At 45.1% G+C, this 136,692-nt stretch overlaps 24 protein-coding genes across 25 annotated transcripts in view; 4 read left to right on the top strand and 20 right to left on the bottom strand.

Annotated features, from left to right (window-relative positions):
* Positions 1-5,185: 5,185 nt before the first annotated feature.
* On the bottom strand, positions 5,186-6,246 carry LOC147974016 (germin-like protein 8-11). Its single transcript, XM_087522325.1, has 2 exons — positions 6,060-6,246; positions 5,186-5,936 (listed from the first exon to the last, which is right to left on the bottom strand). Exons 1-2 carry the CDS (start codon positions 6,178-6,180, stop codon positions 5,368-5,370), a joined length of 690 nt encoding a protein of 229 aa, XP_087378451.1. The 5' UTR covers positions 6,181-6,246; the 3' UTR covers positions 5,186-5,367.
* Positions 6,247-12,142: 5,896 nt separating this feature from the next.
* On the bottom strand, positions 12,143-13,186 carry LOC147974017 (germin-like protein 8-5). Its single transcript, XM_087522326.1, has 2 exons — positions 13,000-13,186; positions 12,143-12,865 (listed from the first exon to the last, which is right to left on the bottom strand). The coding sequence occupies exons 1-2, from the start codon at positions 13,118-13,120 to the stop codon at positions 12,297-12,299; spliced, it is 690 nt and encodes a 229-aa protein (XP_087378452.1). The 5' UTR covers positions 13,121-13,186; the 3' UTR covers positions 12,143-12,296.
* Positions 13,187-16,239: 3,053 nt separating this feature from the next.
* LOC147974018 (germin-like protein 8-5) lies at positions 16,240-17,307 on the bottom strand. Its single transcript, XM_087522327.1, has 2 exons — positions 17,126-17,307; positions 16,240-16,985 (listed from the first exon to the last, which is right to left on the bottom strand). The coding sequence occupies exons 1-2, from the start codon at positions 17,244-17,246 to the stop codon at positions 16,417-16,419; spliced, it is 690 nt and encodes a 229-aa protein (XP_087378453.1). The 5' UTR covers positions 17,247-17,307; the 3' UTR covers positions 16,240-16,416.
* A 3,154-nt stretch (positions 17,308-20,461) lies between these two features.
* LOC147974019 (uncharacterized) lies at positions 20,462-22,954 on the bottom strand. Its single transcript, XM_087525152.1, has 2 exons — positions 20,924-22,954; positions 20,462-20,830 (listed from the first exon to the last, which is right to left on the bottom strand). The coding sequence occupies exons 1-2, from the start codon at positions 22,952-22,954 to the stop codon at positions 20,462-20,464; spliced, it is 2,400 nt and encodes a 799-aa protein (XP_087381278.1).
* Positions 22,955-26,898: 3,944 nt separating this feature from the next.
* Positions 26,899-27,961, bottom strand: LOC147974020 (germin-like protein 8-11). The gene is made up of 2 exons (XM_087522328.1): positions 27,774-27,961; positions 26,899-27,645 (listed from the first exon to the last, which is right to left on the bottom strand). Exons 1-2 carry the CDS (start codon positions 27,955-27,957, stop codon positions 27,077-27,079), a joined length of 753 nt encoding a protein of 250 aa, XP_087378454.1. The 5' UTR covers positions 27,958-27,961; the 3' UTR covers positions 26,899-27,076.
* A 1,760-nt stretch (positions 27,962-29,721) lies between these two features.
* On the top strand, positions 29,722-30,321 carry LOC147974021 (uncharacterized). The gene has a single exon (XM_087524876.1). The coding sequence runs from the start codon at positions 29,722-29,724 to the stop codon at positions 30,319-30,321; it is 600 nt and encodes a 199-aa protein (XP_087381002.1).
* A 4,280-nt stretch (positions 30,322-34,601) lies between these two features.
* Positions 34,602-35,676, bottom strand: LOC125527264 (germin-like protein 8-5). Its single transcript, XM_048691800.2, has 2 exons — positions 35,474-35,676; positions 34,602-35,345 (listed from the first exon to the last, which is right to left on the bottom strand). The coding sequence occupies exons 1-2, from the start codon at positions 35,592-35,594 to the stop codon at positions 34,777-34,779; spliced, it is 690 nt and encodes a 229-aa protein (XP_048547757.1). The 5' UTR covers positions 35,595-35,676; the 3' UTR covers positions 34,602-34,776.
* Positions 35,677-45,475: 9,799 nt separating this feature from the next.
* On the bottom strand, positions 45,476-46,563 carry LOC147974022 (germin-like protein 8-11). Its single transcript, XM_087525153.1, has 2 exons — positions 46,374-46,563; positions 45,476-46,250 (listed from the first exon to the last, which is right to left on the bottom strand). The coding sequence occupies exons 1-2, from the start codon at positions 46,492-46,494 to the stop codon at positions 45,682-45,684; spliced, it is 690 nt and encodes a 229-aa protein (XP_087381279.1). The 5' UTR covers positions 46,495-46,563; the 3' UTR covers positions 45,476-45,681.
* A 5,856-nt stretch (positions 46,564-52,419) lies between these two features.
* On the bottom strand, positions 52,420-53,480 carry LOC125527267 (germin-like protein 8-5). Its single transcript, XM_048691803.2, has 2 exons — positions 53,294-53,480; positions 52,420-53,159 (listed from the first exon to the last, which is right to left on the bottom strand). Exons 1-2 carry the CDS (start codon positions 53,412-53,414, stop codon positions 52,591-52,593), a joined length of 690 nt encoding a protein of 229 aa, XP_048547760.1. The 5' UTR covers positions 53,415-53,480; the 3' UTR covers positions 52,420-52,590.
* A 3,052-nt stretch (positions 53,481-56,532) lies between these two features.
* On the bottom strand, positions 56,533-57,602 carry LOC125527265 (germin-like protein 8-5). The gene is made up of 2 exons (XM_048691801.2): positions 57,419-57,602; positions 56,533-57,278 (listed from the first exon to the last, which is right to left on the bottom strand). The coding sequence occupies exons 1-2, from the start codon at positions 57,537-57,539 to the stop codon at positions 56,710-56,712; spliced, it is 690 nt and encodes a 229-aa protein (XP_048547758.2). The 5' UTR covers positions 57,540-57,602; the 3' UTR covers positions 56,533-56,709.
* A 3,159-nt stretch (positions 57,603-60,761) lies between these two features.
* On the bottom strand, positions 60,762-63,254 carry LOC147974023 (uncharacterized). The gene is made up of 2 exons (XM_087525154.1): positions 61,224-63,254; positions 60,762-61,130 (listed from the first exon to the last, which is right to left on the bottom strand). Exons 1-2 carry the CDS (start codon positions 63,252-63,254, stop codon positions 60,762-60,764), a joined length of 2,400 nt encoding a protein of 799 aa, XP_087381280.1.
* Positions 63,255-67,235: 3,981 nt separating this feature from the next.
* Positions 67,236-68,309, bottom strand: LOC125527268 (germin-like protein 8-11). Its single transcript, XM_048691804.2, has 2 exons — positions 68,111-68,309; positions 67,236-67,982 (listed from the first exon to the last, which is right to left on the bottom strand). Exons 1-2 carry the CDS (start codon positions 68,292-68,294, stop codon positions 67,414-67,416), a joined length of 753 nt encoding a protein of 250 aa, XP_048547761.1. The 5' UTR covers positions 68,295-68,309; the 3' UTR covers positions 67,236-67,413.
* Positions 68,310-70,051: 1,742 nt separating this feature from the next.
* On the top strand, positions 70,052-70,651 carry LOC147974024 (uncharacterized). The gene has a single exon (XM_087524877.1). The coding sequence runs from the start codon at positions 70,052-70,054 to the stop codon at positions 70,649-70,651; it is 600 nt and encodes a 199-aa protein (XP_087381003.1).
* A 4,279-nt stretch (positions 70,652-74,930) lies between these two features.
* On the bottom strand, positions 74,931-76,045 carry LOC147974025 (germin-like protein 8-5). Of its 2 annotated transcripts, XM_087522330.1 has the most exons (3): positions 75,973-76,045; positions 75,803-75,928; positions 74,931-75,674 (listed from the first exon to the last, which is right to left on the bottom strand). In XM_087522330.1, exons 1-3 carry the CDS (start codon positions 76,028-76,030, stop codon positions 75,106-75,108), a joined length of 753 nt encoding a protein of 250 aa, XP_087378456.1. In that variant the 5' UTR covers positions 76,031-76,045; the 3' UTR covers positions 74,931-75,105. The 2 variants fall into 2 exon arrangements, with proteins under 2 accessions (XP_087378456.1, XP_087378455.1); XM_087522329.1 differs by having other exon boundaries at positions 75,803-76,032.
* A 9,388-nt stretch (positions 76,046-85,433) lies between these two features.
* Positions 85,434-86,521, bottom strand: LOC125527266 (germin-like protein 8-11). Its single transcript, XM_048691802.2, has 2 exons — positions 86,332-86,521; positions 85,434-86,208 (listed from the first exon to the last, which is right to left on the bottom strand). The coding sequence occupies exons 1-2, from the start codon at positions 86,450-86,452 to the stop codon at positions 85,640-85,642; spliced, it is 690 nt and encodes a 229-aa protein (XP_048547759.2). The 5' UTR covers positions 86,453-86,521; the 3' UTR covers positions 85,434-85,639.
* A 5,856-nt stretch (positions 86,522-92,377) lies between these two features.
* LOC147974026 (germin-like protein 8-5) lies at positions 92,378-93,438 on the bottom strand. Its single transcript, XM_087522331.1, has 2 exons — positions 93,252-93,438; positions 92,378-93,117 (listed from the first exon to the last, which is right to left on the bottom strand). The coding sequence occupies exons 1-2, from the start codon at positions 93,370-93,372 to the stop codon at positions 92,549-92,551; spliced, it is 690 nt and encodes a 229-aa protein (XP_087378457.1). The 5' UTR covers positions 93,373-93,438; the 3' UTR covers positions 92,378-92,548.
* A 3,052-nt stretch (positions 93,439-96,490) lies between these two features.
* On the bottom strand, positions 96,491-97,558 carry LOC147974027 (germin-like protein 8-5). Its single transcript, XM_087522332.1, has 2 exons — positions 97,377-97,558; positions 96,491-97,236 (listed from the first exon to the last, which is right to left on the bottom strand). The coding sequence occupies exons 1-2, from the start codon at positions 97,495-97,497 to the stop codon at positions 96,668-96,670; spliced, it is 690 nt and encodes a 229-aa protein (XP_087378458.1). The 5' UTR covers positions 97,498-97,558; the 3' UTR covers positions 96,491-96,667.
* Positions 97,559-100,719: 3,161 nt separating this feature from the next.
* On the bottom strand, positions 100,720-103,212 carry LOC147974028 (uncharacterized). Its single transcript, XM_087522333.1, has 2 exons — positions 101,182-103,212; positions 100,720-101,088 (listed from the first exon to the last, which is right to left on the bottom strand). The coding sequence occupies exons 1-2, from the start codon at positions 103,210-103,212 to the stop codon at positions 100,720-100,722; spliced, it is 2,400 nt and encodes a 799-aa protein (XP_087378459.1).
* A 3,983-nt stretch (positions 103,213-107,195) lies between these two features.
* Positions 107,196-108,269, bottom strand: LOC147974029 (germin-like protein 8-11). The gene is made up of 2 exons (XM_087522334.1): positions 108,071-108,269; positions 107,196-107,942 (listed from the first exon to the last, which is right to left on the bottom strand). The coding sequence occupies exons 1-2, from the start codon at positions 108,252-108,254 to the stop codon at positions 107,374-107,376; spliced, it is 753 nt and encodes a 250-aa protein (XP_087378460.1). The 5' UTR covers positions 108,255-108,269; the 3' UTR covers positions 107,196-107,373.
* Positions 108,270-110,012: 1,743 nt separating this feature from the next.
* LOC147974030 (uncharacterized) lies at positions 110,013-110,612 on the top strand. Its single transcript, XM_087524878.1, has one exon. The coding sequence runs from the start codon at positions 110,013-110,015 to the stop codon at positions 110,610-110,612; it is 600 nt and encodes a 199-aa protein (XP_087381004.1).
* A 4,279-nt stretch (positions 110,613-114,891) lies between these two features.
* LOC147974031 (germin-like protein 8-5) lies at positions 114,892-115,977 on the bottom strand. Its single transcript, XM_087522335.1, has 2 exons — positions 115,764-115,977; positions 114,892-115,635 (listed from the first exon to the last, which is right to left on the bottom strand). The coding sequence occupies exons 1-2, from the start codon at positions 115,882-115,884 to the stop codon at positions 115,067-115,069; spliced, it is 690 nt and encodes a 229-aa protein (XP_087378461.1). The 5' UTR covers positions 115,885-115,977; the 3' UTR covers positions 114,892-115,066.
* A 12,612-nt stretch (positions 115,978-128,589) lies between these two features.
* On the bottom strand, positions 128,590-129,663 carry LOC147974032 (germin-like protein 8-11). The gene is made up of 2 exons (XM_087522336.1): positions 129,465-129,663; positions 128,590-129,336 (listed from the first exon to the last, which is right to left on the bottom strand). Exons 1-2 carry the CDS (start codon positions 129,646-129,648, stop codon positions 128,768-128,770), a joined length of 753 nt encoding a protein of 250 aa, XP_087378462.1. The 5' UTR covers positions 129,649-129,663; the 3' UTR covers positions 128,590-128,767.
* A 1,743-nt stretch (positions 129,664-131,406) lies between these two features.
* On the top strand, positions 131,407-132,006 carry LOC147974033 (uncharacterized). Its single transcript, XM_087524879.1, has one exon. It carries the CDS (start codon positions 131,407-131,409, stop codon positions 132,004-132,006), a length of 600 nt encoding a protein of 199 aa, XP_087381005.1.
* A 4,281-nt stretch (positions 132,007-136,287) lies between these two features.
* LOC147974034 (germin-like protein 8-5) overlaps positions 136,288-136,692 on the bottom strand; it is a 1,101-nt gene continuing 696 nt past the window's right edge. Inside the window, exon 2 of the mRNA XM_087522337.1 lies at positions 136,288-136,692. This exon is cut by the window's right edge and continues 339 nt beyond it. Coding sequence (XP_087378463.1) covers positions 136,463-136,692 — 230 coding nt within the window. The 3' untranslated portion in view covers positions 136,288-136,462.

Consider the following 136,692-nt stretch of genomic DNA (forward strand, 5'->3'; position numbering starts at 1 on the left):
CGCACGTCCAGCGCTACTTGGTTGCGTTGGCGAACAGCCGGTTCTCGAATACCTGGCAGATTATTTGGGGATCTCACCGGAGCTATCATCCGGTGATGGTTCCTTCTCTTTGGGTGTACATCGCGGCCCACTGAACCTAGAGGAGCTATTATTCGATATGTATTAGTGATATTATATGATGATCTTTGCTACAAACTACTATATATGTATTCGATGATGGATTATTAACTACCTATTAGTTATTTGCTTATTGAATGCAAAAGATGAGTGCCGTTTGTGCTACAAACTACTATATATGTATTCATGATGGATTATATGATGATCTTTGCAACAAACTACTACAAACTACAAATTTTAGGTGTTTTAGTTGTTATATGATGATCTTTGCTACAAACTACTATATATGTATTCGATGATGGATTATTAATTACCTATTAGGAAATGTCTGACGATGAAAGGGAATTCGCTATGTGCGAGTACTGCGAAGATAAGCGCGGTCTGTGCGACATGCCTCACTTGGTAGAAGGTCGGCACTTCAGCATCAAGCTCCAAGACCTTCGATGTTGAAACGGTACGCAACGACGACAAGTGTTTTTTGTTATTTTTTGCACGACTTCTCTGCTTCTTCAACGTGTAATTTCCATCTTTTACAATTCGACTAGCTTATCCCATGCCATGCAAGACGCTATGTCTTGGAGAAGATGGGTTTTGAAGATCATGAAAGAATGGAGACAAAGATAATTCAACTAAGGACCCATCATGGTAATGACTTTGCTGTCAATCTATACAATTCTGTGAACTCATCCAATTTTGGTTGCCTGAATTGGGAAGCCCTTTGCAAGTTATATGATTTTCATGAGGGTATGCTTCTCACCTTCGATCTTGGTGATCCTGACATCAACGAAAATGATATGACCATTTGGGTCATTGTTGACACGCTTCCAGTTCTACCGCTGTGTGAGTTTCTTAAACATATTTACTAAGCAATTTATATTGTTTATTTCAAAATATTTGACAGTTTATTTCCATTGACAGCTTATTTTCATTCTTCAAAAAATGTACGGAAAATGCTAGACAGAACCTACTACTACAATGATGAAGCACAATTAACTTATAAGGAGCAAGATGGTCTTATCGCATTTTTTACTGATATTGAGAATTACAATAGCTATTATCAAACTCCTCCACATTATGGTCAATACGTGCCACTAGTGCACGTGTTGAACTACGGTAACATCAATGGAGATATCATGGTAAGATTTTCTACTATTACGACATCCGTGCATCTTTTGCATAAATTCTTCTAAAGCTAAACTATATTGCTAACTACAAAGTTATTACTATGTTTTTGAACAAAAAATCTCGATGGATTGTGTGCCTCATCTGATGTTGACGAGAGGTCGCGTTAATGTTATGAGCTTACAGCCACCACAGCCAGGTCAGCCGCAGTATCCACATCACTCTTGTCCATACCGGATTTCTAAAAGCGAGGAAGCCATGATAATTGATGATTTCAAAAAATGTTTGAACCATCTTAGAGAGCTAGTTGGAAGCAACATTGTGTGTAGGCCAAGACTTGGAGACAAGATGATCTCCGTTCTTTATTATGGAGAGTCAATTTTCCTTAATGCAGCGTCAATGCCTATCTTGTTTTATGATATTTTACCTAGGAGAGGGTAGAGTAGGTCCTATGAGAGGAGTAGGTTGTAGCTAGAATGTGTTATTATGTGCTACAATGTGTTAGAGTTGATGATGATGAGGAGGAGTTGTGATTATGACTAGTGACCAACTTGTTATATGATGTCTCATTGATGAACATTGTTTGATGGTGATGACAAGTGGTAATGAATATGCTATTTAAACATACTAGTTCATGATGAGTTGTTATTGTATAAAAGATAAATCTGTTTAAACATGTACAGCGCCAAAATGCTAAAAAAACCATAAAAGTTAGTAGTACCGCTGGCCTAAAAACGCGCTACTAGTAGTTGAACTTACCAGTAGCGCTGGCCTAAAAACGCGCTACTAGTAGTTGAACTTACTAGTAGCGCTGGCCTAAAAATATGCTACTGCTACAAAATAGTTGTAGCATCGTAGCAGTAGCGCTGGTGCCAGCGCTACTGGTAGCACAAAAACCGGCGCTACTGGTCAGCATTTTCCTAGTAGTGTTGGGGTGCTCCAAGGAGAGCACAACCCACCAGGGCGCGCCAGGAGGCCCAGGCACGCCCTGGTGGGTTGTGCCCACCTCGGGTGCCCCCCGGACCGCCTCTTTGCTCTATAAATACCCCAATATTCCCAAAACCCTAAGGGAGTCGACGACATATTGATCCAGCCGCCGCAGAGTATAGAACCACCGGATCCAATATAGACACCATCTCGGATGTGGTTCACCACCTCCATTGGTGCCTCTCCGATCATGCGTGAGTACTTCTTTGTAGACCTTCGGGTCCGTAGTTAGTAGCTAGATGGCTTCCTCTCTTTCTCTAAATTCTCAATACAATGGTCTCTTGGAGATCCATATGATGTAACTCTTTTGCAGTATGTTTGTTGGGATCGATGAACTTTGAGTTTATGATCAGATCTATCTTTTTATATCCATGAAAGTATTTGAGTTTCTTTGATCTCTTTTATGCATGATTGCTTATAGCCTCGTATTTCTTCTCTAAAATTTGGGTTTTGTTTGGCTAACTTGATCTATTTATCTTGCAATGGGAAGAGGTGCTTTGTAGTGGGTTCAATCTTACGGTGCTTGATCCCAGTGACAGATGGGGAACCGACACGTATGTATCGTTGCTACTAAGGATAAAACGATGGGGTCTATCTCTACATAGATAGATCTTGTCTACATCATGTCATCGTTATTATTGCATTACCCCGTTTCTCCATGAGCTTAATACACTAGATGCATGCTGGATAGCGATCGATGTGTGGAGTAATAATAGTAGATGCACGCAGGAGTCGGTTTACTAATCTTGGACGTGATGCCTATGTAATGATCATTGCCTGAATATCGTCATGATTATTTGAAGTTCTATCAATTTCCCAACAATAATTTGTTCACCCACCGTTTGCTATTTTTCTCGAGAGAAGCCACTAGTGAAACCTACGGCCCCCGGGTCTCTTTCTCATATATTTGCCTTTGCGATCTACTTTTTGCTTTGCTTTTATTTTTAGATCTATTAAACTAAAAATACAAAAATACCTTGCTGTAATTTATTTTATTTGGCGTTCGATCTATCAATATTTATAACTCTCTCACGTCCGTTTTCCCATCTTGGGGCGCCGCTACCCGAAAGGGATTGACGACCCCGTTTACGCGTTGGGTTGCGAGTAGCTGTTATTTGTGTGCACGTGCTGATTACGTTGTCTTGCTTGGTTCTCCTACTGGTTTGATAACCTTGTTTTCATATCTGAGGGAAATACCTACCGCCGTTGTGCTGCATCATCCCTTCCTCTTTGGGGAAATATCAACGTAGCTTCAAGCGACATCATGGTCACATGGGATCACTGACAGTCTTGGTCTGACCAGATCTGGCCATGGCTATGGGCTTGGGACGGGCCAAGCCTTGCTAGGGTTTTGATGTCCCCATCCGATGATCTTGGACCAACATATGTTGGTGCAGGTGTGCGAGGTTGGAGCGTCGGACACCGGGACGACGACCCTGGATGGCAGGCTGCGTGTCTCACTTTCCATTGAGTAGCATGGCAGTGTTTCTTGGTCATGCGGGTGGTGAGATGCATTATGGCTGGTAGTCTTGGCGAAGCCGTCGCCCGTCAGTGTTGGCAAAGGCCTTATCCTGATCTACAGTTCTCGACCTGTTGTGGTAGTTCTGGTGGCCTGATTCCCCATTGGCGAGGTGCCGGGGAGGGTCTGAATGAAAGCTTCGAGCATCAATTCCTGTGGCCGTGATGCTTGCGGGTCTCATGTCCCTTTTGGGGGCATCGCCATGCCTCTTCTCCCCGTCAGTTCAGGATGAATACACTTGTCAGCCACGACAGACGCGGTGGTAGTGGTGCATTGCGTCGTGACCCTCGTGGGGGTGTCGCCGGTGAGTGCGACTTTCTTTCGGTTGCGGCTGCATGTTCAAAATGGTGTGGAGATCCAATGAACGCTACCTAGAACTCTGGTGACTCGCGATATCGTTTACACCTATCTTTTACACGCGACGACGTCCTCTCTTCGTCCTTCCTGCTTGCCGGCCGACATGGATGACACTCCTCTATTTAGAGCAAGAGGCTAGAGGGTCCTCTCCGGCGGTGGTTGGGTCGTGACAGTGCAACAAAGTCTAGTGGTTTCTCCTAGCATCCAAGGCGGTGCGTGGTTTCATGTTGGTGGCGGTCCTGGTTGGGTATCAAGGTGGTCCAGCCTCTCCTGTGCTTCTTCTCAGCAGAATGGTCGAGGCATCTAGTTGTGTACTTTCTGTGCTTGTTAGCATGTTTGGCTTGTTTCGCCGTGCTTTTCTTTGATAATCTTGTATGAGGATTTCCTCAACACCATGTATCGTTCGATTGCGTAGCTTCCTTTATAAAGCAGGTGAAATTATGTTTCAAGATGAAATGCTTCTGTCATCAGCTCAGGACGCAGAAACATTTCAAATAATAATCATTTGGGGGGGGGGGGGTCAGGTAATAATCACTTGTTTTGTATATTTATGCACGTTTACCATATATGTTGTAGCGGCTTCCTGGAACCTGGTCCCCACTGTGCCCAATTTCTAAAACTTAGCAAAAGAAGTATAGTACTTAACATAAGACAAAAACATAACGCTCATATGTTTTTTAATACAACAAGCCACCTCATCTGTTTCCATTAAAGAAGCAGCCAATCGAACTTACAAGAGTTTTGAACCAAAAGGAAGCTAAAACAACTAAAGCAAGCTCGATAGGAAAGGGACCGTAACTTACTAATTACATGCACCAGGAAGCAGGATACCTCAACAACGACTCCAGGAAGCAACCTTTGCAAATTCAACATTCACATTCAATCCTGAGCACAACAGGGTTCCAACCATGGCATACTTCACATGTATTGCAAGAAAATCCTAGGTGTTCACCCCAGCATTAAACATATAATTAATTGTCATATAATAATCTATTATTTCATAACAAGGGGAAATGAACCTAGAATTTTAATTTGTTATGATAAATAAGACACGTCAGATTCCAAAAGAAGCAAATGAGATCATATTAGTGTGACAAATATAATATTGTCAATTATTCAGAAGGTAGAAAAACATTCACTGATTACAGACACACAATGGAATGACATATGCTCCATTTATTTTATAGATTAGGATGCATATCTAGGAACTCAACCATGTCCTTCACTTGTGCACTGGTCTTCGGGGTAATTAACAAATGTCTGTCTTAGTAGTGGTTGTTCTCCCAGAACTGAGCCTGGAGATAGTCTATTGTGTTCTTTTCCACCTGAAATGCCTTGGCAAGAACATCATCTGATATTGGTGGGTCTGACCCAAACACTGCATTGGCAATTGTGATAGCCCCTGGGTTCTGGCTGCTTAGCGCGGCAATTGCAACAGCAGGCAGGTGGGGGTTGGGGTTGAATTGAAAGTGGATGAGCCCCACGGGGAAGACAAACACATCACCTTTGTTGAGCACCTTGGAGAAGAACTTGTTTTTGTTGGGGGCGGGCTGGTTGGATGTCACAAAGCCAACGTACAGTGTTCCCTCGAGCACCGTGAGGATCTCAGTGGCGCGAGGGTGCGTATGTGGTGGGTTTTGGCCCAAGGGAGCATAGTCGATGCGCGCAATTGATATGCCGAGGGTGTTCAGTCCAGCAATCTGCATGACGTTGATCAAAGTGACGTTGGATCCAACCTTGTTGGGCACCCTAGGCTTGTCGAGGTTGGCCGCCTTGAAGAAGTCATCTGCATTGACCTCCATCGGGTTCTTGCAAACAAACCCATTGACACGGACTGGGGGCAAAAGAGATGTACATGTAAGCTCAGATTTTACATTGTTTCGACTCGCATATAATTACCAGAAATAGATTTCAACATATGTATTTGGTGAAAACATGATGACAAAACGGATAGTACCTGGTGAATTCATGTCGGCAACACAAAAGTCCTGGAGTGGGCTAGGATCAGAAGCAGTGGCCTGCCATGAGACTAACGCAAGAAGTGCAGCAAGGAGGAGAAAGGAAGAGGAGGATGCCATTTCGTTTTAGTGTCTTTGGCTCTTCTGTTCTCTCTTCTTCCTATTTCTGTTTGTGGCGTGAGTGACGATGGTTTGAACATGCAGGGGATGCATGTGTTTATATAGGCGCAGAACTCGTGAGTAATAGACAAAGTCAAGTGCAACCGATCAACAGATTGAAATGGTCTCCGGCTGCTGATTAAACTATTTTGCATAACTTTACAGGTTCCCTTTAAGACACGTTTTCCCTTCAAAGAAGCAATGTGAAACTCTCTCCTGAGTCGCCACAATGCATGCAGGGCTGGTTCCAGGAAAAGTCACCACCCGTTGCCATTTAGGAAATTATTTTGAAGATAAGAAACAGCGACAAGATAAACAAATGAAATTCCACTACTTTAATTAGATACAGTATCACATACTTGGTCAGAATCTGAACTGGTGGTCTGGTGTGTATGCACAAAGTTAGTTAAAGAGCAGTTGAGAAAAGCCAAGTCATGTAAGGCCATCAAATATTGTCACGTACTCATGCGTGGGCTTGATTCATGGGTGCCTGCATGACTTCTTAAGAGATATAAACTGACTACTACTCCTGTTCTTTCCAGAAGTTGATATAGAATAATGTGTGCAATCGAGGTTTTCAAACTATAAAATTATATATTTGCCTGTAGATTTGTCATGAAACCCAGCAACATAAGACGACACGGCATATTGTGTGTGAAGAAGGAAGAAAGCGAGGCGCCTCGATCCACACATGAATCCACCTAATACATCTGCTATATGTAGCAGCCCCTGTACGTTATCATCACGTCAAATCTGGTATTTACTTGGTTAGATGTCTCTCGAAGTGGTTGAGTATTTTCAGGAGGAAGCAGCGGCATTAGTGGAGGAAGTGCCCAACCAAAAGGAGAGCTGCCACAGAGGCCATGATGATGGAGAGCAGGAAATTTTCATATGATCTTAGCAAGACTAGTTAACATCTTGCAAGGACTTTTATCAACCTGTTCTATCCAGAAGTTATTATAAAATATATGCAATCTATCTTTTCAAACTATGACCACTAATATAAACAAAATATATATTTTCCAACAGATTTGTCATGAAATCCAGCAACATAAGACAACGCGGTAGCTAGCGGATTGTGCCGACAAGGAAGACATCGACGTGCGTCGATCCATGCACGAATCCACCTAATACAATTGACATATGTAGCAGCCCTGTTATCATCACAGTAGTCAGATATGTATTTGCTTGGGCAAATTTCTCTTGCAGTAGTTGAGTATTTGCAGGAAGAGGTGACGACATTAATGGATCTGCCTAACCAAAAGGAGAGAGATGACGACCTTACTAAGAGTAGTTAGCATCCTCGTGCTAAAAATTTTATCATGACCAGTTCAGTACATAAATCTAACAATCTCGGTTGGCTTCCTACCTAGGTTCATGACACCAAACCTCACCTGCCCCCTTTTGTTAGTGTAAACAGTGCATCTAGTTACTAAGCTGGGTGGCCACACATAAACTGATTAATTTGTCAGAGGTGCGCGTTGGTAGGTTTGTGAAGGAAAAGATCAAGATATTTCCATCAGACAAATAAAATGCTTCTATCACAAGCTTGTTAGAAAGAGCCAACTCAGATAATAATCTGTTCTCGTATATTTATGCATACTGTCTATATATGTCGGACCTGGTTTCTAGAACCTGGTTTGGTGTGCCTAGTTTCTGAAATGTAGCAAAAATCATATTTCTAGTTCTAAATTTAAGAAGAAAAAATAACGATCATAAGTTTTTTTAGAGAATTTGCCTCCTCATCAATTTCCATTAAACAAACGGCTAATCAAATTTACAAGAGATTGGAACCAAAAAGAAGCTGAAACAAGACATGCAGGAAAATAGAGCTGTCAGCAACCAAAAGAGCAGGTTCACAGCGGAGGAGCAATAAACTAAGTCTCACATGCACCAGAAAGGGAGTGACCACAAGAACAACTCTACTAAGAAACTTTTGCACATTCAAGTTTTCACACTACAATCCTGAGCACAACCGGGTTCCAACCATGGCCTCAAGCATACTCCTCCTGAATCACCAGATTGATCTTTAACACCCTTTCTTCAACCCTTCCCCCATCTCGTGTTTCTGCAAAATGCTCCAACTATTAGGCTCTAGAATACGACAACATGATCATCTAGGATTTTTTTTATTAAAGCAAGCCGAGTTCCTAGTTTCCATATTGTCCAATGAATTGTTGTCTCCCCCATAGATAACCAATTTCCACAAAGACACGGGAAAATAGTTATTCCACACACTAGACAATGGCGCCGGCAATAACAACGGCGATGACATGATCAATGGGGACGATGATGACCCTAACGACGGAGAATATGATTTGGAGGATGAGGAGGAAGGAAGCCTTGGCCCCGATGAGTATGACGCTTTCGAGCTACCCCTTGAGGTACCCCAGCTCAAAACTATGTGCAAGCGATTGGCTAGTACGACCAAAAGCATCAAAAAGAAGTCCCAACATCTCAAGACCGAAGAAGATGAGCTAAACGACATATGGAACGAGCTCCTTAGGGCCGAGCAGGCCCGAGAACAAGCTCGACTAGTTGGATGCGGAGACCGAGGACAACTTGCAAACAGATCTTACCCCATGGCAACTTGCTAGACTAGATGGATGCGGAGACCGAGGACAGCGCGCTTTCAAAACGTAACTGGGTTGAAAGCCTCGACCGTCCTCCCTATTGCAGAGATCGACAGATAGGCACTGAAAAATATGCCTTCGAGGCGCATGGAGCCCGAGGTGGAGTCAATCCACCACGGACCACCACGAGATACAAACCCAAGGGGAAGTGGCCCTTAAGCTCCGAAACCCCACATCGACCAATCTACAAGTCTCGGCAATGCCCACCTGCTAGACAGACAGGATATTTTGCATAGCTAGCAAAGAATGGCGATGTGCGCGACTACACTTGCGACTGCACAACAACGATGTCGGACGTACGCCACACGACTGCAAGTGTCTGAGGAGCTACACACCCTCGATGCTTTACAGATGAGTTCATGCAACACCAGTTCCCTGCTAATCCCATAATAGGAAGGGTGATGTAGCACAACAGTAAAAAGTATTTTCCTCAGTTAAGAACCAAGGTTTATCGAACCAGTAGGAGTCCACAAGCTAGCAAGATAAGCAGCACCTGCACACAAACAAAATAAATGTTTGCCCCCAACTTGGCAAGGGGGTTGTTAATCCCCTCGTCTTGCTAGTTACAAAGTTAAAAGCAAATAGTGATAGACAATGATATGTCAAATGGCAAAATAGTAAAGAGAGCAATAGAGCAACACAAATAATAATAGAGAATGGACCCGGGTGCCATAGGTTCACTAGTGACTTCTCTCTCAAAAGCAGGTAATGGCATAGTAAACAAATTATTGTTAGGCAATTGACAAATAAATATCATTCATGGCATAATCTTGTATAGGCATCATGTGCATGACAATTAGACCATAATCCATCTGCATCTACTACTATTACCGCACCCCAAGACCGCTATCCAGCATGCATGTCACAGTGTTAAGTTGGCAAGAAATAGAGTAACGCAATAAGCAAGATGACCTTATGTAGCTCAACAGAAAGAAACGTAGCAATAAGATCAATCCCCGTTGTTTTATCCTTAGTAGCAACAACACATCATGTGCCTTTGCCCCCTTTTTGTCACTGGGCAAGATCACCGTGAGGTTGAACCTACTACTATGCACCACTCCCTCTGAAGAATTACCCATCTATCTCGGCCAGGGAAGACAAATAACTCAAAAAGTACACATAGTTACTTAATCATACAACAAAGAAACTCCAATTCTATTCAATGAACAATCTGGTCATAAATCCACAAATCATCGGATCACAACAGACACCATAAGAATTACATCGGATTGATCTTAGAGGAGATCATTGTATTGAAGATCCAAGAGAGATAGAGAGAGAGAAGAAGTCATCCAGCTGCTACTATGGAACCGTAGATCCTGAAGTAACTACTCAGACATCAACATGGAGGCAGCAAGGTTTATGCAGATGGCCACCCCAACGGTTTCCCCCTCCGATAGAGCTCCAAAACAGGGCTCCAGATGGGATCGGTTCGGAACAGAGACTTGCGGCGGTGATAAAATTCTCTTGTTTGTCTCTCTGAGGGTGTCAGGAATATTGGGAATTTATAGGACAAGAATTATGTCATACGGAGCTGCAGGGGCCCCACAAGCCTGGGTGGTGGACCAGGGGTTAGGCTGCACCCCCGGGCTTGTGGGCCCCTTGTCCATCTTCTAGTCAATTAGGTTGTCCACGCGTCATAACCAATGGCAGACATGACTAGGAAGAGAAATCCTCCTCCCTCCTCCCACGAGGTGACCAGGGGGACCCTCAATCCCACTGGCCCTCACCGCCGCTTGATGGTGCGGTCAGGCAAAGCCCAACCATCTCCGCCAGCGGTGGGGCCTCTGGCTCTTCTTGCCCATGCGGGGCTGGTGAGGGCCGGTGACCTGAGCCAGAACATGGCGGGGGCCGTGTGCCACGGTAATATAGTGGGTGGACGCTGTGCTCCAGCACCCTGCTGCCCAGTTGCCTGGCAGCTTGGTGGATGGGCGCGCCTGGACGCTTGTGACGACGGTGATCTAGGCTTCTAGATCTAGATCCGGACGACATGGGTTACGGGCAGCTGCCCCCGTCGTGGCCTCTGCTGGTGGTGGTGGAGGCGTAGCACCAGTAGAACAAAGGGCGGGCTGGTTAGCTTCGGTTGCTCCGACGGCGGACAACAGCGAGCTCGAAGGTGGGATTCCCGGTGAGCAGTTTTGGTCGATGCCGGCGTTTCACGGGGTTGTCCTCGCCGGTGGTCGGGTGTCGTTGGTGGTCTCGCGCGTTGAGCTATGCCGTCCGCCGAGGTGGGGCAGCACATGGGGTGCTCGGTGGGGAGGTTTGTGAGAGGGATGGCGGTGCAAGGGTGTGCTGGTCGTGGATGCGTACGTCCTCTCCCCTTCGCCCCCCTTTCCATGCCTGTGCGCGCTGCCATAGCTCCAGCGGTGTTCTAGGCGGGACATATGCTTCGGCCCCGTAGGTTGGGGGCTGCCTTTTGTACCAAAGCCGAAAACTTTGGCTGGTCTTGGAGGGGTTTGAATGCAGGGCGGCAGCCCTGGCGGCAGGAGGCGCGACATTCGTAGGCGGAGTGTGCTCTCAGGTGCGAGCGGGCAGCCATGGCCACGTGGGTGGCTTGGTTGCGGGTGTTTAGCGGAGCTAGGGTGCGGCGGAGGTGTGAACGCTGGGTGCATCACTTGCCCAATCCGTGTACTGGCCGATGGTGGCAGCATCTATTGACGTCGTATCCTTTCCTGTAGGCTTCGTCGCGGCGTTCTGGCTCCTTTCGTCATGCTCCGGATGAAAAGTTGATCTACATGATCGGGCGGTGGCGGCTATCAGTGGTCGTACCCTTCTGGGAGACACCATTTTGGAGTCCTGGCTTCATCGTTGTCGGTCACACCTCTTCATTGTGGTTCATGGTGGAGGTCTCCATCGGCTCCAAACGGTCTTTTTCGCATATGTGTGGTTAGTTTGGTAGTCGGTGGGGTGGTGTGTTAGTGCATGACACCTTTGTATCTTGTCTTGCGTGTGTGTTGTGTGCGGTGGTGGCGTGTGTTTATATCGGTCTACACGGTTGTAATGCGGTGATGGTTGCTTTATATAATATAAAGCGGGGAACCCCTTTTTCGTCATAACCGATGGCAGACATTATAGTGCCGCACATGTATTGCACACAAGCACTATATATGAGGAATTTCCCAACGTGTTCAACCAAACCAGCAAACTTACATTAAATTACTAGATAATCGTCTATTGTATCGGAGAAGGGGGGAAAGAACCCTGAATTTTCGTTCGTTATGGGAAATATGACACATAATAACCAAAATAGCATACGGCATCATATCAGAGTGATGAAAAAAGATATTGTTGATTATTCATAACATTGAAATACATTCATGGCTTACAGACACACAGCGGCATGACATATTCTCCATTTATTTTATAGATATAAGGATGCTCGAGATATTCAATCAAATCCTTGATTTATGCACTAATCCTCTGTGTAATCAACAAATGTCTGACTTAGTTATGGTTGTTCTCCCAAAATTGAGCCTGGAGATAGTCTATTGTATTCTTTTCCACCTGAAATGCCTTGGCAAGAACATCATATGATATTGGTGGGTCCGACCCAAACACTGCATTGGCAATTGTGATAGCCCCAGGGTTCTGGCTGCTGAGCGCGGCAATTGCAATAGCGGGCTGGTGGGGGTTGGGGTTGAATTGGAAGTGGATGAGCCCCACGGGGAAGACAAACACATCACCTTTGTTGAGCATCTTGGAAAGGAACTTGTTTCTGTTGGGGGCGGGCTGGTTGGATGTGACAAAGCCAACATATAGTGTCCCCTCGAGCACCGTGAGGATCTCAGTGGCGCGAGGGTGCGTATGTGGTGGGTTCTGACCCAAGGGAGCATAGTCGATGCGCGCAATTGAGATGCCGAGGGTGTTGAGTCCAGCAATCTGCATGACGTTGATCAAAGTGACGTTGGATCCAACCTTGTTGGTCACCCTAGGCTTGTCGAGGTTGGCTGCCTTGAAGAAGTCGTCTGCGTTAACTTCCATCGGGTTCTTGCAAACAAACCCATTGACACGCACTGGGTGCAGAGAGGAGATGTAACATTTAAGGTTAGATCTTACAAAGTCGTTTTCTTGGATATAATTTTCAGAATCTGATTGCAACATACGTATCTAGTGATAACATCACAGGAAACCATGAAGTGCGTAGTACCTGGTGAATGCAGGTCGGCGACGCAAAAGTCCTGGAGTGGGCTAGGATCAGAGGCAGTGGCCTGCCATGAGACCAGTGCAAGAAGAGCAGCAAAGAGAAGGATGGAAGAGGATGATGCCATTTGAGTTTAGTTTCTTGGGCTCTTCTTTTCTCTTGTGTTCCTCTTTGTGTTTGTTGCCTGAGTGATGCTTTGAGCATGCAGGGGTTGTATGTGTTTATATAGGCGCAGTGAGGCGTGTGCGAACTCGGGAGCAATAGACATAGTCAGGTGGAACCGACCAACAGATTGAAATGGTCTCGGGCTGCTGATTAAACTATTTTGCATAAATGTTTTCCCTTCAAATGAAGCAATGCAGCGTATACAGATAGATAAAGGAACTCTATGTGATGTACGACTGAGTAGTAACGATGATTGTTTCTCCATTTAACCCGAGTCTCAACAATGCATGCAGGGCTAATTCCAGGGAAATTCACCACCCGTCGCCATTATTAATGAAGGAAAATATTTATAAACAAGAAATATCCGGCAAGAGAAACAAATGAATTCCACAAGTTTAATTATATATCTAAATATCCTGTGTTTCTATCATACTATCATATACCTGGTCATAGTCTGAACTGGTTCCCGCGAAATCAGTCAAAGAGAGCAGTTGAGAAAAGCCAAGTTATACAAGGCAAACAATTATTTTCTAGCTTGATGCCGACATAGACAAAGTTACCTACTCTTACGTGAGCCTGATACATATAGAGTGACTACTACTCCTGTCCGCTCCACAAGTTGATATAGTATTATGTGTGCTATCTAGCTTTTGGAACTACGAAATTATATATTTGCCAATAGATTTGTCATGAAATTCCAGCAACATAAGACGACAGAGTAGTAAACGGATTCGTAGCAGCCCCTGTTTGTTATCATCATGTCAATCCGATATTTACTTGGTCAGATGTCTCTCGAAGTGGTTGAGTACTTACAGGAAGAAGCAACGACATTAATGGACGAAGTACCAAACCAAAAGGAGAGATGATACAAATGCCATGACGATGGAGAGCAGGAAGTTTCCATACGATCTAAGCAAGACTAGTTAACATCTTCTAGCGAAGAGTTTTATCATGCATGACCAGTTCAGTGTATAAACCTAGCCTTCCTGACTAGCTTCATGGCACCAGACCTCACCTGCTTCTTTTGCTAGAGTAAATAGTGCATCGAATGACTAGACTAGGCCAAGCGGCCACTCATAAACAGATTAATTTATTGGAGGTGTCTGTTGGCAGATTTAGTATAGAAAAAAAAGTTTCCAGATGATTTAATTGCTTCTATCACAAGCTTATTACAAAGAAACAACTCAAATATTAATTGTTTTTTTGGGACTCAGATATCTACAATAGTTTTTCTGGAGAATGATCAATCAAACTTACAAGACTTTGAACCCAAAGGAAGCTAAAACAGAACAATGAGGAAAAATAGAACTAATGACAACCACAACAACAAGTTTCATAGCAAAGGAAGCGTAGACTACTTCTTAGATGCACCAGAAAGACAGACCACAAGAACGACTCCTGGAAGCAACTTTTGCACATTCAACTTGAACATTGCAACCTCTGAGCACATTAACATATAATCATCTATTGGCTTTTGATTAAAGTTTTGCACAAACTTCTCAAGTTCCCTTTTAATATGCCTAAGCGCTATTGCATCATCTGGTGTATGTCTGAGTAGTAATTACGATTATTTATCCATCTCACCCAAGTCGGCACAATGCATGGAGGGTTGGTTCCACGAAAAGTCACGACCCATCACCATAGTTTATTAGATATCACATACTTGGTCATGGTGAGAACTGGTGCGCACAAGGTCAAGGAGGAGTTGAGAAAAGACAAGTGATGCAAAGCAATCGTTTTCTACCTAGACAATGTCATCTGCTTAGATTTATCCATTCTCCCTTCTTTTAAGTTGCTTCAGAATGCGTGCAACCAATTTTTTCAAGCTGTGGCCACTAACATAATCGAACTATATATTTGTCACCGGATTTGTCATGAACAAAACTGTGCACAAGATATGGCATGGGATAAAAAGGACATACACGTACTTATACGTTTATAGATATGTGTTAGCAGCTTAACATACATATGATTAGAAAGCACGGTTGGAGATATAATGGAATATCTTACCATCCTCCAGGAAAAATAAACAGAGAAACTAGGCAATATGAGTCACCTAGTGATATAAAAAAATTAAGGTTGCAGGTTGACGCAGTAGTTAAAGGATTGTGTCAATGAGGACGAAGACACGCACGCATAAACAATGATGGTAGAGAGCAGAAACAATTCACGTGATCTTAGTAAGAGTAGTTAACATCGTCTTGCTAAGAGAAGTTAGGTGGTCTCGGCGCGAGAAAGTCCAATGTTTCTTCCAGGTGGTGTGTGGTTGAATGTCGTCGTCGGTCCTGCTTGAGTCTTCAGGTGGTCCACCCTCTCTTGTGCTTCCTCTCAGCGTGTTTGGCTTGGTTTGCCATGCTTTCTTTAATCATCTTGTATGATGATTTGCTCAACACCATGTATTGTTCAGCCAAGCGGCCGAAGTCCGTTTTGTGATAAAATTCTTCTATGACAGGCTTGTTACAAAGAAACAACTCATATAATATTCATTTTTGGGCGGTTTAGGTAATAATCGTTTCTTTTGTGTATTTATGCATGTTTTTTGTATGTATGCTGGACCTAATTTTTGGAACCTGGTCTCCGGTGTGCCCAGTTTCTAACACTTAGTAAAGATCATATTTTTAGTTCTCAACTTAAGAAAAAGAAAAATAATACACATAAGTATTTTGATAAAACGGGACACCTCATCAAATTTCAATTAAAGCAACTGTCAATCGAACTTACAAGAGTTTGAACCAAAAGGAAGCTAAAATATTACATGCGGGAACCGTAAATTTCTTATTGCATGCACCAGAAAGCGAGAGAGCAGAACAACGATTCCAGGCTGCAACCTTTGCACATTCAACTTTCACATTTAAATCCTGAGAACAATCGGGCTCCAACCATCGCATACTTCTCATGTATTATAAGATAATCCTAGGTGTTCAACCCTAGGATCAAACATATACTGGATTACCAGATAATCATGTATTCTTTCTTTTTTACGTAACCATCTATTATTTCGGAACAAGGGGAAAAGAACCCAAAATATTTATGAGAAATACGACACATTAGAACCAAAAAAAAAATATGAGATCATATCCGTGTGATAAACAACGATATTGTCAATTATTCTGAAGGTAGAAGTACATTCACTCATTACAGACACGGAATGGAATGGCATATGCTCCATTTATTTTATAGATTAGGATACATATCTAGAAACTCAAACATGTCCTTAATTTGCGCACTGATCTTCTGTGTAATCAGCCAACCTTTCACTTAGTTGTGGTTGTTCTCCCAGAACTGAGCCTGGAGCCAGTCTATTGTATTCTTTTCCACCTGAAACGCCTTGGCAAGAACATCATCGGATATTGGTGGGTCTGACCCAAACACTGCATTGGCAATTGTGATAGCCCCTGGGTTCTGGCTGCTGAGCACGGCAATTGCAACGGCGGGCTGATGGGGGTTGGGGTTGAATTGGAAGTGGATGAGCCCCACGGGGAAGACAAACACATCACCTTTGTTGAGCACCTTCGAGAAGAACTTGTTTCTGGCTGGGGCGGGCAGGTTGGATGTGACAAAGCCAACGTATAGTGTCCCCTCGAGCACTGTGAGGATCTCAGTGGCGCGGGGGTGCGTGTGTGGTGGGTTCTGGCCCAAGGGAGCATAGTCGATGCGCGCGATTGAGATGCCGAGGGTGTTGAGTCCGGCAATCTGCATGACATTGATCAAGGTGACATTGGAGCCAACCTTGTTGGTCACCCTAGGCTTGTCGAGGGCGGCTGCCTTGAAGAAGTCATCAGCATTGACCTCCATCGGGTTCTTGCAAAAAAATCCATTGACACGCACTGGGTGCATAGAAGAGATGTAGAGGGTAAGCTTAGGTATTACTAGAAAGCCGTTTTAACATGCATATAATTTTCAGAAATTTATTTCAACATATGTATTTGGTGGTAGCAGGACGGGAAAGCAGGAAGTTAAGTAGTACCTGGTGAATGCATGTCGGCGACACAAAAGTCCTGGAGCGGGCCAGGATCGGATGCAACGGCCTGCCATGAGACCAAGGCAAGAAGAGCAGCGAGGAGAAGGAACGAAGGGGAGGATGCCATTTGATTTCAGCTCCTTTGGGTCTTCTTTTCTCTTGTGTATTCCTGTTGTATTTGTTGGGTGAGTGATGCTTCCAATATGCAGGGATGTATGTGTTTATATAGGCGTGGCGAGCAGTGCAAACTCGTGAGCAACGGACATAGTCAAGTGGAACCAATCAACGGATAGAAATTGTCTTTGGCTGCCCACTAGATTATTCTGCATGAACTTTTCGGACATGGTCAGCCATATTCAAATCTTTGATATACTATAATCAAAGTTCCCTTTTGAGATGCCAAAGCAACACTTTTTTCTCTTTAATAAACAAAGAAGCAAATTAAGGTACTCCATCTGAATTTTTTTTTGAAAGGTACTCCATCTGATGCACCTGTTAGTAATAATTACTGTGAGTAATAATTTTGATTGTGTCAAACAAGGAAGAAATCGTGGCACGTGGATCCATGCATTAACGCACCTAATACCACTACTATATGTAACAGCCCCTGTCATGATCACGTCAACCAGATATACACTTGCCTGGTCAAATTTCTCTCCAAGTGGTTGATTACTTTCAGGAAGAAGCAACGACATTAATGGACGATGGAGAGCCAGAGTAGTTAACATCTTCTTATTAAATGAAGGATCACGTTTGCTGCTATAGAAACATATGAAGTTAGTGCCTGCAAAGAGGAGATGTATAAATATACAGATCTAAACGGAAAGACATCTCACTAAATGTGCATTTTTTGTCGCATCCAGTTATCATGAAAATATCGACAAGATGATCTTCAGCCAGCAAGTAATATCAGAATGGTCAGCAGTTACAGACAAAAAGATTCTACTGACATCTACAGAATTGTGTAGTGTACTGGTCACACACTCACACAGGTCAAAAAGCATTGACATACAGGAGCTCTCACTACCAGTGTTAGAAATTTTAAGTAAATAAGTATAGCAAACGTCTCGAGGTACTGCCAGACAGCAGGTAGGTTATTTCTCTGCACAGACAAAAGTGTGTCATTTGAGTGACCTTGCACTGCAGTAAAATAGCAATTATGCATGGAAAATAAATTGATCACTAAATGTTCTGGATCCTTAGGAATTTAAACTCAAGAAACGTTTGCATTATACACAATTGCATAAAATAGGAATTATGCATGGAAAATAAATTGATCTCTAAATGTTCTAGATCTCTAAATGGGTCTCTAAATGTTCTACGTCCTTAAGAATTTAAGATCTAAAGAGAAAAACTAAGACTATTCGACCTGTTTGAAACTAGGGGCTTAGCTATGTGGAGTGTGAGTCTTCCGAGATGCGCAAAGGACCAAGCCGACGACAACCAGGGAAAATGAGAATTATGATATACTTGGTCATTGTAAGAACTGCTGAGCACGAGGTCAGTCAAAGAGCAGCTGAGAAAAGCCAAGTCATGTTTTTTTTAAAGGAGGATAAACCCCTGTCTCTACATCACTACGATGCAGACAGACATTTCACTACCAGAAACGTGACTAAGCGTGTGGGCTAGTAGCCGTCAGGAAAAGAAATATGGCCGTCAGGAATATAATTCCTGTCGGCCAACCGACAGGAACAACCCACAGTCATAGCCTGCCAGGAATGAATGAGTATGCCTGACGGACGGCCCACAGGAATATTAATGCTGTCGGTTATCCCTGACGGTTGGCGCACAGGAAAGAAATGTTGCGTCAGATTTATGCTTCCCGGAAAATACATATTCCTGTCGTCCACCTGTCAGGTCAGGAAGGACTTATACCTGTAGGTTCAACCGACAGGAAAATTATACTAGGTTGCTGCAGCACGCGCTCATTCCTGTGAGCCGTTGGCCATCACGGTTACATCATGATGTTGATTTTTTATTTCATATTCCTACCACAAAAGCAATGTGCTTAACCCAGGTTCTACAAATGTTGCATTATTTCACAGAAACCATATGAGAATATATTTATATGACAACATCAAACTTCATATAGCATCATCAGTTCCATACATATATAATTACACTACAAGGCTACAAAGGTACCATCCACAAAAGGATCTGCTAACTACAATAATACTAGCAAAATACACCAGCTTGCAACTACCACCAGATGTATCAACATCAGTTCCATACATACACTACAAGGCTACAAAGGTGCCATCCACAAAAGGATCTGCCAACTACAACAATACTAGCAAAATACGCCGGCTTGCAACTACCACCAGATCTTAGTTCTCATTCCTAAGCCATACCAGATACACAAGTCCACAAAAGAGCATATTACGACCACATATACTCTGATGTTATCATGTTGATTGAGCAATCAGTTTCTGCCATGGTTGGCTGCGTCAACGGTCTGATCGCCGACATTCCCAGCGGCTTCATCCTCCTCGCTTGACTCCATGACATCATTGTTGCCATCAACCGCTTGCGAGCCGGCTTGAGATGAGTTATTTGTCCCCTGAATCAAGAAGTAACCTAATTGTTATTTAATCTGATTTAGAACAATAAAATTACAATACTTTGTTGGATAACAAGTGGAGACAACATAACCAAATGAACCAAATAATATCCATTTATTGATTAATGCTTGGCACCAAGAACTGATTTTGTCTAGGCTACTTTCAAGTTCCAATCAGATGGACCTTAAGCATGACAAGCATTATTTATACGGAAATTGGGCACAACAGCTAAAGAATCTTGTGAGAATAGACAAGCTCACAGATGCAAACATCCAAACAAATTAATACAGAACATGAAAAACAATCTCATATGCAACACAGTGTTGATATTGCAGCCACATCAACGTAGACATGTCAGAAGGAACGCACAAAACTAAGTTGAGTAGTGGACATCACACATTCATCCATATGATATATACAACTTCAAGTTTCTCATACACTTACTTCTGGTTGCGAAACAGCTCCATGGCTTAGTATATGTAGTATATGAGCCGGCAACTCTTTTCCTATCTCCTTGAAAAGTGCCTGCAAACAAAGAAGAAATGTTACTAGAGTTGATACTTGAGAAGTTAAGATCCATTGCTTTAGAATGTGGGCATGAATTTGTACATACAGTTATGAGCTGCCCATGCATATCTACTTTCTGCTGTAGCATCTCCTTAGCACGCCTGAGTTCTGCATTTTCTTCATTAACACGCCTGAGTTGTTCCTTCTCTCGAATGTGAGCGAAATTGATGCACTAGCATTTCTTTTTCTAGCTGCTGATTTAATATCTGCTTTCTTAATAGCCCCATCGGTTTTGAGCAATATCCTCAGATTTCAAGCGAGCTTCTCGTCCCCTCCCCATGTTGGTCTTGTATTCCTTTGATGTCCAATAACGACATAGTCCAGGCCATGCAACTTCCTTGCACCATGGTATCCTACTCTGGAGGTATTGCTCATATTCGAGTTCTCTTGCACAAGCCATCGAGTCATCAAGCTTCTCTCCTTGATTCTCATAGTAAAGCTTCACAGCATCCACACGAAGTTGGTACAACATGTCTTTCACCTTTTTCCTTGCATATGTGTCAATAATCCGGTTAGCCTCTTGCTCAATTTGGATTCGGGCACTGTCATCTTCCTCGTCATCCACATGCAGCTCAAACAAGTTCTACATGTTCAGAAATTTACAGATCAGACTTTTACAGCAATACAAAGATATGTATAATAATAATTGCAATTGCTCCAAAAAAATTGTACTTACCCAAAACTCTTCCTTCACACGATCTGCGGCTGTCCGCTTCTGAAAATCTAGAGTCGAATCATGATAGTAATCGTACCACTCTGGAATGAAGCCACGAAATGCAACTGGTAGCAGCCGTTCCATGAAGATATGGTAATCATGACTTTTAAGCCCAAAAATCTTCCTTTGCTGGAAGCTAACTCCTCTTTTAAAACCCGCTGCATATCCATCGGTAAATTTCAGCTCTTTAAACCATTTAAGAATGGTTAACCTATCATCTTTCTCAATGACAAACGGTGCCCTTGGCTTGAACCACTTCCCATTGTCCTTCAAATGCAAATGCTGCTTAGGGCGATGGCATATTTCTTCTAGATCTTTTCTTGCCTTCACATTATCTTTAGTTTTATTAGGAATGTCAAAGCATGTGTTCCATATAGCTTCTGCTACATTTTTCTCATTGTGCATCACATCGATGTTGTGCCTAAGCTTCAGTTTATCAAAGTATGGAAGATCCCAAAAGCAGCTTATGTGGGTCCAGTTGTGCGATTTATTATAGTTATCTGTGTCATATACATTTGCAACCATGTGAGCTCGCACTTCCTCCCCTGTCAAACGCCTTGGTGGCCCCTCAAGCACTATTGTATCCTTTCTAAACGAATTGGCTTGGGTTCTGAACTCATGGTCAGGAGGTAGAAAGCGCCTATGGCAATCAAACCAGCAAGCCTTACGCCCATGCGGAAGTGTAAATGATTTTGAATCACTCAAGCATTCTGGGCAAGCTAGCTTCCCATGAGTGCTCCACCCAGCAAACATACAAAAAGCAGGGAAATCATGGACTGACCATAGAAAAGCTGCTTTCATTAAAAAGTTTCTCTTCACAGAGGCATCCCATGTATTAACCCCCAGCCACAGTTCCATAAGCTCATCTGCTAATGGTTGCATTAGAATGCCCAAATTCTTTCCAGGATGTTCTGGACCAGGTATCACAAGACTAAGAAATATAAACTCTGGCTTTAAGAGAAAATCAGGGGGGAGGTTTAACGGAGCTACAAACACTGGCCAACACGTGTATGGAGCAGCAACCAAACTATATGGTGTAAAACCATCTGTAGCTATGACAAGTCGCACACTTCTCGGATCACATGAGAATTCTGGAAAATCCTTATCAAAATCTTGCCAAGCCTCGCCATCACATGGGTGGACCATCTTATCAGACCCGGAAGGAGTGTGAGAACGCATAAGCTTTGCGGTCTCCTCATTGGCATACAAGCTTTGCAATCTATCTTTTAGAGGGAGGTACCGCAAAACTTTACGTGGGATTTTCTTTTGGCCTTCCTCGTAACGAGATGTGCCACAAAAGTCACACTTCTCTTTATGTTTGTTATCTTTGTAATACAACATGCAATTATTTTTGCACACATCTATTTTAACATATGGCATACCAAGACCTTCTAAGAGTTTCTTGGATTGGTAGAAGTCTTCGGACAAATTAGATTCAGGAGGCAAAAGTTCATGGATTATTTTTAAGGTATCATCAAAATGTGCAATGGACATGTTGTATTGTGATTTCATAGCCAGCAAGCGAGCTACAGCAGAAAGACGTGTGTGTTTTGTATTCTCATGTACCAGTTCATCGGCACTACTGACCATCCTATAAAAAGCCTTGGCAGAGGAGGTTGGCTCCTCAGTAACCGGTGGAGGATGGCTACCACCTAAGTCAACCAACATATTGTCCATTCGATCAGTTTCATTACAGCCCTCTTGATGATGTACTAAAGGGACAGATCCATCAGCAGCAGCTACAAAACTCTCACCATGTTCTGTCCAGGTTTTGTAATTTGGCTTATACCCATGTTTATACAAGTGTTTCTCTACAATGTGCCTTTCTTGCGGAAAATAATTCCGACATTTGGCGCATGGACACTTAATTTTACCACCTTCAGCTACGGAAGAGAAGGCCCGGTCTATAAATCGTGCAGTTTCTTCAAGCCATATATTAGAAGGGACTTGACCAAACACCCATCCACTATACATCCAATCACGGTTCTCCATTATTTAACCAAGAATTCATACTGAAATAAAATTCACAGAAATGGGGATATTTGAGAAAAATAATAGCATACTAAAGGGCAGCAGCACAAATAACAATTCACAAAAAGACAATTGTTTCAGACATAAATTTAAGAGCTCAAAGCTATAACTTACCAATATACTTGTTCAAGCTGGGAAATTACGGCGTCGAAAAGGGTGGCTAGCCAACTCCCCTAGCTGTTTGCCGATGTTTCTGGAAAATTATACATGTTAAATTCACTTTACTAGAATAAAATAGATAGCAGGTAGATGTCATAGAAGCTACAACCTAGAAAAAATAAACACTTATATGGTCATGTACAGAAGCTACAACATGTTAGCTATTCAGTGAGGTTGCTACAGACGCTACAACATACATCTAAGAACAACAAAAACTAATATGTTCAAATCAACCGTATACTAATCAGACGTGCCTAAAATAGTTTCAACTAAGCTTAAACGCTACACAAGAAATAGAGCAAGCAAATCTTAGATCCAGGAAAAGGAGGTGATATATTACCAGAGATATGAAGACAGAGGGCTTGTGATGCAGCGAGCAGAGGAGTACGGACAGCCAGAGGTGAAGATGTGTAAAGTCGAATGGGGGGACTAGTACGGGAGCTCGGTGGGGAGGCGGGTGCTGGTGCTCCGGCGGGTGGCGAGGTGGAGACCGGCGCTACGCCGGTGGTGAGGCAGATGCGGGTGGAAGAACGGCCTTCCGCGGGAAGGGGAGGCAGCAGCGGCGGTGGACCGGACGATGGTGGCGGCGGCAGTGGACCGGACGATGGTGGCGTTGGACAGGGCGATGGTGGCGGCGGCGGTGGAGTGGCAGGAGACTGAATTGGGGATCGAGGGTTCTGGAGACTGAACTAGGGATCGAGAGGGTTCTGTTAGCCCTCTCATTTTGTACTGGGCCTAATTCTGTGAGCCCAAACACACAGGAAAATAGAAAAAATGGATGGGCCTCGGCTAAAAATGCGCGAGCAATGAAATCCGGTGGCGCGAAGTGAGAGCCCGAGGGCGCGAAGGGCCGAAAGCTATTTCTGTGGGCCTCGACCCACAGGGATATATTCTTCCTGTGCGTTTACTCAAAGCCTACAGGAATATAGTGCAAAAACCTGTCGGCTACAGCCCGACCTACAGTAAAACGGTACTTTCCTGTGAGCTTACGTGGGGCTGACAGGAATATAAGTTGGCTCACAGACTTAGTCGCGATTCTGGTAGTGTTTATTAATAAAGCCAAGTCATGTAAGCCAATTGTTTTCTAGCTGTAGGATGACAGAAAGTCACCAACTCATGCGTGGGCTTCTAAAGACGTGGAGTGACTACTACACATGTTCCTCCAGAAATTGCTATATGATGTGTGCGATCGAGCATTTCAAACAATGAAATTGTCCCTTTTCAAAAGAAAAGAAAAAGTCTATGAAATTGTAGATTTGCCAATAGATTATTTGTCATGAAATCCAGCAGCATAAGATGACACAGTAGGTAGCGGACTGTGGCAACAAGCGGAAGAAATCAAGGCGCGTTGATCCATGCATGAATCCACATAATACACCTGCTATTTTGCAGCTGCCCCTGCTAGCATCACGTCAATCAGTTTTCTTTTTAGAAAGAGGAGGATAACCCCATCAACCAGATATTTACCTGGTCAAATTTCTCTCGCAGTTGTTGAGTAATTATAGGAAGAAAGCAAGGATCTTAATGCTTAGTGGACGTTCCTAGCTAACCAAAAGGAGAGCTATGAAGATGGAGCTTTTTTATTTTTTTGAAAAGGGGGAACAAGCTATGAAGATGGAGCTGAGCAGGAACTTTTCATATGATCTTAGTAAGAGTAGTTAGTTTCCACCTTGCTACGATTCAATCATGACCAGTTCATTGTAAATATAAATCTAAGAATCAGACCACACCTGCTTCTTTTTTGGAGTAAACAGAACTCATAAACTGATTAATTACTTGGAAGTGTTTGTTTGAGTTTCCATACACTAGTCATCAACCCTGTGCCTTCGCACGGGCAGTGATTTTGGAAAAACAACATTTTGTAAAACATCGCACAATTCTGTGGTAATGTAGTCATCGTCTCGTCCGCCCGATGCCACCGCGCACCTCCGGTACGAGCCGCCGCTCGCTGCCACTGCAGCAACCCGCAGTCCCGTGCGCCGCCGCACCGCGTCTCCGTGCCAAGGGCCACTGTGCCTCCACGCTCGTCGCGCCGAGCTGCAGCGGCCTCTGTGCCACCATGCAGGTCCTCAGCGACCTCCTCGCGTTCGTGACCGCAGTGCTTGTCGTGCGTCGCCGTCACCACGCGCTCTCCATTGCGCCGCAGCCGAGACCTCCATGTCCGCCACGGATGCCACCGCGCGCCACGGCCCCGAACTTGGTAGCTCTGATGCCAATTGATAGGTTCAAGCCCTAGCGCTCTCTCTCTCCCTCTCTCTCTCTCTCACGTAGCTCTCGCACTCTCTTGCTGCCCTCTCGCGGTGATTCAGGCACACGAACGCCCGCCGCACAAGAAGGAGAACATGGAGACAGTGACATGGTGATTTCCTGCGCACGAACGCCCGCCGCACATACGGCACTTTCCTTCAACACGAATTGAATCCGCAGCAGTACAGATGAAGGTATATATACGCACGCACACGCCCGCCGCACAGGTGAAGGTACAGGCTGGACGTATGACGAGGGTGCGGGATGGTTCAGGCGAAAGTTCGGCACCTCGACGCTGGTGGAGGTGATGTCTTGGTAGTCACGTCCATCTTTGGATCGTCGTCATTGTTCTCCCACAGCCGACGCGATGGTGGCGGCGCAGTGCGTCATGACCCTCTTGGGTTCGTCATCGGTGAGTGTAGTCTTTCAGTCGCGGTGGCGTGTTCAGAATGGTACGGAGATCCACCGTATTGCTTGCACCTATCTTGTACATGCAGCAATGACCTCCTTTCGTCATCTCTGCTCGCTGGTAGGGTCAAAGCTCCTTGGTTTGGGCAGACGGTCCTCTCTAATAGCAGTTGGGTGGTGTCGACGTGACAGAGTCCAGCGTTTTCTTCAAGGTGGCATCTGGTTAAATGTCATCATCGGTCCTGGTTGAGTCTTCAGGTGGTCCCGCCTCTCCTGTGCTTCCTCTCGCGGCATGCTAGAGGCGTCTAATTGGGCACTTCTGGTGCTTGTTAGTGTGTTTGTCTTGGTTTGTCATGCTCTCTTTGATCATCCTGTATGATGATTTCCTCAACACCATATATCGTTCAGCCAAGCGGCCGAAGTCCGTTTTGTGATAAAATGCTTCTATGAGATGCTTGTTACAAAGAAATAACTTAAATAATATTCATTTTGGGGGTGTTAGGTAATAATCTATTCTTTTGTACATTTACGCGTGTTTTCTATATGTATGTTGGAGCAAATTTTTGGAATCTGGTCTCCGGTGTGCCCAGTTTCTAAAACTTAGTAAAAATCATATTTTTATCTCAACTTCAGAAAAACAAAAATAATGCTCATAAGTTTTTTGATAAAACGATCCACCTCATCAAAATTTCATTAAAGCAACCGTCAATTGAACTTACAAGATTTTTGAACCAAAAGGAAGCTAAAAATATTACAAGCAGGAACCGCAAATTTCTTATAGCATACACCAGAAAGCAAGAGAGCAGAACAATGACTCTAGGAGGCTACTTTTGCACATTCAACTTTCACATTTAAATCCTGAGCACAATCGGGCTTCAACCATCGCATACTTCGCACGTATTGCAACATAATCCTAGGTGTTCAACCCTAGCATCAAACATATACTGGATTACCATATAATCGTGTATTGTTTCCTTTTTTTGACCTAGTCATCTCTTGTTTCGGAACAAGGGAAAAAGAGCCTAAAATATTTATTTTTTATTGAGAAATACGAAACATTAGAACCAAAAAAGCATATGAGATCATATCAGTGTGCTAAAAATGATATTGTCAATTATTCAGAAGGTAGAAATACATTCACTCATTACAGACACAACAATGGGATGACATATGCTCCATTTATTTTATAGATTAGGATGCATATCTACAAACTCAAACATGTCCTTAATTTGCGCACTGGTCCTCCGTGTAATAAGCCAACCGTTTCACTTAGTTGTGGTTGTTCTCCCAGAACTGGGCCTGAAGCCAGTCTACTGTATTCTTTTCCACCTGAAACGCCTTGGCAAGAACATCATCGGATATTTGTGGGTCTGACCCAAACACCGCATTGGCAATTGTGATAGCCCCTGGGTTCTGGCTGCTGAGCGCGGCAATTGCAACGGCAGGCTTGTGGGGGTTGGGGTTGAATTGGAAGTGGATGAGCCCCACGGGGAAGACGAACACATCACCTTTGTTGAGCACCTTCGAGAGGAACTTGTTTCTGTTTGGGGCGGGCTGGTTGGATGTAACAAAGCCAACATACAATGTCCCCTCGAGCACCGTGAGGATCTCAGTGGCGCGAGGGTGCGTATGTGGTGGGTTCTGACCCAAGGGAGCATAGTCAATGCGCGCAATTGAGATGCCGAGGGTGTTGAGTCCAGCAATCTGCATGACGTTGATCAAAGTGACGTTGGATCCAACCTTGTTGGTCACCCTAGGCTTGTCGAGGGCGGCTGCCTTGAAGAAGTCATCAACGTTAACCTCCATTGGGTTCTTGCAAACAAACCCATTGACACGTACTGGTGCATAGAAGAGATTTATAATGTAAGCTTAGGTCTTACAAAGTTGTTTCGACTTGCATATAATTTCCAGAAATTCATTTCAACATATTTATTTGGTGAGAACATGATGAGAAACCGGATAGTACCTGGTGAATTCATGTCAGCGACACAAAAGTCCTGGAGGGGGCTAGGATCGGAGGCAGTGGCCTGCCATGAGACCAAGGCAAGAAGAACAGCGAGGAGAAGGAAGGAAGAGGAGGATGCCATCTGATCTTTTTCTCTCTCCTGTGTTTCTGTTTGTGATTGTGGCGTGAGTGATGGTTTGAACATGCAGGGATGTATGAGTTTATATAGCTGCAGCGAGCAGCGCCTGAAATCGTTAGCAATTGTAGACTTAGTCAAGTGAAACCAACCAACCAATTGAACTGGTCTCTTGCTGCTAATTAAACTACTGCATATACGCCCATTTAAGACACGTTTTCCCTTCAAAGAAGTAATGCAGAGTATACAGCCATATAAAGCTATTCTATGGTGATGTGCACGGCTGAGTAGTAATTATGAATGTTTCTCCATCTCACCCGAGTCGCCACAATGCATGCAGGGTCAATTTCAGGAAAATTCACCACCCATCACTATTAAGGAAAATATTTTTAAGAGAAGAAACATCTGGCACTAGTTTAATTCGATATCATATACTTGGTCATAGTCGGAACCGGTGCGGACGAAACCAGTCAAAGAGCAGTTGAGAAGCCAAGTCATGTAAGGCAATCAATCATTTTCTAGCTTGATGCCGACATAGATGAAGTCACGTACTCACGCGTAGGCTTGATTCATGGGCGCATGATTTCTAAAGACATATAGAGTGACTACTACCCCTGTTCTTTTCAGTAGTTGATACAGAATCATGCGTGCAATCGACCTTTTCAAACTATGAAATTATATATTTGCCAATAGTTTTTTCATGAAATCCAGTAACAGAGGGCGACAGAGTTGTTAGCAGATTTGTAGCAGCCCCTATACGTTATCATCATGTCAGTGGGATATTTACTTGGTCAGATGTCTCTCGAAGTGGTTGAGTACTTGCAGGAAGAAGCGACGACATTAATGGACGAAGTGCCCAACCAAAAGGAGAGCTGATACAAATGCCATGACGATGGAGAGCAGGAAGATTCCATATGATCTTAGCAAGACTAGTTAACATCTTCTTGCAAAGAGTTTTATCATACATGACCAGTTCAGTGTATAAATCTAACAATCTGGTTAGCCTTGCTGACAAAGTTCATGGCACCAGACCTCACCTGCTTCTTTTGCTATTGTAAATAGTACTCCCTCTGTAAAGAAATATAAGAGCTTTTAGATCTCTAAAGTAGTGATGTAAATGCTCTTATATTTGTTTACGGAGGGAGTACATACATTAAAAAGACTAGGCCAGGTGGCCAAGTTATAAACAGATTAATTTCTTGGAGGTGTGTGTTGTTGGGTTCAATAAGCCGTGGCGACGATCGACGCGGTGAGCGCGTGTGCGAGCATGCGTGGACCGGGTCGAACACATCGGGATCGCGGCGGGGTTGCGTGGGTAGCTGTGCGTGTGTGAGTGCGTGAGCCAGCGCGTGTGTGTGCGGGGCCGCGCGGTTCTGTTAGCGAGCAAAAGGGAGGGGTAGACCGCATCGGGCGCGGGGGGTGGCCGCGGCGATCGCGTACGGACGCGATGCGCGGGCGCGACCAGAGCGCACGGGGCGTGGGGGAGTGGGGGAGCGAGTGGGTGCGAGGCGAGGCCTGGCATGTCAGTGCTCGTGGGTATAAGACCCCGGATCCTCCCTGTAGCTCGTTGGCAGGTTGAGTTCGAGCTCGAGGTAATGAACAAGCCGTATGTGCGTGCGGCTGGGGCGTTCATGCGCCGGCAAACCACATGTGCCCTGTGTTTTCTCCTTCATCTTCCTCCTTTCTTCGTTGGTTCGTGCCACAAAGAGAGAGAGAGAGAGAGAGAGAGAGCTCCGAGAGAGGGAGAGGGAGAGGGAGAGGTAGAGCTAGGGTTTAGGGTTTGGCGCCAACAATTGGCATCAGAGCTTCAGGTTGAGCAGCTCACCGGAGTCCATGGCGCTGGTTCCACACGGCGGCGGCGGCGCGGGCAGATCGGTGTCCATGAACATGCTGATGCTCTCGTCGGAGAACTACACCATGTGGGCGATCAAGGCGCGGGCGATCCTTGATGCCTACACGCTGTGGGAGGCGGTGGCATCGGCGAACGACGCGGCGGTCAACGGCAAGAAGTGCAAGATGGCGAGGGCGATGATCTTGGCGGGGCTGCCGGAAGATGTCCTGCTGCAGGTGGCGGCGAAACTCACTGCAAAGGAGGTATGGGACTCCCTCAAACTGCGTTTCGTCGGCGCTGAATGGGTGCGCGCGCCGAGGAGGGCGACGCTGCGCGGCGAGCTGGATCGGCTGAAGATGGAGGACGGCGAGTCCCTGGACGTCTACGCCGGGAGGCTGGCAGGGATGACGGCGAGGCTCGCGAGCCTGGGCGAGACGCTGAGCGACACCGAGCTGGTGAAGAAGCTCATGGAAACGGTGCCGGGCCTTCTCTTCCCTGTCGTCGCCGGGATTGAGCAGTTCTGCATGCCGGAGGAGCTGACGTACGACGAGGTGCTTGGGCGGCTACACGCGTTCGATGAGCGTGTGCGGCGCCGTGGGTAGAGCGGCGGCGAGCGGGCAGACGGCCAGCTTCTGTACGGTGCGGCGCAGTGGTGAGCACGGGAGTGGTGCCAAGGGGGAGCACGGGACGATGATGACGACGCACACAGCATGGCGACGCGGGATGGCGGCAACAGGCGTGGTCGCTGCTACAAGTGCGGTGAGCGCGGCGACTTCAAGCGCGATTTCCCAGAGCTGCGGAAGGCGCCGGCGGCGGAGCGGGCGCTGCTGGCGGACACCGACGTCGAGGACAACGGCCTCCTCTAGGCCACGGCTTAGGGGGGGGGTGTTGGGTTCAATAAGCCGTGGCGACGATCCGATGCGGTGAGCGCGTGTGCGAGCGCACGTGGATCGGGTCGAATACGTCGGGATCGCGACGGGGTTGCGTGCGTAGGTGTGCGTGTGTGAGTGCGTGAGCCAACGCGTGTGTGCGCGGGGCCGCACAGTTCTGTTAGCGAGCAAAAGGGAGGGGTAGACCGCGTCGGGCACGCGGGGTGGCCGTGGCGATCGCGTTCGGGCACGATGCGCAGGCGCAGCCAGAGCGCGCTGGACGTGGGGGAGTGGGGGAGCGAGTGGGTGCGAGGCGAGGCCTGGCATGTCAGTGCTCGCGGGCATAAGACCCCGGATCCTCTTTGTAGCTCGTTGGCAGGTCGAGTTCGAGCTCGAGGTAAAGAACAAGCCGTATGTGCGGCTAGGGCGTTTCGTGCGCCGGCAAACCTCCTGTGCCCTGTGTTTTCTCCTTCATCTTCCTCCTTTCTTTGCTGGTTCGTGCCACAGAGAGAGAGAGAGGGAGAGGTAGACCTAGGGTTTGGGGTTTGGCGCCAACATGTGTTGGCAGTTTTAGTGTAGAAGGAAGTTTCCATTAGATGATTTAACTGCTTCTATCACAAGCATCTTACAAAGAAACAACTCAAATGATAATTGTTTTTGGGACTCAGATATCTACAATGGTTTTTCTGGGGAATGATCAATCAAACTTACAAGAGTTTTGAACCAAAAGGAAGCTAAAACAATACATCCAGGAAAAATGGAACTAACGGCAACCAAAACAGCAAGTTTCGTGGCAATGCAAACATAAACTATCTTTCATCGCCGGAAAGACAGACCACAAGAACGACTCCAGGAAGCAACTTTTGCACATTCAACATGCACATTGCAACCTCCGAGCACATTACCATATAATCATATGGTCATTTATTCGCTTCTGATTAAATTTTTGCATAAACTCCTCAAGTTTCCTTTTAATATGCCTAAGCGTTACTGCATCATCTGATGTACGGCTGAGTAGTATATTATGATCATTTATCCATCTCACCCAAGTCGGCACAATGCTTGCAGGGCTGGTTCCATGAAAACTCACCACCCACCACCATAGTTTATTAGATATCATATACTTGGTCATTGGTGAGAACTGGCCCTCACGAGGTCAAAGAGCAGCTGATAAAAGCCAAGTGACGTAAAGCAATCGTTTTCTACCTAGACAAAGTCACCTGCTTAGCTTTATCTACTCCCTCGCTTCTTTTCAGTTGCTACAGAATGCGTGCAATCAAGCTTTTCAAGCTGTGGCCACTAACATAAGCAAATTATATATTTGTCACTGGATTTGTCATGAACAATACTGAGCACAAGATATGGCATGGGATAAAAATAACATACACATAATTATACATTCATAGATGTGTGTTAGCAGCTTAACATACATGTTATTAAAAAGCATGGTTAGAGATATTATGGAATATCTTGCCGTCCTCCAAAACCAAGGGAAAAAATAAACAGAGAAACTTTGCAATATGAGTCACCTGGTGTTATACAAAATATTAGGTTGGAAGGTGACGTCGTAGTTAACGGATTGTGTCAATGAGGAAGAAATCAAGGTGCGTCATTCCATGCATGAATGCACCTAATACACAACTATTATATGTAGCAGCCCCTGTTATCATCACATCAATCAGATATTTACTTGGTCAAAATTTTCTCAAAATGGTTAATTACATTAATCCACGCACACATAAACAGTGACGATAGGGAGCAGAAACAATTATATGATCTTACTAAGAGTACTTAACGTCCTCTTGCTAACAGGTTGATCATGATCCATTTCAATGGGTAAATCTGACAATCTAGTCGGCATTTCTTGTGTAGGCTCATGACACACCTCGCATGCCTCTTTTGTTAGTGTAAACAGCACACCCAGTGACTTGGGCTGGGTGGCCACTCATAAACTGATTAATTTCTTGGAGGTGTGTGTGTAGTTTTGATACAGAAAATATGTTTCCATCGGACAAATAAAATGCATCCAGAAAGAAGAAGAAGAAGACAGGCCCCAACATCATCCTGGTGGACGACATGAGAGGCTATCTCCGCCGCCGGCCCTAGACCCACACACTCTTCGCCTCCCTGGTAGCCATTGTTCGGCACTACACCGAGCAAAGCCCCGGGAGATGGTAGGTGCTAGTGGGATGCCCCTTCTCTCCGCTCCACCCCGTCCTCTTTGTGGGCTAAACGTAGCACCTCACGCCACCGCCGCCGCTATCCCTCGCCTTCGGAGGTGAGCCGCCGACCTGAGATTTTGTGGCATGCCTAGTGGGGTCATGGGTCATTTGGTTTGTGCGTGGATCAGGGAACTCTACCTGGAGCCGGGCCTCTCCCAGATCAGCCAGCATCGTGGTTGTTGACCTGTGAGGGGTGATTGCGGTGAGACGGGATGTAGCTTCCCATAGCCTCTCATGGGTGAGGTTCCACTGCAGGTGAGATACTCCTGCCCCCACCTAGAATGGTCAGGTGGGTTTGTTGGCGATCTTAGGCCCGACCGGATCTGGTCATGGTCGTGGACTTGGACCGGGTCGAGCCTCGCTATGGTTTGATGGCCTTCTCCGGTGACCTCGTACCAACATCTTGGTGACGAGGCATGGGTTTGGGGTGTCATACGTTGAGGTGATGGCCCTGGACGGCAGGCTAGACTTCTGGCAAGTGTGCGGGATGGTCCAAGCGAAATTTCTGTGCCTCGACGCTGGTGGAGGCGATGTCATGGTAGTCACATTCCTCTTTGGGTCATCGCCATTGTTCTCCCGCCATCCTAGCTCGGGGTGAAAACCCTCCGCCCCAGCGGACGTGGTTGTGGCAGTGCAATGCGTCATGACCCTCTTGGGTTCATCATCAGTGAGTGTAGTCATCTTTCCATCGCGGTGTCTTGTTCAGAATGGTATGGCGATCCAATCGACCCTACCTCAAATTTGGTGACTTACCGTATTGCTTGCACCTATCTTGTACACGCAACAATGTCCTCCTTTCATCATCTCTACCCACCGGTAGGGTCAGCACTCCTTGGTTTAGGCAGAGGGTCCTCTCTTAGAGTAGTTGGGTGGTGTCGGTGCGATGAAGTCCAAGGTTTTCTTCAAGGTGGCGTGTGGTTGAATGTCGTCGTCGGTCCAGGTTGAGTCTTCAGGTGGTCCAGCACTCATGTGCTTCCTCTCGGCGGCATGCTGGAGGCTTCTAATTGGGCAGTTCCGGTAGTTGTTAGCATGTTTGGCTTGGTTTGCCATGCTTTCTTTGATCATCTTGTATGTTGATTTCCTCAACACCATATATCCTTCAGCCAAGCGGGCGAAGTGCATTTTGTGATAAAATGCTTGTATGACAGGCTTGTTAAAAAGAAACAACTCAAATAATATTCATTTTTGGGGGGTTTTGGTAATAATCTTTTCTTTTGTGTAATTATGCATGTTTTCTATATGTATGTTGGAGCTAATTTTTGGAATCTGGTCTCCAGTGTGCCCAGTTTCTAAAACTTAGTAAAAATCATATCTTTAGTTCACAACTTAAGAAAAACAAAATTAATTCTCATAATTATTTTGATAAAATGAGCCACCTCATCAAATTTCCATTAAAGCAACCCTCAATTGAACTTACAAGAGTTTCAACCAAAAGGAAGCTAAAATATTACATGCAGGAACCGTAAATTTCTTATGGCATGCACCAGAAAGCAGGAGAGCAAAACAACGACTCCAGGACGCAACTTTTGCACATTCAACTTTCACATTTAAATCCTGAGCACAATCGGGCTCCAACCATCGCATACTTTGCATGCATGTATTGCAAGATAATCCTAGGTGTTCAACCCTAGCATCAAACATATACTGGATTACCAGATAATCGTGTCTTGTTTCCTTTTTTAACCTAATCATCTATTGTTTCGGAACAAGGGGAAAAGAACCGAAAACATTGGATTTTTTTTAGAAATAAGACACATTAGAACCAAAAGAACATATGAGATCACATCAGTGTGATAAAAACTGATATTGTCAATTATTGAGAAGGAAGAAATACATTCACTCATTACAGACACACAATGGAATGACATATGCTCCATTTATTTTATAGATTAGGATGCATATCTAGAAACTCAAACATGTCCTTAATTTGCGCACTGGTCCTCCGTGTAATCAGCCAAGGTTTCACTTAGTTGTGGTTGTTCTCCCAGAACTGAGCCTGGAGCCAGTCTATTGTATTCTTTTCCACCTGAAACGCCTTGGCAAGAACATCATCGGATATTTGTGGGTCTGACCCAAACACCGCATTAGCAATTGTGATAGCTCCTGGGTTCTGGCTGCTAAGCGCGGCAATTGCAACGGCGGGCTTGTGGGGGTTGGGGTTGAATTGGAAGTGGATGAGTCCGACGGGGAAGACAAACACATCGCCTTTGTTGAGCACCTTGGAGAGGAACTTGTTTCTGTTTGGGGCGGGCAGGTTGGATGTGATAAAGCCAACGTACAGTGTCCCCTCGAGCACCGTGAGGATCTCAGTGGCGCGAGGGTGTGTATGTGGTGGGTTCTGACCCAAAGGAGCATAGTCGATGCGTGCAATTGAGATGCCAAGGGTGTTGAGTCCAGCAATCTGCATGACGTTGATCAAAGTGACGTTGGATCCAACTTTGTTGGTCACCCTAGGCTTGTCGAGGTTGGCTGCCTTGAAGAAGTCATCTGCGTTAACTTCCATCGGGTTCTTGCAAACAAACCCATTGACACGAACTGGTGCATAGAGGAGATGTGACAAGTAAGCTCAGATCTTACAAACTTGTTTCGACTTGCATATAATTTCCAAAAATTCATTTCAACATATTTTTTTGGTGAGAACAGGATGACAAACCGGATAGTACCTGGTGAATTCATGTCGGCAACACAAAAGTCCTGGAGGGGGCTAGGATCGGAGGCAGTGGCCTGCCATGAGACCAACGCAAGAAGAGCAGCGAGGACAAGGATGGAAGAGGAGGATGCCATCTGATTTCTCTCTCTCTCTCTCACTCTCTCTCTCTCTCTCTCTCTCTCTCTTGTGTTTCTGTTTGTGGTTGTGGCCTGAGTGTTGGATTGAACATGCAGGGGATGTATGAGTTTATATAGGTGCAGCGAGCAGCGCCTGAAATCGTGAGCAATAATAGACTTAGTCAAGTGAAACTAACCAACCAATTGAACTGGTCTCTTGCTGCTAACTAAATTATTGCATATACTTTACAGGTTCCCATTTAAGACAGGTTTTCCCTTCAAAGAAGCAATGCAGCGTATACAGCCATATAATGCTATTCTATGGTGATGTGTACGGCTGAGTAGTAATTACGAATGTTTCTCCATCTCACCGAGTCACCACAATGCATGCAGGGCCGATTCCAGGAAAATTCACCACCATCACTATTCAGGAAAAGATTTTTAAGAAAAGAAACATCCGGCACTAGTTTAATTTGATATCATATACTTGTCATAGTCGGAACCGGTGCGGACGAAACCAGTCAAAGAGCAGTTGAGAAGCCAAGTCATGTAAGGAAATCAATCGTTTTCTAGCTCGATGCCGACATAGATGAAATCACCTGATCACACGTAGGCTTGATTCATGGGCGCAAGACTTCTAAAGCCATATGGAGTGATTACTACTCCTGTTCTTTTCCGAAGTTGATACAGAATCATGTGTGCAATCGACCTTTTCAAACTATGAAATTATATATTTGCCAATAGATTTGTCATGAAATCCAGCAACATAGGACGACAGAGAGTAGTTAGCAGATTTGTAGCAGCCCCTGTACGTTATCATCATGTCAGTCGGATATTTACTTGGTCAAATGTCTCTCGAAGTGGTTGAGTACTTGCAGGAAGAAGCAATGACATTAATGGACGAAGTGCCCAACCAAAAGGAGAGCTGATACAAATGCCATGACGATGGAGAGCAGGGAGTTTCCATGTGATCTTAGCAAGACTAGTTAACATCTTCTTGCGAAGAGTTTTATCACGCGTGACCAGTTCAGTGTATAAATCTAACAATTTTGTTAGCCTTCCTGACTAGGTTCATGGCACCAGAGCTCACCTGCTTCTTTTGCTAGAGTAAATGGTACATCCAGTGACTAGACTAGGCCAGGCGGCCGCTTGTAAACTGATTAATTTCTTGGAGGTGTCTGTTGGCAGTTATAGTATAGAAAGAAGTTTCCATCATATGATTTAATTGCTTCTATCACAAGCTTATTACAAAGAAACAACTCAAATAATAATTGTTTTTTGGGAATCAGATATCTACAATACTTCTGCTGGGGAATGATCAATCGAACTTACAAGAGTTTTGAACCAAAATGAAGCTAAAACAAAACATTCAGAAAAAATAGAACTAACGGCAACCAGAACAGCAAAATTCGTAGGGCTGGTTCCATGAAAAGTCACCACCCATCACCATAGTTTATTAGATATCATATACTTGGTCATGGTGAGAACTGGTGCGCATGAGGTCAAAGAGCAGTTGAGAAAAGACAGGTGATGTAAAGCAATCGTTTTCTACCTAGATAAAGTCACCTTCTTAGCTTTATCTAGTCTCTCCATTTACTTAAGTTTTTTATTTTTGCGGATTCCATTGAGACAGAATGCTTGCACTCAAGCTTTTCAAGCTGTGGCCACTAACATAAGCAAACTATATATTTGTCAGTTGTCACCGGATTTGTCATGAACAATAATGTGCACGAGATATGGCATGGGTTAAAAAGAACATACACATAATTATGCATTTAACTATATGTGTTAGTGGCCTAACATACATATGATTAAAAAGCATGGTTAGAGATATAATGGAATATCTTACCATCCTCCAAAACCAAGGGAAAAAATTAACAGAGAAACTTTGCAATATGAGTCACCTAGCTAGTGATATAAAAAATACTAGGTTGCAAGATGATGTGGTAGTTAACGGATTGTGTCAATGAGGAAGAAGTCGAGGTGCGTCATTCCATGCTTGAATGCACCTAATACACAACTATTATATGTAGCAGCCCTGTTATTCTCACATCAATTGGATATTTACTCGGTCAAAATTTTCTCAGAATAGTTAATTATATTAATCCACGTGCGCATAAACAATGACGATAGAGAGCAGAAACAATTCATGTGATCTTAGTAATATTAGTTAATGTCCTCTTGCTAAGACTTTGATCCTGATCATTTCGATGGATAATCTGACAATCTAGTCGGCTTTCTTGACTAGGCTCATGACACATCTCACCTGCCTCTTTTGTTAGAGTAACCAGTACATCCAACATCATCGTCGCGGACGACACGAGAGGTGATCGCCGCCGCCGGCCGTAGGCCCCCACACTCTCATCCTCCGCTGGATGTTGTCAATCGGCAATACTCCGAGCAAATCCATGGGCGATGGTAGGCGTCAACGGAGTGTCCCTTCTGTCCACTCCACTCCCTGGTTTAGGCAGAGGGTCCTCTCCGATAGTAGTTGGGTGGCGACGGTGCGATGAAGTTCAGTGTTTTCTTCCAGGTGGTGCATGGTTGAATGTCGTTGGCGGTCCTGGTTGAGTCTTGCGGTGGTCCAGCCTCTCCTCTGCTTCCTCTCGACGGCATGCTGGAGGCGTCTAATTGTGCGCTTCCGGTGCTTGGTAGCATGTTTGGCTTGTTTGTTCATGCTTTCTTTGATCATCTTGTGTGAAAATTTCCTCAACACCATGTATCATTCAGCCATTTGACTTTATTTCTAGAGGTAGTGTGGCTATCAAAGTCAATGATGATGTTGACAACTATTTTCAGACTAAGAAGGGTCTTCGCCAAGGGAACCCCATATCCCCTATTTTGTTCAACATCACAGCTGATATGTTAGCTATCCTTGTTCAGAGGGCTAAGGTAGCTGGCCAGATTAGCAGTATTATTCCCCATAGTAGAAGAAGGTCTGTCTATTTTACAATACACGGATGACGCTATTTATTTTATGGATAATGACCTAGATAAAGCAAGAAACCTCAAGCTTGTTTTATGCGCATTTGAGGAGCTCTCTGGTCTATAATTTTCATAAGAGCGAGCTTTTCTGCTTCGGCGACGTTGTAGAGTCCGCAGCTGAGTGTGCTGACATTTTTGGCTGCCGGCTTGGGCAGTTCCCGATTAGGTATCTCGGTATTCCAATTCACTATCAGTGCTTAACTATCGCTGAGTGGAAACATGTGGAAGAGAGACTTGAGAAATGGCTAGCCAGTTGGAAAGCTAAACTCTTGTCATATGGCGGGAGATTGATTTTGATCAATTCCGTCCTCAACAATATGGTTCTATACATGTTGTCGTTCTTCCACTTACCGAAAGGGGTTCTTCAGCGTTTGGATTACTTTAGATCCAGATTTTTTTTTTGGTAATGTGATAGTGAATCTAAGAAATACCGACTTGCTAGGTGGACTATATTATGCCGACCTAAAAGTCAAGGGGGCCTTGGAATTCAAGATATTGAGATTACAAACATCGCTCTTCTAAGTAAATGGGATTACAAATTACTCACTGAGAATGGACTATGGCAGGAAATCATTTGTAACAAATGCGTGGGGTCCAAAGCCATTTCTCAAGTTCATTGGAGACCCGGTGATTCACATTTTTGGTACGGTGTCATGAAGGCCAAGGAATTCTTTTTCTAGTTTGGTACTTTCTCAGTTAGGGATGGTTCTCAGGTTCGATTCTGGGAAGATATCTGGCTAGGCGCCACCCCACTTATGGTGCAGTACCCTAGCTTGTATAGGATTGTCAGACATAAATTTTTCACGATCAAACAAGTTTTGGGACAAAATAACCCCGATATTTCTTTTCGTAGGGACATCTTTGGCCGTTGTCTCATAGCATGGAATGAGTTACTCTCGTGTCTGGAGGACATTCAATTGACAAGCGAGCCGGACAAGTTTCATGTTGGGAAACGTAGTAATTTCAAAAAAAAAATCTACACACACGCAGAATCATGGTGATGCATAGCAACGAGAGGGGAGAGTGTTGTCCACGTACCCTCGTAGACCGTTAAGCGGAAGCGTTATGACAACACGGTTGATGTAGTCGTACGTCTTCACGATCGACCGATCCTCAGTACCGAACGTACGGCACCTCCGCGTTCAGCACACGTTCAGCTCGGTGACGTCCCGCAAACTCACGATCCAGTAGAGCTCGGGGAAGAGTTTCACCAGCATGACGGCGTGGTGACGATGTTGATGAAGCTATCGCGGCAGGGCTTCGCCTAAACACCGCTACAGTATGACCGATGTGGATTATGGTGAAGGGGGGCACCGCACACGGCTGGGAGAGATCTTTGTGATCAACTTGTGTGTCTAGAGGTGCCCCCCTGCCACCGTATATAAAGGAGCAAGGGGGGAGAGGTGGCCGGCCAGGAGGAGGCGCGCCAGGGAGGAGTCCTACTACCATCGGGAGTAGGACTCCCTCCTTTCCTAGTTGGAGTAGGAGAAGGGGGAAGGAGGAGGGAGAGAGGAAGGAAAGGGGGATCCGCCCCCCCCCCCTCCTTGTCCAATTCAGACTAGAGGGAGAGGGGGCGCGGCCTGCCCTGGCCGCCCCTCCTCTTCTCCACTAAGACCCATCTTGGCCCATTAAACCCCCGGGGGGTTCCGGTAACCCCCGGTACTCCAGTAAAATCCCGATTTCATCCGGAACACTTTTGATATCCAAATATAGGCTTCCGATGTATCAATCTTTAGGTCTCGACCATTTCGAGACTCCTCGTCATGTCCATGATCACATCTGGGACTCCAAACTTCCCTCGGTACATCAAAACACATAAACTCGTAATATAACCGTCATCGAACTTTAAGCGTGCAGACCCTACGGGTTCGAGAACTATGTAGACATGACCGAGACATGTCTTCGGTCAATAACCAATAGCGGAACATGTATGCTCATATTGGTTCCTACATATTCTACGAAGATCTTTATCTGTCAAACCGCACAACACTATACATTGTTCTCTTTGTCATCAGTATGTTACTTGCCCGAGATTCGATCGTCGGTATCCAATACCTAGTTCAATCTTATTACCGGAAAGTCTCTTTACTCGTTCCTTAATACATCACCCCGTAACTAACTCATTAGTTATCATGCTTGCAAGGCTTATAGTGATGTGTATTACCGAGAGGGCCCAGAGATACCTCTCCGATAATCGGAGTGACAAATCCTAATCTTGATCTATGCCAACTCAACAAGTACCATCTGAGACACCTGTAGAGCACCTTTACAATCACACAGTTACGTTGTGACGTTTGGTAGCACAAAAAGTGTTCCTCCGGTATTCGGGAGTTGCATAATCTCATAGTCATAAGAACATGTATAAGTCATGAAGAAAGCAATAGCAGTAAACAAACGATCAAGTGCTAAGCTAACGGAATGGGTCAAGTCAATCACATCATTCTCCTAATGATGTGATCCCATTGATCAAATAACAACTCATGTCTATGGTTAGGAAACTTAACCATCTTTGATCAATGAGCTAGTCAAGTAGAGGCATACTAGTGACACTATGTTTGTCTATGTATTCACACATGTATTATGTTTCCGGTTAATACAATTCTAGCATGAACAATAAACATTTATCATGAAATAAGGAAATAAATAATAACTTTATTATTGCCTATAGGGCATATTTCCTTCAGTCTCCCACTTGCACTAGAGTCAATAATCTAGATTACACAGTAATGATTTTAACACCCATGGAGCCTTGGTGTTGATCATGTTTTGCTCATGGAAGAGGCTTAGTCAACGGGTCTGCAACATTCAGATCCGTATGTATCTTGCAAATCTCTATGTCTCCCACTTGGACTTGATCCCGAATGGAGTTGAAGCGTCTCTTGATGTGCTTGGTTCTCTTGTGAAATCTGGATTCCTTTGCCAAAGTAATTGCACCAATATTGTCACAAAACATTTTCATTGGACCCGATGCACTAGGTATGACACCTAGATCGGATATGAACTCCTTCATCCAGACTCCTTCATTCGCTGCTTCCGAAGCAGCAATGTACTCCGCTTCACATGTAGATCCCACCACGACGCTCTATTTAGAACTGCTCCAACTGACAGCTCCACCGTTTAATATAAACACGTATCCAATTTGCGATTTAGAATTGTTCGGATCAGTGTCAAAGCTTGCATCAACGTAACCATTTACGATGAGCTCTTTTTCACCTCCATAAACGAGAAACATATCCTTGGTCCTTTTCAGGTTCTTCAGGATGCTCTTGACCGCTGTCCAGTGATCCACTCCTGGATTACTTTGGTACCTCCCTGCTAGGCTAATAGCAAGGCACACATCAGGTCTGGTACACAGCATTGCATACATGATAGAGCCTATGGCTGAAGCATAGGGAACACTTTTCATTTTCTCTCTATCTTCTGCAGTGGTCGGGCATTGAGTCTTACTCAATTTCACACCTTGTAACACAGGCAAGAACCCTTTCTTAGCTTGATCCATTTTGAACTTCTTCAAAACTTTATCAAGATATGTGCTTTGTGAAAATCCAATTAAGCGTCTTGATCTATCTCTATAGATCTTGATGCCCGATATATAAGCAGCTTCACCGAGGTCTTTCATTGAAAACCTTTTATTCAAGTATCCTTTTATGCTGTCCAGAAATTCTATATCATTTCCAATCAACAATATGTCATCCACATATAATATTCAAAATGCTACAAAGCTCCAACTCACTTTCCTGTAAATATAGGCTTCTCCAAAAGTCTGTATAAAACCATATGCTTTGATCACACTATCAAAACGTTTATTCCAACTCCGAGATGCTTGCACCAGTCCATAAATGGATTGCTGGAGCTTGCACACTTTGTTAGCTCCCTTTGGATCGATAAAACCTTCAGGTTGCATCATATACAACTCTTCTTCCAGAAATCCACTCAGGAATGCAGTCTTTACATCCATTTTCCAAATTTCATAATCATAAAATGCGGCAATTGCTAACATGATTCGGACGGATTTAAGCATCGCTACGGGTGAGAAGGTCTCATTGTAGTAAACTCCTTGAACTTGTCGAAAACCTTTTGCAACAAGTCGAGATTTGTAGACAGTAACATTACCGTCAGCGTCTGTCTTCTTCTTGAAGATCCATTTGTTCTCGATGGCTTGTCGATCATCGGGCAAGTCAACCAAAGTCCACACTTTGTTCTCATACATGGATCCCATCTCAGACTTCATGGCCTCAAGCCATTTTGCGGAATCTGGGCTCATCATAGCTTCTTCATAGTTTGTAGGTTCGTCATGGTCAAGTAACATGACCTCCAGAACTGGATTACCGTACCACTCTGGCACGAATCTTGCTCTGGTTGACCTACGAGGTTCGGTAGTAACTTGATCTGAAGTTTCATGATCATCATCATTAGCTTCCTCACTAATTGGTGTAGATGTCACAGGAACCGGTTTCTGTGATGAACTACTTTCCAATAAGGGAGCAGGTACAATTACCTCATCAAGTTCTACTTTCCTCCCACTCACTTCTTTCGAGAGAAACTCCTTCTCTAGAAAGGATCCATTCTTAGCAACGAATATTTTGCCTTCGGATCTGTGATAGAAGGTGTACCCAATAGTTTTCTTTGGGTATCCTATGAAGACACATTTCTCCGATTTGGGTTCGAGCTTATCAGGTTGAAGCTTTTTCACATAAGCATCGCAGCCCCAAACTTTAAGAAACGATAACTTTGGTTTCTTGCCAAACCATAGTTCATAAGGCGTCGTCTCAACGGATTTCGATGATGCCCTATTTAACGTGAATGCAGCCATCTCTAAAGCATAACCCCAAAATGATAGCGGTAAATCGGTAATAGATATTATAGATCGTACCATATCTAGTAAAGTACGATTACGACGTTCGGACACACCGTTACGCTGTGGTGTTCCGGGTGGCGTGAGTTGTGAAACTATTCCGCATTTTTTCAAATGTAGGCCAAACTCGTAACTCAAATATTCTCCTCCACGATCAGATCGCATAAACTTTATTTTTCTTGTTATGATGATTTTCCACTTCACTCTGAAATTCTTTGAACTTTTCAAATGTTTCAGACTTATGTTTCATTAAGTAGATATACCCATATCTGCTCAAATCATCTGTGAAGGTGAGAAAATAACGATACCTGCCGCGAGCCTCAATATTCATCGGACCACATACATCAGTATGTATGATTTCTAACAAATCTGTTGCCCGCTCCATAGGGAGAACGGCGTTTTAGTCATCTTTCCCATAAGGCATGGTTCGCAAATACCAAGTGGTTCATAATCAAGTGATTCCAAAAGTCCATCAGTATGGAGTTTCTTCATGCGCTTTATACCAATATGACCCAAACGGCAGTGCCACAAATAAGTTGGAGTGTCGGACACCGGGACGACGACCCTGGATGGCAGGCTGCGTGTCTCACTTTCCATTGAGTAGCATGGCAGTGTTTCTTGGTCATGCGGGTGGTGAGATGCATTCTGGCTGGTAGTCTTGGCGAAGCCGTCGCCCGTCAGTGGTGGCAAAGGCCTTATCCTGATCTACAGTTCTCGACCTGTTGTGGTAGTTCTGGTGGCCTGATTCCCCATTGGCGAGGTGTCGGGGAGGGTCTGAATGAAAGCTCCGAGCATCAATTCCTGTGGCTGTGATGCTTGCGGGTCTCATGTCCCTTTTGGGGGCATCGCCATGCCTCTTCTCCCCGTCAGTTCAGGATGAATACACTTGTCAGCCACGACAGACGCGGTGGTAGTGGTGCATTGCGTCGTGACCCTCGTGGGGGTGTCGCCGGTGAGTGCGACTTTCTTTCGGTTGCGGTTGCATGTTCAAAATGGTGTGGAGATCCAATAAACCCTACCTAGAACTCTGGTGACTCGCGATATCGTTTACACCTATCTTTTACACGCGACGACGTCCTCTCTTCGTCCTTCCTGCTTGCCGGCCGACATGGATGACACTCCTCTATTTAGAGCAAGAGGCTAGAGGGTCCTCTCCGGCGGTGGTTGGGTCGTGACAGTGCAACAAAGTCTAGTGGTTTCTCCTAGCATCCAAGGTGGTGCGTGGTTTCATGTTGGTGGCGGTCCTGGTTGGGTATCAAGGTGGTCCAGCCTCTCCCGTGCTTCTTCTCAGCAGAATGGTCGAGGCATCTAGTTGTGTACTTTCTGTGCTTGTTAGCATGTTTGGCTTGTTTCGCCGTGCTTTTCTTTGATAATCTTGTATGAGGATTTCCTCAACACCATGTATCGTTCGATTGCGTAGCTTCCTTTATAAAGCAGGTGAAATTATGTTTCGAGATGAAATGCTTTTGTCACCAGCTCAGTACGCAGAAACATTTCAAATAATAATCATTTGGGGGGGGTCAGGTAATAATCGCTTGTTTTGTATATTTATGCACGTTTACCATATATGTTGTAGCGGCTTCCTGCAACCTGGTCCCCACTGTGCCCAATTTCTAAAACTTAGCAAAAAAAGTATAGTACTTAACATAAGACAAAAACATAACGCTCATATGTTTTTTAATACAACAAGCCACCTCATCAGTTTCCATTAAAGAAGCAGCCAATCGAACTTACAAGAGTTTTGAACCAAAAGGAAGCTAAAACAACTAAAGCAAGCTCGATAGGAAAGGGACCGTAACTTACTAATTACATGCACCAGGAAGCAGGATACCTCAACAACGACTCCAGGAAGCAACCTTTGCAAATTCAACATTCACATTCAATCCTGAGCACAACAGGGTTCCAACCATGGCATACTTCACATGTATTGCAAGAAAATCCTAGGTGTTCACCCCAGCATTAAGCATATAATTAATTGTCATATAATAATCTATTATTTCATAACAAGGGGAAATGAACCTAGAATTTTAATTTGTTATGATAAATAAGACACGTCAGATTCCAAAAGAAGCAAATGAGATCATATTAGTGTGACAAATATAATATTGTCAATTATTCAGAAGGTAGAAAAACATTCACTGATTACAGACACACAATGGAATGACATATGCTCCATTTATTTTATAGATTAGGATGCATATCTAGGAACTCAACCATGTCCTTCACTTGTGCACTGGTCTTCGGGGTAATTAAAAAATGTCTGTCTTAGTAGTGGTTGTTCTCCCAGAACTGAGCCTGGAGATAGTCTATTGTGTTCTTTTCCACCTGAAATGCCTTGGCAAGAACATCATCTGACATTGGTGGGTCTGACCCAAACACTGCATTGGCAATTGTGATAGCCCCTGGGTTCTGGCTGCTTAGCGCGGCAATTGCAACAGCAGGCAGGTGGGGGTTGGGGTTGAATTGGAAGTGGATGAGCCCCACGGGGAAGACAAACACATCACCTTTGTTGAGCACCTTGGAGAAGAACTTGTTTTTGTTGGGGGCGGGCTGGTTGGATGTCACAAAGCCAACGTACAGTGTTCCCTCGAGCACCGTGAGGATCTCAGTGGCGCGAGGGTGCGTATGTGGTGGGTTTTGGCCCAAGGGAGCATAGTCGATGCGCGCAATTGATATGCCGAGGGTGTTCAGTCCAGCAATCTGCATGACGTTGATCAAAGTGACGTTGGATCCAACCTTGTTGGGCACCCTAGGCTTGTCGAGGTTGGCCGCCTTGAAGAAGTCATCTGCATTGACCTCCATCGGGTTCTTGCAAACAAACCCATTGACACGGACTGGGGGCAAAAGAGATGTACATGTAAGCTCAGATTTTACATTGTTTCGACTCGCATATAATTACCAGAAATAGATTTCAACATATGTATTTGGTGAAAACATGATGACAAAACGGATAGTACCTGGTGAATTCATGTCGGCAACACAAAAGTCCTGGAGTGGGCTAGGATCAGAAGCAGTGGCCTGCCATGAGACTAACGCAAGAAGTGCAGCAAGGAGGAGAAAGGAAGAGGAGGATGCCATTTCGTTTTAGTGTCTTTGGCTCTTCTGTTCTCTCGTCTTCCTATTTCTGTTTGTGGCGTGAGTGACGATGGTTTGAACATGCAGGGGATGCATGTGTTTATATAGGCGCAGAACTCGTGAGTAATAGACAAAGTCAAGTGCAACCGATCAACAGATTGAAATGGTCTCCGGCTGCTGATTAAACTATTTTGCATAACTTTACAGGTTCCCTTTAAGACACGTTTTCCCTTCAAAGAAGCAATGTGAAACTCTCTCCTGAGTCGCCACAATGCATGCAGGGCTGGTTCCAGGAAAAGTCACCACCCGTCGCCATTTAGGAAATTATTTTGAAGATAAGAAACAGCGACAAGATAAACAAATGAAATTCCACTACTTTAATTAGATACAGTATCACATACTTGGTCAGAATCTGAACTGGTGGTCTGGTGTGTATGCACAAAGTTAGTTAAAGAGCAGTTGAGAAAAGCCAAGTCATGTAAGGCCATCAAATATTGTCACGTACTCATGCGTGGGCTTGATTCATGGGTGCCTGCATGACTTCTTAAGAGATATAAATTGACTACTACTCCTGTTCTTTCCAGAAGTTGATATAGAATAATGTGTGCAATCGAGGTTTTCAAACTATAAAATTATATATTTGCCTGTAGATTTGTCATGAAACCCAGCAACATAAGACGACACGGCATATTGTGTGTGAAGAAGGAAGAAAGCGAGGCGCCTCGATCCACACATGAATCCACCTAATACATCTGCTATATGTAGCAGCCCCTGTACGTTATCATCACGTCAAATCTGGTATTTACTTGGTTAGATGTCTCTCGAAGTGGTTGAGTATTTTCAGGAGGAAGCAGCGGCATTAGTGGAGGAAGTGCCCAACCAAAAGGAGAGCTGCCACAGAGGCCATGATGATGGAGAGCAGGAAATTTTCATATGATCTTAGCAAGACTAGTTAACATCTTGCAAGGACTTTTATCAACCTGTTCTATCCAGAAGTTATTATAAAATATATGCAATCTATCTTTTCAAACTATGACCACTAATATAAACAAAATATATATTTTCCAACAGATTTGTCATGAAATCCAGCAACATAAGACAACGCGGTAGCTAGCGGATTGTGCCGACAAGGAAGACATCGACGTGCGTCGATCCATGCACGAATCCACCTAATACAATTGACATATGTAGCAGCCCTGTTATCATCACAGTAGTCAGATATGTATTTGCTTGGGCAAATTTCTCTTGCAGTAGTTGAGTATTTGCAGGAAGAGGTGACGACATTAATGGATCTGCCTAACCAAAAGGAGAGAGATGACGACCTTACTAAGAGTAGTTAGCATCCTCGTGCTAAAATTTTTATCATGACCAGTTCAGTGCATAAATCTAACAATCTCGGTTGGCTTCCTACCTAGGTTCATGACACCAAACCTCACCTGCCCCCTTTTGTTAGTGTAAACAGTGCATCCAGTTACTAGGCTGGGTGGCCACACATAAACTGATTAATTTGTCAGAGGTGCGCGTTGGTAGGTTTGTGAAGGAAAAGATCAAGATATTTCCATCAGACAAATAAAATGCTTCTATCACAAGCTTGTTACAAAGAGCCAACTCAGATAATAATCTGTTCTCGTATATTTATGCATACTGTCTATATATGTCAGACCTGGTTTCTGGAACCTGGTTTGGTGTGCCTAGTTTCTGAAATGTAGCAAAAATCATATTTCTAGTTCTAAATTTAAGAAGAAAAAATAACGATCATAAGTTTTTTTTAGAGAATTTGCCTCCTCATCAATTTCCATTAAACAAACGGCTAATCAAATTTACAAGAGATTGGAACCAAAAAGAAGCTGAAACAAGACATGCAGGAAAATAGAGCTATCAGCAACCAAAAGAGCAGGTTCACAGCGGAGGAGCAATAAACTAAGTCTCACATGCACCAGAAAGGGAGTGACCACAAGAACAACTCTACTAAGAAACTTTTGCACATTCAAGTTTTCACACTACAATCCTGAGCACAACCGGGTTCCAACCATGGCCTCAAGCATACTCCTCCTGAATCACCAGATTGATCTTTAACACCCTTTCTTCAACCCTTCCCCCATCTCGTGTTTCTGCAAAATGCTCCAACTATTAGGCTCTAGAATACGATAACATGATCATCTAGGATTTTTTTTATTAAAGCAAGCCGAGTTCCTAGTTTCCATATTGTCCAATGAATTGTTGTCTCCCCCACAGATAACCAATTTCCACAAAGACACGGGAAAATAGTTATTCCACACACTAGACAATGGCGCCGGCAATAACAACGGCGACGACATGATCAATGGGGACGATGATGACCCTAACGACGGAGAATATGATTTGGAGGATGAGGAGGAAGGAAGCCTTGGCCCCGATGAGTATGACGCTTTCGAGCTACCCCTTGAGGTCCCCAGCTCAAAACTATGTGCAAGCGATTGGCTAGTACGACCAAAAGCATCAAAAAGAAGTCCCAACATCTCAAGACCGAAGAAGATGAGCTAAACAACATATGGAACGAGCTCCTTAGGGCCGAGCAGGCCCGAGAACAAGCTCGAACAGACTGGTGCTAACAGATCTTACCCCATGGCAACTTGCTAGACTAGATGGATGCGGAGACCGAGGACAGCGCGCTTTCAAAACGTAACTGGGTTGAAAGCCTCGACCGTCCTCCCTAGTGCAGAGATCGACAGATAGGCACTGAAAAATATGCCTTCGAGGCGCATGGAGCCCGAGGTGGAGTCAATCCACCACGGACCACCACGAGATACAAACCCAAGGGGAAGTGGCCCTTAAGCTCCGAAACCCCACATCGACCAATCTACAAGTCTCGGCAATGCCCACCTGCTAGACAGACAGGATATTTTGCATAGCTAGCAAAGAATGGCGATGTGCGCGACTACACTTGCGACTGCACAACAACGATGTCGGACGTACGCCACACGACTGCAAGTGTCTGAGGAGCTACACACCCTCGATGCTTTACAGATGAGTTCATGCAACACCAGTTCCCTGCTAATCCCATAATAGGAAGGGTGATGTAGCACAACAGTAAAAAGTATTTTCCTCAGTTAAGAACCAAGGTTTATCGAACCAGTAGGAGTCCACAAGCTAGCAAGATAAGCAGCACCTGCACACAAACAAAATAAATGTTTGCCCCCAACTTGGCAAGGGGGTTGTTAATCCCCTCGTCTTGCTAGTTACAAAGTTAAAAGCAAATAGTGATAGACAATGATATGTCAAATGGCAAAATAGTAAAGAGAGCAATAGAGCAACACAAATAATAATAGAGAATGGACCCGGGTGCCATAGGTTCACTAGTGACTTCTCTCTCAAAAGCAGGTAATGGCATAGTAAACAAATTATTGTTAGGCAATTGACAAATAAATATCATTCATGGCATAATCTTGTATAGGCATCATGTGCATGACAATTAGACCATAATCCATCTGCATCTACTACTATTACCGCACCCCAAGACCGCTATCCAGCATGCATGTCACAGTGTTAAGTTGGCAAGAAATAGAGTAACGCAATAAGCAAGATGACCTTATGTAGCTCAACAGAAAGAAACGTAGCAATAAGATCAATCCCCGTTGTTTTATCCTTAGTAGCAACAACACATCATGTGCCTTTGCCCCCTTTTTGTCACTGGGCAAGATCACCGTGAGGTTGAACCTACTACTATGCACCACTCCCTCTGAAGAATTACCCATCTATCTCGGCCAGGGAAGACAAATAACTCAAAAAGTACACATAGTTACTTAATCATACAACAAAGAAACTCCAATTCTATTCAATGAACAATCCGGTCATAAATCCACAAATCATCGGATCACAACAGACACCATAAGAATTACATCGGATTGATCTTAGAGGAGATCATTGTATTGAAGATCCAAGAGAGATAGAGAGAGAGAAGAAGTCATCCAGCTGCTACTATGGAACCGTAGATCCTGAAGTAACTACTCAGACATCAACATGGAGGCAGCAAGGTTTATGCAGATGGCCACCCCAACGGTTTCCCCCTCCGATAGAGCTCCAAAACAGGGCTCCAGATGGGATCGGTTCGGAACAGAGACTTGCGGCGGCGATAAAATTCTCTTGTTTGTCTCTCTGAGGGTGTCAGGAATATTGGGAATTTATAGGACAAGAATTATGTCATACGGAGCTGCAGGGGCCCCACAAGCCTGGGTGGTGGACCAGGGGTTAGGCTGCACCCCCGGGCTTGTGGGCCCCTTGTCCATCTTCTAGTCAATTAGGTTGTCCACGCGTCATAACCAATGGCAGACATGACTAGGAAGAGAAATCCTCCTCCCTCCTCCCACGAGGTGACCAGGGGGACCCTCAATCCCACTGGCCCTCACCGCCGCTTGATGGTGCGGTCAGGCAAAGCCCAACCATCTCCGCCAGCGGTGGGGCCTCTGGCTCTTCTTGCCCATGCGGGGCTGGTGAGGGCCGGTGACCTGAGCCAGAACATGGCGGGGGCCGTGTGCCACGGTAATATAGTGGGTGGACGCTGTGCTCCAGCACCCTGCTGCCCAGTTGCCTGGCAGCTTGGTGGATGGGCGCGCCTGGACGCTTGTGACGACGGTGATCTAGGCTTCTAGATCTAGATCCGGACGACATGGGTTACGGGCAGCTGCCCCCGTCGTGGCCTCTGCTGGTGGTGGTGGAGGCGTAGCACCAGTAGAACAAAGGGCGGGCTGGTTAGCTTCGGTTGCTCCGACGGCGGACAACAGCGAGCTCGAAGGTGGGATTCCCGGTGAGCAGTTTTGGTCGATGCCGGCGTTTCACGGGGTTGTCCTCGCCGGTGGTCGGGTGTCGTTGGTGGTCTCGCGCGTTGAGCTATGCCGTCCGCCGAGGTGGGGCAGCACATGGGGTGCTCGGTGGGGAGGTTTGTGAGAGGGATGGCGGTGCAAGGGTGTGCTGGTCGTGGATGCGTACGTCCTCTCCCCTTCGCCCCCCTTTCCATGCCTGTGCGCGCTGCCATAGCTCCAGCGGTGTTCTAGGCGGGACATATGCTTCGGCCCCGTAGGTTGGGGGCTGCCTTTTGTACCAAAGCCGAAAACTTTGGCTGGTCTTGGAGGGGTTTGAATGCAGGGCGGCAGCCCTGGCGGCAGGAGGCGCGACATTCGTAGGCGGAGTGTGCTCTCAGGTGCGAGCGGGCAGCCATGGCCACGTGGGTGGCTTGGTTGCGGGTGTTTAGCGGAGCTAGGGTGCGGCGGAGGTGTGAACGCTGGGTGCATCACTTGCCCAATCCGTGTACTGGCCGATGGTGGCAGCATCTATTGACGTCGTATCCTTTCCTGTAGGCTTCGTCGCGGCGTTCTGGCTCCTTTCGTCATGCTCCGGATGAAAATTTGATCTACATGATCGGGCGGTGGCGGCTATCAGTGGTCGTACCCTTCTGGGAGACACCATTTTGGAGTCCTGGCTTCATCGTTGTCGGTCACACCTCTTCATTGTGGTTCATGGTGGAGGTCTCCATCGGCTCCAAACGGTCTTTTTCGCATATGTGTGGTTAGTTTGGTAGTCGGTGGGGTGGTGTGTTAGTGCATGACACCTTTGTATCTTGTCTTGCGTGTGTGTTGTGTGCGGTGGTGGCGTGTGTTTATATCGGTCTACACGGTTGTAATGCGGTGATGGTTGCTTTATATAATATAAAGCGGGGAACCCCTTTTTCGTCATAACCGATGGCAGACATTATAGTGCCGCAGATGTATTGCACACAAGCACTATATATGAGGAATTTCCCAACGTGTTCAACCAAACCAGCAAACTTACATTAAATTACTAGATAATCGTCTATTGTATCGGAGAAGGGGGGAAAGAACCCTGATTTTTTGTTCGTTATGGGAAATATGACACATAATAACCAAAATAGCATACGGCATCATATCAGAGTGATGAAAAAAGATATTGTTGATTATTCATAACATTGAAATACATTCATGGCTTACAGACACACAGCGGCATGACATATTCTCCATTTATTTTATAGATATAAGGATGCTCGAGATATTCAATCAAATCCTTGATTTATGCACTAATCCTCTGTGTAATCAACAAATGTCTGACTTAGTTGTGGTTGTTCTCCCAAAATTGAGCCTGGAGATAGTCTATTGTATTCTTTTCCACCTGAAATGCCTTGGCAAGAACATCATATGATATTGGTGGGTCCGACCCAAACACTGCATTGGCAATTGTGATAGCCCCAGGGTTCTGGCTGCTGAGCGCGGCAATTGCAATAGCGGGCTGGTGGGGGTTGGGGTTGAATTGGAAGTGGATGAGCCCCACGGGGAAGACAAACACATCACCTTTGTTGAGCATCTTGGAAAGGAACTTGTTTCTGTTGGGGGCGGGCTGGTTGGATGTGACAAAGCCAACATATAGTGTCCCCTCGAGCACCGTGAGGATCTCAGTGGCGCGAGGGTGCGTATGTGGTGGGTTCTGACCCAAGGGAGCATAGTCGATGCGCGCAATTGAGATGCCGAGGGTGTTGAGTCCAGCAATCTGCATGACGTTGATCAAAGTGACGTTGGATCCAACCTTGTTGGTCACCCTAGGCTTGTCGAGGTTGGCTGCCTTGAAGAAGTCGTCTGCGTTAACTTCCATCGGGTTCTTGCAAACAAACCCATTGACACGCACTGGGTGCAGAGAGGAGATGTAACATTTAAGGTTAGATCTTACAAAGTCGTTTTCTTGGATATAATTTTCAGAATCTGATTGCAACATACGTATCTAGTGATAACATGACAGGAAACCATGAAGTGCGTAGTACCTGGTGAATGCAGGTCGGCGACGCAAAAGTCCTGGAGTGGGCTAGGATCAGAGGCAGTGGCCTGCCATGAGACCAGTGCAAGAAGAGCAGCAAAGAGAAGGATGGAAGAGGATGATGCCATTTGAGTTTAGTTTCTTGGGCTCTTCTTTTCTCTTGTGTTCCTCTTTGTGTTTGTTGCCTGAGTGATGCTTTGAGCATGCAGGGGTTGTATGTGTTTATATAGGCGCAGTGAGGCGTGTGCGAACTCGGGAGCAATAGACATAGTCAGGTGGAACCGACCAACAGATTGAAATGGTCTCGGGCTGCTGATTAAACTATTTTGCATAAATGTTTTCCCTTCAAATGAAGCAATGCAGCGTATACAGATAGATAAAGGAACTCTATGTGATGTACGACTGAGTAGTAACGATGATTGTTTCTCCATTTAACCCGAGTCTCAACAATGCATGCAGGGCTAATTCCAGGGAAATTCACCACCCGTCGCCATTATTAATGAAGGAAAATATTTATAAACAAGAAATATCCGGCAAGAGAAACAAATGAATTCCACAAGTTTAATTATATATCTAAATATCCTGTGTTTCTATCATACTATCATATACCTGGTCATAGTCTGAACTGGTTCCCGCGAAATCAGTCAAAGAGAGCAGTTGAGAAAAGCCAAGTTATACAAGGCAAACAATTATTTTCTAGCTTGATGCCGACATAGACAAAGTTACCTACTCTTACGTGAGCCTGATACATATAGAGTGACTACTACTCCTGTTCGCTCCACAAGTTGATATAGTATTATGTGTGCTATCTAGCTTTTGGAACTACGAAATTATATATTTGCCAATAGATTTGTCATGAAATTCCAGCAACATAAGACGACAGAGTAGTAAACGGATTCGTAGCAGCCCCTGTTTGTTATCATCATGTCAATCCGATATTTACTTGGTCAGATGTCTCTCGAAGTGGTTGAGTACTTACAGGAAGAAGCAACGACATTAATGGACGAGTACCAAACCAAAAGGAGAGATGATACAAATGCCATGACGATGGAGAGCAGGAAGTTTCCATACGATCTAAGCAAGACTAGTTAACATCTTCTAGCGAAGAGTTTTATCATGCATGACCAGTTCAGTGTATAAACCTAGCCTTCCTGACTAGCTTCATGGCACCAGACCTCACCTGCTTCTTTTGCTAGAGTAAATAGTGCATCGAATGACTAGACTAGGCCAAGCGGCCACTCATAAACAGATTAATTTATTGGAGGTGTCTGTTGGCAGATTTAGTATAGAAAAAAAAGTTTCCAGATGATTTAATTGCTTCTATCACAAGCTTATTACAAAGAAACAACTCAAATAATAATTGTTTTTTTGGGACTCAGATATCTACAATAGTTTTTCTGGAGAATGATCAATCAAACTTACAAGACTTTGAACCCAAAGGAAGCTAAAACAGAACAATGAGGAAAAATAGAACTAATGACAACCACAACAACAAGTTTCATAGCAAAGGAAGCGTAGACTACTTCTTAGATGCACCAGAAAGACAGACCACAAGAACGACTCCTGGAAGCAACTTTTGCACATTCAACTTGAACATTGCAACCTCTGAGCACATTAACATATAATCATCTATTGGCTTTTGATTAAAGTTTTGCACAAACTTCTCAAGTTCCCTTTTAATATGCCTAAGCGCTATTGCATCATCTGGTGTATGTCTGAGTAGTAATTACGATTATTTATCCATCTCACCCAAGTCGGCACAATGCATGGAGGGTTGGTTCCACGAAAAGTCACGACCCATCACCATAGTTTATTAGATATCACATACTTGGTCATGGTGAGAACTGGTGCGCACAAGGTCAAGGAGGAGTTGAGAAAAGACAAGTGATGCAAAGCAATCGTTTTCTACCTAGACAATGTCATCTGCTTAGATTTATCCATTCTCCCTTCTTTTAAGTTGCTTCAGAATGCGTGCAACCAATTTTTTCAAGCTGTGGCCACTAACATAATCGAACTATATATTTGTCACCGGATTTGTCATGAACAAAACTGTGCACAAGATATGGCATGGGATAAAAAGGACATACACGTACTTATACGTTTATAGATATGTGTTAGCAGCTTAACATACATATGATTAGAAAGCACGGTTGGAGATATAATGGAATATCTTACCATCCTCCAGGAAAAATAAACAGAGAAACTAGGCAATATGAGTCACCTAGTGATATAAAAAAATTAAGGTTGCAGGTTGACGCAGTAGTTAAAGGATTGTGTCAATGAGGACGAAGACACGCACGCATAAACAATGATGGTAGAGAGCAGAAACAATTCACGTGATCTTAGTAAGAGTAGTTAACATCGTCTTGCTAAGAGAAGTTAGGTGGTCTCGGCGCGAGAAAGTCCAATGTTTCTTCCAGGTGGTGTGTGGTTGAATGTCGTCGTCGGTCCTGCTTGAGTCTTCAGGTGGTCCACCCTCTCTTGTGCTTCCTCTCAGCGTGTTTGGCTTGGTTTGCCATGCTTTCTTTAATCATCTTGTATGATGATTTGCTCAACACCATGTATTGTTCAGCCAAGCGGCCGAAGTCCGTTTTGTGATAAAATTCTTCTATGACAGGCTTGTTACAAAGAAACAACTCATATAATATTCATTTTTGGGCGGTTTAGGTAATAATCGTTTCTTTTGTGTATTTATGCATGTTTTTTGTATGTATGCTGGACCTAATTTTTGGAACCTGGTCTCCGGTGTGCCCAGTTTCTAACACTTAGTAAAGATCATATTTTTAGTTCTCAACTTAAGAAAAAGAAAAATAATACACATAAGTATTTTGATAAAACGGGACACCTCATCAAATTTCAATTAAAGCAACTGTCAATCGAACTTACAAGAGTTTGAACCAAAAGGAAGCTAAAATATTACATGCGGGAACCGTAAATTTCTTATTGCATGCACCAGAAAGCGAGAGAGCAGAACAACGATTCCAGGCTGCAACCTTTGCACATTCAACTTTCACATTTAAATCCTGAGAACAATCGGGCTCCAACCATCGCATACTTCTCATGTATTATAAGATAATCCTAGGTGTTCAACCCTAGGATCAAACATATACTGGATTACCAGATAATCATGTATTCTTTCTTTTTTACGTAACCATCTATTATTTCGGAACAAGGGGAAAAGAACCCAAAATATTTATGAGAAATACGACACATTAGAACCAAAAAAAAAATATGAGATCATATCCGTGTGATAAACAACGATATTGTCAATTATTCTGAAGGTAGAAGTACATTCACTCATTACAGACACGGAATGGAATGGCATATGCTCCATTTATTTTATAGATTAGGATACATATCTAGAAACTCAAACATGTCCTTAATTTGCGCACTGATCTTCTGTGTAATCAGCCAACCTTTCACTTAGTTGTGGTTGTTCTCCCAGAACTGAGCCTGGAGCCAGTCTATTGTATTCTTTTCCACCTGAAACGCCTTGGCAAGAACATCATCGGATATTGGTGGGTCTGACCCAAACACTGCATTGGCAATTGTGATAGCCCCTGGGTTCTGGCTGCTGAGCACGGCAATTGCAACGGCGGGCTGATGGGGGTTGGGGTTGAATTGGAAGTGGATGAGCCCCACGGGGAAGACAAACACATCACCTTTGTTGAGCACCTTCGAGAAGAACTTGTTTCTGGCTGGGGCGGGCAGGTTGGATGTGACAAAGCCAACGTATAGTGTCCCCTCGAGCACTGTGAGGATCTCAGTGGCGCGGGGGTGCGTATGTGGTGGGTTCTGGCCCAAGGGAGCATAGTCGATGCGCGCGATTGAGATGCCGAGGGTGTTGAGTCCGGCAATCTGCATGACATTGATCAAGGTGACATTGGAGCCAACCTTGTTGGTCACCCTAGGCTTGTCGAGGGCGGCTGCCTTGAAGAAGTCATCAGCATTGACCTCCATCGGGTTCTTGCAAACAAATCCATTGACACGCACTGGGTGCATAGAAGAGATGTAGAGGGTAAGCTTAGGTATTACTAGAAAGCCGTTTTAACATGCATATAATTTTCAGAAATTTATTTCAACATATGTATTTGGTGGTAGCAGGACGGGAAAGCAGGAAGTTAAGTAGTACCTGGTGAATGCATGTCGGCGACACAAAAGTCCTGGAGCGGGCCAGGATCGGATGCAACGGCCTGCCATGAGACCAAGGCAAGAAGAGCAGCGAGGAGAAGGAACGAAGGGGAGGATGCCATTTGATTTCAGCTCCTTTGGGTCTTCTTTTCTCTTGTGTATTCCTGTTGTATTTGTTGGGTGAGTGATGCTTCCAATATGCAGGGATGTATGTGTTTATATAGGCGTGGCGAGCAGTGCAAACTCGTGAGCAACGGACATAGTCAAGTGGAACCAATCAACGGATAGAAATTGTCTTTGGCTGCCCACTAGATTATTCTGCATGAACTTTTCGGACATGGTCAGCCATATTCAAATCTTTGATATACTATAATCAAAGTTCCCTTTTGAGATGCCAAAGCAACACTTTTTTCTCTTTAATAAACAAAGAAGCAAATTAAGGTACTCCATCTGAATTTTTTTTTGAAAGGTACTCCATCTGATGCACCTGTTAGTAATAATTACTGTGAGTAATAATTTTGATTGTGTCAAACAAGGAAGAAATCGTGGCACGTGGATCCATGCATTAACGCACCTAATACCACTACTATATGTAACAGCCCCTGTCATGATCACGTCAACCAGATATACACTTGCCTGGTCAAATTTCTCTCCAAGTGGTTGATTACTTTCAGGAAGAAGCAACGACATTAATGGACGATGGAGAGCCAGAGTAGTTAACATCTTCTTATTAAATGAAGGATCACGTTTGCTGCTATAGAAACATATGAAGTTAGTGCCTGCAAAGAGGAGATGTATAAATATACAGATCTAAACGGAAAGACATCTCACTAAATGTGCATTTTTTGTCGCATCCAGTTATCATGAAAATATCGACAAGATGATCTTCAGCCAGCAAGTAATATCAGAATGGTCAGCAGTTACAGACAAAAAGATTCTACTGACATCTACAGAATTGTGTAGTGTACTGGTCACACACTCACACAGGTCAAAAAGCATTGACATACAGGAGCTCTCACTACCAGTGTTAGAAATTTTAAGTAAATAAGTATAGCAAACGTCTCGAGGTACTGCCAGACAGCAGGTAGGTTATTTCTCTGCACAGACAAAAGTGTGTCATTTGAGTGACCTTGCACTGCAGTAAAATAGCAATTATGCATGGAAAATAAATTGATCACTAAATGTTCTGGATCCTTAGGAATTTAAACTCAAGAAACGTTTGCATTATACACAACTGCATAAAATAGGAATTATGCATGGAAAATAAATTGATCTCTAAATGTTCTAGATCTCTAAATGGGTCTCTAAATGTTCTACGTCCTTAAGAATTTAAGATCTAAAGAGAAAAACTAAGACTATTCGACCTGTTTGAAACTAGGGGCTTAGCTATGTGGAGTGTGAGTCTTCCGAGATGCGCAAAGGACCAAGCCGACGACAACCAGGGAAAATGAGAATTATGATATACTTGGTCATTGTAAGAACTGCTGAGCACGAGGTCAGTCAAAGAGCAGCTGAGAAAAGCCAAGTCATGTTTTTTTAAAGGAGGATAAACCCCTGTCTCTACATCACTACGATGCAGACAGACATTTCACTACCAGAAACGTGACTAAGCGTGTGGGCTAGTAGCCGTCAGGAAAAGAAATATGGCCGTCAGGAATATAATTCCTGTCGGCCAACCGACAGGAACAACCCACAGCCATAGCCTGCCAGGAATGAATGAGTATGCCTGACGGAAGGCCCACAGGAATATTAATGCTGTCGGTTATCCCTGACGGTTGGCGCACAGGAAAGAAATGTTGCGTCAGATTTATGCTTCCCGGAAAATACATATTCCTGTCGTCCACCTGTCAGGAAAGACCGTCAGGAAGGACTTATACCTGTAGGTTCAACCGACAGGAAAATTATACTAGGTTGCTGCAGCACGCGCTCATTCCTGTGAGCCGTTGGCCGTCACGGTTACATCATGATGTTGATTTTTTATTTCATATTCCTACCACAAAAGCAATGTGCTTAACCCAGGTTCTACAAATGTTGCATTATTTCACAGAAACCATATGAGAATATATTTATATGACAACATCAAACTTCATATAGCATCATCAGTTCCATACATATATAATTACACTACAAGGCTACAAAGGTACCATCCACAAAAGGATCTGCTAACTACAATAATACTAGCAAAATACACCGGCTTGCAACTACCACCAGATGTATCAACATCAGTTCCATACATACACTACAAGGCTACAAAGGTACCATCCACAAAAGGATCTGCCAACTACAACAATACTAGCAAAATACGCCGGCTTGCAACTACCACCAGATCTTAGTTCTCATTCCTAAGCCATACCAGATACACAAGTCCACAAAAGAGCATATTACGACCACATATACTCTGATGTTATCATGTTGATTGAGCAATCAGTTTCCGCCATGGTTGGCTGCGTCAACGGTCTGATCGCCGACATTCCCAGCGGCTTCATCCTCCTCGCTTGACTCCATGACATCATTGTTGCCATCAACCGCTTGCGAGCCGGCTTGAGATGAGTTATTTGTCCCCTGAATCAAGAAGTAACCTAATTGTTATTTAATCTGATTTAGAACAATAAAAATACAATACTTTGTTGGATAACAAGTGGAGACAACATAACCAAATGAACCAAATAATATCCATTTATTGATTAATGCTTGGCACCAAGAACTGATTTTGTCTAGGCTACTTTCAAGTTCCAATCAGATGGACCTTAAGCATGACAAGCATTATTTATACGGAAATTGGGCACAACAGCTAAAGAATCTTGTGAGAATAGACAAGCTCACAGATGCAAACATCCAAACAAATTAATACAGAACATGAAAAACAATCTCATATGCAACACAGTGTTGATATTGCAGCCACATCAACGTAGACATGTCAGAAGGAACGCACAAAACTAAGTTGAGTAGTGGACATCACACATTCATCCATATGATATATACAACTTCAAGTTTCTCATACACTTACTTCTGGTTGCGAAACAGCTCCATGGCTTAGTATATGTAGTATATGAGCCGGCAACTCTTTTCCTATCTCCTTGAAAAGTGCCTGCAAACAAAGAAGAAATGTTACTAGAGTTGATACTTGAGAAGTTAAGATCCATTGCTTTAGAATGTGGGCATGAATTTGTACATACAGTTATGAGCTGCCCATGCATATCTACTTTCTGCTGTAGCATCTCCTTAGCACGCCTGAGTTCTGCATTTTCTTCATTAACACGCCTGAGTTGTTCCTTCTCTCGAATGTGAGCGAAATTGATGCACTAGCATTTCTTTTTCTAGCTGCTGATTTAATATCTGCTTTCTTAATAGCCCCATCGGTTTTGAGCAATATCCTCAGATTTCAAGCGAGCTTCTCGTCCCCTCCCCATGTTGGTCTTGTATTCCTTTGATGTCCAATAACGACATAGTCCAGGCCATGCAACTTCCTTGCACCATGGTATCCTACTCTGGAGGTATTGCTCATATTCGAGTTCTCTTGCACAAGCCATCGAGTCATCAAGCTTCTCTCCTTGATTCTCATAGTAAAGCTTCACAGCATCCACACGAAGTTGGTACAACATGTCTTTCACCTTTTTCCTTGCATATGTGTCAATAATCCGGTTAGCCTCTTGCTCAATTTGGATTCGGGCACTGTCATCTTCCTCGTCATCCACATGCAGCTCAAACAAGTTCTACATGTTCAGAAATTTACAGATCAGACTTTTACAGCAATACAAAGATATGTATAATAATAATTGCAATTGCTCCAAAAAAATTGTACTTACCCAAAACTCTTCCTTCACACGATCTGCGGCTGTCCGCTGCTGAAAATCTAGAGTCGAATCATGATAGTAATCGTACCACTCTGGAATGAAGCCACGAAATGCAACTGGTAGCAGCCGTTCCATGAAGATATGGTAATCATGACTTTTAAGCCCAAAAATCTTCCTTTGCTGGAAGCTAACTCCTCTTTTAAAACCCGCTGCATATCCATCGGTAAATTTCAGCTCTTTAAACCATTTAAGAATGGTTAACCTATCATCTTTCTCAATGACAAACGGTGCCCTTGGCTTGAACCACTTCCCATTGTCCTTCAAATGCAAATGCTGCTTAGGGCGATGGCATATTTCTTCTAGATCTTTTCTTGCCTTCACATTATCTTTAGTTTTATTAGGAATGTCAAAGCATGTGTTCCATATAGCTTCTGCTACATTTTTCTCATTGTGCATCACATCGATGTTGTGCCTAAGCTTCAGTTTATCAAAGTATGGAAGATCCCAAAAGCAGCTTATGTGGGTCCAGTTGTGCGATTTATTATAGTTATCTGTGTCATATACATTTGCAACCATGTGAGCTCGCACTTCCTCCCCTGTCAAACGCCTTGGTGGCCCCTCAAGCACTATTGTATCCTTTCTAAACGAATTGGCTTGGGTTCTGAACTCATGGTCAGGAGGTAGAAAGCGCCTATGGCAATCAAACCAGCAAGCCTTACGCCCATGCGGAAGTGTAAATGATTTTGAATCACTCAAGCATTCTGGGCAAGCTAGCTTCCCATGAGTGCTCCACCCAGCAAACATACCAAAAGCAGGGAAATCATGGACTGACCATAGAAAAGCTGCTTTCATTAAAAAGTTTCTCTTCACAGAGGCATCCCATGTATTAACCCCCAGCCACAGTTCCATAAGCTCATCTGCTAATGGTTGCATTAGAATGCCCAAATTCTTTCCAGGATGTTCTGGACCAGGTATCACAAGACTAAGAAATATAAACTCTGGCTTTAAGAGAAAATCAGGGGGGAGGTTTAACGGAGCTACAAACACTGGCCAACACGTGTATGGAGCAGCAACCAAACTATATGGTGTAAAACCATCTGTAGCTATGACAAGTCGCACACTTCTCGGATCACATGAGAATTCTGGAAAATCCTTATCAAAATCTTGCCAAGCCTCGCCATCACGTGGGTGGACCATCTTATCAGACCCGGAAGGAGTGTGAGAACGCATAAGCTTTGCGGTCTCCTCATTGGCATACAACCTTTGCAATCTATCTTTTAGAGGGAGGTACCGCAAAACTTTACGTGGGATTTTCTTTTGGCCTTCCTCGTAACGAGATGTGCCACAAAAGTCACACTTCTCTTTATGTTTGTTATCTTTGTAATACAACATGCAATTATTTTTGCACACATCTATTTTAACATATGGCATACCAAGACCTTCTAAGAGTTTCTTGGATTGGTAGAAGTCTTCGGACAAATTAGATTCAGGAGGCAAAAGTTCATGGATTATTTTTAAGGTATCATCAAAATGTGCAATGGACATGTTGTATTGTGATTTCATAGCCAGCAAGCGAGCTACAGCAGAAAGACGTGTGTGTTTTGTATTCTCATGTACCAGTTCATCGGCACTACTGACCATCCTATAAAAAGCCTTGGCAGAGGAGGTTGGCTCCTCAGTAACCGGTGGAGGATGGCTACCACCTAAGTCAACCAACATATTGTCCATTCGATCAGTTTCATTACAGCCCTCTTGATGATGTACTAAAGGGACAGATCCATCAGCAGCAGCTACAAAACTCTCACCATGTTCTGTCCAGGTTTTGTAATTTGGCTTATACCCATGTTTATACAAGTGTTTCTCTACAATGTGCCTTTCTTGCGGAAAATAATTCCGACATTTGGCGCATGGACACTTAATTTTACCACCTTCAGCTACGGAAGAGAAGGCCCGGTCTATAAATCGTGCAGTTTCTTCAAGCCATATATTAGAAGGGACTTGACCAAACACCCATCCACTATACATCCAATCACGGTTCTCCATTATTTAACCAAGAATTCATACTGAAATAAAATTCACAGAAATGGGGATATTTGAGAAAAATAATAGCATACTAAAGGGCAGCAGCACAAATAACAATTCACAAAAAGACAATTGTTTCAGACATAAATTTAAGAGCTCAAAGCTATAACTTACCAATATACTTGTTCAAGCTGGGAAATTACGGCGTCGAAAAGGGTGGCTAGCCAACTCCCCTAGCTGTTTGCCGATGTTTCTGGAAAATTATACGTGTTAAATTCACTTTACTAGAATAAAATAGATAGCAGGTAGATGTCATAGAAGCTACAACCTAGAAAAAATAAACACTTATATGGTCATGTACAGAAGCTACAACATGTTAGCTGTTCAGTGAGGTTGCTACAGACGCTACAACATACATCTAAGAACAACAAAAACTAATCTATTCAAATCAACCGTATACTAATCAGACGTGCCTAAAATAGTTTCAACTAAGCTTAAACGCTACACAAGAAATAGAGCAAGCAAATCTTAGATCCAGGAAAAGGAGGTGATATATTACCAGAGATATGAAGACAGAGGGCTTGTGATGCAGCGAGCAGAGGAGTACGGACAGCCAGAGGTGAAGATGTGTAAAGTCGAATGGGGGGACTAGTACGGGAGCTCGGTGGGGAGGCGGGTGCTGGTGCTCCGGCGGGTGGCGAGGTGGAGACCGGCGCTACGCTGGTGGTGAGGCAGATGCGGGCGGAAGAACGGCCTTCCGCGGGAAGGGGAGGCAGCAGCGGCGGTGGACTGGAGGATGGTGTGGCGGCGGCTGCGGCGGTGGACCGGACGATGGTGGCGGCGGCAGTGGACCGGACGATGGTGGCGTTGGACAGGGCGATGGTGGCGGCGGCGGTGGAGTGGCAGGAGACTGAATTGGGGATCGAGGGTTCTGGAGACTGAACTAGGGATCGAGAGGGTTCTGTTAGCCCTCTCATTTTGTACTGGGCCTAATTCTGTGAGCCCAAACACACAGGAAAATAGAAAAAATGGATGGGCCTCGGCTAAAAATGCGCGAGCAATGAAATCCGGTGGCGCGAAGTGAGAGCCCGAGGGCGCGAAGGGCCGAAAGCTATTTCTGTGGGCCTCGACCCACAGGGATATATTCTTCCTGTGCGTTTACTCAAAGCCTACAGGAATATAGTGCAAAAACCTGTCGGCTACAGCCCGACCTACAGTAAAACGGTACTTTCCTGTGAGCTTACGTGGGGCTGACAGGAATATAAGTTGGCTCACAGACTTAGTCGCGATTCTGGTAGTGTTTATTAATAAAGCCAAGTCATGTAAGCCAATTGTTTTCTAGCTGTAGGATGACAGAAAGTCACCAACTCATGCGTGGGCTTCTAAAGACGTGGAGTGACTACTACACATGTTCCTCCAGAAATTGCTATATGATGTGTGCGATCGAGCATTTCAAACAATGAAATTGTCCCTTTTCAAAAGAAAAGAAAAAGTCTATGAAATTGTAGATTTGCCAATAGATTATTTGTCATGAAATCCAGCAGCATAAGATGACACAGTAGGTAGCGGACTGTGGCAACAAGCGGAAGAAATCAAGGCGCGTTGATCCATGCATGAATCCACATAATACACCTGCTATTTTGCAGCTGCCCCTGCTAGCATCACGTCAATCAGTTTTCTTTTTAGAAAGAGGAGGATAACCCCATCAACCAGATATTTACCTGGTCAAATTTCTCTCGCAGTTGTTGAGTAATTATAGGAAGAAAGCAAGGATCTTAATGCTTAGTGGACGTTCCTAGCTAACCAAAAGGAGAGCTATGAAGATGGAGCTTTTTTATTTTTTTGAAAAGGGGGAACAAGCTATGAAGATGGAGCTGAGCAGGAACTTTTCATATGATCTTAGTAAGAGTAGTTAGTTTCCACCTTGCTACGATTCAATCATGACCAGTTCATTGTAAATATAAATCTAAGAATCAGACCACACCTGCTTCTTTTTTGGAGTAAACAGAACTCATAAACTGATTAATTACTTGGAAGTGTTTGTTTGAGTTTCCATACACTAGTCATCAACCCTGTGCCTTCGCACGGGCAGTGATTTTGGAAAAACAACATTTTGTAAAACATCGCACAATTCTGTGGTAATGTAGTCATCGTCTCGTCCGCCCGATGCCACCGCGCACCTCCGGTACGAGCCGCCGCTCGCTGCCACTGCAGCAACCCGCAGTCCCGTGCGCCGCCGCACCGCGTCTCCGTGCCAGGGGCCACTGTGCCTCCACGCTCGTCGCGCCGAGCTGCAGCGGCCTCTGTGCCACCATGCAGGTCCTCAGCGACCTCCTCGCGTTCGTGACCGCAGTGCTTGTCGTGCGTCGCCGTCACCACGCGCTCTCCATTGCGCCGCAGCCGAGACCTCCATGTCCGCCACGGATGCCACCGCGCGCCACGGCCCCGAACTTGGTAGCTCTGATGCCAATTGATGGGTTCAAGCCCTAGCGCTCTCTCTCTCCCTCTCTCTCTCTCTCTCACGTAGCTCTCGCACTCTCTTGCTGCCCTCTCGCGGTGATTCAGGCACACGAACGCCCGCCGCACAAGAAGGAGAACAGGGAGACAGTGACACGGTGATTTCCTGCGCACGAACGCCCGCCGCACATACGGCACTTTCCTTCAACACGAATTGAATCCGCAGCAGTACAGGTGAAGGTATATATACGCACGCACACGCCCGCCGCACAGGTGAAGGTACAGGCTGGACGTATGACAAGGGTGCGGGATGGTTCAGGCGAAAGTTCGGCACCTCGACGCTGGTGGAGGTGATGTCTTGGTAGTCACGTCCATCTTTGGATCGTCGTCATTGTTCTCCCACAGCCGACGCGATGGTGGCGGCGCAGTGCGTCATGACCCTCTTGGGTTCGTCATCGGTGAGTGTAGTCTTTCAGTCGCGGTGGCGTGTTCAGAATGGTACGGAGATCCACCGTATTGCTTGCACCTATCTTGTACATGCAGCAATGACCTCCTTTCGTCATCTCTGCTCGCTGGTAGGGTCAAAGCTCCTTGGTTTGGGCAGACGGTCCTCTCTAATAGCAGTTGGGTGGTGTCGACGTGACAGAGTCCAGCGTTTTCTTCAAGGTGGCATCTGGTTAAATGTCATCATCGGTCCTGGTTGAGTCTTCAGGTGGTCCCGCCTCTCCTGTGCTTCCTCTCGCGGCATGCTAGAGGCGTCTAATTGGGCACTTCTGGTGCTTGTTAGTGTGTTTGTCTTGGTTTGTCATGCTCTCTTTGATCATCCTGTATGATGATTTCCTCAACACCATATATCGTTCAGCCAAGCGGCCGAAGTCCGTTTTGTGATAAAATGCTTCTATGAGATGCTTGTTACAAAGAAATAACTTAAATAATATTCATTTTGGGGGTGTTAGGTAATAATCTATTCTTTTGTACATTTACGCGTGTTTTCTATATGTATGTTGGAGCAAATTTTTGGAATCTGGTCTCCGGTGTGCCCAGTTTCTAAAACTTAGTAAAAATCATATTTTTATCTCAACTTCAGAAAAACAAAAATAATGCTCATAAGTTTTTTGATAAAACGATCCACCTCATCAAAATTTCATTAAAGCAACCGTCAATTGAACTTACAAGATTTTTGAACCAAAAGGAAGCTAAAAATATTACAAGCAGGAACCGCAAATTTCTTATAGCATACACCAGAAAGCAAGAGAGCAGAACAATGACTCTAGGAGGCTACTTTTGCACATTCAACTTTCACATTTAAATCCTGAGCACAATCGGGCTTCAACCATCGCATACTTCGCACGTATTGCAACATAATCCTAGGTGTTCAACCCTAGCATCAAACATATACTGGATTACCATATAATCGTGTATTGTTTCCTTTTTTTGACCTAGTCATCTCTTGTTTCGGAACAAGGGAAAAAGAGCCTAAAATATTTATTTTTTATTGAGAAATACGAAACATTAGAACCAAAAAAGCATATGAGATCATATCAGTGTGCTAAAAATGATATTGTCAATTATTCAGAAGGTAGAAATACATTCACTCATTACAGACACAACAATGGGATGACATATGCTCCATTTATTTTATAGATTAGGATGCATATCTACAAACTCAAACATGTCCTTAATTTGCGCACTGGTCCTCCGTGTAATAAGCCAACCGTTTCACTTAGTTGTGGTTGTTCTCCCAGAACTGGGCCTGAAGCCAGTCTACTGTATTCTTTTCCACCTGAAACGCCTTGGCAAGAACATCATCGGATATTTGTGGGTCTGACCCAAACACCGCATTGGCAATTGTGATAGCCCCTGGGTTCTGGCTGCTGAGCGCGGCAATTGCAACGGCAGGCTTGTGGGGGTTGGGGTTGAATTGGAAGTGGATGAGCCCCACGGGGAAGACGAACACATCACCTTTGTTGAGCACCTTCGAGAGGAACTTGTTTCTGTTTGGGGCGGGCTGGTTGGATGTAACAAAGCCAACATACAATGTCCCCTCGAGCACCGTGAGGATCTCAGTGGCGCGAGGGTGCGTATGTGGTGGGTTCTGACCCAAGGGAGCATAGTCAATGCGCGCAATTGAGATGCCGAGGGTGTTGAGTCCAGCAATCTGCATGACGTTGATCAAAGTGACGTTGGATCCAACCTTGTTGGTCACCCTAGGCTTGTCGAGGGCGGCTGCCTTGAAGAAGTCATCAACGTTAACCTCCATTGGGTTCTTGCAAACAAACCCATTGACACGTACTGGTGCATAGAAGAGATTTATAATGTAAGCTTAGGTCTTACAAAGTTGTTTCGACTTGCATATAATTTCCAGAAATTCATTTCAACATATTTATTTGGTGAGAACATGATGAGAAACCGGATAGTACCTGGTGAATTCATGTCAGCGACACAAAAGTCCTGGAGGGGGCTAGGATCGGAGGCAGTGGCCTGCCATGAGACCAAGGCAAGAAGAACAGCGAGGAGAAGGAAGGAAGAGGAGGATGCCATCTGATCTTTTTCTCTCTCCTGTGTTTCTGTTTGTGATTGTGGCGTGAGTGATGGTTTGAACATGCAGGGATGTATGAGTTTATATAGCTGCAGCGAGCAGCGCCTGAAATCGTTAGCAATTGTAGACTTAGTCAAGTGAAACCAACCAACCAATTGAACTGGTCTCTTGCTGCTAATTAAACTACTGCATATACGCCCATTTAAGACACGTTTTCCCTTCAAAGAAGTAATGCAGAGTATACAGCCATATAAAGCTATTCTATGGTGATGTGCACGGCTGAGTAGTAATTATGAATGTTTCTCCATCTCACCCGAGTCGCCACAATGCATGCAGGGTCAATTTCAGGAAAATTCACCACCCATCACTATTAAGGAAAATATTTTTAAGAGAAGAAACATCTGGCACTAGTTTAATTCGATATCATATACTTGGTCATAGTCGGAACCGGTGCGGACGAAACCAGTCAAAGAGCAGTTGAGAAGCCAAGTCATGTAAGGCAATCAATCATTTTCTAGCTTGATGCCGACATAGATGAAGTCACGTACTCACGCGTAGGCTTGATTCATGGGCGCATGATTTCTAAAGACATATAGAGTGACTACTACCCCTGTTCTTTTCAGTAGTTGATACAGAATCATGCGTGCAATCGACCTTTTCAAACTATGAAATTATATATTTGCCAATAGTTTTTTCATGAAATCCAGTAACAGAGGGCGACAGAGTTGTTAGCAGATTTGTAGCAGCCCCTATACGTTATCATCATGTCAGTGGGATATTTACTTGGTCAGATGTCTCTCGAAGTGGTTGAGTACTTGCAGGAAGAAGCGACGACATTAATGGACGAAGTGCCCAACCAAAAGGAGAGCTGATACAAATGCCATGACGATGGAGAGCAGGAAGATTCCATATGATCTTAGCAAGACGAGTTAACATCTTCTTGCAAAGAGTTTTATCATACATGACCAGTTCAGTGTATAAATCTAACAATCTGGTTAGCCTTGCTGACAAAGTTCATGGCACCAGACCTCACCTGCTTCTTTTGCTATTGTAAATAGTACTCCCTCTGTAAAGAAATATAAGAGCTTTTAGATCTCTAAAGTAGTGATGTAAATGCTCTTATATTTGTTTACGGAGGGAGTACATACATTAAAAAGACTAGGCCAGGTGGCCAAGTTATAAACAGATTAATTTCTTGGAGGTGTGTGTTGTTGGGTTCAATAAGCCGTGGCGACGATCGACGCGGTGAGCGCGTGTGCGAGCATGCGTGGACCGGGTCGAACACATCGGGATCGCGGCGGGGTTGCGTGGGTAGCTGTGCGTGTGTGAGTGCGTGAGCCAGCGCGTGTGTGTGCGGGGCCGCGCGGTTCTGTTAGCGAGCAAAAGGGAGGGGTAGACCGCATCGGGCGCGGGGGTGGCCGCGGCGATCGCGTTCGGACGCGATGCGCGGGCGCGACCAGAGCGCACGGGGCGTGGGGGAGTGGGGGAGCGAGTGGGTGCGAGGCGAGGCCTGGCATGTCAGTGCTCGTGGGTATAAGACCCCGGATCCTCCCTGTAGCTCGTTGGCAGGTTGAGTTCGAGCTCGAGGTAATGAACAAGCCGTATGTGCGTGCGGCTGGGGCGTTCATGCGCCGGCAAACCACATGTGCCCTGTGTTTTCTCCTTCATCTTCCTCCTTTCTTCGTTGGTTCCTGCCACAAAGAGAGAGAGAGAGAGAGAGCTCCGAGAGAGGGAGAGGGAGAGGGAGAGGTAGAGCTAGGGTTTAGGGTTTGGCGCCAACAATTGGCATCAGAGCTTCAGGTTGAGCAGCTCACCGGAGTCCATGGCGCTGGTTCCACACGGCGGCGGCGGCGCGGGCAGATCGGTGTCCATGAACATGCTGATGCTCTCGTCGGAGAACTACACCATGTGGGCGATCAAGGCGCGGGCGATCCTTGATGCCTACACGCTGTGGGAGGCGGTGGCATCGGCGAACGACGCGGCGGTCAACGGCAAGAAGTGCAAGATGGCGAGGGCGATGATCTTGGCGGGGCTGCCGGAAGATGTCCTGCTGCAGGTGGCGGCGAAACTCACTGCAAAGGAGGTATGGGACTCCCTCAAACTGCGTTTCGTCGGCGCTGAATGGGTGCGCGCGCCGAGGAGGGCGACGCTGCGCGGCGAGCTGGATCGGCTGAAGATGGAGGACGGCGAGTCCCTGGACGTCTACGCCGGGAGGCTGGCAGGGATGACGGCGAGGCTCGCGAGCCTGGGCGAGACGCTGAGCGACACCGAGCTGGTGAAGAAGCTCATGGAAACGGTGCCGGGCCTTCTCTTCCCTGTCGTCGCCGGGATTGAGCAGTTCTGCATGCCGGAGGAGCTGACGTACGACGAGGTGCTTGGGCGGCTACACGCGTTCGATGAGCGTGTGCGGCGCCGTGGGTAGAGCGGCGGCGAGCGGGCAGACGGCCAGCTTCTGTACGGTGCGGCGCAGTGGTGAGCACGGGAGTGGTGCCAAGGGGGAGCACGGGACGATGATGACGACGCACACAGCATGGCGACGCGGGATGGCGGCAACAGGCGTGGTCGCTGCTACAAGTGCGGTGAGCGCGGCGACTTCAAGCGCGATTTCCCAGAGCTGCGGAAGGCGCCGGCGGCGGAGCGGGCGCTGCTGGCGGACACCGACGTCGTGGACAACGGCCTCCTCTAGGCCACGGCTTAGGGGGGGGTGTTGGGTTCAATAAGCCGTGGCGACGATCCGATGCGGTGAGCGCGTGTGCGAGCGCACGTGGATCGGGTCGAATACGTCGGGATCGCGACGGGGTTGCGTGCGTAGGTGTGCGTGTGTGAGTGCGTGAGCCAACGCGTGTGTGCGCGGGGCCGCACAGTTCTGTTAGCGAGCAAAAGGGAGGGGTAGACCGCGTCGGGCACGCGGGGTGGCCGTGGCGATCGCGTTCGGGCACGATGCGCAGGCGCAGCCAGAGCGCGCTGGACGTGGGGGAGTGGGGGAGCGAGTGGGTGCGAGGCGAGGCCTGGCATGTCAGTGCTCGCGGGCATAAGACCCCGGATCCTCTTTGTAGCTCGTTGGCAGGTCGAGTTCGAGCTCGAGGTAAAGAACAAGCCGTATGTGCGGCTAGGGCGTTTCGTGCGCCGGCAAACCTCCTGTGCCCTGTGTTTTCTCCTTCATCTTCCTCCTTTCTTTGCTGGTTCGTGCCACAGAGAGAGAGAGAGGGAGAGGTAGACCTAGGGTTTGGGGTTTGGCGCCAACATGTGTTGGCAGTTTTAGTGTAGAAGGAAGTTTCCATTAGATGATTTAACTGCTTCTATCACAAGCATCTTACAAAGAAACAACTCAAATGATAATTGTTTTTGGGACTCAGATATCTACAATGGTTTTTCTGGGGAATGATCAATCAAACTTACAAGAGTTTTGAACCAAAAGGAAGCTAAAACAATACATCCAGGAAAAATGGAACTAACGGCAACCAAAACAGCAAGTTTCGTGGCAATGCAAACATAAACTATCTTTCATCGCCGGAAAGACAGACCACAAGAACGACTCCAGGAAGCAACTTTTGCACATTCAACATGCACATTGCAACCTCCGAGCACATTACCATATAATCATATGGTCATTTATTCGCTTCTGATTAAATTTTTGCATAAACTCCTCAAGTTTCCTTTTAATATGCCTAAGCGTTACTGCATCATCTGATGTACGGCTGAGTAGTATATTATGATCATTTATCCATCTCACCCAAGTCGGCACAATGCTTGCAGGGCTGGTTCCATGAAAACTCACCACCCACCACCATAGTTTATTAGATATCATATACTTGGTCATTGGTGAGAACTGGCCCTCACGAGGTCAAAGAGCAGCTGATAAAAGCCAAGTGACGTAAAGCAATCGTTTTCTACCTAGACAAAGTCACCTGCTTAGCTTTATCTACTCCCTCGCTTCTTTTCAGTTGCTACAGAATGCGTGCAATCAAGCTTTTCAAGCTGTGGCCACTAACATAAGCAAATTATATATTTGTCACTGGATTTGTCATGAACAATACTGAGCACAAGATATGGCATGGGATAAAAATAACATACACATAATTATACATTCATAGATGTGTGTTAGCAGCTTAACATACATGTTATTAAAAAGCATGGTTAGAGATATTATGGAATATCTTGCCGTCCTCCAAAACCAAGGGAAAAAATAAACAGAGAAACTTTGCAATATGAGTCACCTGGTGTTATACAAAATATTAGGTTGGAAGGTGACGTCGTAGTTAACGGATTGTGTCAATGAGGAAGAAATCAAGGTGCGTCATTCCATGCATGAATGCACCTAATACACAACTATTATATGTAGCAGCCCCTGTTATCATCACATCAATCAGATATTTACTTGGTCAAAATTTTCTCAAAATGGTTAATTACATTAATCCACGCACACATAAACAGTGACGATAGGGAGCAGAAACAATTATATGATCTTACTAAGAGTACTTAACGTCCTCTTGCTAACAGGTTGATCATGATCCATTTCAATGGGTAAATCTGACAATCTAGTCGGCATTTCTTGTGTAGGCTCATGACACACCTCGCATGCCTCTTTTGTTAGTGTAAACAGCACACCCAGTGACTTGGGCTGGGTGGCCACTCATAAACTGATTAATTTCTTGGAGGTGTGTGTGTAGTTTTGATACAGAAAATATGTTTCCATCGGACAAATAAAATGCATCCAGAAAGAAGAAGAAGAAGACAGGCCCCAACATCATCCTGGTGGACGACATGAGAGGCTATCTCCGCCGCCGGCCCTAGACCCACACACTCTTCGCCTCCCTGGTAGCCATTGTTCGGCACTACACCGAGCAAAGCCCCGGGAGATGGTAGGTGCTAGTGGGATGCCCCTTCTCTCCGCTCCACCCCGTCCTCTTTGTGGGCTAAACGTAGCACCTCACGCCACCGCCGCCGCTATCCCTCGCCTTCGGAGGTGAGCCGCCGACCTGAGATTTTGTGGCATGCCTAGTGGGGTCATGGGTCATTTGGTTTGTGCGTGGATCAGGGAACTCTACCTGGAGCCGGGCCTCTCCCAGATCAGCCAGCATCGTGGTCGTTGACCTGTGAGGGGTGATTGCGGTGAGACGGGATGTAGCTTCCCATAGCCTCTCATGGGTGAGGTTCCACTGCAGGTGAGATACTCCTGCCCCCACCTAGAATGGTCAGGTGGGTTTGTTGGCGATCTTAGGCCCGACCGGATCTGGTCATGGTCGTGGACTTGGACCGGGTCGAGCCTCGCTATGGTTTGATGGCCTTCTCCGGTGACCTCGTACCAACATCTTGGTGACGAGGCATGGGTTTGGGGTGTCATACGTTGAGGTGATGGCCCTGGACGGCAGGCTAGACTTCTGGCAAGTGTGCGGGATGGTCCAAGCGAAATTTCTGCGCCTCGACGCTGGTGGAGGCGATGTCATGGTAGTCACATTCCTCTTTGGGTCATCGCCATTGTTCTCCCGCCATCCTAGCTCGGGGTGAAAACCCTCCGCCCCAGCGGACGTGGTTGTGGCAGTGCAATGCGTCATGACCCTCTTGGGTTCATCATCAGTGAGTGTAGTCATCTTTCCATCGCGGTGTCTTGTTCAGAATGGTATGGCGATCCAATCGACCCTACCTCAAATTTGGTGACTTACCGTATTGCTTGCACCTATCTTGTACACGCAACAATGTCCTCCTTTCATCATCTCTACCCACCGGTAGGGTCAGCACTCCTTGGTTTAGGCAGAGGGTCCTCTCTTAGAGTAGTTGGGTGGTGTCGGTGCGATGAAGTCCAAGGTTTTCTTCAAGGTGGCGTGTGGTTGAATGTCGTCGTCGGTCCAGGTTGAGTCTTCAGGTGGTCCAGCACTCATGTGCTTCCTCTCGGCGGCATGCTGGAGGCTTCTAATTGGGCAGTTCCGGTAGTTGTTAGCATGTTTGGCTTGGTTTGCCATGCTTTCTTTGATCATCTTGTATGATGATTTCCTCAACACCATATATCCTTCAGCCAAGCGGGCGAAGTGCATTTTGTGATAAAATGCTTGTATGACAGGCTTGTTAAAAAGAAACAACTCAAATAATATTCATTTTTGGGGGGTTTTGGTAATAATCTTTTCTTTTGTGTAATTATGCATGTTTTCTATATGTATGTTGGAGCTAATTTTTGGAATCTGGTCTCCAGTGTGCCCAGTTTCTAAAACTTAGTAAAAATCATATTTTTAGTTCACAACTTAAGAAAAACAAAATTAATTCTCATAATTATTTTGATAAAATGAGCCACCTCATCAAATTTCCATTAAAGCAACCCTCAATTGAACTTACAAGAGTTTCAACCAAAAGGAAGCTAAAATATTACATGCAGGAACCGTAAATTTCTTATGGCATGCACCAGAAAGCAGGAGAGCAAAACAACGACTCCAGGACGCAACTTTTGCACATTCAACTTTCACATTTAAATCCTGAGCACAATCGGGCTCCAACCATCGCATACTTTGCATGCATGTATTGCAAGATAATCCTAGGTGTTCAACCCTAGCATCAAACATATACTGGATTACCAGATAATCGTGTCTTGTTTCCTTTTTTAACCTAATCATCTATTGTTTCGGAACAAGGGGAAAAGAACCGAAAACATTGGATTTTTTTTAGAAATAAGACACATTAGAACCAAAAGAACATATGAGATCACATCAGTGTGATAAAAACTGATATTGTCAATTATTGAGAAGGAAGAAATACATTCACTCATTACAGACACACAATGGAATGACATATGCTCCATTTATTTTATAGATTAGGATGCATATCTAGAAACTCAAACATGTCCTTAATTTGCGCACTGGTCCTCCGTGTAATCAGCCAAGGTTTCACTTAGTTGTGGTTGTTCTCCCAGAACTGAGCCTGGAGCCAGTCTATTGTATTCTTTTCCTCCTGAAACGCCTTGGCAAGAACATCATCGGATATTTGTGGGTCTGACCCAAACACCGCATTAGCAATTGTGATAGCCCCTGGGTTCTGGCTGCTAAGCGCGGCAATTGCAACGGCGGGCTTGTGGGGGTTGGGGTTGAATTGGAAGTGGATGAGTCCGACGGGGAAGACAAACACATCGCCTTTGTTGAGCACCTTGGAGAGGAACTTGTTTCTGTTTGGGGCGGGCAGGTTGGATGTGATAAAGCCAACGTACAGTGTCCCCTCGAGCACCATGAGGATCTCAGTGGCGCGAGGGTGTGTATGTGGTGGGTTCTGACCCAAAGGAGCATAGTCGATGCGTGCAATTGAGATGCCAAGGGTGTTGAGTCCAGCAATCTGCATGACGTTGATCAAAGTGACGTTGGATCCAACTTTGTTGGTCACCCTAGGCTTGTCGAGGTTGGCTGCCTTGAAGAAGTCATCTGCGTTAACTTCCATCGGGTTCTTACAAACAAACCCATTGACACGAACTGGTGCATAGAGGAGATGTGACAAGTAAGCTCAGATCTTACAAACTTGTTTCGACTTGCATATAATTTCCAAAAATTCATTTCAACATATTTTTTTGGTGAGAACAGGATGACAAACCGGATAGTACCTGGTGAATTCATGTCGGCAACACAAAAGTCCTGGAGGGGGCTAGGATCGGAGGCAGTGGCCTGCCATGAGACCAACGCAAGAAGAGCAGCGAGGACAAGGATGGAAGAGGAGGATGCCATCTGATTTCTCTCTCTCTCTCTCACTCTCTCTCTCTCTCTCTCTCTCTCTCTCTCTCTCTCTCTTGTGTTTCTGTTTGTGGTTGTGGCCTGAGTGTTGGATTGAACATGCAGGGGATGTATGAGTTTATATAGGTGCAGCGAGCAGCGCCTGAAATCGTGAGCAATAATAGACTTAGTCAAGTGAAACTAACCAACCAATTGAACTGGTCTCTTGCTGCTAACTAAATTATTGCATATACTTTACAGGTTCCCATTTAAGACAGGTTTTCCCTTCAAAGAAGCAATGCAGCGTATACAGCCATATAATGCTATTCTATGGTGATGTGTACGGCTGAGTAGTAATTACGAATGTTTCTCCATCTCACCGAGTCACCACAATGCATGCAGGGCCGATTCCAGGAAAATTCACCACCATCACTATTCAGGAAAAGATTTTTAAGAAAAGAAACATCCGGCACTAGTTTAATTTGATATCATATACTCGTCATAGTCGGAACCGGTGCGGACGAAACCAGTCAAAGAGCAGTTGAGAAGCCAAGTCATGTAAGGAAATCAATCGTTTTCTAGCTCGATGCCGACATAGATGAAATCACCTGATCACACGTAGGCTTGATTCATGGGCGCAAGACTTCTAAAGCCATATGGAGTGATTACTACTCCTGTTCTTTTCCGAAGTTGATACAGAATCATGTGTGCAATCGACCTTTTCAAACTATGAAATTATATATTTGCCAATAGATTTGTCATGAAATCCAGCAACATAGGACGACAGAGAGTAGTTAGCAGATTTGTAGCAGCCCCTGTACGTTATCATCATGTCAGTCGGACATTTACTTGGTTAAATGTCTCTCGAAGTGGTTGAGTACTTGCAGGAAGAAGCAATGACATTAATGGACGAAGTGCCCAACCAAAAGGAGAGCTGATACAAATGCCATGACGATGGAGAGCAGGGAGTTTCCATGTGATCTTAGCAAGACTAGTTAACATCTTCTTGCGAAGAGTTTTATCACGCGTGACCAGTTCAGTGTATAAATCTAACAATTTTGTTAGCCTTCCTGACTAGGTTCATGGCACCAGAGCTCACCTGCTTCTTTTGCTAGAGTAAATGGTACATCCAGTGACTAGACTAGGCCAGGCGGCCGCTTGTAAACTGATTAATTTCTTGGAGGTGTCTGTTGGCAGTTATAGTATAGAAAGAAGTTTCCATCATATGATTTAATTGCTTCTATCACAAGCTTATTACAAAGAAACAACTCAAATAATAATTGTTTTTTGGGAATCAGATATCTACAATACTTCTGCTGGGGAATGATCAATCGAACTTACAAGAGTTTTGAACCAAAATGAAGCTAAAACAAAACATTCAGAAAAAATAGAACTAACGGCAACCAGAACAGCAAAATTCGTAGGGCTGGTTCCATGAAAAGTCACCACCCATCACCATAGTTTATTAGATATCATATACTTGGTCATGGTGAGAACTGGTGCGCATGAGGTCAAAGAGCAGTTGAGAAAAGACAGGTGATGTAAAGCAATCGTTTTCTACCTAGATAAAGTCACCTTCTTAGCTTTATCTAGTCTCTCCATTTACTTAAGTTTTTTATTTTTGCGGATTCCATTGAGACAGAATGCTTGCACTCAAGCTTTTCAAGCTGTGGCCACTAACATAAGCAAACTATATATTTGTCAGTTGTCACCGGATTTGTCATGAACAATAATGTGCACGAGATATGGCATGGGTTAAAAAGAACATACACATAATTATGCATTTAACTATATGTGTTAGTGGCCTAACATACATATGATTAAAAAGCATGGTTAGAGATATAATGGAATATCTTACCATCCTCCAAAACCAAGGGAAAAAATAAACAGAGAAACTTTGCAATATGAGTCACCTAGCTAGTGATATAAAAAATACTAGGTTGCAAGATGATGTGGTAGTTAACGGATTGTGTCAATGAGGAAGAAGTCGAGGTGCGTCATTCCATGCTTGAATGCACCTAATACACAACTATTATATGTAGCAGCCCTGTTATTCTCACATCAATTGGATATTTACTCGGTCAAAATTTTCTCAGAATAGTTAATTATATTAATCCACGTGCGCATAAACAATGACGATAGAGAGCAGAAACAATTCATGTGATCTTAGTAATATTAGTTAATGTCCTCTTGCTAAGACTTTGATCCTGATCATTTCGATGGATAATCTGACAATCTAGTCGGCTTTCTTGACTAGGCTCATGACACATCTCACCTGCCTCTTTTGTTAGAGTAACCAGTACATCCAACATCATCGTCGCGGACGACACGAGAGGTGATCGCCGCCGCCGGCCGTAGGCCCCCACACTCTCATCCTCCGCTGGATGTTGTCAATCGGCAATACTCCGAGCAAATCCATGGGCGATGGTAGGCGTCAACGGAGTGTCCCTTCTGTCCACTCCACTCCCTGGTTTAGGCAGAGGGTCCTCTCCGATAGTAGTTGGGTGGCGACGGTGCGATGAAGTTCAGTGTTTTCTTCCAGGTGGTGCATGGTTGAATGTCGTTGGCGGTCCTGGTTGAGTCTTGCGGTGGTCCAGCCTCTCCTCTGCTTCCTCTCGACGGCATGCTGGAGGCGTCTAATTGTGCGCTTCCGGTGCTTGGTAGCATGTTTGGCTTGTTTGTTCATGCTTTCTTTGATCATCTTGTGTGAAAATTTCCTCAACACCATGTATCATTCAGCCATTTGACTTTATTTCTAGAGGTAGTGTGGCTATCAAAGTCAATGATGATGTTGACAACTATTTTCAGACTAAGAAGGGTCTTCGCCAAGGGAACCCCATATCCCCTATTTTGTTCAACATCACAGCTGATATGTTAGCTATCCTTGTTCAGAGGGCTAAGGTAGCTGGCCAGATTAGCAGTATTATTCCCCATAGTAGAAGAAGGTCTGTCTATTTTACAATACACGGATGACGCTATTTATTTTATGGATAATGACCTAGATAAAGCAAGAAACCTCAAGCTTGTTTTATGCGCATTTGAGGAGCTCTCTGGTCTATAATTTTCATAAGAGCGAGCTTTTCTGCTTCGGCGACGTTGTAGAGTCCGCAGCTGAGTGTGCTGACATTTTTGGCTGCCGGCTTGGGCAGTTCCCGATTAGGTATCTCGGTATTCCAATTCACTATCAGTGCTTAACTATCGCTGAGTGGAAACATGTGGAAGAGAGACTTGAGAAATGGCTAGCCAGTTGGAAAGCTAAACTCTTTTCATATGGCGGGAGATTGATTTTGATCAATTCCGTCCTCAACAATATGGTTCTATACATGTTGTCGTTCTTCCACTTACCGAAAGGGGTTCTTCAGCGTTTGGATTACTTTAGATCCAGATTTTTTTTTTGGTAATGTGATAGTGAATCTAAGAAATACCGACTTGCTAGGTGGACTATATTATGCCGACCTAAAAGTCAAGGGGGCCTTGGAATTCAAGATATTGAGATTACAAACATCGCTCTTCTAAGTAAATGGGATTACAAATTACTCACTGAGAATGGACTATGGCAGGAAATCATTTGTAACAAATGCGTGGGGTCCAAAGCCATTTCTCAAGTTCATTGGAGACCCGGTGATTCACATTTTTGGTACGGTGTCATGAAGGCCAAGGAATTCTTTTTCTAGTTTGGTACTTTCTCAGTTAGGGATGGTTCTCAGGTTCGATTCTAGGAAGATATCTGGCTAGGCGCCACCCCACTTATGGTGCAGTACCCTAGCTTGTATAGGATTGTCAGACATAAATTTTTCACGATCAAACAAGTTTTGGGACAAAATAACCCCAATATTTCTTTTCGTAGGGACATCTTTGGCCGTTGTCTCATAGCATGGAATGAGTTACTCTCGTGTCTGGAGGACATTCAATTGACAAGCGAGCCGGACAAGTTTCATGTTGGGAAACGTAGTAATTTCAAAAAAAATCTACACACACGCAGAATCATGGTGATGCATAGCAACGAGAGGGGAGAGTGTTGTCCACGTACCCTCGTAGACCGTTAAGCGGAAGCGTTATGACAACACGGTTGATGTAGTCGTACGTCTTCACGATCGACCGATCCTCAGTACCGAACGTACGGCACCTCCGCGTTCAGCACACGTTCAGCTCGGTGACGTCCCGCAAACTCACGATCCAGTAGAGCTCGGGGAAGAGTTTCACCAGCATGACGGCGTGGTGACGATGTTGATGAAGCTATCGCGGCAGGGCTTCGCCTAAACACCGCTACAGTATGAACGATGTGGATTATGGTGAAGGGGGGCACCGCACACGGCTGGGAGAGATCTTTGTGATCAACTTGTGTGTCTAGAGGTGCCCCCCTGCCACCGTATATAAAGGAGCAAGGGGGGAGAGGTGGCCGGCCAGGAGGAGGCGCGCCAGGGAGGAGTCCTACTACCACCGGGAGTAGGACTCCCTCCTTTCCTAGTTGGAGTAGGAGAAGGGGGAAGGAGGAGGGAGAGAGGAAGGAAAGGGGGATCCGCCCCCCCCCCCTCCTTGTCCAATTCAGACTAGAGGGAGAGGGGGCGCGGCCTGCCCTGGCCGCCCCTCCTCTTCTCCACTAAGACCCATCTTGGCCCATTAAACCCCCGGGGGGTTCCGGTAACCCCCGGTACTCCAGTAAAATCCCGATTTCACCCGGAACACTTTTGATATCCAAATATAGGCTTCCGATGTATCAATCTTTAGGTCTCGACCATTTCGAGACTCCTCGTCATGTCCATGATCACCTCTGGGACTCCAAACTTCCCTCGGTACATCAAAACACATAAACTCGTAATATAACTGTCATCGAACTTTAAGCGTGCAGACCCTACGGGTTCGAGAACTATGTAGACATGACCGAGACATGTCTTCGGTCAATAACCAATAGCGGAACATGTATGCTCATATTGGTTCCTACATATTCTACGAAGATCTTTATCTGTCAAACCGCACAACACTATACATTGTTCTCTTTGTCATCAGTATGTTACTTGCCCGAGATTCGATCGTCGGTATCCAATACCTAGTTCAATCTTATTACCGGCAAGTCTCTTTACTCGTTCCGTAATACATCACCCCGTAACTAACTCATTAGTTATCATGCTTGCAAGGCTTATAGTGATGTGTATTACCGAGAGGGCCCAGAGATACCTCTCCGATAATCGGAGTGACAAATCCTAATCTTGATCTATGCCAACTCAACAAGTACCATCTGAGACACCTGTAGAGCACCTTTACAATCACACAGTTACGTTGTGACGTTTGGTAGCACAAAAAGTGTTCCTCCGGTATTCGGGAGTTGCATAATCTCATAGTCATAAGAACATGTATAAGTCATGAAGAAAGCAATAGCAGTAAACAAACGATCAAGTGCTAAGCTAACGGAATGGGTCAAGTCAATCACATCATTCTCCTAATGATGTGATCCCATTGATCAAATAACAACTCATGTCTATGGTTAGGAAACTTAACCATCTTTGATCAATGAGCTAGTCAAGTAGAGGCATACTAGTGACACTATGTTTGTCTATGTATTCACACATGTATTATGTTTCCGGTTAATACAATTCTAGCATGAACAATAAACATTTATCATGAAATAAGGAAATAAATAATAACTTTATTATTGCCTATAGGGCATATTTCCTTCAGTCTCCCACTTGCACTAGAGTCAATAATCTAGATTACACAGTAATGATTTTAACACCCATGGAGCCTTGGTGTTGATCATGTTTTGCTCATGGAAGAGGCTTAGTCAACGGGTCTGCAACATTCAGATCCGTATGTATCTTGCAAATCTCTATGTCTCCCACTTGGACTTGATCCCGAATGGAGTTGAAGCGTCTCTTGATGTCCAGTGATCCACTCCTGGATTACTTTGGTACCTCCCTGCTAGGCTAATAGCAAGGCACACATCAGGTCTGGTACACAGCATTGCATACATGATAGAGCCTATGGCTGAAGCATAGGGAACACTTTTCATTTTCTCTCTATCTTCTGCAGTGGTCGGGCATTGAGTCTTACTCAATTTCACACCTTGTAACACAGGCAAGAACCCTTTCTTAGCTTGATCCATTTTGAACTTCTTCAAAACTTTATCAAGATATGTGCTTTGTGAAAGTCCAATTAAGCGTCTTGATCTATCTCTATAGATCTTGATGCCCGATATATAAGCAGCTTCACCGAGGTCTTTCATTGAAAACCTTTTATTCAAGTATCCTTTTATGCTGTCCAGAAATTCTATATCATTTCCAATCAACAATATGTCATCCACATATAATATTCAAAATGCTACAAAGCTCCAACTCACTTTCCTGTAAATATAGGCTTCTCCAAAAGTCTGTATAAAACCATATGCTTTGATCACACTATCAAAACGTTTATTCCAACTCCGAGATGCTTGCACCAGTCCATAAATGGATTGCTGGAGCTTGCACACTTTGTTAGCTCCCTTTGGATCGATAAAACCTTCAGGTTGCATCATATACAACTCTTCTTCCAGAAATCCATTCAGGAATGCAGTCTTTACATCCATTTTCCAAATTTCATAATCATAAAATGCGGCAATTGCTAACATGATTCGGACGGATTTAAGCATCGCTACGGGTGAGAAGGTCTCATTGTAGTAAACTCCTTGAACTTGTCGAAAACCTTTTGCAACAAGTCGAGATTTGTAGACAGTAACATTACCGTCAGTGTCTGTCTTCTTCTTGAAGATCCATTTGTTCTCGATGGCTTGTCGATCATCGGGCAAGTCAACCAAAGTCCACACTTTGTTCTCATACATGGATCCCATCTCAGACTTCATGGCCTCAAGCCATTTTGCGGAATCTGGGCTCATCATAGCTTCTTCATAGTTTGTAGGTTCGTCATGGTCAAGTAACATGACCTCCAGAACTGGATTACCGTACCACTCTGGCACGAATCTTGCTCTGGTTGACCTACAAGGTTCGGTAGTAACTTGATCTGAAGTTTCATGATCATCATCATTAGCTTCCTCACTAATTGGTGTAGATGTCACAGGAACCGGTTTCTGTGATGAACTACTTTCCAATAAGGGAGCAGGTACAATTACCTCATCAAGTTCTACTTTCCTCCCACTCACTTCTTTCGAGAGAAACTCCTTCTCTAGAAAGGATCCATTCTTAGCAACGAATATTTTGCCTTCGGATCTGTGATAGAAGGTGTACCCAATAGTTTTCTTTGGGTATCCTATGAAGACACATTTCTCCGATTTGGGTTCGAGCTTATCAGGTTGAAGCTTTTTCACATAAGCATCGCAGCCCCAAACTTTAAGAAACGATAACTTTGGTTTCTTGCCAAACCATAGTTCATAAGGCGTCGTCTCAACGGATTTCGATGATGCCCTATTTAACGTGAATGCAGCCATCTCTAAAGCATAACCCCAAAATGATAGCGGTAAATCGGTAATAGATATTATAGATCGTACCATATCTAGTAAAGTACGATTACGACGTTCGGACACACCGTTACGCTGTGGTGTTCCGGGTGGCGTGAGTTGTGAAACTATTCCGCATTTTTTCAAATGTAGGCCAAACTCGTAACTCAAATATTCTCCTCCACGATCAGATCGCAGAAACTTTATTTTTCTTGTTATGATGATTTTCCACTTCACTCTGAAATTCTTTGAACTTTTCAAATGTTTCAGACTTATGTTTCATTAAGTAGATATACCCATATCTGCTCAAATCATCTGTCAAGGTGAGAAAATAACGATACCTGCCGCGAGCCTCAATATTCATCGGACCACATACATCAGTATGTATGATTTCTAACAAATCTGTTGCCCGCTCCATAGGGAGAACGGCGTTTTAGTCATCTTTCCCATAAGGCATGGTTCGCAAATACCAAGTGGTTCATAATCAAGTGATTCCAAAAGTCCATCAGTATGGAGTTTCTTCATGCGCTTTATACCAATATGACCCAAACGGCAGTGCCACAAATAAGTTGGAGTGTCGGACACCGGGACGACGACCCTGGATGGCAGGCTGCGTGTCTCACTTTCCATTGAGTAGCATGGCAGTGTTTCTTGGTCATGCGGGTGGTGAGATGCATTCTGGCTGGTAGTCTTGGCGAAGCCGTCGCCCGTCAGTGGTGGCAAAGGCCTTATCCTGATCTACAGTTCTCGACCTGTTGTGGTAGTTCTGGTGGCCTGATTCCCCATTGGCGAGGTGCCGGGGAGGGTCTGAATGAAAGCTCCGAGCATCAATTCCTGTGGCTGTGATGCTTGCGGGTCTCATGTCCCTTTTGGGGGCATCGCCATGCCTCTTCTCCCCGTCAGTTCAGGATGAATACACTTGTCAGCCACCACATACGCGGTGGTAGTGGTGCATTGCGTCGTGACCCTCGTGGGGGTGTCGCCGGTGAGTGCGACTTTCTTTCGGTTGCGGTTGCATGTTCAAAATGGTGTGGAGATCCAATAAACCCTACCTAGAACTCTGGTGACTCGCGATATCGTTTACACCTATCTTTTACACGCGACGACGTCCTCTCTTCGTCCTTCCTGCTTGCCGGCCGACATGGATGACACTCCTCTATTTAGAGCAAGAGGCTAGAGGGTCCTCTCCGGCGGTGGTTGGGTCGTGACAGTGCAACAAAGTCTAGTGGTTTCTCCTAGCATCCAAGGTGGTGCGTGGTTTCATGTTGGTGGCGGTCCTGGTTGGGTATCAAGGTGGTCCAGCCTCTCCCGTGCTTCTTCTCAGCAGAATGGTCGAGGCATCTAGTTGTGTACTTTCTGTGCTTGTTAGCATGTTTGGCTTGTTTCGCCGTGCTTTTCTTTGATAATCTTGTATGAGGATTTCCTCAACACCATGTATCGTTCGATTGCGTAGCTTCCTTTATAAAGCAGGTGAAATTATGTTTCGAGATGAAATGCTTTTGTCACCAGCTCAGTACGCAGAAACATTTCAAATAATAATCTTTTGGGGGGGGGGGGGGGGGGTCAGGTAATAATCGCTTGTTTTGTATATTTATGCACGTTTACCATATATGTTGTAGCGGCTTCCTGCAACCTGGTCCCCACTGTGCCCAATTTCTAAAACTTAGCAAAAAAAGTATAGTACTTAACATAAGACAAAAACATAACGCTCATATGTTTTTTAATACAACAAGCCACCTCATCAGTTTCCATTAAAGAAGCAGCCAATCGAACTTACAAGAGTTTTGAACCAAAAGGAAGCTAAAACAACTAAAGCAAGCTCGATAGGAAAGGGACCGTAACTTACTAATTACATGCACCAGGAAGCAGGATACCTCAACAACGACTCCAGGAAGCAACCTTTGCAAATTCAACATTCACATTCAATCCTGAGCACAACAGGGTTCCAACCATGGCATACTTCACATGTATTGCAAGAAAATCCTAGGTGTTCACCCCAGCATTAAGCATATAATTAATTGTCATATAATAATCTATTATTTCATAACAAGGGGAAATGAACCTAGAATTTTAATTTGTTATGATAAATAAGACACGTCAGATTCCAAAAGAAGCAAATGAGATCATATTAGTGTGACAAATATAATATTGTCAATTATTCAGAAGGTAGAAAAACATTCACTGATTACAGACACACAATGGAATGACATATGCTCCATTTATTTTATAGATTAGGATGCATATCTAGGAACTCAACCATGTCCTTCACTTGTGCACTGGTCTTCGGGGTAATTAAAAAATGTCTGTCTTAGTAGTGGTTGTTCTCCCAGAACTGAGCCTGGAGATAGTCTATTGTGTTCTTTTCCACCTGAAATGCCTTGGCAAGAACATCATCTGATATTGGTGGGTCTGACCCAAACACTGCATTGGCAATTGTGATAGCCCCTGGGTTCTGGCTGCTTAGCGCGGCAATTGCAACAGCAGGCAGGTGGGGGTTGGGGTTGAATTGGAAGTGGATGAGCCCCACGGGGAAGACAAACACATCACCTTTGTTGAGCACCTTGGAGAAGAACTTGTTTTTGTTGGGGGCGGGCTGGTTGGATGTCACAAAGCCAACGTACAGTGTTCCCTCGAGCACCGTGAGGATCTCAGTGGCGCGAGGGTGCGTATGTGGTGGGTTTTGGCCCAAGGGAGCATAGTCGATGCGCGCAATTGATATGCCGAGGGTGTTCAGTCCAGCAATCTGCATGACGTTGATCAAAGTGACGTTGGATCCAACCTTGTTGGGCACCCTAGGCTTGTCGAGGTTGGCCGCCTTGAAGAAGTCATCTGCATTGACCTCCATCGGGTTCTTGCAAACAAACCCATTGACACGGACTGGGGGCAAAAGAGATGTACATGTAAGCTCAGATTTTACATTGTTTCGACTCGCATATAATTACCAGAAATAGATTTCAACATATGTATTTGGTGAAAACATGATGACAAAACGGATAGTACCTGGTGAATTCATGTCGGCAACACAAAAGTCCTGGAGTGGGCTAGGATCAGAAGCAGTGGCCTGCCATGAGACTAACGCAAGAAGTGCAGCAAGGAGGAGAAAGGAAGAGGAGGATGCCATTTCGTTTTAGTGTCTTTGGCTCTTCTGTTCTCTCGTCTTCCTATTTCTGTTTGTGGCGTGAGTGACGATGGTTTGAACATGCAGGGGATGCATGTGTTTATATAGGCGCAGAACTCGTGAGTAATAGACAAAGTCAAGTGCAACCGATCAACAGATTGAAATGGTCTCCGGCTGCTGATTAAACTATTTTGCATAACTTTACAGGTTCCCTTTAAGACACGTTTTCCCTTCAAAGAAGCAATGTGAAACTCTCTCCTGAGTCGCCACAATGCATGCAGGGCTGGTTCCAGGAAAAGTCACCACCCGTCGCCATTTAGGAAATTATTTTGAAGATAAGAAACAGCGACAAGATAAACAAATGAAATTCCACTACTTTAATTAGATACAGTATCACATACTTGGTCAGAATCTGAACTGGTGGTCTGGTGTGTATGCACAAAGTTAGTTAAAGAGCAGTTGAGAAAAGCCAAGTCATGTAAGGCCATCAAATATTGTCACGTACTCATGCGTGGGCTTGATTCATGGGTGCCTGCATGACTTCTTAAGAGATATAAATTGACTACTACTCCTGTTCTTTCCAGAAGTTGATATAGAATAATGTGTGCAATCGAGGTTTTCAAACTATAAAATTATATATTTGCCTGTAGATTTGTCATGAAACCCAGCAACATAAGACGACACGGCATATTGTGTGTGAAGAAGGAAGAAAGCGAGGCGCCTCGATCCACACATGAATCCACCTAATACATCTGCTATATGTAGCAGCCCCTGTACGTTATCATCACGTCAAATCTGGTATTTACTTGGTTAGATGTCTCTCGAAGTGGTTGAGTATTTTCAGGAGGAAGCAGCGGCATTAGTGGAGGAAGTGCCCAACCAAAAGGAGAGCTGCCACAGAGGCCATGATGATGGAGAGCAGGAAATTTTCATATGATCTTAGCAAGACTAGTTAACATCTTGCAAGGACTTTTATCAACCTGTTCTATCCAGAAGTTATTATAAAATATATGCAATCTATCTTTTCAAACTATGACCACTAATATAAACAAAATATATATTTTCCAACAGATTTGTCATGAAATCCAGCAACATAAGACAACGCGGTAGCTAGCGGATTGTGCCGACAAGGAAGACATCGACGTGCGTCGATCCATGCACGAATCCACCTAATACAATTGACATATGTAGCAGCCCTGTTATCATCACAGTAGTCAGATATGTATTTGCTTGGGCAAATTTCTCTTGCAGTAGTTGAGTATTTGCAGGAAGAGGTGACGACATTAATGGATCTGCCTAACCAAAAGGAGAGAGATGACGACCTTACTAAGAGTAGTTAGCATCCTCGTGCTAAAATTTTTATCATGACCAGTTCAGTGCATAAATCTAACAATCTCGGTTGGCTTCCTACCTAGGTTCATGACACCAAACCTCACCTGCCCCCTTTTGTTAGTGTAAACAGTGCATCCAGTTACTAGGCTGGGTGGCCACACATAAACTGATTAATTTGTCAGAGGTGCGCGTTGGTAGGTTTGTGAAGGAAAAGATCAAGATATTTCCATCAGACAAATAAAATGCTTCTATCACAAGCTTGTTACAAAGAGCCAACTCAGATAATAATCTGTTCTCGTATATTTATGCATACTGTCTATATATGTCAGACCTGGTTTCTGGAACCTGGTTTGGTGTGCCTAGTTTCTGAAATGTAGCAAAAATCATATTTCTAGTTCTAAATTTAAGAAGAAAAAATAACGATCATAAGTTTTTTTTAGAGAATTTGCCTCCTCATCAATTTCCATTAAACAAACGGCTAATCAAATTTACAAGAGATTGGAACCAAAAAGAAGCTGAAACAAGACATGCAGGAAAATAGAGCTATCAGCAACCAAAAGAGCAGGTTCACAGCGGAGGAGCAATAAACTAAGTCTCACATGCACCAGAAAGGGAGTGACCACAAGAACAACTCTACTAAGAAACTTTTGCACATTCAAGTTTTCACACTACAATCCTGAGCACAACCGGGTTCCAACCATGGCCTCAAGCATACTCCTCCTGAATCACCAGATTGATCTTTAACACCCTTTCTTCAACCCTTCCCCCATCTCGTGTTTCTGCAAAATGCTCCAACTATTAGGCTCTAGAATACGATAACATGATCATCTAGGATTTTTTTTATTAAAGCAAGCCGAGTTCCTAGTTTCCATATTGTCCAATGAATTGTTGTCTCCCCCACAGATAACCAATTTCCACAAAGACACGGGAAAATAGTTATTCCACACACTAGACAATGGCGCCGGCAATAACAACGGCGACGACATGATCAATGGGGACGATGATGACCCTAACGACGGAGAATATGATTTGGAGGATGAGGAGGAAGGAAGCCTTGGCCCCGATGAGTATGACGCTTTCGAGCTACCCCTTGAGGTCCCCAGCTCAAAACTATGTGCAAGCGATTGGCTAGTATGACCAAAAGCATCAAAAAGAAGTCCCAACATCTCAAGACCGAAGAAGATGAGCTAAACGACATATGGAACGAGCTCCTTAGGGCCGAGCAGGCCCGAGAACAAGCTCGAACAGACTGGTGCTAACAGATCTTACCCCATGGCAACTTGCTAGACTAGATGGATGCGGAGACCGAGGACAGCGCGCTTTCAAAACGTAACTGGGTTGAAAGCCTCGACCGTCCTCCCTAGTGCAGAGATCGACAGATAGGCACTGAAAAATATGCCTTCGAGGCGCATGGAGCCCGAGGTGGAGTCAATCCACCACGGACCACCACGAGATACAAACCCAAGGGGAAGTGGCCCTTAAGCTCCGAAACCCCACATCGACCAATCTACAAGTCTCGGCAATGCCCACCTGCTAGACAGACAGGATATTTTGCATAGCTAGCAAAGAATGGCGATGTGCGCGACTACACTTGCGACTGCACAACAACGATGTCGGACGTACGCCACACGACTGCAAGTGTCTGAGGAGCTACACACCCTCGATGCTTTACAGATGAGTTCATGCAACACCAGTTCCCTGCTAATCCCATAATAGGAAGGGTGATGTAGCACAACAGTAAAAAGTATTTTCCTCAGTTAAGAACCAAGGTTTATCGAACCAGTAGGAGTCCACAAGCTAGCAAGATAAGCAGCACCTGCACACAAACAAAATAAATGTTTGCCCCCAACTTGGCAAGGGGGTTGTTAATCCCCTCGTCTTGCTAGTTACAAAGTTAAAAGCAAATAGTGATAGACAATGATATGTCAAATGGCAAAATAGTAAAGAGAGCAATAGAGCAACACAAATAATAATAGAGAATGGACCCGGGTGCCATAGGTTCACTAGTGACTTCTCTCTCAAAAGCAGGTAATGGCATAGTAAACAAATTATTGTTAGGCAATTGACAAATAAATATCATTCATGGCATAATCTTGTATAGGCATCATGTGCATGACAATTAGACCATAATCCATCTGCATCTACTACTATTACCGCACCCCAAGACCGCTATCCAGCATGCATGTCACAGTGTTAAGTTGGCAAGAAATAGAGTAACGCAATAAGCAAGATGACCTTATGTAGCTCAACAGAAAGAAACGTAGCAATAAGATCAATCCCCGTTGTTTTATCCTTAGTAGCAACAACACATCATGTGCCTTTGCCCCCTTTTTGTCACTGGGCAAGATCACCGTGAGGTTGAACCTACTACTATGCACCACTCCCTCTGAAGAATTACCCATCTATCTCGGCCAGGGAAGACAAATAACTCAAAAAGTACACATAGTTACTTAATCATACAACAAAGAAACTCCAATTCTATTCAATGAACAATCTGGTCATAAATCCACAAATCATCGGATCACAACAGACACCATAAGAATTACATCGGATTGATCTTAGAGGAGATCATTGTATTGAAGATCCAAGAGAGATAGAGAGAGAGAAGAAGTCATCCAGCTGCTACTATGGAACCGTAGATCCTGAAGTAACTACTCAGACATCAACATGGAGGCAGCAAGGTTTATGCAGATGGCCACCCCAACGGTTTCCCCCTCCGATAGAGCTCCAAAACAGGGCTCCAGATGGGATCGGTTCGGAACAGAGACTTGCGGCGGCGATAAAATTCTCTTGTTTGTCTCTCTGAGGGTGTCAGGAATATTGGGAATTTATAGGACAAGAATTATGTCATACGGAGCTGCAAGGGCCCCACAAGCCTGGGTGGTGGACCAGGGGTTAGGCTGCACCCCCGGGCTTGTGGGCCCCTTGTCCATCTTCTAGTCAATTAGGTTGTCCACGCGTCATAACCAATGGCAGACATGACTAGGAAGAGAAATCCTCCTCCCTCCTCCCACGAGGTGACCAGGGGGACCCTCAATCCCACTGGCCCTCACCGCCGCTTGATGGTGCGGTCAGGCAAAGCCCAACCATCTCCGCCAGCGGTGGGGCCTCTGGCTCTTCTTGCCCATGCGGGGCTGGTGAGGGCCGGTGACCTGAGCCAGAACATGGCGGGGGCCGTGTGCCACGGTAATATAGTGGGTGGACGCTGTGCTCCAGCACCCTGCTGCCCAGTTGCCTGGCAGCTTGGTGGATGGGCGCGCCTGGACGCTTGTGACGACGGTGATCTAGGCTTCTAGATCTAGATCCAGACGACATGGGTTACGGGCAGCTGCCCCCGTCGTGGCCTCTGCTGGTGGTGGTGGAGGCGTAGCAGCAGTAGAACAAAGGGCGGGCTGGTTAGCTTCGGTTGCTCCGACGGCGGACAACAGCGAGCTCGAAGGTGGGATTCCCGGTGAGCAGTTTTGGTCGATGCCGGCGTTTCACGGGGTTGTCCTCGCCGGTGGTCGGGTGTCGTTGGTGGTCTCGCGCGTTGAGCTATGCCGTCCGCCGAGGTGGGGCAGCACATGGGGTGCTCGGTGGGGAGGTTTGTGAGAGGGATGGCGGTGCAAGGGTGTGCTGGTCGTGGATGCGTACGTCCTCTCCCCTTCGCCCCCCTTTCCATGCCTGTGCGCGCTGCCATAGCTCCAGCGGTGTTCTAGGCGGGACATATGCTTCGGCCCCGTAGGTTGGGGGCTGCCTTTTGTACCAAAGCCGAAAACTTTGGCTGGTCTTGGAGGGGTTTGAATGCAGGGCGGCAGCCCTGGCGGCAGGAGGCGCGACATTCGTAGGCGGAGTGTGCTCTCAGGTGCGAGCGGGCAGCCATGGCCACGTGGGTGGCTTGGTTGCGGGTGTTTAGCGGAGCTAGGGTGCGGCGGAGGTGTGAACGCTGGGTGCATCACTTGCCCAATCCGTGTACTGGCCGATGGTGGCAGCATCTATTGACGTCGTATCCTTTCCTGTAGGCTTCGTCGCGGCGTTCTGGCTCCTTTCGTCATGCTCCGGATGAAAAGTTGATCTACATGATCGGGCGGTGGCGGCTATCAGTGGTCGTACCCTTCTGGGAGACACCATTTTGGAGTCCTGGCTTCATCGTTGTCGGTCACACCTCTTCATTGTGGTTCATGGTGGAGGTCTCCATCGGCTCCAAACGGTCTTTTTCGCATATGTGTGGTTAGTTTGGTAGTCGGTGGGGTGGTGTGTTAGTGCATGACACCTTTGTATCTTGTCTTGCGTGTGTGTTGTGTGCGGTGGTGGCGTGTGTTTATATCGGTCTACACGGTTGTAATGCGGTGATGGTTGCTTTATATAATATAAAGCGGGGAACCCCTTTTTCGTCATAACCGATGGCAGACATTATAGTGCCGCAGATGTATTGCACACAAGCACTATATATGAGGAATTTCCCAACGTGTTCAACCAAACCAGCAAACTTACATTAAATTACTAGATAATCGTCTATTGTATCGGAGAAGGGGGGAAAGAACCCTGAATTTTTGTTCGTTATGGGAAATATGACACATAATAACCAAAATAGCATACGGCATCATATCAGAGTGATGAAAAAAGATATTGTTGATTATTCATAACATTGAAATACATTCATGGCTTACAGACACACAGCGGCATGACATATTCTCCATTTATTTTATAGATATAAGGATGCTCGAGATATTCAATCAAATCCTTGATTTATGCACTAATCCTCTGTGTAATCAACAAATGTCTGACTTAGTTGTGGTTGTTCTCCCAAAATTGAGCCTGGAGATAGTCTATTGTATTCTTTTCCACCTGAAATGCCTTGGCAAGAACATCATATGATATTGGTGGGTCCGACCCAAACACTGCATTGGCAATTGTGATAGCCCCAGGGTTCTGGCTGCTGAGCGCGGAAATTGCAATAGCGGGCTGGTGGGGGTTGGGGTTGAATTGGAAGTGGATGAGCCCCACGGGGAAGACAAACACATCACCTTTGTTGAGCATCTTGGAAAGGAACTTGTTTCTGTTGGGGGCGGGCTGGTTGGATGTGACAAAGCCAACATATAGTGTCCCCTCGAGCACCGTGAGGATCTCAGTGGCGCGAGGGTGCGTATGTGGTGGGTTCTGACCCAAGGGAGCATAGTCGATGCGCGCAATTGAGATGCCGAGGGTGTTGAGTCCAGCAATCTGCATGACGTTGATCAAAGTGACGTTGGATCCAACCTTGTTGGTCACCCTAGGCTTGTCGAGGTTGGCTGCCTTGAAGAAGTCGTCTGCGTTAACTTCCATCGGGTTCTTGCAAACAAACCCATTGACACGCACTGGGTGCAGAGAGGAGATGTAACATTTAAGGTTAGATCTTACAAAGTCGTTTTCTTGGATATAATTTTCAGAATCTGATTGCAACATACGTATCTAGTGATAACATGACAGGAAACCATGAAGTGCGTAGTACCTGGTGAATGCAGGTCGGCGACGCAAAAGTCCTGGAGTGGGCTAGGATCAGAGGCAGTGGCCTGCCATGAGACCAGTGCAAGAAGAGCAGCAAAGAGAAGGATGGAAGAGGATGATGCCATTTGAGTTTAGTTTCTTGGGCTCTTCTTTTCTCTTGTGTTCCTCTTTGTGTTTGTTGCCTGAGTGATGCTTTGAGCATGCAGGGGTTGTATGTGTTTATATAGGCGCAGTGAGGCGTGTGCGAACTCGGGAGCAATAGACATAGTCAGGTGGAACCGACCAACAGATTGAAATGGTCTCGGGCTGCTGATTAAACTATTTTGCATAAATGTTTTCCCTTCAAATGAAGCAATGCAGCGTATACAGATAGATAAAGGAACTCTATGTGATGTACGACTGAGTAGTAACGATGATTGTTTCTCCATTTAACCCGAGTCTCAACAATGCATGCAGGGCTAATTCCAGGGAAATTCACCACCCGTCGCCATTATTAATGAAGGAAAATATTTATAAACAAGAAATATCCGGCAAGAGAAACAAATGAATTCCACAAGTTTAATTATATATCTAAATATCCTGTGTTTCTATCATACTATCATATACCTGGTCATAGTCTGAACTGGTTCCCGCGAAATCAGTCAAAGAGAGCAGTTGAGAAAAGCCAAGTTATACAAGGCAAACAATTATTTTCTAGCTTGATGCCGACATAGACAAAGTTACCTACTCTTACGTGAGCCTGATACATATAGAGTGACTACTACTCCTGTTCGCTCCACAAGTTGATATAGTATTATGTGTGCTATCTAGCTTTTGGAACTACGAAATTATATATTTGCCAATAGATTTGTCATGAAATTCCAGCAACATAAGACGACAGAGTAGTAAACGGATTCGTAGCAGCCCCTGTTTGTTATCATCATGTCAATCCGATATTTACTTGGTCAGATGTCTCTCGAAGTGGTTGAGTACTTACAGGAAGAAGCAACGACATTAATGGACGAGTACCAAACCAAAAGGAGAGATGATACAAATGCCATGACGATGGAGAGCAGGAAGTTTCCATACGATCTAAGCAAGACTAGTTAACATCTTCTAGCGAAGAGTTTTATCATGCATGACCAGTTCAGTGTATAAACCTAGCCTTCCTGACTAGCTTCATGGCACCAGACCTCACCTGCTTCTTTTGCTAGAGTAAATAGTGCATCGAATGACTAGACTAGGCCAAGCGGCCACTCATAAACAGATTAATTTATTGGAGGTGTCTGTTGGCAGATTTAGTATAGAAAAAAAAGTTTCCAGATGATTTAATTGCTTCTATCACAAGCTTATTACAAAGAAACAACTCAAATAATAATTGTTTTTTTGGGACTCAGATATCTACAATAGTTTTTCTGGAGAATGATCAATCAAACTTACAAGACTTTGAACCCAAAGGAAGCTAAAACAGAACAATGAGGAAAAATAGAACTAATGACAACCACAACAACAAGTTTCATAGCAAAGGAAGCGTAGACTACTTCTTAGATGCACCAGAAAGACAGACCACAAGAACGACTCCTGGAAGCAACTTTTGCACATTCAACTTGAACATTGCAACCTCTGAGCACATTAACATATAATCATCTATTGGCTTTTGATTAAAGTTTTGCACAAACTTCTCATGTTTCCTTTTAATATGCCTAAGCGCTATTGCATCATCTGGTGTATGTCTGAGTAGTAATTACGATTATTTATCCATCTCACCCAAGTCGGCACAATGCATGGAGGGTTGGTTCCACGAAAAGTCACGACCCATCACCATAGTTTATTAGATATCACATACTTGGTCATGGTGAGAACTGGTGCGCACAAGGTCAAGGAGGAGTTGAGAAAAGACAAGTGATGCAAAGCAATCGTTTTCTACCTAGACAATGTCATCTGCTTAGATTTATCCACTCTCCCTTCTTTTAAGTTGCTTCAGAATGCGTGCAACCAATTTTTTCAAGCTGTGGCCACTAACATAATCGAACTATATATTTGTCACCGGATTTGTCATGAACAAAACTGTGCACAAGATATGGCATGGGATAAAAAGGACATACACGTACTTATACGTTTATAGATATGTGTTAGCAGCTTAACATACATATGATTAGAAAGCACGGTTGGAGATATAATGGAATATCTTACCATCCTCCAGGAAAAATAAACAGAGAAACTAGGCAATATGAGTCACCTAGTGATATAAAAAAATTAAGGTTGCAGGTTGACGCAGTAGTTAAAGGATTGTGTCAATGAGGACGAAGACACGCACGCATAAACAATGATGGTAGAGAGCAGAAACAATTCACGTGATCTTAGTAAGAGTAGTTAACATCGTCTTGCTAAGAGAAGTTAGGTGGTCTCGGCGCGAGAAAGTCCAATGTTTCTTCCAGGTGGTGTGTGATTGAATGTCGTCGTCGGTCCTGCTTGAGTCTTCAGGTGGTCCACCCTCTCTTGTGCTTCCTCTCAGCGTGTTTGGCTTGGTTTGCCATGCTTTCTTTAATCATCTTGTATGATGATTTGCTCAACACCATGTATTGTTCAGCCAAGCGGCCGAAGTCCGTTTTGTGATAAAATTCTTCTATGACAGGCTTGTTACAAAGAAACAACTCATATAATATTCATTTTTGGGCGGTTTAGGTAATAATCGTTTCTTTTGTGTATTTATGCATGTTTTTTGTATGTATGCTGGACCTAATTTTTGGAACCTGGTCTCCGGTGTGCCCAGTTTCTAACACTTAGTAAAGATCATATTTTTAGTTCTCAACTTAAGAAAAAGAAAAATAATACACATAAGTATTTTGATAAAACGGGACACCTCATCAAATTTCAATTAAAGCAACTGTCAATCGAACTTACAAGAGTTTGAACCAAAAGGAAGCTAAAATATTACATGCGGGAACCGTAAATTTCTTATTGCATGCACCAGAAAGCGAGAGAGCAGAACAACGATTCCAGGCTGCAACCTTTGCACATTCAACTTTCACATTTAAATCCTGAGAACAATCGGGCTCCAACCATCGCATACTTCTCATGTATTATAAGATAATCCTAGGTGTTCAACCCTAGGATCAAACATATACTGGATTACCAGATAATCATGTATTCTTTCTTTTTTACGTAACCATCTATTATTTCGGAACAAGGGGAAAAGAACCCAAAATATTTATGAGAAATACGACACATTAGAACCAAAAAAAAAATATGAGATCATATCCGTGTGATAAACAACGATATTGTCAATTATTCTGAAGGTAGAAGTACATTCACTCATTACAGACACGGAATGGAATGGCATATGCTCCATTTATTTTATAGATTAGGATACATATCTAGAAACTCAAACATGTCCTTAATTTGCGCACTGATCTTCTGTGTAATCAGCCAACCTTTCACTTAGTTGTGGTTGTTCTCCCAGAACTGAGCCTGGAGCCAGTCTATTGTATTCTTTTCCACCTGAAACGCCTTGGCAAGAACATCATCGGATATTGGTGGGTCTGACCCAAACACTGCATTGGCAATTGTGATAGCCCCTGGGTTTTGGCTGCTGAGCGCGGCAATTGCAACGGCGGGCTGATGGGGGTTGGGGTTGAATTGGAAGTGGATGAGCCCCACGGGGAAGACAAACACATCACCTTTGTTGAGCACCTTCGAGAAGAACTTGTTTCTGGCTGGGGCGGGCAGGTTGGATGTGACAAAGCCAACGTATAGTGTCCCCTCGAGCACTGTGAGGATCTCAGTGGCGCGGGGGTGCGTGTGTGGTGGGTTCTGGCCCAAGGGAGCATAGTCGATGCGCGCGATTGAGATGCCGAGGGTGTTGAGTCCGGCAATCTGCATGACATTGATCAAGGTGACGTTGGAGCCAACCTTGTTGGTCACCCTAGGCTTGTCGAGGGCGGCTGCCTTGAAGAAGTCATCAGCATTGACCTCCATCGGGTTCTTGCAAACAAATCCATTGACACGCACTGGGTGCATAGAAGAGATGTAGAGGGTAAGCTTAGGTATTACTAGAAAGCCGTTTTAACATGCATATAATTTTCAGAAATTTATTTCAACATATGTATTTGGTGGTAGCAGGACGGGAAAGCAGGAAGTTAAGTAGTACCTGGTGAATGCATGTCGGCGACACAAAAGTCCTGGAGCGGGCCAGGATCGGATGCAACGGCCTGCCATGAGACCAAGGCAAGAAGAGCAGCGAGGAGAAGGAACGAAGGGGAGGATGCCATTTGATTTCAGCTCCTTTGGGTCTTCTTTTCTCTTGTGTATTCCTGTTGTATTTGTTGGGTGAGTGATGCTTCCAATATGCAGGGATGTATGTGTTTATATAGGCGTGGCGAGCAGTGCAAACTCGTGAGCAACGGACATAGTCAAGTGGAACCAATCAACGGATAGAAATTGTCTTTGGCTGCCCACTAGATTATTCTGCATGAACTTTTCGGACATGGTCAGCCATATTCAAATCTTTGATATACTATAATCAAAGTTCCCTTTTGAGATGCCAAAGCAACACTTTTTTCTCTTTAATAAACAAAGAAGCAAATTAAGGTACTCCATCTGAATTTTTTTTTGAAAGGTACTCCATCTGATGCACCTGTTAGTAATAATTACTGTGAGTAATAATTTTGATTGTGTCAAACAAGGAAGAAATCGTGGCACGTGGATCCATGCATTAACGCACCTAATACCACTACTATATGTAACAGCCCCTGTCATGATCACGTCAACCAGATATACACTTGCCTGGTCAAATTTCTCTCCAAGTGGTTGATTACTTTCAGGAAGAAGCAACGACATTAATGGACGATGGAGAGCCAGAGTAGTTAACATCTTCTTATTAAATGAAGGATCACGTTTGCTGCTATAGAAACATATGAAGTTAGTGCCTGCAAAGAGGAGATGTATAAATATACAGATCTAAACGGAAAGACATCTCACTAAATGTGCATTTTTTGTCGCATCCAGTTATCATGAAAATATCGACAAGATGATCTTCAGCCAGCAAGTAATATCAGAATGGTCAGCAGTTACAGACAAAAAGATTCTACTGACATCTACAGAATTGTGTAGTGTACTGGTCACACACTCACACAGGTCAAAAAGCATTGACATACAGGAGCTCTCACTACCAGTGTTAGAAATTTTAAGTAAATAAGTATAGCAAACGTCTCGAGGTACTGCCAGACAGCAGGTAGGTTATTTCTCTGCACAGACAAAAGTGTGTCATTTGAGTGACCTTGCACTGCAGTAAAATAGCAATTATGCATGGAAAATAAATTGATCACTAAATGTTCTGGATCCTTAGGAATTTAAACTCAAGAAACGTTTGCATTATACACAACTGCATAAAATAGGAATTATGCATGGAAAATAAATTGATCTCTAAATGTTCTAGATCTCTAAATGGGTCTCTAAATGTTCTACGTCCTTAAGAATTTAAGATCTAAAGAGAAAAACTAAGACTATTCGACCTGTTTGAAACTAGGGGCTTAGCTATGTGGAGTGTGAGTCTTCCGAGATGCGCAAAGGACCAAGCCGACGACAACCAGGGAAAATGAGAATTATGATATACTTGGTCATTGTAAGAACTGCTGAGCACGAGGTCAGTCAAAGAGCAGCTGAGAAAAGCCAAGTCATGTTTTTTTAAAGGAGGATAAACCCCTGTCTCTACATCACTACGATGCAGACAGACATTTCACTACCAGAAACGTGACTAAGCGTGTGGGCTAGTAGCCGTCAGGAAAAGAAATATGGCCGTCAGGAATATAATTCCTGTCGGCCAACCGACAGGAACAACCCACAGCCATAGCCTGCCAGGAATGAATGAGTATGCCTGACGGAAGGCCCACAGGAATATTAATGCTGTCGGTTATCCCTGACGGTTGGCGCACAGGAAAGAAATGTTGCGTCAGATTTATGCTTCCCGGAAAATACATATTCCTGTCGTCCACCTGTCAGGAAAGACCGTCAGGAAGGACTTATACCTGTAGGTTCAACCGACAGGAAAATTATACTAGGTTGCTGCAGCACGCGCTCATTCCTGTGAGCCGTTGGCCGTCACGGTTACATCATGATGTTGATTTTTTATTTCATATTCCTACCACAAAAGCAATGTGCTTAACCCAGGTTCTACAAATGTTGCATTATTTCACAGAAACCATATGAGAATATATTTATATGACAACATCAAACTTCATATAGCATCATCAGTTCCATACATATATAATTACACTACAAGGCTACAAAGGTACCATCCACAAAAGGATCTGCTAACTACAATAATACTAGCAAAATACACCGGCTTGCAACTACCACCAGATGTATCAACATCAGTTCCATACATACACTACAAGGCTACAAAGGTACCATCCACAAAAGGATCTGCCAACTACAACAATACTAGCAAAATACGCCGGCTTGCAACTACCACCAGATCTTAGTTCTCATTCCTAAGCCATACCAGATACACAAGTCCACAAAAGAGCATATTACGACCACATATACTCTGATGTTATCATGTTGATTGAGCAATCAGTTTCCGCCATGGTTGGCTGCGTCAACGGTCTGATCGCCGACATTCCCAGCGGCTTCATCCTCCTCGCTTGACTCCATGACATCATTGTTGCCATCAACCGCTTGCGAGCCGGCTTGAGATGAGTTATTTGTCCCCTGAATCAAGAAGTAACCTAATTGTTATTTAATCTGATTTAGAACAATAAAAATACAATACTTTGTTGGATAACAAGTGGAGACAACATAACCAAATGAACCAAATAATATCCATTTATTGATTAATGCTTGGCACCAAGAACTGATTTTGTCTAGGCTACTTTCAAGTTCCAATCAGATGGACCTTAAGCATGACAAGCATTATTTATACGGAAATTGGGCACAACAGCTAAAGAATCTTGTGAGAATAGACAAGCTCACAGATGCAAACATCCAAACAAATTAATACAGAACATGAAAAACAATCTCATATGCAACACAGTGTTGATATTGCAGCCACATCAACGTAGACATGTCAGAAGGAACGCACAAAACTAAGTTGAGTAGTGGACATCACACATTCATCCATATGATATATACAACTTCAAGTTTCTCATACACTTACTTCTGGTTGCGAAACAGCTCCATGGCTTAGTATATGTAGTATATGAGCCGGCAACTCTTTTCCTATCTCCTTGAAAAGTGCCTGCAAACAAAGAAGAAATGTTACTAGAGTTGATACTTGAGAAGTTAAGATCCATTGCTTTAGAATGTGGGCATGAATTTGTACATACAGTTATGAGCTGCCCATGCATATCTACTTTCTGCTGTAGCATCTCCTTAGCACGCCTGAGTTCTGCATTTTCTTCATTAACACGCCTGAGTTGTTCCTTCTCTCGAATGTGAGCGAAATTGATGCACTAGCATTTCTTTTTCTAGCTGCTGATTTAATATCTGCTTTCTTAATAGCCCCATCGGTTTTGAGCAATATCCTCAGATTTCAAGCGAGCTTCTCGTCCCCTCCCCATGTTGGTCTTGTATTCCTTTGATGTCCAATAACGACATAGTCCAGGCCATGCAACTTCCTTGCACCATGGTATCCTACTCTGGAGGTATTGCTCATATTCGAGTTCTCTTGCACAAGCCATCGAGTCATCAAGCTTCTCTCCTTGATTCTCATAGTAAAGCTTCACAGCATCCACACGAAGTTGGTACAACATGTCTTTCACCTTTTTCCTTGCATATGTGTCAATAATCCGGTTAGCCTCTTGCTCAATTTGGATTCGGGCACTGTCATCTTCCTCGTCATCCACATGCAGCTCAAACAAGTTCTACATGTTCAGAAATTTACAGATCAGACTTTTACAGCAATACAAAGATATGTATAATAATAATTGCAATTGCTCCAAAAAAATTGTACTTACCCAAAACTCTTCCTTCACACGATCTGCGGCTGTCCGCTGCTGAAAATCTAGAGTCGAATCATGATAGTAATCGTACCACTCTGGAATGAAGCCACGAAATGCAACTGGTAGCAGCCGTTCCATGAAGATATGGTAATCATGACTTTTAAGCCCAAAAATCTTCCTTTGCTGGAAGCTAACTCCTCTTTTAAAACCCGCTGCATATCCATCGGTAAATTTCAGCTCTTTAAACCATTTAAGAATGGTTAACCTATCATCTTTCTCAATGACAAACGGTGCCCTTGGCTTGAACCACTTCCCATTGTCCTTCAAATGCAAATGCTGCTTAGGGCGATGGCATATTTCTTCTAGATCTTTTCTTGCCTTCACATTATCTTTAGTTTTATTAGGAATGTCAAAGCATGTGTTCCATATAGCTTCTGCTACATTTTTCTCATTGTGCATCACATCGATGTTGTGCCTAAGCTTCAGTTTATCAAAGTATGGAAGATCCCAAAAGCAGCTTATGTGGGTCCAGTTGTGCGATTTATTATAGTTATCTGTGTCATATACATTTGCAACCATGTGAGCTCGCACTTCCTCCCCTGTCAAACGCCTTGGTGGCCCCTCAAGCACTATTGTATCCTTTCTAAACGAATTGGCTTGGGTTCTGAACTCATGGTCAGGAGGTAGAAAGCGCCTATGGCAATCAAACCAGCAAGCCTTACGCCCATGCGGAAGTGTAAATGATTTTGAATCACTCAAGCATTCTGGGCAAGCTAGCTTCCCATGAGTGCTCCACCCAGCAAACATACCAAAAGCAGGGAAATCATGGACTGACCATAGAAAAGCTGCTTTCATTAAAAAGTTTCTCTTCACAGAGGCATCCCATGTATTAACCCCCAGCCACAGTTCCATAAGCTCATCTGCTAATGGTTGCATTAGAATGCCCAAATTCTTTCCAGGATGTTCTGGACCAGGTATCACAAGACTAAGAAATATAAACTCTGGCTTTAAGAGAAAATCAGGGGGGAGGTTTAACGGAGCTACAAACACTGGCCAACACGTGTATGGAGCAGCAACCAAACTATATGGTGTAAAACCATCTGTAGCTATGACAAGTCGCACACTTCTCGGATCACATGAGAATTCTGGAAAATCCTTATCAAAATCTTGCCAAGCCTCGCCATCACGTGGGTGGACCATCTTATCAGACCCGGAAGGAGTGTGAGAACGCATAAGCTTTGCGGTCTCCTCATTGGCATACAACCTTTGCAATCTATCTTTTAGAGGGAGGTACCGCAAAACTTTACGTGGGATTTTCTTTTGGCCTTCCTCGTAACGAGATGTGCCACAAAAGTCACACTTCTCTTTATGTTTGTTATCTTTGTAATACAACATGCAATTATTTTTGCACACATCTATTTTAACATATGGCATACCAAGACCTTCTAAGAGTTTCTTGGATTGGTAGAAGTCTTCGGACAAATTAGATTCAGGAGGCAAAAGTTCATGGATTATTTTTAAGGTATCATCAAAATGTGCAATGGACATGTTGTATTGTGATTTCATAGCCAGCAAGCGAGCTACAGCAGAAAGACGTGTGTGTTTTGTATTCTCATGTACCAATTCATCGGCACTACTGACCATCCTATAAAAAGCCTTGGCAGAGGAGGTTGGCTCCTCAGTAACCGGTGGAGGATGGCTACCACCTAAGTCAACCAACATATTGTCCATTCGATCAGTTTCATTACAGCCCTCTTCATGATGTACTAAAGGGACAGATCCATCAGCAGCAGCTACAAAACTCTCACCATGTTCTGTCCAGGTTTTGTAATTTGGCTTATACCCATGTTTATACAAGTGTTTCTCTACAATGTGCCTTTCTTGCGGAAAATAATTCCGACATTTGGCGCATGGACACTTAATTTTACCACCTTCAGCTACGGAAGAGAAGGCCCGGTCTATAAATCGTGCAGTTTCTTCAAGCCATATATTAGAAGGGACTTGACCAAACACCCATCCACTATACATCCAATCACGGTTCTCCATTATTTAACCAAGAATTCATACTGAAATAAAATTCACAGAAATGGGGATATTTGAGAAAAATAATAGCATACTAAAGGGCAGCAGCACAAATAACAATTCACAAAAAGACAATTGTTTCAGACATAAATTTAAGAGCTCAAAGCTATAACTTACCAATATACTTGTTCAAGCTGGGAAATTACGGCGTCGAAAAGGGTGGCTAGCCAACTCCCCTAGCTGTTTGCCGATGTTTCTGGAAAATTATACGTGTTAAATTCACTTTACTAGAATAAAATAGATAGCAGGTAGATGTCATAGAAGCTACAACCTAGAAAAAATAAACACTTATATGGTCATGTACAGAAGCTACAACATGTTAGCTGTTCAGTGAGGTTGCTACAGACGCTACAACATACATCTAAGAACAACAAAAACTAATCTGTTCAAATCAACCGTATACTAATCAGACGTGCCTAAAATAGTTTCAACTAAGCTTAAACGCTACACAAGAAATAGAGCAAGCAAATCTTAGATCCAGGAAAAGGAGGTGATATATTACCAGAGATATGAAGACAGAGGGCTTGTGATGCAGCGAGCAGAGGAGTACGGACAGCCAGAGGTGAAGATGTGTAAAGTCGAATGGGGGGACTAGTACGGGAGCTCGGTGGGGAGGCGGGTGCTGGTGCTCCGGCGGGTGGCGAGGTGGAGACCGGCGCTACGCCGGTGGTGAGGCAGATGCGGGCGGAAGAACGGCCTTCCGCGGGAAGGGGAGGCAGCAGCGGCGGTGGACTGGAGGATGGTGTGGCGGCGGCTGCGGCGGTGGACCGGACGATGGTGGTGGCGGCAGTGGACCGGACGATGGTGGCGTTGGACAGGGCGATGGTGGCGGCGGCGGTGGAGTGGCAGGAGACTGAATTGGGGATCGAGGGTTCTGGAGACTGAACTAGGGATCGAGAGGGTTCTGTTAGCCCTCTCATTTTGTACTGGGCCTAATTCTGTGAGCCCAAACACACAGGAAAATAGAAAAAATGGATGGGCCTCGGCTAAAAATGCGCGAGCAATGAAATCCGGTGGCGCGAAGTGAGAGCCCGAGGGCGCGAAGGGCCGAAAGCTATTTCTGTGGGCCTCGACCCACAGGGATATATTCTTCCTGTGCGTTTACTCAAAGCCTACAGGAATATAGTGCAAAAACCTGTCGGCTACAGCCCGACCTACAGTAAAACGGTACTTTCCTGTGAGCTTACGTGGGGCTGACAGGAATATAAGTTGGCTCACAGACTTAGTCGCGATTCTGGTAGTGTTTATTAATAAAGCCAAGTCATGTAAGCCAATTGTTTTCTAGCTGTAGGATGACAGAAAGTCACCAACTCATGCGTGGGCTTCTAAAGACGTGGAGTGACTACTACACATGTTCCTCCAGAAATTGCTATATGATGTGTGCGATCGAGCATTTCAAACAATGAAATTGTCCCTTTTCAAAAGAAAAGAAAAAGTCTATGAAATTGTAGATTTGCCAATAGATTATTTGTCATGAAATCCAGCAGCATAAGATGACACAGTAGGTAGCGGACTGTGGCAACAAGCGGAAGAAATCAAGGCGCGTTGATCCATGCATGAATCCACATAATACACCTGCTATTTTGCAGCTGCCCCTGCTAGCATCACGTCAATCAGTTTTCTTTTTAGAAAGAGGAGGATAACCCCATCAACCAGATATTTACCTGGTCAAATTTCTCTCGCAGTTGTTGAGTAATTATAGGAAGAAAGCAAGGATCTTAATGCTTAGTGGACGTTCCTAGCTAACCAAAAGGAGAGCTATGAAGATGGAGCTTTTTTATTTTTTTGAAAAGGGGGAACAAGCTATGAAGATGGAGCTGAGCAGGAACTTTTCATATGATCTTAGTAAGAGTAGTTAGTTTCCACCTTGCTACGATTCAATCATGACCAGTTCATTGTAAATATAAATCTAAGAATCAGACCACACCTGCTTCTTTTTTGGAGTAAACAGAACTCATAAACTGATTAATTACTTGGAAGTGTTTGTTTGAGTTTCCATACACTAGTCATCAACCCTGTGCCTTCGCACGGGCAGTGATTTTGGAAAAACAACATTTTGTAAAACATCGCACAATTCTGTGGTAATGTAGTCATCGTCTCGTCCGCCCGATGCCACCGCGCACCTCCGGTACGAGCCGCCGCTCGCTGCCACTGCAGCAACCCGCAGTCCCGTGCGCCGCCGCACCGCGTCTCCGTGCCAGGGGCCACTGTGCCTCCACGCTCGTCGCGCCGAGCTGCAGCGGCCTCTGTGCCACCATGCAGGTCCTCAGCGACCTCCTCGCGTTCGTGACCGCAGTGCTTGTCGTGCGTCGCCGTCACCACGCGCTCTCCATTGCGCCGCAGCCGAGACCTCCATGTCCGCCACGGATGCCACCGCGCGCCACGGCCCCGAACTTGGTAGCTCTGATGCCAATTGATGGGTTCAAGCCCTAGCGCTCTCTCTCTCCCTCTCTCTCTCTCTCTCTCACGTAGCTCTCGCACTCTCTTGCTGCCCTCTCGCGGTGATTCAGGCACACGAACGCCCGCCGCACAAGAAGGAGAACAGGGAGACAGTGACACGGTGATTTCCTGCGCACGAACGCCCGCCGCACATACGGCACTTTCCTTCAACACGAATTGAATCCGCAGCAGTACAGGTGAAGGTATATATACGCACGCACACGCCCGCCGCACAGGTGAAGGTACAGGCTGGACGTATGACGAGGGTGCGGGATGGTTCAGGCGAAAGTTCGGCACCTCGACGCTGGTGGAGGTGATGTCTTGGTAGTCACGTCCATCTTTGGATCGTCGTCATTGTTCTCCCACAGCCGACGCGATGGTGGCGGCGCAGTGCGTCATGACCCTCTTGGGTTCGTCATCGGTGAGTGTAGTCTTTCAGTCGCGGTGGCGTGTTCAGAATGGTACGGAGATCCACCGTATTGCTTGCACCTATCTTGTACATGCAGCAATGACCTCCTTTCGTCATCTCTGCTCGCTGGTAGGGTCAAAGCTCCTTGGTTTGGGCAGACGGTCCTCTCTAATAGCAGTTGGGTGGTGTCGACGTGACAGAGTCCAGCGTTTTCTTCAAGGTGGCATCTGGTTAAATGTCATCATCGGTCCTGGTTGAGTCTTCAGGTGGTCCCGCCTCTCCTGTGCTTCCTCTCGCGGCATGCTAGAGGCGTCTAATTGGGCACTTCTGGTGCTTGTTAGTGTGTTTGTCTTGGTTTGTCATGCTCTCTTTGATCATCCTGTATGATGATTTCCTCAACACCATATATCGTTCAGCCAAGCGGCCGAAGTCCGTTTTGTGATAAAATGCTTCTATGAGATGCTTGTTACAAAGAAATAACTTAAATAATATTCATTTTGGGGGTGTTAGGTAATAATCTATTCTTTTGTACATTTACGCGTGTTTTCTATATGTATGTTGGAGCAAATTTTTGGAATCTGGTCTCCGGTGTGCCCAGTTTCTAAAACTTAGTAAAAATCATATTTTTATCTCAACTTCAGAAAAACAAAAATAATGCTCATAAGTTTTTTGATAAAACGATCCACCTCATCAAAATTTCATTAAAGCAACCGTCAATTGAACTTACAAGATTTTTGAACCAAAAGGAAGCTAAAAATATTACAAGCAGGAACCGCAAATTTCTTATAGCATACACCAGAAAGCAAGAGAGCAGAACAATGACTCTAGGAGGCTACTTTTGCACATTCAACTTTCACATTTAAATCCTGAGCACAATCGGGCTTCAACCATCGCATACTTCGCACGTATTGCAACATAATCCTAGGTGTTCAACCCTAGCATCAAACATATACTGGATTACCATATAATCGTGTATTGTTTCCTTTTTTTGACCTAGTCATCTCTTGTTTCGGAACAAGGGAAAAAGAGCCTAAAATATTTATTTTTTATTGAGAAATACGAAACATTAGAACCAAAAAAGCATATGAGATCATATCAGTGTGCTAAAAATGATATTGTCAATTATTCAGAAGGTAGAAATACATTCACTCATTACAGACACAACAATGGGATGACATATGCTCCATTTATTTTATAGATTAGGATGCATATCTACAAACTCAAACATGTCCTTAATTTGCGCACTGGTCCTCCGTGTAATAAGCCAACCGTTTCACTTAGTTGTGGTTGTTCTCCCAGAACTGGGCCTGAAGCCAGTCTACTGTATTCTTTTCCACCTGAAACGCCTTGGCAAGAACATCATCGGATATTTGTGGGTCTGACCCAAACACCGCATTGGCAATTGTGATAGCCCCTGGGTTCTGGCTGCTGAGCGCGGCAATTGCAACGGCAGGCTTGTGGGGGTTGGGGTTGAATTGGAAGTGGATGAGCCCCACGGGGAAGACGAACACATCACCTTTGTTGAGCACCTTCGAGAGGAACTTGTTTCTGTTTGGGGCGGGCTGGTTGGATGTAACAAAGCCAACATACAATGTCCCCTCGAGCACCGTGAGGATCTCAGTGGCGCGAGGGTGCGTATGTGGTGGGTTCTGACCCAAGGGAGCATAGTCAATGCGCGCAATTGAGATGCCGAGGGTGTTGAGTCCAGCAATCTGCATGACGTTGATCAAAGTGACGTTGGATCCAACCTTGTTGGTCACCCTAGGCTTGTCGAGGGCGGCTGCCTTGAAGAAGTCATCAACGTTAACCTCCATTGGGTTCTTGCAAACAAACCCATTGACACGTACTGGTGCATAGAAGAGATTTATAATGTAAGCTTAGGTCTTACAAAGTTGTTTCGACTTGCATATAATTTCCAGAAATTCATTTCAACATATTTATTTGGTGAGAACATGATGAGAAACCGGATAGTACCTGGTGAATTCATGTCAGCGACACAAAAGTCCTGGAGGGGGCTAGGATCGGAGGCAGTGGCCTGCCATGAGACCAGGGCAAGAAGAACAGCGAGGAGAAGGAAGGAAGAGGAGGATGCCATCTGATCTTTTTCTCTCTCCTGTGTTTCTGTTTGTGATTGTGGCGTGAGTGATGGTTTGAACATGCAGGGATGTATGAGTTTATATAGCTGCAGCGAGCAGCGCCTGAAATCGTTAGCAATTGTAGACTTAGTCAAGTGAAACCAACCAACCAATTGAACTGGTCTCTTGCTGCTAATTAAACTACTGCATATACGCCCATTTAAGACACGTTTTCCCTTCAAAGAAGTAATGCAGAGTATACAGCCATATAAAGCTATTCTATTGTGATGTGCACGGCTGAGTAGTAATTATGAATGTTTCTCCATCTCACCCGAGTCGCCACAATGCATGCAGGGTCAATTTCAGGAAAATTCACCACCCATCACTATTAAGGAAAATATTTTTAAGAGAAGAAACATCTGGCACTAGTTTAATTCGATATCATATACTTGGTCATAGTCGGAACCGGTGCGGACGAAACCAGTCAAAGAGCAGTTGAGAAGCCAAGTCATGTAAGGCAATCAATCATTTTCTAGCTTGATGCCGACATAGATGAAGTCACGTACTCACGCGTAGGCTTGATTCATGGGCGCATGATTTCTAAAGACATATAGAGTGACTACTACCCCTGTTCTTTTCAGTAGTTGATACAGAATCATGCGTGCAATCGACCTTTTCAAACTATGAAATTATATATTTGCCAATAGTTTTTTCATGAAATCCAGTAACAGAGGGCGACAGAGTTGTTAGCAGATTTGTAGCAGCCCCTATACGTTATCATCATGTCAGTGGGATATTTACTTGGTCAGATGTCTCTCGAAGTGGTTGAGTACTTGCAGGAAGAAGCGACGACATTAATGGACGAAGTGCCCAACCAAAAGGAGAGCTGATACAAATGCCATGACGATGGAGAGCAGGAAGATTCCATATGATCTTAGCAAGACTAGTTAACATCTTCTTGCAAAGAGTTTTATCATACATGACCAGTTCAGTGTATAAATCTAACAATCTGGTTAGCCTTGCTGACAAAGTTCATGGCACCAGACCTCACCTGCTTCTTTTGCTATTGTAAATAGTACTCCCTCTGTAAAGAAATATAAGAGCTTTTAGATCTCTAAAGTAGTGATGTAAATGCTCTTATATTTGTTTAAGGAGGGAGTACATACATTAAAAAGACTAGGCCAGGTGGCCAAGTTATAAACAGATTAATTTCTTGGAGGTGTGTGTTGTTGGGTTCAATAAGCCGTGGCGACGATCGACGCGGTGAGCGCGTGTGCGAGCATGCGTGGACCGGGTCGAACACATCGGGATCGCGGCGGGGTTGCGTGGGTAGCTGTGCGTGTGTGAGTGCGTGAGCCAGCGCGTGTGTGTGCGGGGCCGCGCGGTTCTGTTAGCGAGCAAAAGGGAGGGGTAGACCGCATCGGGCGCGGGGGGTGGCCGCGGCGATCGCGTTCGGACGCGATGCGCGGGCGCGACCAGAGCGCACGGGGCGTGGGGGAGTGGGGGAGCGAGTGGGTGCGAGGCGAGGCCTGGCATGTCAGTGCTCGTGGGTATAAGACCCCGGATCCTCCCTGTAGCTCGTTGGCAGGTTGAGTTCGAGCTCGAGGTAATGAACAAGCCGTATGTGCGTGCGGCTGGGGCGTTCATGCGCCGGCAAACCACATGTGCCCTGTGTTTTCTCCTTCATCTTCCTCCTTTCTTCGTTGGTTCGTGCCACAAAGAGAGAGAGAGAGAGAGAGCTCCGAGAGAGGGAGAGGGAGAGGGAGAGGTAGAGCTAGGGTTTAGGGTTTGGCGCCAACAATTGGCATCAGAGCTTCAGGTTGAGCAGCTCACCGGAGTCCATGGCGCTGGTTCCACACGGCGGCGGCGGCGCGGGCAGATCGGTGTCCATGAACATGCTGATGCTCTCGTCGGAGAACTACACCATGTGGGCGATCAAGGCGCGGGCGATCCTTGATGCCTACACGCTGTGGGAGGCGGTGGCATCGGCGAACGACGCGGCGGTCAACGGCAAGAAGTGCAAGATGGCGAGGGCGATGATCTTGGCGGGGCTGCCGGAAGATGTCCTGCTGCAGGTGGCGGCGAAACTCACTGCAAAGGAGGTATGGGACTCCCTCAAACTGCGTTTCGTCGGCGCTGAATGGGTGCGCGCGCCGAGGAGGGCGACGCTGCGCGGCGAGCTGGATCGGCTGAAGATGGAGGACGGCGAGTCCCTGGACGTCTACGCCGGGAGGCTGGCAGGGATGACGGCGAGGCTCGCGAGCCTGGGCGAGACGCTGAGCGACACCGAGCTGGTGAAGAAGCTCATGGAAACGGTGCCGGGCCTTCTCTTCCCTGTCGTCGCCGGGATTGAGCAGTTCTGCATGCCGGAGGAGCTGACGTACGACGAGGTGCTTGGGCGGCTACACGCGTTCGATGAGCGTGTGCGGCGCCGTGGGTAGAGCGGCGGCGAGCGGGCAGACGGCCAGCTTCTGTACGGTGCGGCGCAGTGGTGAGCACGGGAGTGGTGCCAAGGGGGAGCACGGGACGATGATGACGACGCACACAGCATGGCGACGCGGGATGGCGGCAACAGGCGTGGTCGCTGCTACAAGTGCGGTGAGCGCGGCGACTTCAAGCGCGATTTCCCAGAGCTGCGGAAGGCGCCGGCGGCGGAGCGGGCGCTGCTGGCGGACACCGACGTCGAGGACAACGGCCTCCTCTAGGCCACGGCTTAGGGGGGGGTGTTGGGTTCAATAAGCCGTGGCGACGATCCGATGCGGTGAGCGCGTGTGCGAGCGCACGTGGATCGGGTCGAATACGTCGGGATCGCGACGGGGTTGCGTGCGTAGGTGTGCGTGTGTGAGTGCGTGAGCCAACGCGTGTGTGCGCGGGGCCGCACAGTTCTGTTAGCGAGCAAAAGGGAGGGGTAGACCGCGTCGGGCACGCGGGGTGGCCGTGGCGATCGCGTTCGGGCACGATGCGCAGGCGCAGCCAGAGCGCGCTGGACGTGGGGGAGTGGGGGAGCGAGTGGGTGCGAGGCGAGGCCTGGCATGTCAGTGCTCGCGGGCATAAGACCCCGGATCCTCTTTGTAGCTCGTTGGCAGGTCGAGTTCGAGCTCGAGGTAAAGAACAAGCCGTATGTGCGGCTGGGGCGTTTCGTGCGCCGGCAAACCTCCTGTGCCCTGTGTTTTCTCCTTCATCTTCCTCCTTTCTTTGCTGGTTCGTGCCACAGAGAGAGAGAGAGGGAGAGGTAGACCTAGGGTTTGGGGTTTGGCGCCAACATGTGTTGGCAGTTTTAGTGTAGAAGGAAGTTTCCATTAGATGATTTAACTGCTTCTATCACAAGCATCTTACAAAGAAACAACTCAAATGATAATTGTTTTTGGGACTCAGATATCTACAATGGTTTTTCTGGGGAATGATCAATCAAACTTACAAGAGTTTTGAACCAAAAGGAAGCTAAAACAATACATCCAGGAAAAATGGAACTAACGGCAACCAAAACAGCAAGTTTCGTGGCAATGCAAACATAAACTATCTTTCATCGCCGGAAAGACAGACCACAAGAACGACTCCAGGAAGCAACTTTTGCACATTCAACATGCACATTGCAACCTCCGAGCACATTACCATATAATCATATGGTCATTTATTCGCTTCTGATTAAATTTTTGCATAAACTCCTCAAGTTTCCTTTTAATATGCCTAAGCGTTACTGCATCATCTGATGTACGGCTGAGTAGTATATTATGATCATTTATCCATCTCACCCAAGTCGGCACAATGCTTGCAGGGCTGGTTCCATGAAAACTCACCACCCACCACCATAGTTTATTAGATATCATATACTTGGTCATTGGTGAGAACTGGCCCTCACGAGGTCAAAGAGCAGCTGATAAAAGCCAAGTGACGTAAAGCAATCGTTTTCTACCTAGACAAAGTCACCTGCTTAGCTTTATCTACTCCCTCGCTTCTTTTCAGTTGCTACAGAATGCGTGCAATCAAGCTTTTCAAGCTGTGGCCACTAACATAAGCAAATTATATATTTGTCACTGGATTTGTCATGAACAATACTGAGCACAAGATATGGCATGGGATAAAAATAACATACACATAATTATACATTCATAGATGTGTGTTAGCAGCTTAACATACATGTTATTAAAAAGCATGGTTAGAGATATTATGGAATATCTTGCCGTCCTCCAAAACCAAGGGAAAAAATAAACAGAGAGACTTTGCAATATGAGTCACCTGGTGTTATACAAAATATTAGGTTGGAAGGTGACGTCGTAGTTAACGGATTGTGTCAATGAGGAAGAAATCAAGGTGCGTCATTCCATGCATGAATGCACCTAATACACAACTATTATATGTAGCAGCCCCTGTTATCATCACATCAATCAGATATTTACTTGGTCAAAATTTTCTCAAAATGGTTAATTACATTAATCCACGCACACATAAACAGTGACGATAGGGAGCAGAAACAATTATATGATCTTACTAAGAGTACTTAACGTCCTCTTGCTAACAGGTTGATCATGATCCATTTCAATGGGTAAATCTGACAATCTAGTCGGCATTTCTTGTGTAGGCTCATGACACACCTCGCATGCCTCTTTTGTTAGTGTAAACAGCACACCCAGTGACTTGGGCTGGGTGGCCACTCATAAACTGATTAATTTCTTGGAGGTGTGTGTGTAGTTTTGATACAGAAAATATGTTTCCATCGGACAAATAAAATGCATCCAGAAAGAAGAAGAAGAAGACAGGCCCCAACATCATCCTGGTGGACGACATGAGAGGCTATCTCCGCCGCCGGCCCTAGACCCACACACTCTTCGCCTCCCTGGTAGCCATTGTTCGGCACTACACCGAGCAAAGCCCCGGGAGATGGTAGGTGCTAGTGGGATGCCCCTTCTCTCCGCTCCACCCCGTCCTCTTTGTGGGCTAAACGTAGCACCTCACGCCACCGCCGCCGCTATCCCTCGCCTTCGGAGGTGAGCCGCCGACCTGAGATTTTGTGGCATGCCTAGTGGGGTCATGGGTCATTTGGTTTGTGCGTGGATCAGGGAACTCTACCTGGAGCCGGGCCTCTCCCAGATCAGCCAGCATCGTGGTCGTTGACCTGTGAGGGGTGATTGCGGTGAGACGGGATGTAGCTTCCCATAGCCTCTCATGGGTGAGGTTCCACTGCAGGTGAGATACTCCTGCCCCCACCTAGAATGGTCAGGTGGGTTTGTTGGCGATCTTAGGCCCGACCGGATCTGGTCATGGTCGTGGACTTGGACCGGGTCGAGCCTCGCTATGGTTTGATGGCCTTCTCCGGTGACCTCGTACCAACATCTTGGTGACGAGGCATGGGTTTGGGGTGTCATACGTTGAGGTGATGGCCCTGGACGGCAGGCTAGACTTCTGGCAAGTGTGCGGGATGGTCCAAGCGAAATTTCTGCGCCTCGACGCTGGTGGAGGCGATGTCATGGTAGTCACATTCCTCTTTGGGTCATCGCCATTGTTCTCCCGCCATCCTAGCTCGGGGTGAAAACCCTCCGCCCCAGCGGACGTGGTTGTGGCAGTGCAATGCGTCATGACCCTCTTGGGTTCATCATCAGTGAGTGTAGTCATCTTTCCATCGCGGTGTCTTGTTCAGAATGGTATGGCGATCCAATCGACCCTACCTCAAATTTGGTGACTTACCGTATTGCTTGCACCTATCTTGTACACGCAACAATGTCCTCCTTTCATCATCTCTACCCACCGGTAGGGTCAGCACTCCTTGGTTTAGGCAGAGGGTCCTCTCTTAGAGTAGTTGGGTGGTGTCGGTGCGATGAAGTCCAAGGTTTTCTTCAAGGTGGCGTGTGGTTGAATGTCGTCGTCGGTCCAGGTTGAGTCTTCAGGTGGTCCAGCACTCATGTGCTTCCTCTCGGCGGCATGCTGGAGGCTTCTAATTGGGCAGTTCCGGTAGTTGTTAGCATGTTTGGCTTGGTTTGCCATGCTTTCTTTGATCATCTTGTATGATGATTTCCTCAACACCATATATCCTTCAGCCAAGCGGGCGAAGTGCATTTTGTGATAAAATGCTTGTATGACAGGCTTGTTAAAAAGAAACAACTCAAATAATATTCATTTTTGGGGGGTTTTGGTAATAATCTTTTCTTTTGTGTAATTATGCATGTTTTCTATATGTATGTTGGAGCTAATTTTTGGAATCTGGTCTCCAGTGTGCCCAGTTTCTAAAACTTAGTAAAAATCATATCTTTAGTTCACAACTTAAGAAAAACAAAATTAATTCTCATAATTATTTTGATAAAATGAGCCACCTCATCAAATTTCCATTAAAGCAACCCTCAATTGAACTTACAAGAGTTTCAACCAAAAGGAAGCTAAAATATTACATGCAGGAACCGTAAATTTCTTATGGCATGCACCAGAAAGCAGGAGAGCAAAACAACGACTCCAGGACGCAACTTTTGCACATTCAACTTTCACATTTAAATCCTGAGCACAATCGGGCTCCAACCATCGCATACTTTGCATGCATGTATTGCAAGATAATCCTAGGTGTTCAACCCTAGCATCAAACATATACTGGATTACCAGATAATCGTGTCTTGTTTCCTTTTTTAACCTAATCATCTATTGTTTCGGAACAAGGGGAAAAGAACCGAAAACATTGGATTTTTTTTAGAAATAAGACACATTAGAACCAAAAGAACATATGAGATCACATCAGTGTGATAAAAACTGATATTGTCAATTATTGAGAAGGAAGAAATACATTCACTCATTACAGACACACAATGGAATGACATATGCTCCATTTATTTTATAGATTAGGATGCATATCTAGAAACTCAAACATGTCCTTAATTTGCGCACTGGTCCTCCGTGTAATCAGCCAAGGTTTCACTTAGTTGTGGTTGTTCTCCCAGAACTGAGCCTGGAGCCAGTCTATTGTATTCTTTTCCACCTGAAACGTCTTGGCAAGAACATCATCGGATATTTGTGGGTCTGACCCAAACACCGCATTAGCAATTGTGATAGCCCCTGGGTTCTGGCTGCTAAGCGCGGCAATTGCAACGGCGGGCTTGTGGGGGTTGGGGTTGAATTGGAAGTGGATGAGTCCGACGGGGAAGACAAACACATCGCCTTTGTTGAGCACCTTGGAGAGGAACTTGTTTCTGTTTGGGGCGGGCAGGTTGGATGTGATAAAGCCAACGTACAGTGTCCCCTCGAGCACCGTGAGGATCTCAGTGGCGCGAGGGTGTGTATGTGGTGGGTTCTGACCCAAAGGAGCATAGTCGATGCGTGCAATTGAGATGCCAAGGGTGTTGAGTCCAGCAATCTGCATGACGTTGATCAAAGTGACGTTGGATCCAACTTTGTTGGTCACCCTAGGCTTGTCGAGGTTGGCTGCCTTGAAGAAGTCATCTGCGTTAACTTCCATCGGGTTCTTACAAACAAACCCATTGACACGAACTGGTGCATAGAGGAGATGTGACAAGTAAGCTCAGATCTTACAAACTTGTTTCGACTTGCATATAATTTCCAAAAATTCATTTCAACATATTTTTTTGGTGAGAACAGGATGACAAACCGGATAGTACCTGGTGAATTCATGTCGGCAACACAAAAGTCCTGGAGGGGGCTAGGATCGGAGGCAGTGGCCTGCCATGAGACCAACGCAAGAAGAGCAGCGAGGACAAGGATGGAAGAGGAGGATGCCATCTGATTTCTCTCTCTCTCTCACTCTCTCTCTCTCTCTCTCTCTCTCTCTTGTGTTTCTGTTTGTGGTTGTGGCCTGAGTGTTGGATTGAACATGCAGGGGATGTATGAGTTTATATAGGTGCAGCGAGCAGCGCCTGAAATCGTGAGCAATAATAGACTTAGTCAAGTGAAACTAACCAACCAATTGAACTGGTCTCTTGCTGCTAACTAAATTATTGCATATACTTTACAGGTTCCCATTTAAGACAGGTTTTCCCTTCAAAGAAGCAATGCAGCGTATACAGCCATATAATGCTATTCTATGGTGATGTGTACGGCTGAGTAGTAATTACGAATGTTTCTCCATCTCACCGAGTCACCACAATGCATGCAGGGCCGATTCCAGGAAAATTCACCACCATCACTATTCAGGAAAAGATTTTTAAGAAAAGAAACATCCGGCACTAGTTTAATTTGATATCATATACTCGTCATAGTCGGAACCGGTGCGGACGAAACCAGTCAAAGAGCAGTTGAGAAGCCAAGTCATGTAAGGAAATCAATCGTTTTCTAGCTCGATGCCGACATAGATGAAATCACCTGATCACACGTAGGCTTGATTCATGGGCGCAAGACTTCTAAAGCCATATGGAGTGATTACTACTCCTGTTCTTTTCCGAAGTTGATACAGAATCATGTGTGCAATCGACCTTTTCAAACTATGAAATTATATATTTGCCAATAGATTTGTCATGAAATCCAGCAACATAGGACGACAGAGAGTAGTTAGCAGATTTGTAGCAGCCCCTGTACGTTATCATCATGTCAGTCGGATATTTACTTGGTCAAATGTCTCTCGAAGTGGTTGAGTACTTGCAGGAAGAAGCAATGACATTAATGGACGAAGTGCCCAACCAAAAGGAGAGCTGATACAAATGCCATGACGATGGAGAGCAGGGAGTTTCCATGTGATCTTAGCAAGACTAGTTAACATCTTCTTGCGAAGAGTTTTATCACGCGTGACCAGTTCAGTGTATAAATCTAACAATTTTGTTAGCCTTCCTGACTAGGTTCATGGCACCAGAGCTCACCTGCTTCTTTTGCTAGAGTAAATGGTACATCCAGTGACTAGACTAGGCCAGGCGGCCGCTTGTAAACTGATTAATTTCTTGGAGGTGTCTGTTGGCAGTTATAGTATAGAAAGAAGTTTCCATCATATGATTTAATTGCTTCTATCACAAGCTTATTACAAAGAAACAACTCAAATAATAATTGTTTTTTGGGAATCAGATATCTACAATACTTCTGCTGGGGAATGATCAATCGAACTTACAAGAGTTTTGAACCAAAATGAAGCTAAAACAAAACATTCAGAAAAAATAGAACTAACGGCAACCAGAACAGCAAAATTCGTAGGGCTGGTTCCATGAAAAGTCACCACCCATCACCATAGTTTATTAGATATCATATACTTGGTCATGGTGAGAACTGGTGCGCATGAGGTCAAAGAGCAGTTGAGAAAAGACAGGTGATGTAAAGCAATCGTTTTCTACCTAGATAAAGTCACCTTCTTAGCTTTATCTAGTCTCTCCATTTACTTAAGTTTTTTATTTTTGCGGATTCCATTGAGACAGAATGCTTGCACTCAAGCTTTTCAAGCTGTGGCCACTAACATAAGCAAACTATATATTTGTCAGTTGTCACCGGATTTGTCATGAACAATAATGTGCACGAGATATGGCATGGGTTAAAAAGAACATACACATAATTATGCATTTAACTATATGTGTTAGTGGCCTAACATACATATGATTAAAAAGCATGGTTAGAGATATAATGGAATATCTTACCATCCTCCAAAACCAAGGGAAAAAATAAACAGAGAAACTTTGCAATATGAGTCACCTAGCTAGTGATATAAAAAATACTAGGTTGCAAGATGATGTGGTAGTTAACGGATTGTGTCAATGAGGAAGAAGTCGAGGTGCGTCATTCCATGCTTGAATGCACCTAATACACAACTATTATATGTAGCAGCCCTGTTATTCTCACATCAATTGGATATTTACTCGGTCAAAATTTTCTCAGAATAGTTAATTATATTAATCCACGTGCGCATAAACAATGACGATAGAGAGCAGAAACAATTCATGTGATCTTAGTAATATTAGTTAATGTCCTCTTGCTAAGACTTTGATCCTGATCATTTCGATGGATAATCTGACAATCTAGTCGGCTTTCTTGACTAGGCTCATGACACATCTCACCTGCCTCTTTTGTTAGAGTAACCAGTACATCCAACATCATCGTCGCGGACGACACGAGAGGTGATCGCCGCCGCCGGCCGTAGGCCCCCACACTCTCATCCTCCGCTGGATGTTGTCAATCGGCAATACTCCGAGCAAATCCATGGGCGATGGTAGGCGTCAACGGAGTGTCCCTTCTGTCCACTCCACTCCCTGGTTTAGGCAGAGGGTCCTCTCCGATAGTAGTTGGGTGGCGACGGTGCGATGAAGTTCAGTGTTTTCTTCCAGGTGGTGCATGGTTGAATGTCGTTGGCGGTCCTGGTTGAGTCTTGCGGTGGTCCAGCCTCTCCTCTGCTTCCTCTCGACGGCATGCTGGAGGCGTCTAATTGTGCGCTTCCGGTGCTTGGTAGCATGTTTGGCTTGTTTGTTCATGCTTTCTTTGATCATCTTGTGTGAAAATTTCCTCAACACCATGTATCATTCAGCCATTTGACTTTATTTCTAGAGGTAGTGTGGCTATCAAAGTCAATGATGATGTTGACAACTATTTTCAGACTAAGAAGGGTCTTCGCCAAGGGAACCCCATATCCCCTATTTTGTTCAACATCACAGCTGATATGTTAGCTATCCTTGTTCAGAGGGCTAAGGTAGCTGGCCAGATTAGCAGTATTATTCCCCATAGTAGAAGAAGGTCTGTCTATTTTACAATACACGAATGACGCTATTTATTTTATGGATAATGACCTAGATAAAGCAAGAAACCTCAAGCTTGTTTTATGCGCATTTGAGGAGCTCTCTGGTCTATAATTTTCATAAGAGCGAGCTTTTCTGCTTCGGCGACGTTGTAGAGTCCGCAGCTGAGTGTGCTGACATTTTTGGCTGCCGGCTTGGGCAGTTCCCGATTAGGTATCTCGGTATTCCAATTCACTATCAGTGCTTAACTATCGCTGAGTGGAAACATGTGGAAGAGAGACTTGAGAAATGGCTAGCCAGTTGGAAAGCTAAACTCTTGTCATATGGCGGGAGATTGATTTTGATCGATTCCGTCCTCAACAATATGGTTCTATACATGTTGTCGTTCTTCCACTTACCGAAAGGGGTTCTTCAGCGTTTGGATTACTTTAGATCCAGATTTTTTTTTTGGTAATGTGATAGTGAATCTAAGAAATACCGACTTGCTAGGTGGACTATATTATGCCGACCTAAAAGTCAAGGGGGCCTTGGAATTCAAGATATTGAGATTACAAACATCGCTCTTCTAAGTAAATGGGATTACAAATTACTCACTGAGAATGGACTATGGCAGGAAATCATTTGTAACAAATGCGTGGGGTCCAAAGCCATTTCTCAAGTTCATTGGAGACCCGGTGATTCACATTTTTGGTACGGTGTCATGAAGGCCAAGGAATTCTTTTTCTAGTTTGGTACTTTCTTAGTTAGGGATGGTTCTCAGGTTCGATTCTGGGAAGATATCTGGCTAGGCGCCACCCCACTTATGGTGCAGTACCCTAGCTTGTATAGGATTGTCAGACATAAATTTTTCACGATCAAACAAGTTTTGGGACAAAATAACCCCGATATTTCTTTTCGTAGGGACATCTTTGGCCGTTGTCTCATAGCATGGAATGAGTTACTCTCGTGTCTGGAGGACATTCAATTGACAAGCGAGCCGGACAAGTTTCATGTTGGGAAACGTAGTAATTTCAAAAAAAATCTACACACACGCAGAATCATGGTGATGCATAGCAACGAGAGGGGAGAGTGTTGTCCACGTACCCTCGTAGACCGTTAAGCGGAAGCGTTATGACAACACGGTTGATGTAGTCGTACGTCTTCACGATCGACCGATCCTCAGTACCGAACGTACGGCACCTCCGCGTTCAGCACACGTTCAGCTCGGTGACGTCCCGCAAACTCACGATCCAGTAGAGCTCGGGGAAGAGTTTCACCAGCATGACGGCGTGGTGACGATGTTGATGAAGCTATCGCGGCAGGGCTTCGCCTAAACACCGCTATAGTATGACCGATGTGGATTATGGTGAAGGGGGGCACCGCACACGGCTGGGAGAGATCTTTGTGATCAACTTGTGTGTCTAGAGGTGCCCCCCTGCCACCGTATATAAAGGAGCAAGGGGGGAGAGGTGGCCGGCCAGGAGGAGGCGCGCCAGGGAGGAGTCCTACTACCACCGGGAGTAGGACTCCCTCCTTTCCTAGTTGGAGTAGGAGAAGGGGGAAGGAGGAGGGAGAGAGGAAGGAAAGGGGGATCCGCCCCCCCCCCTCCTTGTCCAATTCAGACTAGAGGGAGAGGGGGCGCGGCCTGCCCTGGCCGCCCCTCCTCTTCTCCACTAAGACCCATCTTGGCCCATTAAACCCCCGGGGGGTTCCGGTAACCCCCGGTACTCCAGTAAAATCCCGATTTCACCCGGAACACTTTTGATATCCAAATATAGGCTTCCGATGTATCAATCTTTAGGTCTCGACCATTTCGAGACTCCTCGTCATGTCCATGATCACATCTGGGACTCCAAACTTCCTTCGGTACATCAAAACACATAAACTCGTAATATAACCGTCATCGAACTTTAAGCGTGCAGACCCTACGGGTTCGAGAACTATGTAGACATGACCGAGACATGTCTTCGGTCAATAACCAATAGCGGAACATGTATGCTCATATTGGTTCCTACATATTCTACGAAGATCTTTATCTGTCAAACCGCACAACACTATACATTGTTCTCTTTGTCATCAGTATGTTACTTGCCCGAGATTCGATCGTCGGTATCCAATACCTAGTTCAATCTTATTACCGGCAAGTCTCTTTACTCGTTCCGTAATACATCACCCCGTAACTAACTCATTAGTTATCATGCTTGCAAGGCTTATAGTGATGTGTATTACCGAGAGGGCCCAGAGATACCTCTCCGATAATCGGAGTGACAAATCCTAATCTTGATCTATGCCAACTCAACAAGTACCATCTGAGACACCTGTAGAGCACCTTTACAATCACACAGTTACGTTGTGACGTTTGGTAGCACAAAAAGTGTTCCTCCGGTATTCGGGAGTTGCATAATCTCATAGTCATAAGAACATGTATAAGTCATGAAGAAAGCAATAGCAGTAAACAAACGATCAAGTGCTAAGCTAACGGAATGGGTCAAGTCAATCACATCATTCTCCTAATGATGTGATCCCATTGATCAAATAACAACTCATGTCTATGGTTAGGAAACTTAACCATCTTTGATCAATGAGCTAGTCAAGTAGAGGCATACTAGTGACACTATGTTTTTCTATGTATTCACACATGTATTATGTTTCCGGTTAATACAATTCTAGCATGAACAATAAACATTTATCATGAAATAAGGAAATAAATAATAACTTTATTATTGCCTATAGGGCATATTTCCTTCGGTCTCCCACTTGCACTAGAGTCAATAATCTAGATTACACAGTAATGATTTTAACACCCATGGAGCCTTGGTGTTGATCATGTTTTGCTCATGGAAGAGGCTTAGTCAACGGGTCTGCAACATTCAGATCCGTATGTATCTTGCAAATCTCTATGTCTCCCACTTGGACTTGATCCCGAATGGAGTTGAAGCGTCTCTTGATGTGCTTGGTTCTCTTGTGAAATCTGGATTCCTTTGCCAAAGCAATTGCACCAATATTGTCACAAAACATTTTCATTGGACCCGATGCACTAGGTATGACACCTAGATCGGATATGAACTCCTTCATCCAGACTCCTTCATTCGCTGCTTCCGAAGCAGCAATGTACTCCGCTTCACATGTAGATCCCACCACGACGCTCTATTTAGAACTGCTCCAACTGACAGCTCCACCGTTTAATATAAACACGTATCCGATTTGCGATTTAGAATTGTTCGGATCAGTGTCAAAGCTTGCATCAACGTAACCATTTACGATGAGCTCTTTGTCACCTCCATAAACGAGAAACATATCCTTGGTCCTTTTCAGGTTCTTCAGGATGCTCTTGACCGCTGTCCAGTGATCCACTCCTGGATTACTTTGGTACCTCCCTGCTAGGCTAATAGCAAGGCACACATCAGGTCTGGTACACAGCATTGCATACATGATAGAGCCTATGGCTGAAGCATAGGGAACACTTTTCATTTTCTCTCTATCTTCTGCAGTGGTCGGGCATTGAGTCTTACTCAATTTCACACCTTGTAACACAGGCAAGAACCCTTTCTTAGCTTGATCCATTTTGAACTTCTTCAAAACTTTATCAAGATATGTGCTTTGTGAAAGTCCAATTAAGCGTCTTGATCTATCTCTATAGATCTTGATGCCCGATATATAAGCAGCTTCACCGAGGTCTTTCATTGAAAACCTTTTATTCAAGTATCCTTTTATGCTGTCCAGAAATTCTATATCATTTCCAATCAACAATATGTCATCCACATATAATATTCAAAATGCTACAAAGCTCCAACTCACTTTCCTGTAAATATAGGCTTCTCCAAAAGTCTGTATAAAACCATATGCTTTGATCACACTATCAAAACGTTTATTCCAACTCCGAGATGCTTGCACCAGTCCATAAATGGATTGCTGGAGCTTGCACACTTTGTTAGCTCCCTTTGGATCGATAAAACCTTCAGGTTGCATCATATACAACTCTTCTTCCAGAAATCCATTCAGGAATGCAGTCTTTACATCCATTTTCCAAATTTCATAATCATAAAATGCGGCAATTGCTAACATGATTCGGACGGATTTAAGCATCGCTACGGGTGAGAAGGTCTCATTGTAGTAAACTCCTTGAACTTGTCGAAAACCTTTTGCAACAAGTCGAGATTTGTAGACAGTAACATTACCGTCAGCGTCTGTCTTCTTCTTGAAGATCCATTTGTTCTCGATGGCTTGTCGATCATCGGGCAAGTCAACCAAAGTCCACACTTTGTTCTCATACATGGATCCCATCTCAGACTTCATGGCCTCAAGCCATTTTGCGGAATCTGGGCTCATCATAGCTTCTTCATAGTTTGTAGGTTCGTCATGGTCAAGTAACATGACCTCCAGAACTGGATTACCGTACCACTCTGGCACGAATCTTGCTCTGGTTGACCTACGAGGTTCGGTAGTAACTTGATCTGAAGTTTCATGATCATCATCATTAGCTTCCTCACTAATTGGTGTAGATGTCACAGGAACCGGTTTCTGTGATGAACTACTTTCCAATAAGGGAGCAGGTACAATTACCTCATCAAGTTCTACTTTCCTCCCACTCACTTCTTTCGAGAGAAACTCCTTCTCTAGAAAGGATCCATTCTTAGCAACGAATATTTTGCCTTCGGATCTGTGATAGAAGGTGTACCCAATAGTTTTCTTTGGGTATCCTATGAAGACACATTTCTCCGATTTGGGTTCGAGCTTATCAGGTTGAAGCTTTTTCACATAAGCATCGCAGCCCCAAACTTTAAGAAACGATAACTTTGGTTTCTTGCCAAACCATAGTTCATAAGGCGTCGTCTCAACGGATTTCGATGATGCCCTATTTAACGTGAATGCAGCCATCTCTAAAGCATAACCCCAAAATGATAGCGGTAAATCGGTAATAGATATTATAGATCGTACCATATCTAGTAAAGTACGATTACGACGTTCGGACACACCGTTACGCTGTGGTGTTCCGGGTGGCGTGAGTTGTGAAACTATTCCGCATTGTTTCAAATGTAGGCCAAACTCGTAACTCAAATATTCTCCTCCACGATCAGATCGCAGAAACTTTATTTTTCTTGTTATGATGATTTTCCACTTCACTCTGAAATTCTTTGAACTTTTCAAATGTTTCAGACTTATGTTTCATTAAGTAGATATACCCATATCTGCTCAAATCATCTGTGAAGGTGAGAAAATAACGATACCTGCCGCGAGCCTCAATATTCATCGGACCACATACATCAGTATGTATGATTTCTAACAAATCTGTTGCCCGCTCCATAGGGAGAACGGCGTTTTAGTCATCTTTCCCATAAGGCATGGTTCGCAAATACCAAGTGGTTCATAATCAAGTGATTCCAAAAGTTCATCAGTATGGAGTTTCTTCATGCGCTTTATACCAATATGACCCAAACGGCAGTGCCACAAATAAGTTGGAGTGTCGGACACCGGGACGACGACCCTGGATGGCAGGCTGCGTGTCTCACTTTCCATTGAGTAGCATGGCAGTGTTTCTTGGTCATGCGGGTGGTGAGATGCATTCTGGCTGGTAGTCTTGGCGAAGCCGTCGCCCGTCAGTGGTGGCAAAGGCCTTATCCTGATCTACAGTTCTCGACCTGTTGTGGTAGTTCTGGTGGCCTGATTCCCCATTGGCGAGGTGCCGGGGAGGGTCTGAATGAAAGCTCCGAGCATCAATTCCTGTGGCTGTGATGCTTGCGGGTCTCATGTCCCTTTTGGGGGCATCGCCATGCCTCTTCTCCCCGTCAGTTCAGGATGAATACACTTGTCAGCCACGACAGACGCAGTGGTAGTGGTGCATTGCGTCGTGACCCTCGTGGGGGTGTCGCCGGTGAGTGCGACTTTCTTTCGGTTGCGGCTGCATGTTCAAAATGGTGTGGAGATCCAATAAACCCTACCTAGAACTCTGGTGACTCGCGATATCGTTTACACCTATCTTTTACACGCGACGACGTCCTCTCTTCGTCCTTCCTGCTTGCCGGCCGACATGGATGACACTCCTCTATTTAGAGCAAGAGGCTAGAGGGTCCTCTCCGGCGGTGGTTGGGTCGTGACAGTGCAACAAAGTCTAGTGGTTTCTCCTAGCATCCAAGGTGGTGCGTGGTTTCATGTTGGTGGCGGTCCTGGTTGGGTATCAAGGTGGTCCAGCCTCTCCCGTGCTTCTTCTCAGCAGAATGGTCGAGGCATCTAGTTGTGTACTTTCTGTGCTTGTTAGCATGTTTGGCTTGTTTCGCCGTGCTTTTCTTTGATAATCTTGTATGAGGATTTCCTCAACACCATGTATCGTTCGATTGCGTAGCTTCCTTTATAAAGCAGGTGAAATTATGTTTCGAGATGAAATGCTTTTGTCACCAGCTCAGTACGCAGAAACATTTCAAATAATAATCTTTTGGGGGGGGGGGGGGGGGGGGTCAGGTAATAATCGCTTGTTTTGTATATTTATGCACGTTTACCATATATGTTGTAGCGGCTTCCTGCAACCTGGTCCCCACTGTGCCCAATTTCTAAAACTTAGCAAAAAAAGTATAGTACTTAACATAAGACAAAAACATAACGCTCATATGTTTTTTAATACAACAAGCCACCTCATCAGTTTCCATTAAAGAAGCAGCCAATCGAACTTAGAAGAGTTTTGAACCAAAAGGAAGCTAAAACAACTAAAGCAAGCTCGATAGGAAAGGGACCGTAACTTACTAATTACATGCACCAGGAAGCAGGATACCTCAACAACGACTCCAGGAAGCAACCTTTGCAAATTCAACATTCACATTCAATCCTGAGCACAACAGGGTTCCAACCATGGCATACTTCACATGTATTGCAAGAAAATCCTAGGTGTTCACCCCAGCATTAAGCATATAATTAATTGTCATATAATAATCTATTATTTCATAACAAGGGGAAATGAACCTAGAATTTTAATTTGTTATGATAAATAAGACACGTCAGATTCCAAAAGAAGCAAATGAGATCATATTAGTGTGACAAATATAATATTGTCAATTATTCAGAAGGTAGAAAAACATAAGTTGGCTCACAGACTTAGTCGCGATTCTGGTAGTGTTTATTAATAAAGCCAAGTCATGTAAGCCAATTGTTTTCTAGCTGTAGGATGACAGAAAGTCACCAACTCATGCGTGGGCTTCTAAAGACGTGGAGTGACTACTACACATGTTCCTCCAGAAATTGCTATATGATGTGTGCGATCGAGCATTTCAAACAATGAAATTGTCCCTTTTCAAAAGAAAAGAAAAAGTCTATGAAATTGTAGATTTGCCAATAGATTATTTGTCATGAAATCCAGCAGCATAAGATGACACAGTAGGTAGCGGACTGTGGCAACAAGCGGAAGAAATCAAGGCGCGTTGATCCATGCATGAATCCACATAATACACCTGCTATTTTGCAGCTGCCCCTGCTAGCATCACGTCAATCAGTTTTCTTTTTAGAAAGAGGAGGATAACCCCATCAACCAGATATTTACCTGGTCAAATTTCTCTCGCAGTTGTTGAGTAATTATAGGAAGAAAGCAAGGATCTTAATGCTTAGTGGACGTTCCTAGCTAACCAAAAGGAGAGCTATGAAGATGGAGCTTTTTTATTTTTTTGAAAAGGGGGAACAAGCTATGAAGATGGAGCTGAGCAGGAACTTTTCATATGATCTTAGTAAGAGTAGTTAGTTTCCACCTTGCTACGATTCAATCATGACCAGTTCATTGTAAATATAAATCTAAGAATCAGACCACACCTGCTTCTTTTTTGGAGTAAACAGAACTCATAAACTGATTAATTACTTGGAAGTGTTTGTTTGAGTTTCCATACACTAGTCATCAACCCTGTGCCTTCGCACGGGCAGTGATTTTGGAAAAACAACATTTTGTAAAACATCGCACAATTCTGTGGTAATGTAGTCATCGTCTCGTCCGCCCGATGCCACCGCGCACCTCCGGTACGAGCCGCCGCTCGCTGCCACTGCAGCAACCCGCAGTCCCGTGCGCCGCCGCACCGCGTCTCCGTGCCAGGGGCCACTGTGCCTCCACGCTCGTCGCGCCGAGCTGCAGCGGCCTCTGTGCCACCATGCAGGTCCTCAGCGACCTCCTCGCGTTCGTGACCGCAGTGCTTGTCGTGCGTCGCCGTCACCACGCGCTCTCCATTGCGCCGCAGCCGAGACCTCCATGTCCGCCACGGATGCCACCGCGCGCCACGGCCCCGAACTTGGTAGCTCTGATGCCAATTGATGGGTTCAAGCCCTAGCGCTCTCTCTCTCCCTCTCTCTCTCTCTCTCTCACGTAGCTCTCGCACTCTCTTGCTGCCCTCTCGCGGTGATTCAGGCACACGAACGCCCGCCGCACAAGAAGGAGAACAGGGAGACAGTGACACGGTGATTTCCTGCGCACGAACGCCCGCCGCACATACGGCACTTTCCTTCAACACGAATTGAATCCGCAGCAGTACAGGTGAAGGTATATATACGCACGCACACGCCCGCCGCACAGGTGAAGGTACAGGCTGGACGTATGACGAGGGTGCGGGATGGTTCAGGCGAAAGTTCGGCACCTCGACGCTGGTGGAGGTGATGTCTTGGTAGTCACGTCCATCTTTGGATCGTCGTCATTGTTCTCCCACAGCCGACGCGATGGTGGCGGCGCAGTGCGTCATGACCCTCTTGGGTTCGTCATCGGTGAGTGTAGTCTTTCAGTCGCGGTGGCGTGTTCAGAATGGTACGGAGATCCACCGTATTGCTTGCACCTATCTTGTACATGCAGCAATGACCTCCTTTCGTCATCTCTGCTCGCTGGTAGGGTCAAAGCTCCTTGGTTTGGGCAGACGGTCCTCTCTAATAGCAGTTGGGTGGTGTCGACGTGACAGAGTCCAGCGTTTTCTTCAAGGTGGCATCTGGTTAAATGTCATCATCGGTCCTGGTTGAGTCTTCAGGTGGTCCCGCCTCTCCTGTGCTTCCTCTCGCGGCATGCTAGAGGCGTCTAATTGGGCACTTCTGGTGCTTGTTAGTGTGTTTGTCTTGGTTTGTCATGCTCTCTTTGATCATCCTGTATGATGATTTCCTCAACACCATATATCGTTCAGCCAAGCGGCCGAAGTCCGTTTTGTGATAAAATGCTTCTATGAGATGCTTGTTACAAAGAAATAACTTAAATAATATTCATTTTGGGGGTGTTAGGTAATAATCTATTCTTTTGTACATTTACGCGTGTTTTCTATATGTATGTTGGAGCAAATTTTTGGAATCTGGTCTCCGGTGTGCCCAGTTTCTAAAACTTAGTAAAAATCATATTTTTATCTCAACTTCAGAAAAACAAAAATAATGCTCATAAGTTTTTTGATAAAACGATCCACCTCATCAAAATTTCATTAAAGCAACCGTCAATTGAACTTACAAGATTTTTGAACCAAAAGGAAGCTAAAAATATTACAAGCAGGAACCGCAAATTTCTTATAGCATACACCAGAAAGCAAGAGAGCAGAACAATGACTCTAGGAGGCTACTTTTGCACATTCAACTTTCACATTTAAATCCTGAGCACAATCGGGCTTCAACCATCGCATACTTCGCACGTATTGCAACATAATCCTAGGTGTTCAACCCTAGCATCAAACATATACTGGATTACCATATAATCGTGTATTGTTTCCTTTTTTTGACCTAGTCATCTCTTGTTTCGGAACAAGGGAAAAAGAGCCTAAAATATTTATTTTTTATTGAGAAATACGAAACATTAGAACCAAAAAAGCATATGAGATCATATCAGTGTGCTAAAAATGATATTGTCAATTATTCAGAAGGTAGAAATACATTCACTCATTACAGACACAACAATGGGATGACATATGCTCCATTTATTTTATAGATTAGGATGCATATCTACAAACTCAAACATGTCCTTAATTTGCGCACTGGTCCTCCGTGTAATAAGCCAACCGTTTCACTTAGTTGTGGTTGTTCTCCCAGAACTGGGCCTGAAGCCAGTCTACTGTATTCTTTTCCACCTGAAACGCCTTGGCAAGAACATCATCGGATATTTGTGGGTCTGACCCAAACACCGCATTGGCAATTGTGATAGCCCCTGGGTTCTGGCTGCTGAGCGCGGCAATTGCAACGGCAGGCTTGTGGGGGTTGGGGTTGAATTGGAAGTGGATGAGCCCCACGGGGAAGACGAACACATCACCTTTGTTGAGCACCTTCGAGAGGAACTTGTTTCTGTTTGGGGCGGGCTGGTTGGATGTAACAAAGCCAACATACAATGTCCCCTCGAGCACCGTGAGGATCTCAGTGGCGCGAGGGTGCGTATGTGGTGGGTTCTGACCCAAGGGAGCATAGTCAATGCGCGCAATTGAGATGCCGAGGGTGTTGAGTCCAGCAATCTGCATGACGTTGATCAAAGTGACGTTGGATCCAACCTTGTTGGTCACCCTAGGCTTGTCGAGGGCGGCTGCCTTGAAGAAGTCATCAACGTTAACCTCCATTGGGTTCTTGCAAACAAACCCATTGACACGTACTGGTGCATAGAAGAGATTTATAATGTAAGCTTAGGTCTTACAAAGTTGTTTCGACTTGCATATAATTTCCAGAAATTCATTTCAACATATTTATTTGGTGAGAACATGATGAGAAACCGGATAGTACCTGGTGAATTCATGTCAGCGACACAAAAGTCCTGGAGGGGGCTAGGATCGGAGGCAGTGGCCTGCCATGAGACCAAGGCAAGAAGAACAGCGAGGAGAAGGAAGGAAGAGGAGGATGCCATCTGATCTTTTTCTCTCTCCTGTGTTTCTGTTTGTGATTGTGGCGTGAGTGATGGTTTGAACATGCAGGGATGTATGAGTTTATATAGCTGCAGCGAGCAGCGCCTGAAATCGTTAGCAATTGTAGACTTAGTCAAGTGAAACCAACCAACCAATTGAACTGGTCTCTTGCTGCTAATTAAACTACTGCATATACGCCCATTTAAGACACGTTTTCCCTTCAAAGAAGTAATGCAGAGTATACAGCCATATAAAGCTATTCTATGGTGATGTGCACGGCTGAGTAGTAATTATGAATGTTTCTCCATCTCACCCGAGTCGCCACAATGCATGCAGGGTCAATTTCAGGAAAATTCACCACCCATCACTATTAAGGAAAATATTTTTAAGAGAAGAAACATCTGGCACTAGTTTAATTCGATATCATATACTTGGTCATAGTCGGAACCGGTGCGGACGAAACCAGTCAAAGAGCAGTTGAGAAGCCAAGTCATGTAAGGCAATCAATCATTTTCTAGCTTGATGCCGACATAGATGAAGTCACGTACTCACGCGTAGGCTTGATTCATGGGCGCATGATTTCTAAAGACATATAGAGTGACTACTACCCCTGTTCTTTTCAGTAGTTGATACAGAATCATGCGTGCAATCGACCTTTTCAAACTATGAAATTATATATTTGCCAATAGTTTTTTCATGAAATCCAGTAACAGAGGGCGACAGAGTTGTTAGCAGATTTGTAGCAGCCCCTATACGTTATCATCATGTCAGTGGGATATTTACTTGGTCAGATGTCTCTCGAAGTGGTTGAGTACTTGCAGGAAGAAGCGACGACATTAATGGACGAAGTGCCCAACCAAAAGGAGAGCTGATACAAATGCCATGACGATGGAGAGCAGGAAGATTCCATATGATCTTAGCAAGACTAGTTAACATCTTCTTGCAAAGAGTTTTATCATACATGACCAGTTCAGTGTATAAATCTAACAATCTGGTTAGCCTTGCTGACAAAGTTCATGGCACCAGACCTCACCTGCTTCTTTTGCTATTGTAAATAGTACTCCCTCTGTAAAGAAATATAAGAGCTTTTAGATCTCTAAAGTAGTGATGTAAATGCTCTTATATTTGTTTAAGGAGGGAGTACATACATTAAAAAGACTAGGCCAGGTGGCCAAGTTATAAACAGATTAATTTCTTGGAGGTGTGTGTTGTTGGGTTCAATAAGCCGTGGCGACGATCGACGCGGTGAGCGCGTGTGCGAGCATGCGTGGACCGGGTCGAACACATCGGGATCGCGGCGGGGTTGCGTGGGTAGCTGTGCGTGTGTGAGTGCGTGAGCCAGCGCGTGTGTGTGCGGGGCCGCGCGGTTCTGTTAGCGAGCAAAAGGGAGGGGTAGACCGCATCGGGCGCGGGGGGTGGCCGCGGCGATCGCGTTTGGACGCGATGCGCGGGCGCGACCAGAGCGCACGGGGCGTGGGGGAGTGGGGGAGCGAGTGGGTGCGAGGCGAGGCCTGGCATGTCAGTGCTCGTGGGTATAAGACCCCGGATCCTCCCTGTAGCTCGTTGGCAGGTTGAGTTCGAGCTCGAGGTAATGAACAAGCCGTATGTGCGTGCGGCTGGGGCGTTCATGCGCCGGCAAACCACATGTGCCCTGTGTTTTCTCCTTCATCTTCCTCCTTTCTTCGTTGGTTCGTGCCACAAAGAGAGAGAGAGAGAGAGAGCTCCGAGAGAGGGAGAGGGAGAGGGAGAGGTAGAGCTAGGGTTTAGGGTTTGGCGCCAACAATTGGCATCAGAGCTTCAGGTTGAGCAGCTCACCGGAGTCCATGGCGCTGGTTCCACACGGCGGCGGCGGCGCGGGCAGATCGGTGTCCATGAACATGCTGATGCTCTCGTCGGAGAACTACACCATGTGGGCGATCAAGGCGCGGGCGATCCTTGATGCCTACAAGCTGTGGGAGGCGGTGGCATCGGCGAACGACGCGGCGGTCAACGGCAAGAAGTGCAAGATGGCGAGGGCGATGATCTTGGCGGGGCTGCCGGAAGATGTCCTGCTGCAGGTGGCGGCGAAACTCACTGCAAAGGAGGTATGGGACTCCCTCAAACTGCGTTTCGTCGGCGCTGAATGGGTGCGCGCGCCGAGGAGGGCGACGCTGCGCGGCGAGCTGGATCGGCTGAAGATGGAGGACGGCGAGTCCCTGGACGTCTACGCCGGGAGGCTGGCAGGGATGACGGCGAGGCTCGCGAGCCTGGGCGAGACGCTGAGCGACACCGAGCTGGTGAAGAAGCTCATGGAAACGGTGCCGGGCCTTCTCTTCCCTGTCGTCGCCGGGATTGAGCAGTTCTGCATGCCGGAGGAGCTGACGTACGACGAGGTGCTTGGGCGGCTACACGCGTTCGATGAGCATGTGCGGCGCCGTGGGTAGAGCGGCGGCGAGCGGGCAGACGGCCAGCTTCTGTACGGTGCGGCGCAGTGGTGAGCACGGGAGTGGTGCCAAGGGGGAGCACGGGACGATGATGACGACGCACACAGCATGGCGACACGGGATGGCGGCAACAGGCGTGGTCGCTGCTACAAGTGCGGTGAGCGCGGCGACTTCAAGCGCGATTTCCCAGAGCTGCGGAAGGCGCCGGCGGCGGAGCGGGCGCTGCTGGCGGACACCGACGTCGAGGACAACGGCCTCCTCTAGGCCACGGCTTAGGGGGGGGGGTGTTGGGTTCAATAAGCCGTGGCGACGATCCGATGCGGTGAGCGCGTGTGCGAGCGCACGTGGATCGGGTCGAATACGTCGGGATCGCGACGGGGTTGCGTGCGTAGGTGTGCGTGTGTGAGTGCGTGAGCCAACGCGTGTGTGCGCGGGGCCGCACAGTTCTGTTAGCGAGCAAAAGGGAGGGGTAGACCGCGTCGGGCACGCGGGGTGGCCGTGGCGATCGCGTTCGGGCACGATGCGCAGGCGCAGCCAGAGCGCGCTGGACGTGGGGGAGTGGGGGAGCGAGTGGGTGCGAGGCGAGGCCTGGCATGTCAGTGCTCGCGGGCATAAGACCCCGGATCCTCTTTGTAGCTCGTTGGCAGGTCGAGTTCGAGCTCGAGGTAAAGAACAAGCCGTATGTGCGGCTGGGGCGTTTCGTGCGCCGGCAAACCTCCTGTGCCCTGTGTTTTCTCCTTCATCTTCCTCCTTTCTTTGCTGGTTCGTGCCACAGAGAGAGAGAGAGGGAGAGGTAGACCTAGGGTTTGGGGTTTGGCGCCAACATGTGTTGGCAGTTTTAGTGTAGAAGGAAGTTTCCATTAGATGATTTAACTGCTTCTATCACAAGCATCTTACAAAGAAACAACTCAAATGATAATTGTTTTTGGGACTCAGATATCTACAATGGTTTTTCTGGGGAATGATCAATCAAACTTACAAGAGTTTTGAACCAAAAGGAAGCTAAAACAATACATCCAGGAAAAATGGAACTAACGGCAACCAAAACAGCAAGTTTCGTGGCAATGCAAACATAAACTATCTTTCATCGCCGGAAAGACAGACCACAAGAACGACTCCAGGAAGCAACTTTTGCACATTCAACATGCACATTGCAACCTCCGAGCACATTACCATATAATCATATGGTCATTTATTCGCTTCTGATTAAATTTTTGCATAAACTCCTCAAGTTTCCTTTTAATATGCCTAAGCGTTACTGCATCATCTGATGTACGGCTGAGTAGTATATTATGATCATTTATCCATCTCACCCAAGTCGGCACAATGCTTGCAGGGCTGGTTCCATGAAAACTCACCACCCACCACCATAGTTTATTAGATATCATATACTTGGTCATTGGTGAGAACTGGCCCTCACGAGGTCAAAGAGCAGCTGATAAAAGCCAAGTGACGTAAAGCAATCGTTTTCTACCTAGACAAAGTCACCTGCTTAGCTTTATCTACTCCCTCGCTTCTTTTCAGTTGCTACAGAATGCGTGCAATCAAGCTTTTCAAGCTGTGGCCACTAACATAAGCAAATTATATATTTGTCACTGGATTTGTCATGAACAATACTGAGCACAAGATATGGCATGGGATAAAAATAACATACACATAATTATACATTCATAGATGTGTGTTAGCAGCTTAACATACATGTTATTAAAAAGCATGGTTAGAGATATTATGGAATATCTTGCCGTCCTCCAAAACCAAGGGAAAAAATAAACAGAGAGACTTTGCAATATGAGTCACCTGGTGTTATACAAAATATTAGGTTGGAAGGTGACGTCGTAGTTAACGGATTGTGTCAATGAGGAAGAAATCAAGGTGCGTCATTCCATGCATGAATGCACCTAATACACAACTATTATATGTAGCAGCCCCTGTTATCATCACATCAATCAGATATTTACTTGGTCAAAATTTTCTCAAAATGGTTAATTACATTAATCCACGCACACATAAACAGTGACGATAGGGAGCAGAAACAATTATATGATCTTACTAAGAGTACTTAACGTCCTCTTGCTAACAGGTTGATCATGATCCATTTCAATGGGTAAATCTGACAATCTAGTCGGCATTTCTTGTGTAGGCTCATGACACACCTCGCATGCCTCTTTTGTTAGTGTAAACAGCACACCCAGTGACTTGGGCTGGGTGGCCACTCATAAACTGATTAATTTCTTGGAGGTGTGTGTGTAGTTTTGATACAGAAAATATGTTTCCATCGGACAAATAAAATGCATCCAGAAAGAAGAAGAAGAAGACAGGCCCCAACATCATCCTGGTGGACGACATGAGAGGCTATCTCCGCCGCCGGCCCTAGACCCACACACTCTTCGCCTCCCTGGTAGCCATTGTTCGGCACTACACCGAGCAAAGCCCCGGGAGATGGTAGGTGCTAGTGGGATGCCCCTTCTCTCCGCTCCACCCCGTCCTCTTTGTGGGCTAAACGTAGCACCTCACGCCACCGCCGCCGCTATCCCTCGCCTTCGGAGGTGAGCCGCCGACCTGAGATTTTGTGGCATGCCTAGTGGGGTCATGGGTCATTTGGTTTGTGCGTGGATCAGGGAACTCTACCTGGAGCCGGGCCTCTCCCAGATCAGCCAGCATCGTGGTCGTTGACCTGTGAGGGGTGATTGCGGTGAGACGGGATGTAGCTTCCCATAGCCTCTCATGGGTGAGGTTCCACTGCAGGTGAGATACTCCTGCCCCCACCTAGAATGGTCAGGTGGGTTTGTTGGCGATCTTAGGCCCGACCGGATCTGGTCATGGTCGTGGACTTGGACCGGGTCGAGCCTCGCTATGGTTTGATGGCCTTCTCCGGTGACCTCGTACCAACATCTTGGTGACGAGGCATGGGTTTGGGGTGTCATACGTTGAGGTGATGGCCCTGGACGGCAGGCTAGACTTCTGGCAAGTGTGCGGGATGGTCCAAGCGAAATTTCTGCGCCTCGACGCTGGTGGAGGCGATGTCATGGTAGTCACATTCCTCTTTGGGTCATCGCCATTGTTCTCCCGCCATCCTAGCTCGGGGTGAAAACCCTCCGCCCCAGCGGACGTGGTTGTGGCAGTGCAATGCGTCATGACCCTCTTGGGTTCATCATCAGTGAGTGTAGTCATCTTTCCATCGCGGTGTCTTGTTCAGAATGGTATGGCGATCCAATCGACCCTACCTCAAATTTGGTGACTTACCGTATTGCTTGCACCTATCTTGTACACGCAACAATGTCCTCCTTTCATCATCTCTACCCACCGGTAGGGTCAGCACTCCTTGGTTTAGGCAGAGGGTCCTCTCTTAGAGTAGTTGGGTGGTGTCGGTGCGATGAAGTCCAAGGTTTTCTTCAAGGTGGCGTGTGGTTGAATGTCGTCGTCGGTCCAGGTTGAGTCTTCAGGTGGTCCAGCACTCATGTGCTTCCTCTCGGCGGCATGCTGGAGGCTTCTAATTGGGCAGTTCCGGTAGTTGTTAGCATGTTTGGCTTGGTTTGCCATGCTTTCTTTGATCATCTTGTATGATGATTTCCTCAACACCATATATCCTTCAGCCAAGCGGGCGAAGTGCATTTTGTGATAAAATGCTTGTATGACAGGCTTGTTAAAAAGAAACAACTCAAATAATATTCATTTTTGGGGGGTTTTGGTAATAATCTTTTCTTTTGTGTAATTATGCATGTTTTCTATATGTATGTTGGAGCTAATTTTTGGAATCTGGTCTCCAGTGTGCCCAGTTTCTAAAACTTAGTAAAAATCATATCTTTAGTTCACAACTTAAGAAAAACAAAATTAATTCTCATAATTATTTTGATAAAATGAGCCACCTCATCAAATTTCCATTAAAGCAACCCTCAATTGAACTTACAAGAGTTTCAACCAAAAGGAAGCTAAAATATTACATGCAGGAACCGTAAATTTCTTATGGCATGCACCAGAAAGCAGGAGAGCAAAACAACGACTCCAGGACGCAACTTTTGCACATTCAACTTTCACATTTAAATCCTGAGCACAATCGGGCTCCAACCATCGCATACTTTGCATGCATGTATTGCAAGATAATCCTAGGTGTTCAACCCTAGCATCAAACATATACTGGATTACCAGATAATCGTGTCTTGTTTCCTTTTTTAACCTAATCATCTATTGTTTCGGAACAAGGGGAAAAGAACCGAAAACATTGGATTTTTTTTAGAAATAAGACACATTAGAACCAAAAGAACATATGAGATCACATCAGTGTGATAAAAACTGATATTGTCAATTATTGAGAAGGAAGAAATACATTCACTCATTACAGACACACAATGGAATGACATATGCTCCATTTATTTTATAGATTAGGATGCATATCTAGAAACTCAAACATGTCCTTAATTTGCGCACTGGTCCTCCGTGTAATCAGCCAAGGTTTCACTTAGTTGTGGTTGTTCTCCCAGAACTGAGCCTGGAGCCAGTCTATTGTATTCTTTTCCACCTGAAACGCCTTGGCAAGAACATCATCGGATATTTGTGGGTCTGACCCAAACACCGCATTAGCAATTGTGATAGCCCCTGGGTTCTGGCTGCTAAGCGCGGCAATTGCAACGGCGGGCTTGTGGGGGTTGGGGTTGAATTGGAAGTGGATGAGTCCGACGGGGAAGACAA

Source organism: Triticum urartu, chromosome 5A (assembly GCF_056163025.1).
Source record: "Triticum urartu cultivar PI428250 chromosome 5A, HENAU_Tu73, whole genome shotgun sequence".
In the NCBI taxonomy this organism is placed as follows: Eukaryota; Viridiplantae; Streptophyta; class Magnoliopsida; order Poales; family Poaceae; genus Triticum; species Triticum urartu.

What these genes read in the sequence shown, in the direction of transcription:
- LOC147974017 (XM_087522326.1), bottom strand. Translation starts at nt 13,120, where the DNA reads ATGGCATCATCCTCTTCCATCCTTCTCTTTGCTGCTCTTCTTGCACTG. An exon ending in CGCCGACCTGCATTCACCAG is followed by an intron (nt 12,866 to 12,999) that starts GTACTACGCACT and finishes CTCTGCACCCAG; the next exon opens with TGCGTGTCAATGGGTTTGTT.
- LOC147974026 (XM_087522331.1), bottom strand. Translation starts at nt 93,372, where the DNA reads ATGGCATCATCCTCTTCCATCCTTCTCTTTGCTGCTCTTCTTGCACTG. An exon ending in CGCCGACCTGCATTCACCAG is followed by an intron (nt 93,118 to 93,251) that starts GTACTACGCACT and finishes CTCTGCACCCAG; the next exon opens with TGCGTGTCAATGGGTTTGTT.
- LOC147974033 (XM_087524879.1), top strand. Translation starts at nt 131,407, where the DNA reads ATGGCGCTGGTTCCACACGGCGGCGGCGGCGCGGGCAGATCGGTGTCC.
- LOC147974028 (XM_087522333.1), bottom strand. Translation starts at nt 103,212, where the DNA reads ATGGAGAACCGTGATTGGATGTATAGTGGATGGGTGTTTGGTCAAGTC. An exon ending in GTGTGAAGGAAGAGTTTTGG is followed by an intron (nt 101,089 to 101,181) that starts GTAAGTACAATT and finishes CTGAACATGTAG; the next exon opens with AACTTGTTTGAGCTGCATGT.
- LOC147974030 (XM_087524878.1), top strand. Translation starts at nt 110,013, where the DNA reads ATGGCGCTGGTTCCACACGGCGGCGGCGGCGCGGGCAGATCGGTGTCC.
- LOC147974022 (XM_087525153.1), bottom strand. Translation starts at nt 46,494, where the DNA reads ATGGCATCCTCCTCTTCCTTTCTCCTCCTTGCTGCACTTCTTGCGTTA. An exon ending in TGCCGACATGAATTCACCAG is followed by an intron (nt 46,251 to 46,373) that starts GTACTATCCGTT and finishes TTTTGCCCCCAG; the next exon opens with TCCGTGTCAATGGGTTTGTT.
- LOC147974023 (XM_087525154.1), bottom strand. Translation starts at nt 63,254, where the DNA reads ATGGAGAACCGTGATTGGATGTATAGTGGATGGGTGTTTGGTCAAGTC. An exon ending in GTGTGAAGGAAGAGTTTTGG is followed by an intron (nt 61,131 to 61,223) that starts GTAAGTACAATT and finishes CTGAACATGTAG; the next exon opens with AACTTGTTTGAGCTGCATGT.
- LOC125527268 (XM_048691804.2), bottom strand. Translation starts at nt 68,294, where the DNA reads ATGTTCAAACCATCACTCACGCCACAATCACAAACAGAAACACAGGAG. An exon ending in CGCTGACATGAATTCACCAG is followed by an intron (nt 67,983 to 68,110) that starts GTACTATCCGGT and finishes TCTATGCACCAG; the next exon opens with TACGTGTCAATGGGTTTGTT.
- LOC125527264 (XM_048691800.2), bottom strand. Translation starts at nt 35,594, where the DNA reads ATGGCATCCTCCTCTTCCATCCTTGTCCTCGCTGCTCTTCTTGCGTTG. An exon ending in TGCCGACATGAATTCACCAG is followed by an intron (nt 35,346 to 35,473) that starts GTACTATCCGGT and finishes TCTATGCACCAG; the next exon opens with TTCGTGTCAATGGGTTTGTT.
- LOC147974029 (XM_087522334.1), bottom strand. Translation starts at nt 108,254, where the DNA reads ATGTTCAAACCATCACTCACGCCACAATCACAAACAGAAACACAGGAG. An exon ending in CGCTGACATGAATTCACCAG is followed by an intron (nt 107,943 to 108,070) that starts GTACTATCCGGT and finishes TCTATGCACCAG; the next exon opens with TACGTGTCAATGGGTTTGTT.
- LOC147974027 (XM_087522332.1), bottom strand. Translation starts at nt 97,497, where the DNA reads ATGGCATCCTCCCCTTCGTTCCTTCTCCTCGCTGCTCTTCTTGCCTTG. An exon ending in CGCCGACATGCATTCACCAG is followed by an intron (nt 97,237 to 97,376) that starts GTACTACTTAAC and finishes CTATGCACCCAG; the next exon opens with TGCGTGTCAATGGATTTGTT.
- LOC125527265 (XM_048691801.2), bottom strand. Translation starts at nt 57,539, where the DNA reads ATGGCATCCTCCCCTTCGTTCCTTCTCCTCGCTGCTCTTCTTGCCTTG. An exon ending in CGCCGACATGCATTCACCAG is followed by an intron (nt 57,279 to 57,418) that starts GTACTACTTAAC and finishes CTATGCACCCAG; the next exon opens with TGCGTGTCAATGGATTTGTT.
- LOC147974025 (XM_087522330.1), bottom strand. Translation starts at nt 76,030, where the DNA reads ATGTTCAATCCAACACTCAGGCCACAACCACAAACAGAAACACAAGAG. An exon ending in AACACAAGAGAGAGAGAGAG is followed by an intron (nt 75,929 to 75,972) that starts AGAGAGAGAGAG and finishes AGAGAGAGAGAA; the next exon opens with ATCAGATGGCATCCTCCTCT. An exon ending in TGCCGACATGAATTCACCAG is followed by an intron (nt 75,675 to 75,802) that starts GTACTATCCGGT and finishes TCTATGCACCAG; the next exon opens with TTCGTGTCAATGGGTTTGTT.
- LOC125527267 (XM_048691803.2), bottom strand. Translation starts at nt 53,414, where the DNA reads ATGGCATCATCCTCTTCCATCCTTCTCTTTGCTGCTCTTCTTGCACTG. An exon ending in CGCCGACCTGCATTCACCAG is followed by an intron (nt 53,160 to 53,293) that starts GTACTACGCACT and finishes CTCTGCACCCAG; the next exon opens with TGCGTGTCAATGGGTTTGTT.
- LOC147974031 (XM_087522335.1), bottom strand. Translation starts at nt 115,884, where the DNA reads ATGGCATCCTCCTCTTCCATCCTTGTCCTCGCTGCTCTTCTTGCGTTG. An exon ending in TGCCGACATGAATTCACCAG is followed by an intron (nt 115,636 to 115,763) that starts GTACTATCCGGT and finishes TCTATGCACCAG; the next exon opens with TTCGTGTCAATGGGTTTGTT.
- LOC147974024 (XM_087524877.1), top strand. Translation starts at nt 70,052, where the DNA reads ATGGCGCTGGTTCCACACGGCGGCGGCGGCGCGGGCAGATCGGTGTCC.
- LOC147974019 (XM_087525152.1), bottom strand. Translation starts at nt 22,954, where the DNA reads ATGGAGAACCGTGATTGGATGTATAGTGGATGGGTGTTTGGTCAAGTC. An exon ending in GTGTGAAGGAAGAGTTTTGG is followed by an intron (nt 20,831 to 20,923) that starts GTAAGTACAATT and finishes CTGAACATGTAG; the next exon opens with AACTTGTTTGAGCTGCATGT.
- LOC147974021 (XM_087524876.1), top strand. Translation starts at nt 29,722, where the DNA reads ATGGCGCTGGTTCCACACGGCGGCGGCGGCGCGGGCAGATCGGTGTCC.
- LOC147974032 (XM_087522336.1), bottom strand. Translation starts at nt 129,648, where the DNA reads ATGTTCAAACCATCACTCACGCCACAATCACAAACAGAAACACAGGAG. An exon ending in CGCTGACATGAATTCACCAG is followed by an intron (nt 129,337 to 129,464) that starts GTACTATCCGGT and finishes TCTATGCACCAG; the next exon opens with TACGTGTCAATGGGTTTGTT.
- LOC147974018 (XM_087522327.1), bottom strand. Translation starts at nt 17,246, where the DNA reads ATGGCATCCTCCCCTTCGTTCCTTCTCCTCGCTGCTCTTCTTGCCTTG. An exon ending in CGCCGACATGCATTCACCAG is followed by an intron (nt 16,986 to 17,125) that starts GTACTACTTAAC and finishes CTATGCACCCAG; the next exon opens with TGCGTGTCAATGGATTTTTT.
- LOC147974020 (XM_087522328.1), bottom strand. Translation starts at nt 27,957, where the DNA reads ATGTTCAAACCATCACTCACGCCACAATCACAAACAGAAACACAGGAG. An exon ending in CGCTGACATGAATTCACCAG is followed by an intron (nt 27,646 to 27,773) that starts GTACTATCCGGT and finishes TCTATGCACCAG; the next exon opens with TACGTGTCAATGGGTTTGTT.
- LOC147974016 (XM_087522325.1), bottom strand. Translation starts at nt 6,180, where the DNA reads ATGGCATCCTCCTCTTCCTTTCTCCTCCTTGCTGCACTTCTTGCGTTA. An exon ending in TGCCGACATGAATTCACCAG is followed by an intron (nt 5,937 to 6,059) that starts GTACTATCCGTT and finishes TTTTGCCCCCAG; the next exon opens with TCCGTGTCAATGGGTTTGTT.
- LOC125527266 (XM_048691802.2), bottom strand. Translation starts at nt 86,452, where the DNA reads ATGGCATCCTCCTCTTCCTTTCTCCTCCTTGCTGCACTTCTTGCGTTA. An exon ending in TGCCGACATGAATTCACCAG is followed by an intron (nt 86,209 to 86,331) that starts GTACTATCCGTT and finishes TTTTGCCCCCAG; the next exon opens with TCCGTGTCAATGGGTTTGTT.